At 34.4% G+C, this 127,886-nt stretch overlaps 10 protein-coding genes across 18 annotated transcripts; 7 read left to right on the top strand and 3 right to left on the bottom strand.

The window, feature by feature from the left end:
• Positions 1–1,530: 1,530 nt before the first annotated feature.
• On the top strand, positions 1,531–3,677 carry LOC104880804 (WAT1-related protein At5g64700-like). The gene is made up of 6 exons (XM_019222891.2): positions 1,531–1,892; positions 2,099–2,161; positions 2,262–2,595; positions 2,714–2,875; positions 2,953–3,104; positions 3,446–3,677. Exons 1-6 carry the CDS (start codon positions 1,681–1,683, stop codon positions 3,567–3,569), a joined length of 1,047 nt encoding a protein of 348 aa, XP_019078436.1. The 5' UTR covers positions 1,531–1,680; the 3' UTR covers positions 3,570–3,677.
• Positions 3,678–13,649: 9,972 nt separating this feature from the next.
• Positions 13,650–39,079, bottom strand: LOC100852454 (protein OSB2, chloroplastic). Of its 2 annotated transcripts, none has more exons than XM_003633155.4 (8): positions 38,515–39,079; positions 34,142–34,280; positions 26,792–26,888; positions 15,103–15,203; positions 14,871–15,018; positions 14,311–14,375; positions 14,055–14,233; positions 13,650–13,974 (listed from the first exon to the last, which is right to left on the bottom strand). In XM_003633155.4, the coding sequence occupies exons 1-7, from the start codon at positions 38,955–38,957 to the stop codon at positions 14,084–14,086; spliced, it is 1,143 nt and encodes a 380-aa protein (XP_003633203.2). In that variant the 5' UTR covers positions 38,958–39,079; the 3' UTR covers positions 13,650–13,974; positions 14,055–14,083. The 2 variants fall into 2 exon arrangements, with proteins under 2 accessions (XP_003633203.2, XP_010656866.1); XM_010658564.3 differs by having other exon boundaries at positions 26,801–26,888.
• Positions 39,080–43,842: 4,763 nt separating this feature from the next.
• On the top strand, positions 43,843–46,808 carry LOC100249647 (ABC transporter I family member 17). Its single transcript, XM_002266780.5, has 4 exons — positions 43,843–44,050; positions 44,135–44,458; positions 45,562–45,749; positions 46,387–46,808. The coding sequence occupies exons 1-4, from the start codon at positions 44,011–44,013 to the stop codon at positions 46,639–46,641; spliced, it is 807 nt and encodes a 268-aa protein (XP_002266816.1). The 5' UTR covers positions 43,843–44,010; the 3' UTR covers positions 46,642–46,808.
• Positions 46,809–48,561: 1,753 nt separating this feature from the next.
• On the bottom strand, positions 48,562–55,332 carry LOC104880787 (uncharacterized). 7 transcript variants are annotated; one of them, XR_009466947.1, is made up of 5 exons: positions 52,968–55,332; positions 51,592–52,026; positions 50,611–50,677; positions 50,404–50,452; positions 48,562–49,066 (listed from the first exon to the last, which is right to left on the bottom strand). XR_009466947.1 is itself a non-coding variant. In XM_059740805.1 (2 exons), the coding sequence occupies exons 1-2, from the start codon at positions 49,363–49,365 to the stop codon at positions 48,831–48,833; spliced, it is 306 nt and encodes a 101-aa protein (XP_059596788.1). In that variant the 5' UTR covers positions 49,366–50,396; the 3' UTR covers positions 48,618–48,830. The 7 variants fall into 7 exon arrangements, 1 of the variants encoding a protein (XP_059596788.1); XR_002031096.2 differs by having other exon boundaries at positions 50,611–50,658; positions 52,968–55,330; XR_009466945.1 differs by lacking the exon at positions 50,404–50,452 and having other exon boundaries at positions 50,611–50,658; positions 52,968–53,273; positions 54,947–55,330.
• A 3,906-nt stretch (positions 55,333–59,238) lies between these two features.
• LOC100259882 (RING-H2 finger protein ATL43) lies at positions 59,239–61,327 on the top strand. The gene has a single exon (XM_010658567.3). The coding sequence runs from the start codon at positions 59,729–59,731 to the stop codon at positions 61,037–61,039; it is 1,311 nt and encodes a 436-aa protein (XP_010656869.1). The 5' UTR covers positions 59,239–59,728; the 3' UTR covers positions 61,040–61,327.
• Positions 61,328–65,503: 4,176 nt separating this feature from the next.
• Positions 65,504–79,862, top strand: LOC100265069 (uncharacterized). Its single transcript, XM_019222851.2, has 9 exons — positions 65,504–65,507; positions 68,356–68,463; positions 71,887–72,035; positions 72,176–72,240; positions 72,343–72,407; positions 76,784–76,870; positions 76,941–77,071; positions 78,488–78,593; positions 79,369–79,862. Exons 1-9 carry the CDS (start codon positions 65,504–65,506, stop codon positions 79,569–79,571), a joined length of 918 nt encoding a protein of 305 aa, XP_019078396.2. The 3' UTR covers positions 79,572–79,862.
• Positions 79,863–90,719: 10,857 nt separating this feature from the next.
• Positions 90,720–92,836, top strand: LOC100247924 (uncharacterized). The gene has a single exon (XM_002267189.5). The coding sequence runs from the start codon at positions 90,952–90,954 to the stop codon at positions 92,593–92,595; it is 1,644 nt and encodes a 547-aa protein (XP_002267225.2). The 5' UTR covers positions 90,720–90,951; the 3' UTR covers positions 92,596–92,836.
• A 5,084-nt stretch (positions 92,837–97,920) lies between these two features.
• On the top strand, positions 97,921–101,572 carry LOC100241059 (glutaredoxin-C4). The gene is made up of 5 exons (XM_002266489.4): positions 97,921–98,265; positions 99,594–99,667; positions 100,139–100,237; positions 100,319–100,400; positions 101,387–101,572. The coding sequence occupies exons 1-4, from the start codon at positions 98,093–98,095 to the stop codon at positions 100,393–100,395; spliced, it is 423 nt and encodes a 140-aa protein (XP_002266525.1). The 5' UTR covers positions 97,921–98,092; the 3' UTR covers positions 100,396–100,400; positions 101,387–101,572.
• Positions 101,573–110,821: 9,249 nt separating this feature from the next.
• On the top strand, positions 110,822–112,276 carry LOC100852603 (uncharacterized). The gene is made up of 2 exons (XM_003633156.4): positions 110,822–111,565; positions 111,994–112,276. The coding sequence occupies exons 1-2, from the start codon at positions 111,380–111,382 to the stop codon at positions 112,150–112,152; spliced, it is 345 nt and encodes a 114-aa protein (XP_003633204.2). The 5' UTR covers positions 110,822–111,379; the 3' UTR covers positions 112,153–112,276.
• Positions 112,071–124,900, bottom strand: LOC100852762 (uncharacterized). 2 transcript variants are annotated; one of them, XR_002031149.2, is made up of 5 exons: positions 124,466–124,900; positions 124,148–124,381; positions 119,370–120,632; positions 112,549–113,389; positions 112,071–112,464 (listed from the first exon to the last, which is right to left on the bottom strand). XR_002031149.2 is itself a non-coding variant. In XM_003633169.4 (4 exons), exons 1-4 carry the CDS (start codon positions 124,735–124,737, stop codon positions 112,783–112,785), a joined length of 2,376 nt encoding a protein of 791 aa, XP_003633217.2. In that variant the 5' UTR covers positions 124,738–124,900; the 3' UTR covers positions 112,071–112,782. The 2 variants fall into 2 exon arrangements, 1 of the variants encoding a protein (XP_003633217.2); XM_003633169.4 differs by having other exon boundaries at positions 112,071–113,389.
• Positions 124,901–127,886: the final 2,986 nt, after the last annotated feature.

The following is a 127,886-nucleotide window of genomic DNA, read 5'->3' as shown; positions in this document are numbered from 1 at the left end:
TTTTAAAAATTATACACGTATCATCATTTCCTTTATATATTTAAATATCTCTACTTTTCTAGATACAAATATTATAAGTTATATTATACATATTAATTAAATTGACAAAATAAGGTGATATTTATTTATTTTTACTTAATTTTAAATAGAACTTTAATGTTTAATAGTATTAAATATTAAATTATTTATTTTTTTAATATTTTATTTCTATTAAATATTAAAAAGTAAAGAAAAACTAACACAATACTTTTTCTATTTAAAAAAAGCCAAATCTTTTGACTTTTTCTATTTAGTAAAAAGTTAATAATAAGTCATTAAAAAATAAAAAAACAAACAACCTAAATATTTAAAATAAATTACTTTCAATAAAAAACTGAAAAAACAAACCCACTCTACATGTATTATTTATTATTTTATAATTTCTTTTTACTTTTTCGCAAAAAAATTTCCATTGATATGTTTTTTTGTCAAAATTACCATCAATATTTTCTTATATATATATGTAAAGGTAAAAACCAATATTTTCATCAATGATACAAACTTTTCTAAGTTCTTAAAAACATTTTAAGAACAAACTAACAATGATTTATTGAGCCGGGAGGAAGTATCTTTAGCAAGTGATGGATTCTGTGAGGAAACATTCAGTGATAAGTTTACTGCAGTTGGTTTAAGGATGGTAAGCTCGGAGACTATGGCTCTCAGATCCTAAGGCCTTCCCTCAGAACCGGGGAAGAGGAGGTACGCAGCACTTGAATGCATGTCCTAAGTTATATGCTAGTTGTCCAATTCCATGAACCTGACACACCTTATCTGTAGCAAGAGCAGTTGTTTGATAGAGAGGGATCTGCCAGTTGGAGGAGGATTTCTTTGGAGATGTGCCAATTTTTTATTTTAGCAGAGGAAGTTGATTCTGAAGCGATGTCTTGCATCATCTTCTTCCTGTTTCAGTTTTGAACCTGCTTCACCATCAGCCTCCATGGCACTGGAAGCTCATTCCCAAGGTTGGAGAAACTAACCAACCCATAACAAGCTTGGAGAAGCTCGTTTGACTCGCCCATTTGTCCCATCCCAAGGGAAAGGTTGACTCGCTCCCTAGCTAATCAGCATAGCCCAAAACTATGTAAGGAGGGCCCTTGGATATGAGAAAGCAGGTCCTTCCCAAAAAGAATTAGAAAGGGAGAACAGAAAGAAAACACTTCCTCATTAAACAAATATGATAAGATTATATTTGGTTTGGAAGTGATTTTTGAATATATAACACATTACCATAAATAATATCATTTTTTTTAATCTAAATATCAAGCGATTTTCCCTCTTATGCAAATACTAAAAACAAATGTTTTTATTATAATTAATTTCTGAGGATTGACTTTTTACTTTAATTAAACAATATTAAAACAAATAAAAAAATAAAAAAATTCACTGGTGGAAACAGTTGTAAGTCAGAAACCCATATTATATGTAAGGAGCATGGCCAGAGCACATGATGCGTGTAGCTCTTCTAACTCTCCATCTAACCCTCAGTATATCAAAGACCTCTCCCTTCTCCCAACCACCAACCTCAGTAACAAAATATGCATTTCCTCAGAGAAGTCTACCTCTACAGCTCTACTGTGTGAGAAACCCAAGAGAAGAAACTGAGGAAAAGGCTGTGTTACTGTTAATATCAGTGTGTGCAGAATGATGACTATGGAGCTGCAGAGAAGGTTGGCAATGGGGTTTCAGATATCCAAACCCTACCTTTTCCTCACTCTAAATGAACTGGCTCTTTCAGTATTCTTGGTCTTGGTAGAATCTCTGGCTTCCAGTGGCATCAGCACTCTGGTTATTGTGGTTTATGAGCATGTCCTTGCCACCATTGTCTTGTCACTTCTAGCTTTCTTCTTTGAAAAGTAAGTCATCAACTCCCTTCACTGTTACCATATGTTTTTTGGATCATTGCTCTTCCAGGGACACCCACCATTCAACTGTTTGAAATATTTCTTTGTTGGGTTCAATGCCTATGTTTTTTCCCAAGTTTTATGGGAGAGTTCCCCATTGTGTTCAAGCATTTTTTGAGTTTCAGTCAATTATTGTATTGCTGTGTGAATGATTACAGGAACAAGAGGCCTCCTATCACTTTCAAGATACTATGCTATGCATTCTTTATGGGACTATTGCAGTTGAGTAAATTCCCACTACAATTAATTACTACATCAATAATTTTCTTTAAATTAATGTTTCTTTTTTTTTTTCTTTCATGTTGATACATATATATACAGGGTTACCCTATGTCAAATGCTATTGACAATGGCCCTACAATACATTTCTTCAACATATGAAAGCATTGCACTGAACATGGTCCCAACCATAACATTTGTGTTGGCACTGATTTTCCATCAAGAAAAGCTAAGATTTAGGAGCATCAATGGGCAGGCCAAGATCTGGGGTTTGGGTATTTCACTTGGTGGAGCATTGGCTTTGGTATTGTGGAAGGGGCCTGTTGTAGTGAAAGCTATGCTATCTATAAGCTTTGACGCAACAGGTGATAGTGTCCTTGGTTGGATTTTGACCATTGTTGGTGTTATTGCAACTAGTTTTTGGAATATTTTGGTGGTAACATCTAAATCTCTTTTTATCTTCTTTTTTCTCTTTTTGGAAATATGATACCAATAGTTATTTGGTATTTTGAAGATCATAAGCAATAAAATTGGCATATAATATGATATTGCAGAGGCATGTGATTCAAATATACCCAGCAGAAATATCACTAACAGCAATGATGAGCTTCTTTGGCACCATCCAAACAGCCATAGTGGCAGCCTTTGTGGTCTCATCCTCAGCTTGGGAACTTCAGTGGGATGGAGGCCTAGTCCTCACCACCTTATTACTTGGGGTAAGAACCCTACCTAAATTCCTTTATTAATTTTTGTTGGAAGTTGAAACAAACACTAATATGAAGGAATTTGTCAGGGAATTGCAGTGACAGGGTTATCATACTATGTGATGACATGGTCTATTGGCATCAAGGGTCCTGTGTTTTCAACCTCATTTAACCCACTTCTTGTGCTCTTCTCTTTCCTTTTGAACACCTTTGTACTGGGTAGTTCAGCCCATTTGGGCAGGTACGTATTTATCTCTCTAATTTATATTTTAATTTAGGGTTCGGTCACACTAATGAAAAGGTACCTATCGAAAAAATAGGATTAATTAAATGACGTCAAAAGTACATTTACATCTTATTACTTATTGTTTTGTATCTTAGTTTTACTTGTTTGTATAATGCCATATTCTTTATATCCGGTCTCGGGAAATCAAATGTAATATTAATAAATGTAAAAGATTTGTAGTATAAATCTACCAAAAAATACAAATTGTTTGTGAAAATAGTAATTGCTATATCATATGCTTGTAGCTCTTTAATTAATTAATTAATTAAAGTAGTTTTGATGGTTGTGGTTTGTAGTATTGTGGGAGCAATGCTGGTGATTGTGGGTCTTTACCTACTTTTGTGGGCAAAAACTAATGCTGTGGAGAAGAAAGACATGGATGTTGGAGATTCTACTTGCTCTCCCCTGATTCAACCTTGACAGAGGTTTATGATTCTACTCATTTTTTCCTTTGATTTTTATGAAAGACAATTATGATATTTGTAGGATTGTTGGGAAGAGAAAATAAGAAAGGAAAAAATAAAAAATAAAAAATAAAAAAACTACTTCGGTCAAATTTGTATTCAAACATAAAAAGGATTCTAACCTTCTTGTAATCACACTCCGAAACAAAGTTTTATTTTTGGTTTTCTTGATATCGGAAACTAAGCATACGAAACAAAGTTTTATTTTTGGTTCTCTTGATACTGGAAACTAAGCATACGTGTGATTAAGAGTGCGTTTGACATTAATTCTATTCAAAGTGATTTTAGTATAAATATTTTATCTCAAAGTGTTTTAAGGAAAATCACCTATTAAACATTTTTTCATAAAACACCACAAATGATATTTTAAAATTACAAATGATTTTATACTCATACCAAAGGTGAATGGTTATGGGGGAAAGCTCTTGCTTCTTCCACATCTACTCCAAATCCTTTGAGTTGTGGATTGATTGGACAAAGGGTGGGGGTGAGGTGTAGATAGTGGAGAAAGGCAAAGGTTTCCGGAGGTGGATCAAAGCGAGTAGGGGGGTAGTGGTGTGGATTTTGAAGGCGTTGGAAGCTTGCTGCAAATGGAGAAGGAAGAAGTCATTCAAAGGAGATGTGAATGACTGAGGTAGGAGGTTCAAGATAGAAATGCGTCAAAACGAAGTTGGTCGTTACCTTTTGTTTTCTGTCATTTCAGAGGATGATAGGAGGTATTTCATTTTTATCGCAGAGGGTTTTAACCTTTTGGGTTGGGACTTCATGAGATGCAAGTTGAAAGAGTTAGCTAAAATAGGTGAGGACTCTAAGTGTGGAACAGAGGTCTCATGTTCCTTGGGTGGAGGGCATGGACCTTCTCTTGCTAGACCCGACTTAAGCTATGTAGATGCAACCAAAAGTAAGGCAAAAAGAAGGAGTGAAGAAGTTTAGATTGAGGTTGGGAATGAGGCCTACACCTCGAACTTGAAAGATCTCAACCGTTTTTTGGTGGGAAGATGGGATTTGGAAGACGAGGAAGGTCCTAACTTAAGGGTGGTGGAGATTTGGGCAAACACCCATTGGAGTTTCTGTGGTAAAGTGAGTGTAGCTGCTTTAAGAGATGCTTTGTTTCTGTTTGAATTTTCTAATGCGGGTGATGCTCAAAGAGTGTTGGAGGAGGGGAATCGCTTCCTCAATGGTGTTCGATTATCCCTAAACTGGTGGACTCCAACTATGGGGTGTTCTAGAATGGAGTTTCAGAGGGATGTATCCTACGTGAGAATCCCAGGGTTGCCTTTACAGTTCTGGTGTATGGAGTTCTTTAAAAATGTGGGGGATGCTTGTGGGGGTTAAGTAGATGTGGATGAGGAGACCAAAGAGTCCCGTTACAAAAGGGGAGCTAGAATCTTAGTTAAAAACAATGGAAATGAGGTGTCTGGAATATTAGAGGTGATAGCTGGTTTTGCTTCGTTCTCTATCCCGTTGTGGTGGAAGGACTCGGTGTGGTTCTCGGCACTTCAGGTGGCAAATGTTCTAAAGCCTCAAAGAGAAGTTGAACCAGTGAGCAAGGCTTCATCCGAATAGGAAGAAGGGGGGTGCGATTCACGTACTGTGGTGCGCGTGAAAAGGGTGCGCTATGGAGAAGGAAATCCCGCTGCAGGCGTAAGTGATAGAGTTACGGGCTGGGAGCTCTGGATTCTTGAGGAAAAAGCTGGGAAAAAAATTGTGGAGGTCTTGTTTCTCTGCAAGAGGTTGTCGGGTTGGTGAAAGAGACTTCTAACGCGACAAAAAGTGGGGCGGCTGAAGTGGTTAGGAAGGACGAAATGAAGCTATTTGGCGCTAGAAGTAGTATTAAGGCTGGATAGGATGGGCAAAGTTCCAAGTGGGCCGAGATGGTGTTTAGGAACCCACTGGGAGGGCCTACTTGCACTCGGAAGCCCAGTCTCCATAAGGCAAAATTTTCCTTTAAGAAAGTGGGTTTGGGCTGCTTTAAAAAAGAAGGAAGCCAATTTTTGCTAGGGAGTTCTCAGAGCAGAAAGCGTCACCGTTGGTACAAGGTCGTAATGCCTCACCTTTGAAGATTTATTCACCAGGTATGTTCCCCATCTCGACTGTTCTTGGAGGGGGGGTCTCGGGGGAATCTTCTTGCCTTTCTTCTCCTTCTTTTTCGCGGATGGGGGATTCTGTGGGGCTCTCGCAGTCAAGGCAGCCTAAGGGGACGTTTGAAGACCCTTTGGAGACTAAATTGCCGCTTTGTATGGTACTCAAGGATGGACGCTCTTTCACCTTGCCAAATAATGAAGGGGCCAATCGCCAAGAGGGAGGGGTTGGGGCGGTAACCTTTCGGTCTCGAGGTATTGAGGTTCAAACGCCACATTTTCATATCACTGGAGTAGGAGAAGGGGAAAAGGACAAATCCCCTTGGGTAAATAAGAAATTCCTTGGATTCTATAAGTGGGGGTTTCGATTGAAGGTTTTGAAGAGGATATTTTGAGAATCCTCAAGGAGATTGAGAATAGGAGATGTTTTATCAAGAAGTCTAATGAGAAAAAAAAAACGTTGTCGGGTTCAAGGAATGACAGAGAGTTGAAGAAGCTCATCAATACTATTAATTATGATGGATTGGTTGGGAGAGAGGTAGAGGAAGGGGAGTTGGGAAGGTAAATTATGGTGGTCCCTTATGAAGCTTAGATTACTATCCTGGAATGTTAGAGGCATGCACGACCCAGATAAAAGGATGGTCATTAAGTCGATGGTGAGAAAACACAAGCCAGATTTGGTTTGTTTTCAGGAGACAAAAATGAAGGAAATGTCTGATAGGATTGTCAGAAGTTTGGGGATTGGGAGGAATTTAGGTTGGATGTCTTTAGATGCTAGGGGTGCGGCAGGTGGGGTGATAGTAATGTGGGATAAAACAGTTTTGGAAAGGTTGGAGATCGAAGTGGGGTCTTTTTCTATTTCATGTCGATTTAGAAATTGTGAAGAGGGCTTTGTTTGGGTTTTCTCTAGGTTATATAGCCCGATCAAAGGAAGTGAGAGGAGAGAATTGTGGGAGGAGCTAGCTGCAGTTAAGGGGATTTGGAATGATCCTTGGTGTATAGTAGGGGATTTTGTCGTAGTGCGGTTCTCAGTTGAAACGAGCAATGGCAGGCAGATGTCAACCGCGATGAGAGAGTTTTCAGGCTTTATTGATGAGTTTGAATTAGTTTACCCACCTTTGTGAGGTGGAGCTTTCACTTGGATTGGAAGGGAATGAGGCTCCCTAAAGGCTCAGTTAAACCGCTTTCTGTTTTCAGGAGACTGGGAGGATCGTGTGTCAAGGGCAGTGCAATTTCTTCTTACAAAACCTGTTTCTGACCATTGTCCAATTCTGTTAGAATGTGGTTGGATGAGAATAGGTAAAAACCCATTTAGGTTTGAAAACATGTGGCTAAGGGTGGAAGGATTTATGGATAAAGTTAAAGAATGGTGGCAGTCTTACAATTATAGGGGGAATCCTAGTTTTGTGATTGCGAAGAAGCTTCAGGCTTTGAAATACGACTTGAAGATGTGGAATAAAAAGTCCATTCGAGAAGTTAAATTATTGGGACAATTTAGAAAGACTTGGCTCTCTTTCTGAGGAAAATAGAGGTAGTCAGCGGATAGCCAAAGATGAATTTAGTCATTGTGCCATCCTTGAAGAAATTTCCTGGAAGCAGAAGTCAAGGGCTCTTTGGCTGAAAGAGGGAGATAGCAATACCAAGTTCTTTCACCGTATGGCTAATGCAAGGAGAATGGGAAATTTTATCAGTAGTCTGACAGTTAGGGGTGTTAGGCTGAGTAATGAGGAGGAGCTTAAAGAAGGGATTGGGTCATACTTTAAGTCCTTGTTTGAGGAACCCTTAGTGAGAAAACCAGATGTGGAGTCAGGTCTTTTTAAAACTCTTGACTCCTTGGATAATGAGATTTTGGAGGGGCAATTCTCAGACGATGAGGTTTTCTAAGCTCTCTTAGATTTGGGGAGAGATAAGGCGTCATGGTTAGATGGTTTTACGCTTGCATTCTGGAAGTTTTGTTGGCCTATCGTTGGGGGGGGGGGGGGGGGGGGGGGGGGGGGGAAGTGATGCAGGTGTTTGAGGAGCTTCATTTGCAGAATGCGTTTTTTCGAAGCCATAATGCAACTTTCTTAGTGCTTATTCCAAAGAAAGAGGGGGTTAGTGATGTGCAGGATTTTAAACCAATCAGTCTAGTGGGGAATCTTTATAATATTATTGTCAAAGTTCTAGCAAATAGACTGAAAAGAGTGATGGGAAAAGTGGTTTCGAACAGTCAGAATGCATTTGTAGAAGAGAGACAGATTTTGGACGTTGTTTTGGTAGCCAATAAGGCGATAGACTCAAGGAAGCGAAGCGCTGGTACAGGTTTAGTGTGCAAATTGGACATTGAAAAGGCTTACGATCACGTAAACTGGAGATTCCTTCTTTCAGTCTTGGAGAAAATGGGTTTTGGTCATAAGTGGCGAAACTAGATTTTTTTTCTGCATATCAATTGTGAGAATGGCAGTTTTAGTGAATGGTACTCCCACAGATTTCTTCTCAACGTTTAGAGGCCTAAGGTAGGGTGACCCACTCTCACCTTATCTATTTGTGCTGATCATGGAAGCTTTTAGTAGTTTAATATCAAGAGCTAAGGAGAAAAGATTTATTAGGGGCTTCAAGGTAATGGGGAGACGTGGAGAAGGGGTTTCGGTTACCCATCTGTTGTTTTCTGATGACACTCTTCTTTTTTGTGAGGATAATAGGAACTAGTTGGTTTTTTGGAAGTGGATTAGTATCTGCTTTGAAGTGGTTTCAGACCTAAAAATTAATTTGCAGAAAAACGAAATTTTTCCAGTTGGGTGAGTGGAAGAAGTGGACAGAGCTGCTGCAGTTTTCGGGTGTAAAGTAGGGAATCTCCCTACTACTTATCTAGGTTTACCTCTTAAAGCCTCTCACAATTCGTGTAGAGTTTGGGATGGTGTAGAAGAAAGATTCAAGAGAAAATTGGCTACGTGGAAAAAACAATATCTTTCTAAGAGAGGTCATCTTACCCTCATCAAGAGCACTTCTCAAATCTCTCTATCTACTTTATGTTGCTTTTTGTAATCCCAAGGAAAGTGAGACTTAGATTGGAAAAAATTCAAAGGGAGTTCTTTTGGGGAGATATGGAGGAGAGAAAGAATATCCACTTGGTAAGATGGGCATTTATTTGCAAAGATAAGAGGCATGGAGGGTTGGGGTTATGGCACTTGAAGGACTTCAATCATGTTTTGCTCGGAAAATGGCTTTGGAGATTTCCTATAGAAAGGGAGAGTTTTTGGAGAAGAGTCATTGTTGGTAAATTTGGGGAGGTGCAAGGTGATTAGACCACTAGAGAGGTGAGGGAGTCTTATGGGACAAGCCTTTGGAAAGACATTAGAAAGGGTTGGGAGGAGTTCTTTCTTAGAACTAGTATTTGTATTAGAAATGGGAGACGAACCAGATTTTGGTGGGACAATTGGGTAGGAGACTCTAATCTGAAGGATCTCTTCCCTTTGCTGTTTAGAATTGCAACCCATAATTCTGCTGTAGTGGCTGATCTTTAGGGAAGACAAGGAGGTGGTGGCGGGGGTTGAGAGGTGCACTTTAGAAGATCCTTTCAAGATTGGGAGTTGGAGGAGGTGAATCGTTTTTTGGGTCACATTTCTGCAGTAAAGGTTCAAGAAGGGGAAGATTTTCTAGTTTGGAAAATTGAGAGGAAATGAATGTTTAAGGTTAAATCTTATTGTAGGTCTTTGAAGGAAGACAACAACCCTTTATTTCCAGCAAAGGAGGTTTGGGGTTCGTATGCCCCTTTAAGAACTCGTTTTTTTGCTTGGGAAGCAGTTTTGGGTAAAATTTCTACTGTAGATATGTTAATAAGGAGGAGTTTGTCTATGGTTAATAGATGCAATCTTTGCAAAGAGAGTGAGGAATCGACGAACCACAGCCTAATTCATTGTGGTAAGATAAGGGAGTTTTGGACTTTGTTGCTTTCTTCTTTTGGGGTGGTGTGGGTGTTCCCGGATTCAGTGAGAAATCTACTTCTTGAATGGAAAATTAAGGGTCTGGGGAAGAAAAGGAGTGTAGTTTGGAGAATGGTGCCTATTTGTCTTTTTAGTGTATTTAGGGAGAGCAAAATCGAAGAATCTTCCAAGAGGAAGAGATGTCAGATACAAGCTTGAGAAAATTCTTTCTTCAGTCTCTTCTTGAGTGGTCTCAGCAATTTCTAGACTTGGACTTGGACTGTCTCTCTTTTCAGAATTTGTTGGGTGATCGGGTTGTTGTTTAACTTTTTCCTTTTTAGGTTTTTTCTTTCTTTTGTTGTCATGGTTTGGGTCTTCTTTGTATACAACCTGTGTACGCAAGGAGCGCCCCCTGTTTTTTGGTGTGTTTTAATCTAATTTTCTTTTTTGTCTATCAAAAAAAAAATTACAAATGATTTTTCAAATTAAAAAAAAAAATCCTAAATTTTGTCAAACACTTTTTTTTTTTTTTAAAAAAAAAACACTTTTTAAATTAAAAGCACATCGTATAATCAATGTCAAACGGATTTTAATTTTGTAATTAAGTAGATGATATTTGAAAATCAAAGTGAATAACGACTATTTTTTCATTACTAAAACAAAATTTTAGAATTATTTATCCGACTAAAGGGAAAAAAATGGGTACCTCGGCACATTATGCCTCATTATATATATATATATATATATATATATATATATATATATATATAAAATGTTATCATTTTTATTTATTTATTTTTGTTATTTTCAAAGCCAAGAAACAAAAAGTTTAGAATTATTTTCACAACATTTTTTAAAAACAACTTTTAAATCTATTAATAGATTCCTACTCTCTTGTTATAGATGCAATCACGTTTCACTTTTTAATTAGATTGAGTCTTTAAAGAACTAAATATGTGTCTAATGGATGTTATTACAACATATTTATATGGATTCATAAATAATGATATATACATGAAAACGATCTAAATTATTTGAAGCAAATAGTACAAAACCTTATAGCATGTACTTGATCAAGTTATAATAATCCTTATATAAATTAAAGCAATTTGAATACATGTTGCATAAACGTCTTAGTATTCATACATACTAAAAAAGGGGATGTGAATAATTCTACATATCCATGTATTTTTATTAAGAAATTAGAAACCGAATTTCCAATTATTGCAATATATGTTGATGACTTAAATCTTGACAAATATTTGAAAAAAAAAATTGAAATGAAAAATTTTAGCAAAAATAAATAAATAATTGTTTCAACTTACAAATTTAGAATTTTCTAAATAGAGTTTTAGTATATCAATAAATCTGTATTAAAAAATTTTTGAAGCGTTTTCATATGAATTAAGTACATCCTTTTAAGTTCTCTAATAATTATGTAATCACTTAAGTAAAAAATGACTCATTTTGTCCATGCAAAAAAGGCAAAAAATTACTTAGTCCTGAAGTACCATATATTAGTGTTATTAGTACACCTATGTATCTTGCTAATTGTACACGCTCATATATTGCTTTTTCTATCAATTTATTAATGAGATATAATCATACTCCAATTTGAAGACTTTGTAATGGTACCAAACATATATTATGCAATCTTTGTGAAACTAATGATATGAGTTTAGTTTACTTAAGATACTCAAAGCTATAATTAATTTAATATGCAAATGCAAGATGCCTTTCAGACCCACATAAGACTAGGTCACAAACATGTATGTGTTTAATTGTGGTGGTACTACTATTTAATGGAGATCTACCAAATAAATAATGGTGACTATATCGTCAAATCATTTAGAAATACTTATAATACATGGGGCAAATTATGAATATACATGACTAAAATTTATGGTCCAACATATTTAGGAATCATGTAGACTCCTCTATCAAAGGCAACTCAACAGTATTATATGAAGATAACGTTGCATGCATTGCATAGATAAAAGGGGGTTATATTAAAGGAAGTAAAACTAGATATATTTCACTAAAAGTTTTTATAAGCATCAACTCTATAAGAGTGGTGAAATTAATATTCAACAAATATGTTCAAGTGATAATTTAGCAGGTTTATTCACAAAGTCATTATCAACCTTAATATTAAAGAGGTCAATAACATAAGATTGGAATGCATCAACTCAAGGATATTAATATGAGAGGAGTACGTTTATAAAAGGATGTTAAAGTCCCATTTTTTCCTTCAACAAGTTTTGTCTCATTAGATTTTATCGACAAAGTCTATACTAAAGTAACCCTAACAAACTAAAAGTAGTCTAAAGAATTAGAAGAATATTGTACTCATTTACCTTCATTGGATTTTTCCCATAAGGTTTTTTACAAGCAAGGTTTTTTTTTAAGGTATATTCATCTTAGCATGGTGGACATCCCAAGGGGAGTGTTATAAATGATTTCACAAATGCAAGCAATATAATGGTAGATGACCATCACCCTCTACCCCCTTTCGCCCCCTCCCTTTGCCCTTTATTACCTTTAATGTGCCGTTTATTTTAAGCTTCATTTATCACATTTACCAAAACCATAAATGAAGTAACAATTAATGGACTTTCGTAAGCTTATAAAAGGTTCTTGGAATGAAAAGAAAATTCATTCTTGGGCAAAAAAAAATTCTCTCTTCTTTTCTAGATTTTTTGCCGAAATTTCAAGATTTTTCCCACAAATGCCAATTTTTTTTATGGTCAACCCAATTTTTCCAATAGTCAATCCTCAAATCACATTACCACTTGGACTAATGCACTCTCATTTTAACAAAAAAGGAAGTTTGGAGATGAATATATTTTTAATATATTCTTATCAAACACAAAATATTAAAATAAAACTTTAATAAATAATATAATTTTAATTTCTTATATCCAAATTTGTATTAAAAATATAAAAACCATTGTCATAATTTTCTTAAATAAATCTTTGTTATTTTTTTTTACATGAATTAAATATAATAAAAATATAAATTTAAAAATAAAATTATAACCATTTTAAAAATTATACACGTATCATCATTTCCTTTATATATTTAAATATCTCTACTTTTTCCTATTCAAATATCAGCCCTTTGTTTCTATGTTTTCACATCGAGAATTCTTTGCAGATGAAGAGATGTCAAAGGGGCTTCTTACTTCCCAAATCCTCCTACATCTATATATAAACGCTGGTTTATCAAAAATATGCAAGAAAAGCACTTCGAATTGTTGATTCATCAAGATGGCTTAGAACCAATAGTTCATTAATGGGTCTTTCATTTCCTTTATATATCTAAATATCTCTACTTTTCTAGATACAAATATTATAAGTTATATTATACATATTAATTCAATTGACCAAAAAAAATAAGGTGACATTTATTTATTTTTACTTAATTCTAAATAAAACTTTAATATTTAATAGTATTAAATATTATATTGTTTATTTTTTTTAATATTTTATTTATATTAAATATTAAAAAATAAAGAAAAACCAACACAATACTTTTTCTATTTAGAAAAAACCAAATATTTTAACTTTTTTTATTTAACAAAAAGTTAATAATAAGTCATGAAAAAATAGAAAAACAAACAACTTAAAGATTAAAAACAAATTACTTTTTATAAAAAACTGAAAAAACAAACGCCCTCTATGTGTATTATTTCTTATTTTATCATTTCTTTTTACTTTTTTCTCAAAAAAATTTCCATTGATATGTTTTTTTTGTCAAAATTACCATCAATATTTCCTTATATATCCGTAAAAACCAATATTTTCATCAATGCTACAAACTTTTCTAAGTTCTTAAAAACATTTTAAGAACAATTTTATGCAAGTCCTTAATACCTATTATGGGTGAAGATATAATTGTTTGGACAAGCATGTATATAGATTTGCAAATTAAATATTAGCTTATTTCTAACTGACTTAAACAGCATAACCAGGCTAGGTTACAGTACCTTCGCCTGAGGCCTTAATTGCCCAGGAGGGAGAAAATTCTTTAGCCCAGCAAAAAGCCATATCTAAACTGTCAAGATCACCTTCCAATACCATTCACCTGCAGAGTACTAGCAGGAGCAAAATAGAACCTTGGTTGCTCAGGTTCCGACCCAATATAAACATTCTGAAACAGCTTATCCTGCAGAACTTGTATATATGTATGATTGTTCTTAGCAGTAAGGTTCATTTATGTGCCTAAAGGTTCATCCTAAAAGAATACATCACCCATGTCTCGAGCATCAGAATGGTGGTCGAATGATAATGCGAGTATGCTTCCCTTCTGATTAAATGATGCATACGGCATTTGGAAACTTTCTGTTGCTTTAAAGATGGCAGTAAGGTGCAGCTCCTGCAAATAAAAAACTAAATTCATCTTGAAATGATTAAATACTAGCACAACACAAGCGTTGAAGCATCGAAACAGGTTACCTTAAATTTTCTCCTTCCTAAAATTGGCTTTAAGACAGAAGTGTCTCTCTCTTTGTGAAGGTCACATTTTTTCCAGCTTTTATGGGAGGCAACTTGGAGAGTACCCAAGCTGGTGAGCTGGAGAGCCATAGTGCCTCACCAGTATCTTTGTGTTTGAAATCAGGAGCCTTTTCCTTGGTCTAATGAGAAAGGATAGGGGATGAGAAACCAAAAAAATGAGGCACGACATTACCAGGATAGACTCATGAGTTTTTACCTTTGATGATCTATTGTCCCACCATTTATCTGGGTTTTCCACCAAGTTCTTCCAGGACTCATCCCCTGACACCAGACAATGTAGTTAGTGAATATTATTTTTTTAATGTTAAATGACCACAAACTGTTTGAATAACCAGCCAAAGATAATAAAAGACGAAAGTTAAAAGTTTTGATGAACACCAAGGAACATAGTGGAGGTCAAATGAACATCTCAAGATTATTGAAAAACAAAATACAAACAGAAAATCAAAGTATTAGTTAGTCAACAAATCACAACATACTCAACAATTGCACATTGCTAAACCCTCTAAATCGACTCCCCCCATCCCTATCTTTAAATCAATTGGTGCAACAAAGAAAGAACTCAATAGAACATTGCAGGCCCCAAAAGTGAATCATAGGGGTGTCTAGCGTCAAAGTCATTAGAGGTTGAAGTTTGGTTGCATAGATTATATTGACCTTGAAAATTTGCATACATGCATATGTAGCCAGAAGTGAATTTAAAACAAAAATAATTTTAATCTGTTAATAGAATAAGAAACATTAGTTCATGCTCACCAGTATTCCTCTTTAAATATTTCGTTTTATGAGTTTGATTATCAAATTCCAATCCTTCAAGTTTTGAGGAAACCCATTCTGGTGCACTATCAAGCCAGAGGGGAACACCATCATCCTTGCGTTTAAAATCTGGAAATTTTGGCTTCACCTGTAAAGCAGACAGGAGAGGTCTAAATTATATCAGTAAAATCTGAAAGATATATGACAATATCAAAAAAGAGAAGGGCCTCACCGATCCATTAAGTTTATCCTGACGGTTATCCCTCCATTGTTTTGGATTCATAATAAGGTCTCTCCATAAGCTTAATCCAGAGTCCCCTCCCTTCTTGAGAGCTGAAAAAGAAGTTACTCCCTACTTGTCAATGGCATCAAGAATATTATTGGTGAAATCAATTTAAAAATCTAGATGGTCAAGTCATTGAAGGAACACATAGGGTAATTAAGAAATGAAAATTTAACTTGTTCAGTACATATTGTTACCACTTCTGTCCTAAATCTTAACAATTTTATTCATTGGGTGTACTTTTTTGTGCCTTTTCCAAGGCTTTGTCAATATATATTCTTTTTTGCCAATCAAAAAAAAAAAAAAAATCTTAAACAATTTTATGATCAAATGCTAAACTCTCCAGTTTGCTTAACCAAGATCATCCTTCATAATTGCTACAATGAGAAGAACAAGAAACGATTTTTTAAATTAAAAAGGGTCTTTGTATTTCATTGTGTGTGCACGCTAGTTTGGATTTGCATGTGTGTGTGTGTGTGAGAGAGAGAGAGAGACAGAGAGAAAGTGAGAGTGAGATTTCATTTAAATCTAAGCATGGCTTCTTGTTCCAAGCATTGCAACCAAGACCTCCTGGTTTGCAAAGCATGCACACAGATGGTATTGGCTCTGGCATACAACCCAGTTCGATGGCATTCTCTCAATTCCTATATAAAGCTAAAGCATAGTTCAAACGGTGCGCTTAAAGCGCACCTAGGATCAAGGTGCAACCACTCCCTACTTATAGCACCTTGTTTGCCAAGACATGCGCTTTATTGAAGAACACCTTGTCAACTTTAGCATTCCTTTTTAAACACTTTTATTCTTGAAATTTCTAATTGTATATTGAAATTCATATAATTTCATTACTTTTTTTATTGAATGCTTCTTTTAAATGTTTGGAATTTTAAATTTTTTATTGATCGGATTAGATTTTGAATCATATTTCATAAAATTGATATGCATCCTAGGTTGCATTTCACTTCACTTAAGCACGCACCTTGTGTTGCACCTTGCACCTAAGTTATAGGAGACTTTTGCACCTTAGGTGAGTCTTGCACCTTTTAAAAATATGGGCTAAAGTGGCCACAGTTCATTGAGTCCATCACTCTGCACCCACTCTTAGGAATTGCTTTATTTGTCATTAGTCTTGGTGACTCTAAGAGGTCCACTCCCATCATTCACACCCAACTTTTCCCTCAGGCAGCTTTACTCCCCTCAGCCTAAAACACCTTGCCACACACGTGGTCAACCACTTCGACCAAAGAACACTTCATAAACAACTGTACAAAAATTTTAACAATTTAATAAACATTCAGAATTGGAGCCAAAAGTACCTTTAGAACTTGAACAACTCTTCCTGTTTGAAAAACATAGTAAGTTCATATATATTAATCTAGATTTATTATGAACATGAAAAATATGATATTCTAACAGCCACTGAGCACTCATATGATTATTTAGATAGACATATATTAATCCATTGAGCATTGGTAATGTGCAAGTGGATCCATAACATTTTTCGGCCTTAACAACTTGATTCTAACTAATAATATGTTCTAGTGAAATTTGAAGCAAGAGCCCTTCAAAGTTGCCTTTTCCATGAATAATAGAAAGGAGAAAATAGTTGACCAAGGACGTTAAAAGTAAAATATATATATTTTTTTGATGAGTAAATAGCAATATATTAAAATTAGCAAAGGCACTTCAAGAAAGCACCTGAAAGTACACAAGAAGTATACAAAGGAGGCTAAAAACAGAGGACCAACAAAGAAAGCGCCCCCTCACGTAGAGCCCAATCAATCTACAAAATCAACAATAGAAGGGGGACTAGAAACTAAAAACCCCTTAGCCCACACCCACAAGTTATAAAGGAAATAAGATTTACACCCTTGAACCAAATGACCCTCATCTTCAAACGCCCTACCGTTTCTTTCCTTCCAAACTGTTCAAAAAAGGCATAAGGGGAACTACTAGCCACACTTTCTTCCTCTTCTTTCCCACAAAAGACCTAAGCCACCTTAACAACACCTCTCTAACTAAAAATGGAAGCACCCATGACATCCCCAATAGGGAAAACAAGAAGTTCCATCAGCTCCTCGCCAACTCACAATGCAAGAGGATGTGATCAATAGACTCTTCCTTTGAAAGACACAAGTAACATCTGTTAGCCAAAGGCCACCCTCTCCTCTGAATCCAATACAAGGTTAAGACCTTTTTCCAAATAGTCTCCCAAGCCAAAAAAACCCACACTCGGTAGCACCCAAGAGTTGCAAATTATTCTTGCAGGAAAATCCCCTTCTCTTACCGGTTCCAAAGCCTTATATAGAGACTTGACATTAAAAATATTATCCTTTGACTTTGTCCATACAAGTGATCTTCCACATCACTATACACCCTCCTCCTTTGCAGTCTTTGGAGAAAACGCTCCACATCGGACACTTCCCAATGGTTGAGCCGTTTAGAGAAATAGGGATCCCACACTCCCCCTCCAGAATGGCTCCACACAGCCTTCACCCAAGCCTCCTTAGACAACGTAATAGCAAATAAGGAAGGGAAAACAATACACAAAGAATCGTCTCCACACCACTTGTCCTTCCAAAATCTAACCCTCCTCCCATTCCCCACAGAAAAAACCATATTGTTACCCATCACATCCCACTCTCTCCTAATGGCCTTCCACAATCCAACCCCAAAACTTCCTCTCACTTCATAGGACCGCCACTCTCCCTCTTCTTCCCCATACTTCCCACAAATAACTTGCCTCCACAAGGCCTCCCTCTCTACTACAAAACATCAACTCCATTTGCACAGGAGAGCCTTGTTGAGCAACACCAAATTCCTCACACCCATACCACCCTTGCATTTATCTAAGCAAACAATGGACCAATTTACTAAATGAGGCTTCCTCACAAGGGCCCCACCTCCCCAAAGAAAATCCTTTTGGATTCGCTCCAACCTCAATCTGACCCTCCTTGGCATACAAAACAGAGACATACAATAGATAGGCATATTGGACAAAGTGCTCCAAATCAAGGTAAGTATACCCCCTCTGGAAATATACTACCTTTTCCAAATCGAAAGTCTTTTCCTAAGCCTCTCCTCTACACCATCCTAAACAGCCACATCCTTGAAATGAGCATCCAAAGGAAGACCCAAGTAAGAAGATGGGAGTGCACTAAGCTTACAACCAAACTCAAGAGTCAACTCCTCTACATTCTCCACTCTCCCCATCGAAATGAGCTCACTTTTGTCCAAATTCACCATCAACCCTGTTGAATATAATGTATGTATAGTATACTATCTTTCCTTGTTAATATAGGTCACATGTATGGTAGTTAGGACTCCTAGCCTTGTATATATATATCTCTCAATTGTAAGTAGAGATTAGATGAATGAAAATAAGGTTTTTCTCCTTTCTCTCTCTCTCTCTCTCTCTCAACATGGTATCAGAGCCAAAGGAGAAAACCTAATTTTTCGGTTTAGCCGTGTACTCAATTCCGGTGAACCCTCTCTTCCCGGACAACCTCATCGCCGTCGGATCTCCACCACGCAGGCAACCCTTTCCGGCGAATTTTTCCGGCGACCTCTTTTCCGGGCACCGACCACATATTCCGAACCGCCGGAGGCTGATCTACACGCCAGTGGAAACCCCACCGGCAACCGGAGTCTCACGCGCCCCCACGCGCCGATCTTCCCCGTCGGACTGTCACCCATGCGCCGGCGCGTGACGGCGCGTGGCTCACTTTCCGGCCACGTCCGACACATCTCCAGGCTCGTCCGGCGGCGTCTTGGCCTTCTAGCCCTCCGGCAGACCCCCCCCCCCCCCCCCCCCCCGAGCCCTGCATCTCCACCTTTTGTTCTGTTTTTGGCTTTCTTGCCATTCCGACCACATCTGACAGGGCTTCCTCTCCATCTCCGAGGCTTGGGTACTGCTTCTCTTCCTCTCCAGGCACGTCACGACCTTTTTCTCCGTTGATTGCACCTCTCACAGCCGTGGTCTCACTGTTTGTCTCTCTCCGCCGAAATCTGCACCCATCTTAGGGCTCTCTTCGATCCAAATACGTGAATATGACCACCAAAAATCAGATCTTTACCTCTGTTCTCTCTGGATCTCCTCTGATTACCTCAGAGAAATTGATTGGCAGTGAGAATTATCTCTCCTGGTCTGCCTCTGTTGAACTTTGGTTTATGGGTCAAGGATATGAAGATCACTTGGTTACCCAGGAGACAGATATCCCTGAGGTTGACCGCGTACAGTGGAGGAAGATAGATGCCCAGTTATGTAGTGTATTATGGCAATCGGTTGATCCCCGGATTCTTCTTCATCTTCAGGCCTATAAAACTTGTTTTAAATTTTGGACTCAGGCCAAAGGATTATACACGAATGATATCCAACGTCTCTATAAGGTGGCTTCTGCTATTGTCCATCTCAGCCAACAGGACTTGGATCTATCTACTTATATTGGTCAGATTGCCTCTCTTAAGGAGCAGTTCTTGACTGTGATGCCTCTTACTCCTGATGTTGGGGCTCAACAAACGCAGCTTGACAAGTTCTTCATGGTCCTTACTCTTATTGGCCTCCGTCCGGATCTTGAGCCTATTCGTGATCAAATTCTTGGTAGTTCATCAGTTCCGTCCTTGGATGACGTGTTTGCTCGCCTCCTCCGTCTCTCGTCCACACAGACTTTGCCATCTGCTAGCGCTTCAGATTCTTCTGTGTTAGTTTCTCACACTACTTCTCAAGGAGGACGCAGTGGTACCCGAGGTAGAGGCCAACGTCCTCATTGCACCTATTGCAATAAACTTGGCCACACTCGTGATCGTTGCTATCAGTTACATGGAAGACCTCCTCGCACTGCCCATATGGCCCAGTCCTCTGATTCTCCGCTGCCTCAGCCTCCGAGCTCCTCTGCATCTCAGACATCTCAGGCTTCTATTGCCTCTGTTGCCCAGCCTGGTAATGCCTCTGCTTGCCTTACCCACACATCGTCTCTTGGACCCTGGATTCTAGATTCTGGAGCATCTGATCACCTATCTGGTAATAAGGATCTTTTCTCCTCTATTACTACTACCTCTGATTTACCTACTGTTACCTTAGCTAATGGTTCTCAAACTGTGGCTAAAGGTATTGGTTTGGCCCTTCCTCTGCCTTCTCTACCTCTCACTTCTGTCCTTTATACTCCTGAATGTCCTTTTAATCTTATTTCCATCAGCAAAATCACTCGTACTATTAATTGCTCTATTACCTTTTCTGATAAATTTGTGACCTTGCAAGACCGGAGTACGGGGAAGACGATTGGCATAGGACGTGAGTCTCAAGGCCTCTATCACCTCACCTCAGATTCATCTCCTGCAGTTTGCATTTCCACTGATGCTCCTCTCCTCATTCACAATCGTCTGGGCCACCCTAATCTCTCCAAGTTCCAGAAGATGGTTCCTCGTTTTTCCACTTTGTCGTCGCTTCCGTGTGAGTCATGTCAGCTTGGGAAACATACTCGTGTCTCGTTCCCAAAGCGTTTGAATAATCGGGCAAAGTCTCCTTTTGAGCTTGTCCACACTGATGTTTGGGGTCCTTGTCGGACTGCGTCTACTTTAGGATTTCAGTATTTTGTCACTTTCATTGATGACTATTCTCGATGTACTTGGTTATTTTTAATGAAAAATCGAGCTGAGTTATTCTCTATTTTCCAGAAATTTTATACTGAAATCCAAACCCAGTTCAATATTTCTATTCGTGTGTTACGCAGTGACAATGCCAGGGAATATTTTTCAGCCCAATTTACTTCGTTTATGTCTCATCATGGAATTCTTCATCAGTCTTCTTGTGCTCATACTCCTCAACAAAATGGGGTAGCTGAACGCAAGAATCGACATCTTGTTGAGACAGCTCGTACTCTCCTCCTCCATAGTCACGTTCCTTTTCGTTTTTGGGGGGACGCTATTCTTACCGCTTGTTATCTGATTAATCGTATGCCCTCCTCTGTCTTACACGATCAGATTCCTCACTCCCTTCTTTTCCCTGACCAACCACTTTATTTCCTTCCTCCTCGTGTCTTTGGTTGTACTTGCTTTGTTCATATTCTCACTCCTGGACAGGACAAGCTTTCCGCCAAAGCCATGAAGTGCCTCTTCTTGGGATATTCCAGACTTCAGAAGGGTTATCGTTGTTATTCCCTTGAGACTCATCGGTACTTTATCTCCGCTGATGTCACCTTCTTTGAGGACTCACCATTCTTTTCCACCACTTCTGAGTCTCTTCCCGTTTCTGAAGTCTTGCCCATTCCCATTGTCTCCCCACCTGAAGCTATGCCCCCTCGACCACTTCAGGTTTATCATCGTCGTCCGCGTGTCGTTGCTCCTCTCCCTTTTCTTGAGGCACCTGCTGACTCACTTCCTATCCCTTCGGCTTCACCTGCCCCGGCTCTGCCTTCTCCTCATGACTTACCCATTGCTGTTCGGAAAGGTACTCGCTCTACTCGTAACCCTCATCCTATTTACAATTTTTTGAGTTATCATCGATTATCTTCACCCTATTCTGCTTTTGTTTCTGCTATATCCTCTGTTTCTCTTCCCAAGAACACCCATGAAGCTCTTTCCCATCCAGGCTGGCGACAGGCAATGGTGGATGAAATGGCTGCTCTGCACTCTAATGGCACTTGGGATCTTGTTGTTTTACCCCCTGGTAAATCTACAGTTGGTTGTCGTTGGGTCTATGCAGTTAAGGTTGGTCCTGATGGTCAGGTTGATCGCCTTAAGGCCCGCTTAGTTGCTAAAGGCTATACTCAAGTTTATGGTTCTGATTATGGTGACACATTCTCCCCTGTTGCCAAGATTGCTTCTGTCCGCTTGCTTCTCTCCATGGCTGCTATGTGCTCTTGGCCTCTTTATCAGCTGGATATTAAAAATGTCTTCCTTCATGGTGATCTTGTCGAGGAAGTTTATATGGAGCAACCTCCTGGTTTTGTTGCTCAGGGGGAGTCTGGTTTAGTGTGCAGGTTACGCCGTTCTCTATATGGCTTGAAACAATCTCCTCGAGCATGGTTTAGCCGTTTTAGTTCTGTTGTTCAAGGGTTTGGCATGCTTCGCAGTACAGCAGACCATTCAGTTTTTTATCATCATAACTCCTTGGGGCAGTGTATTTATCTGGTTGTTTATGTGGACGACATCGTCATTACAGGCAGTGATCAGGATGGTATACAGAAACTAAAGCAACATCTTTTTACCCACTTTCAGACCAAAGACTTGGGGAAACTCAAGTATTTCTTGGGAATTGAGATAGCTCAATCCAGTTCTGGTGTGGTCCTTTCTCAAAGGAAGTATGCTTTAGACATCCTGGAAGAAACCGGTATGTTAGACTGTAAACCGGTAGATACACCTATGGATCCGAATGTCAAACTTGTACCAAGACAGGGGGAGCCTTTAGGAGACCCTGGGAGATATCGACGGCTCGTAGGTAAATTGAACTATCTCACCATTACTCGTCCAGACATTTCTTTTCCTGTGAGTGTTGTTAGTCAATTCCTACAGTCACCATGTGATAGCCATTGGGATGCCGTAATCCGTATTCTTCGATATATCAAAAGTACACCAGGCCAAGGTGTATTGTACGAGAACAGAGGTCATACTCAAGTTGTTGGTTACACAGATGCAGATTGGGCTGGGTCACCCACAGATAGACGTTCCACTTCAGGGTACTGTGTTTTTATTGGAGGTAATCTAATATCTTGGAAGAGTAAGAAACAAGATGTAGTGGCCAGATCTAGCGCTGAAGCCGAGTATCGAGCTATGGCTTTGGCAGCATGTGAACTCATATGGTTGAAACATCTTCTTCAGGAGTTGCGATTTGGAAAGGATGAACAGATGAAACTCATCTGTGATAACCAGGCCGCATTACATATTACATCCAATCCAGTCTTCCATGAAAGGACCAAGCATATTGAAGTTGACTGTCATTTCATTAGAGAGAAGATCGCATCAGGATGTGTTGCTACAAGTTTTGTCAATTCAAATGATCAACTAGCAGACATCTTCACTAAATCTCTCAGAGGTCCTAGGATTAAATATATTTGTAACAAGCTTGGTGCATATGACGTATATGCTCCAGCTTGAGGGGGAGTGTTGAATATAATGTATGTATAGTATACTATCTTTCCTTGTTAATATAGGTCACATGTATGGTAGTTAGGACTCCTAGCCTTGTATATATATATCTCTCAATTGTAAGTAGAGATTAGATGAATGAAAATAAGGTTTTTCTCCTTTCTCTCTCTCTCTCTCTCTCTCAACAAACCCTAACATGGACTCGAACCACATAAGAAGCTAACTCAAATAAGTCATCTGCTTTAGAGAAGGCTCACAAAAGACTAAGGTGTCATCTGTGAACAAGAAGTGAGAGATTTCCACTCCCACTCCTCCTATACCATTGAACCTCCACCTTGACAAGAACCCTCCCTCCTTAGCTCTTTTTAACAAGCAACTAAGAGCCACCATGACAATCACAAAAAGGTAAGGGGATAAGGAGTCTCCTTGTCTCAATCCCCGAGAGCTTTGGAAGAAGCTAAAGGGGGTTCCATTATTAAGAACAAAGAAGTTGATAGTACAAATACACCACTGAATCCAACTAATCCACTTAGCTCCAAAACTCATCCTTTCCAACAACCACATAAGGAAATTCCAATTTACATGGTCGTACGCCTTTTCAATATCAAGCTTGCAAAGAATGGCACCACCCCCACCTTTCTGCATCGAATCAATAGCCTCATTAGCAATCAACAAGGCATCTAGGATTTGCCTCCCTTCCACAAAAGCATTTTGGGACTTGGATGCTACCTTTCCCACCACCTTCTTAAGCCTATTAGCTAGCACATTTGCTAACAACTTGTAAAGGTTGTCCACCAAGCTTATAGGCCTAAAATCCTTAAGATCTTCGGCTCCCCCTTTCTTAGGAATTAACATAAAAAAAGAGGCATTAATGCTCTTCATGAACCTATCCCATTCATGAAAGTCATTAAAGAACCCCATAACTTCCAACTTCAGAAAATCCTAGCTGAATTACCAAAAAGCCATTAAGAAGCCATCGGGACAAAGAGCTTTATCCTCATTGAGGTCTGATAGAGCACTAAAAACCTCTTCCTCAGAGAAAGGGACCTCTAACAATGCTACATCTTCACCTCCTAGGACCCCAACCTATAGCTCATTGCATCTAGGTGTCTACTCCTCTAAATCGGTCAAAAGAGAGTGGAAAACCTGTACCACCCTTTCTTTGATATCTCTCTCTTCTGTTACCCAGGTCTCATTTATCTTGATCTTCACCATAGGGTTTCCTCTCTTATGAGTGGTATAGCCATTTTGTGGAAAAAACCAATATTTCTATCTCCCTCCCTCAACCATAACTCCCTAAATTTTTGCCTCTAAGAGGTTTCTTCCATCAACACCCATTTCTTATACTCCTCCATAGCCTGTTTCCTAAGCCTTTGTTCCTCAACAGACAAATCCCTATCTCCTTCTACAAAATCCTAAAACACCTTTGGCTCAAGGCTGACTCCTTTCTAGTATTGGTATTTTCGAATACTTCTCTATTCCAAGCCTTCGAGATAGCTTTAAGCGCTTTCAGCTTTTCAGAAATAATAAAACTGAAAGACCCTCTGAACTGGAGACCATCCACCAATTTCTTAGCAATTCCTTAAAGTCATCCTCCTTCAACCACATATTCTCAAATCTAAACGAGGAAGGACCTTTTCTCACACATCCACCATCTAACAGGATTGGGCAATGGTCAGAAATAGGTTTGGGAAGTAGATAATGAACTGCCCCGCTGAAAAAACACTCCTAATCCTCGGAAACTATGAATCTATCCAACCTTGATAGTAAATGATTATTCAATCTGCCTCTCCACATGAAAGAACCCCTCTATAGAGGTAAATCCTGCAGTTCCAAATCCTCAATGACCTTCAAAAACCTTCTCATTGCTAAAGACAGCCTTGAAAATCCATTTCGCTTACTCAAGAATTTGACAACATTAAAATCTCCACCTATGCACCAAGGGTCTTGCGACAAACCCCTGATAGCCCCCAGCTCCTCCCAAAAATCTTCCCTATGCCTCCGAACAGAAGGGCCATACACCCCTATAAAAACCCAGCAGAAATCATCCTCAACATTTTTTAACAAATAGGAAACTGAAAGAACTCCAATTTCCATGCCAATCAGCTCTTAACACCCTTTTATCCCAAAAGACTAACACCCCCTTGCCATTCCCCGAGAATTCAAAGCACCCCACTCCAAAAACCTGCCCACCCCCAAAGACCGAACCAAACTACACGACAGATTTTGGAACTCGGTTTCTTGAAGACAAACCAAATATGCTCTTTGAACCTTGATCACAAATTTGATAAAATATAAGTACACACACACACTCATAAACACACAGAGATTGTCCACAACTTTAAATGCATCCCCCTTTTATTTGGTAGGTAACATTGATGAAGCTAGCGCGAAGGCTATGAACTTATAAATGGAGAGCAAATTAAAGAAATGACCTTAAATCTTTGTGTACTGACCCCTAATCAAATTATTTAGGATTCAAAAGTAAAGGAAATCATTTTATCTATCAATAGTGGACAAATTGGCATATTACCAAATCACACCCCCTATTGCCACAACTATAGATATAGGTATTTTGAGAATACACCTTAACGACCAATGGTTAATGATGGCTCTGATGGGACATTTAAGGTGGTGTTTGGGTAAACTTCCTATTTTTTATTTTTAAAAATAGAAATTGTTATATAAAATATAAGAACTCTTATACAAAAACTAAAAATTGACCTTGTATTCTTAAAAACTCTTTTCAAACTATTAAAAATTTGCAGAAGTGTAAAATTTGTACCTAAATTTTAAAATTTTAAAAAAGTGTTTTCAAGTAGACTAGGTACTTACCTACTCTTTATATAAGAATTCTTACATTATGTCTAATAGTTTCTTTTTAAAAAATAAAAAATAGGAAATTTATTCAAACATGCACTAAATGTTATAATTATCAATTCTCTTTTAAGTTCAATGGACTTCCAAACTATACCAAAAATCTTAGTTCTACTTCTCTTTTGATGTTTTTCAGTAAACATTCCATCTTCTAAGAATATAATGTTTTCTGTAAACCTTCTCATCTTCTAAAAATATCATCAAGAATGAGCAAAAGAACAACAAATGTTTACTGTAGACAAACATAAACCAATGCGACCTTATTATCAACAATTTAAGGAGGGAAAAAACCTCTCATGTATGTATTAAGCATAGCTGCAATTACAAGTGAAGCTATTTTTAAATTTATAATCATCCTTATTTCAGGGTGTACTTCATTTCAAGACTCTTTTTAAATATGTCATCTTCCAATATATTATTGGCCCATTCAGGAATCCCTCAATCCATTCTTACTTTCAACTATCAGAGCACAAACACAATTAGAATCACTTTAGTAAACAATACTGATAATCAACTAAATAAATGTAATCTTAGTATCAACAATTTTAGACTGGAAAAAGCCTCAGTTTCCATATTATCGAAAACAATTATACCTTGGAAATTGAAAGTGGCAATTATCAAAATAAACCGAATCATTAAGGTGACAAAGATGTAATCATGTATGAGGTTAAGAATCACCAACATGAATTACCAGAATGCTTGGAAGCCGGTTTTTCTTCATTTTGATGTGCAAACTTTTGACCAGATTCCATGACAAAATTAACGGTATGCACCATCACCTAACAACTTCCAACATCACATGTTAGATTCATAAACATGATACATACCTTGAGAGAAAAGAGAGATGCATGAAAACTAGCTCCACCTTTTTCTCTTCTTGGCTAATACAGAGAAAGGGTTCTCAAATGTATACCGGTTTGAAGCCACCGCAACTCAAACTTCAAATCCAAGCAAGAAGGCAATGGGAGAAGGAAAAAAAAAAATACAAAGTCCTTCCTTCAGCTTTTCTTTTTGTGATATTTTATTTTTATCACCTTTTTCTAATAGGTAAAGGCAATCCAGTAAAGGTACCAAAAAAGAGGGTGCACCACCAGCATAGACAGAACACACAGGAAACCCAGGCGAAAAAATAACATAGCTATGCATTGCATTGACAAAATCCAAAGGGAAACCCTCCTCCTTTATAAGAGCTCTACAGACAAGTGGTTGCCTCATTGGCATACATTTGGGAACAGAGGAAGGGATTTTGAAGTAGATGAAGTCAAAGCGCACATACACCCCTAAAGTTGGGACATGGTTCCACATGCCAAGTTTATAGTAGAGTACAATATCTGTGGCACTTCAAATGATGAGTTAAGTTACTACAACCATTTGGTAAGAATTAAAACGCCCTTCCATCTATGAAGCCAGTACAGACACAGGACACAATACAGACACACCAATATAGACTAATAAAACATGACACATGTACAGCAAGGAGATACCAACACACACACACACACACACACATGTTCCTCTACTCATATCCTTCATTCTGTCTAATCTTCTGCCTCCTGACCTAGCCCTCTTTTTAGTGGTAACATCTAAATAAATAAATAAACTTGCATGTATAAAAATATCTCCTAAAAGAAAAATCCAATACTATCCTCACCCTTAAACAATTCCACCAAATGATCCAAACCTAGTTTAATGCAAAATTGCAAGTAGTGAGGTCGGGTAATGGAAGGGAGTATTTAAAACAAACCCTTGGAAAGTATTTCTTTTAGAATGGGACTATTCATTAAACCTCTTGTGTAGGTATTCATCAACAAAATAAGGTAGCTGAAAGGAAGAATAGACATTTGTTAGATGTAGCTAGAGTCATAATGTTTGCTAGAAACATTCCTATGTTCTTTTGGGGAGATGCAGTACTTACAGCTGCCTACCTTATCAATAGAATGCCCACAAAAAGCCTAAACTCTAATAGACACCCTGAAACAACACCTACCTCACACACAAAAGGGTACAAGTGCTATCATCCACCTACACAGAAAATTTGTCTCCATAGATATTAGTTATTTTTAAAAAAAAACCAGCCCTATTACCAGAAATATTATCTTTAGGAGGAGAAAATATTGTAGGAAGATAAGTCTTGGATGCTTCCTTTAGCCGTTTGGAGTCATTCTACTGAATATGCTGATGTAGAGGAGGTTGACATTATGCAACCAGCAGCAGCAAAAGAAACTTACGTCATACAACCAGCAGTAGCAGAAAACGTTGATTCAGACTTGATGGTTAACTCTAGGAAACCAAGGCTACCAATGCAAGAATAAGACCTAATCTCTTGTACACACGACCAGTACATTTAATCCTTCTAAACTCTTTCTACTCAATCATGGTTTTGACACTGATCTTGATATTCCTATAGCTATTCAGAAAGTTATTAGAAGTTGTACTAAACATGCTTTGTCAAATTTTGTCTCATCATAGACTTTGCCACCAATATAATACCTTTACTACTCATTTGTCCTCGGATTTAGTTCCTAAGGAGATGAAAGCCTTGTATAAGAATGAAACATGGGATACTATCAATTTTTTGACGGATAAACACACAAAAAATATATTGAGAGAAAAGGGCACCCAAAGGGCAACCCAAAGCATACAGGGAGTATACAAGAGGCACCTAAAGGCAAGAACAAAAAGAAGAGGGGATACAAAAAGAACCCAATCAATCAAAAAAGTTGATTAAAGTTAAAGGTCATATATCTATACATGACTTAGACCAAGACCAAAGATTACATACAAACAAATATTTCATCCTTTGAATCAAGAGATCCTCATTTTCAAAAGTTATCATGTTTCTTTCCTTCCAATCCGACCAAAATAAACAAATAGGAGTTGTCATCCAAGCCTTTCTACGCTTCTTGCCCACAAAGGATCCATGCCAACCTAGGAGGGTATCTCTAGCCGAAAGAGGAAGGACCCACATCACGCCAAACATTGCAAAAACGAGCTCCCACAAAACCCTAGCCTTGAGACAATGGATAAGAATGTAATTAAGCAACTCCTCTTCAGCACAACAAACGAAACATCCGTTAGCTATGGACCACCCCCTCCTTTTGAGTTGATCTAGGGTTAGAACCTTCCCCCACGATGTTTTCCAAGCAAAGAAACCCACCTTAGTGGGACCACAAGGGCTCCAAATGATGTTCCACGGAAACGGGACACTATCAATTTGCCCATAGAAAAAAAAATTAGTGGCATGTGAGTGTTCACTATTAAACACAAAGCTGATAGTTTGATTGAGAGGTATAAAGTCAGATTAATAGCAAAGGAATACACACAAACCTATGGAATTAACTCTCAAAAACCTTTTGCACTCATTGAAAAGATGAATTCCATTAGAATCTCTACAACAATTTGATGTAAAAAAAATGCATTTTTCCATGGGAACTTGGAAGAAGAAGTATTTATGGATTTGCCGCCTAGTTTTGAAGGAAAAATCAACAATGGAAAGGTTTGTAGATTGAAGAAATCATTGTATGGCTTGAAGTTATCTCCTCGAGCATGGTTTGAGAGATTTTTTTATTTTTTTTGGATAAAAAGAGACTACGAAGAAGAATATCTACAAATTCGATTGAAATATGAACCATAATTTTCAAAACCAAACTTTGTAACATCTCTAGGAAAATTTGACCTCCAAATGATCAACAGTAAATTGCAAATACCTTTCTTAACTAAATAATCTATTGTTCTATTTACTCCCCTATAAACACTATGACAATTGTAAATATTTAGATCTTAAGATAACTTCCAAATATTCTCCATCAATAACATAATAGAACTAAGAATATTACTTTTTTTTATTAGCTAAGTCTCTTCTCAAAGACTCATTAGGAGATTAATTTATTTGTCCCACACAAGACTAGATATAGCATATATTGTCAACATGGTAAGTCAATTTCTGCACTCCCCCTTAAAATGTCATATCAATACAGTCTTGAGAATCTTGAGGTACTTGAAGTTAACTCTAGGAAAAGGCTTATTTTTCACAAAGCACAATCACCTTAGAGTTGAGGCGTACAAAGATGAAAATTGGGCAAGTTTTATTACTAATAGGAGATCTACTTCAAGGTATTGTACTTTTGTGTAAGGCAACTTAGTTACATGGAGAAGCAAAAAGCAACTAGTAGTTGCCTGGTCAAGTGTTGAAGCTGAGTTTCAAGCTATGGCCCTTGGCATTTCTGAACTCATGTGGCTAAAAGGTCTATTGAGGGGAACTAGAAGTGAATCTTAAGGATCCCATGAGACTATATTGAGACAACAAGGCTGAAATCAGCATTACTCCCAACCCAGTACGATATGATAGGACTACATATGTTGAGATTGATAGACATTCCATTAAGAAAAAAATAACAGTGGGTCGATTTGCACTCCATTTGTTGCATCCAAACTACAACTAGTTAATGTCTTCAGAAAGGAAGCTCAGAATCTTAGGGTTTGTTTGGTTGTTGTTTTCAAAACCGTTTTCTGTTCTTGAAAACAAAAAACACTGAAAACGTATTTGGGAAAGGGGGTGATTTTTGTTTTTTGTGTTTCCCATGTTCTCGAGAGGCCTCTTTTTAGAGAACAAAAAAAAGTTGTTTTGGTTGTTTTCTTCACTGTTCAAGGAAGAGCTGTTCTCCGTGTTTTCTTCTCCTGTTTTTTGTGTTTCCCTACATGTGATTTCTCCTTCAACAGCATGAAATGAAGGTCATGGAGGATGAAGATGGCAGCCATGTTGGTTGACCATGGTCGTCTTGGCGTGAGTGAATGGTTGTGGGTGTGAAAGGCGTCAATGACCATGCGGTGCTTTGAAGGGCAAGGCTGGTGGAGATGCTGTGAGCGACGGCACGTGGCAGCAGGGTGGAAAAGAGTGGTAGGGTTCAAAATATCGACTAAGTCCGGTACAACTCGACCAAGTCATACCTGCCTCGACACTAACTGCACCAAGTCCGATACTAGGTACGACAAGTCCGATTCTGAGATTCTCAAATCCCAATTTCAAACAATCAATCTTGTCTGCCATGAAGATTAAATAAGAAAAAGACGTATTCTCGTTTAACCCAACCGTTACATCCTTAGAAGTCTTTTAAGATGAGAGATCAGGGGATGAGGGGCTCCCTTACCTCACTACAATTGACGAACTGCGGGAGCTTTGATGCCAGTGGATGGTGACTCATCATCGTCGACGCTGGGACTAAACATAAGATTCATTCTCCAACTTCGACAACCCTCAACTGTGATTGGGATTTGGGGGAAAGCTTTGGGCTTGGGGATTTGCTGGTGGTTGTTGGGATAGGGAGAACCATATTTGGTAAACTTGTAATTTTATAATTTATAATGCAACATTAGATTTAATAAATATCAAATTTAATATTTGGTAAAGTTATATTTCATAATTTATATGCAGCATCAAATTTAATATTTGGTTAAGTAATATTTAGTAATTTATAATTTATACATTATAAAAAAAACTTGTAAATTTTATAATTTATATGCAACATCAAATTTAATATTTGCTAAAATAATATTTGGTAATTTATATGCAATATCATATTTAATAAATAATAACATGGTTTGTATAAGATACATTTATATGTTGATCAACTTCATCTGACATGTATTTATATGGTAAATAGATTATATTTATATTTGAATCATTTTTAATTTATTATATCATGTAATTTTTTTTATCTTATAATATTTTAAATTACATTAAGAAATCAATGATTATTTTTAAATGGTATAAAAATTATATTTATATTTGAATTATTTTTATTTTATTAATTTTTTACCTTATTTATATATATCATACTCCATGTTCATATTTATCTACTAAAAGTTAACAAAAATTATAATTGCTGTAAATAAATTTCAGAATAATTTTTTTAATTTAAATAAAATGTGAATTTAAAAATTACTTATATACTTACAATATCAAGTTAATTGAAGAAAAAAAAAACCTTTAAATCTGTTTTTTATTTTACTTGTTCTAAAAATCTTTTTTTATTAACTCAATCAAACATGTTTTTTTTTTAAGAACAAAAACTGTTTTCCAGAATCCAGTTCCCAAACACAATTTTTTTTCTTTCTAAAAACATCAAAAACTGTTCTTAAAAACTATTTTCCAAAACGATATTCAAAAACAACAACCAAACAAGCCCTTACATTCAACTCTATGGTTGGCAAGTTGGGAATGGAAGATATCTTTGAACCAACTTGAAAGGGAGTGTTGAAACCCAACAATTGTTCTTGATTTCATGGAACTTATCTGATTTATACCAGATTTTGTGCATATTTAAATTAGTTGACCATGTAAATGAGGGAAGTTGTAATTTAAAAGATTTGTAAGAAGAATTTTAGGAGTAGGTCATTTGTCTTAGTTGGTTTTCATTTATCATATAAGTTTGAAAGTTGTGTATATATCTATCTATCTCTCTCTCTCTCTCTCTCTCTCTCTCTCTCTCTCTCTCTCTCTATATATATATATATATATATCTGTATTAATGTTTCAATGAGTAAATAAGTAGATTTCTTATTTTCCAACATCAACCACAAAAAAGCTCAATGGAAAACTTCTCAATACAGCCAAGAGAAGAGTGTCATCTTAGTCTTGAAAATAAAAGTGAGAGGACAAATTAGGTTAATGCCTCATCTCATGCCACATGCCTTATGCCAAAGGCAGAACACATAAAAAGCATAAGTCACAAATTCAGACTTCAAACAATTTTATTTTTTTTGGCTTCCCCTTAAAATTTTAAACTACCAAGTCTACTCATTAAAAATTTTATATAACATAAATAATATTTACCACAATGATTAACCCAAGGACAGTTTTAAAAAACCAGAAGCTACAACCAGATAAGTGATCAGATTGATGCCAAAGAAAGTAAATCAGTAAAACTTTTAAGGCTATTGAAGGGGCCTTGAACAGTTTGTCTTCATTATAATATAAACTTTGGTATAGTCCGTTTGTGTGTAGGTTCTGTTTTCTTAAGTGTGAAGGTTCTGTGTTCTTAAGCAAACAGAACCCAAATGGTTTGTCTTCTTAAGAACAGGGCTTTCCTCCGAATACTTCAGACGAATCCTTCTAACCAATTCAAATGTGACACGTGGAATTGAGACATCCATATAAAGGAGTAAAGGCAGCATTAGAGATTTTTGAGAGACACAACAGCTATATCTTCTCTAAGTAAGATCACTCCATAAATCGCTAAAAAAATCATTTGCACCAAGGACACAGCTGATTTCTAAATCCCTACCACAAATCAGACCAGATATTGTTTCACCTGCTACAATGAGTTTCTCTGGTGCTTGGGTGCAAAGAACCTGATGAGTAAAAAATTTGCCAAGTACAATAGGTCCCTCTACCTGGGTGAATATATAAAGAATTGAAATAAGCAGGGGGAGAATGACAAATTCCCGGTCCACTTAGAACTTGCACTGACACTCAGGGTGGTCTCTTTATCTCACATGGAAATTGTTTGATCCGCTATTTCAATGTTTTCAAATGATCTCCAATTTCTCTTCTTCCAAATGATCCAAAATAAGAACAAAAGAGTCACTCTCCAAACTTTCTGCCTATAAGATGCTACTTATTAAAACTAACTAAACTTAATTCAATTACTCCTTATGCCCCTAGGTATATACCTCATTTAAAAGGATGGTAAATGCCCTCTCATTGTCTCAACTTTTAGACTTGGGCTTCAAAATCTAATACCCATATTTCAAACTCATTTGACAAACAAATGGGCTGCTAGATCTAATTGAATTGCCACTATCTAAAAAGGGAAGCAAAAGAAAAAATTTGAGCCTTGGGACATCAGAGGTATTCTCAAAAAGATCCTAACAACCCAACCAAAAACACCAAAGAGAAATTTAAAAGAATGAATGATTTTGCCAGCGCATGGAGTAAAGAGACCTAAAGGTAAATAGGGAGTTAATATCATAAACTATAAATGACCCCACATCTTAGTGAAGCTCCAATTTCTTTTATGTAACTAGATTTTACCTGGAAACTAGATGGACCCTGATTTAGATCGAGTGGAGGTGGATCAGTAATAAGTTGTCCAGCTATATAGACACAATCATTTTCCTTCAGATGACACACAGCAATATAAGCCAAATCACCTTCAAATGTTAATGGAATCCTGATTATGAGGAAAATGAAGCATGTAAGCTAGCATTATAACAAATTATGTGAATCAACAGCAAGCACAAGTAATAGAATGATGTGATAGGACAACAAGCAAGCCATAAAATTTGATTCACCTTTGCAATGAAAAATAAATAGTAAATTTTGCTACGAGTATAGGAACAAAGTTTGTGGCACCAGTTAAAATATTAAAAAAATTATTTTAAAATATCCATCAAGTGGTAGCCATGTCTAGAATATCAATCTCACTTGTAAAATTACAACTCAAAGAAAAGGAGAAAATTTTCACTAACTTGAAAGAGTGTCCTTACAAGCCCAAACAAATGCTTTTGTCTAGTTTTGCTTTATGGAACTCTAGCAAATCAAACCATCACAAGCATAGTTTTTTCCTATAAATGATATCCTGCATTGTTTTTCTATTTTTCTGTATTGTGTAATATATTGTATCTCATACAATAAGTTTCTTTTTACATAATGCAAAATAAATAGGAAAAAATATACACATACACATATCAATTATACATATATTGGAACAATGAAGTAGAGAGCAATATATAACCAAATTTGCTAAAAGCAGTAAGATTAAAAGAGTCAAAACATAAGCATTCATCAATATCATGCATATGGAAACATGCAACACTAGAATTTTGACAAATTTAACTTCAAACAATATGTTTCAATATATAAGATCATAAAATCCACAAAATAAACTTATTGAAGTTTAACTAAAACTTTTTAGTTCCTAGCTCCAACTGGTCATACATGTATGCATTGTTGATGTGTGTGTGTTTATATGTCACCTTTAAAGTTCCAACTTCGCAAAACTCATCATCATTCCCTCACTCAATGATGATGAGGAGGTAATTTAGGTGGAAGCCAAAGGTGTGTCAAGTGGCATTTTGGTTTTTTGGGACAAGTGTTATGTTGGATATGGAGTCTAAAGGGTTCTCCATCTCCTGCCATTTTAGAAATTGTAAGGATGGCTTTGTTTAGATGTTCACTGGAGTGTATGAACCAATTTTGAGGGGGAAGAAAGAGGAACTAAGGGAAAAGTTGGGGGCTACCAAAGGCGTGTGGGAAGATCCATGGTGTTTAGGTGGGGATTCCAATTCAATCAAATTTCCAAGGGAAAGAAGGAATTGCTAAGACTCTCTGTAGAAATGAGGCACTTTTTAGATTTTATAGAAGAGTTGAGATTGAGGGACCTTCCTTTTTCTAGAGGTCTATTTACTTGGGGCGAAGGCTTGAACTCTCAATCATCCTCGAGGTTGAACCATTTCTTAGTTTCATAAGTGTGGGAGGAGCACTTTTCGGGCCTATCTTAACTTATGCTTCCTAAGCCTTTTTCTGACCATTGTCCCATTGTTCTTAAGGGCAGAGAAATCAAAAAGAGCAAAACACCGTTCAAATTTGAGAATATGTGGCTTAAGACTCATGGGTTCAAAGATCACATTTGAAGTTAGTGGATGGGTTATGCTGGATCTAGCAATCATTGCCTTGCAGTGAAGCTAAAGGCTCTTAAAAAGGATCTTAAGGGGTGGAATAAAGGAGTCTTTGGAAATGTTTCTTTTAACAAGGCAAAGGTTCTTTCTCCTATTAGCTTTTAGGACTCTAAAGAGAGTTTCTCCTCTCTTGGTTAAAAGGAGGCAGAGGCCGGAAGGGTGGCCTTGGAGGAGTACAAAAGTGGGTTTTAATGGAAAAAACTTCGTGAAGACAAAAAATCTAAAGAAATTTGGTTAAGAGATGGAGATAAGAATACCAGGTTTTTCTGCAAAATGGCCAATGCACAAAGTATAAGAAACTTGATGACCAAAGTGAGAGTTAATGGTCCTATTTTGACCAAGGTTAACGAAATTAAGGATAGTGTTTAGAGCTTTTCATTCTCTTCTTTTGAGACAGGAGATTGAAGACCGAGCATAAGGAGCTTATGTTTTGAAGTGTTAGGGAATGATAGTTCCAGAAGCTTAGAGAAGCTTTTTTCCCAAGAGGAAGTTTTCGATTCTCTCCAATTTTGGTGGGGATAAGGCTTTAGAGCCATATGGTTTTACTATGGCTATTAGGCAATTTTGTTGGGATTTCATCAAGTCTAAGATCATGGGTTCTTTTAGGGAGTGTTTCACTTAAGGCACTTTTGAAAAAAGCTTAAACACCACTTTCATGTTGTTGATCCCAAAAAAAAGATGAAGTAGAAGATCTAAAAGACTTCAAACCCATTAGTCATGTACGGGGATCGTATAAGTTGCTAGCTAATGTGCAAGCAAACAAACTTAAGAAAGTGGTGAAAAAGGTGGTTTCAGTTTATCAGCATGCTTTATAGAAGGTAGACAAATTCTAGATGCAATTCTTATTGCTAGTGAAGCCAATGACTCAATATTAAAGAATAATATTTCTAGGCTTATTCGAAAGATGGATATTGAGAAGGCTTATGATCATGTCAATTGGGGATTCTTAATGACGACATGACTAAAATGCAATTTGGACAAAGGTGGATAAGATGGATAAAATGATGTATTTCCATGGCAGGCTTTTCAATCCTCATTAATGGAACTCCATTTGGTTTCTTTCAGAGTTCTAGGTGTTTAAGGTAGGGTGATCTCGAATCCCCTTATATGTTCATCTTGGCTATGAAAGCTCTCAGTCAAATGTTGACTAGAGCTAAGAGTGGAGGCTTCATTTCAAGATTTAAGGTGGGATGAAAGGGTAAGGAAGGAATGGAAGTGTCTCATCTTTTATTTGTCGATGGCACTTTGATTTTCTGCGATGTCAATCATAATTAGTTGAGATATTTAAGTTAGGTGTTTATCTGGTTTGAGGTCATTTCTGACCCAAAAATTAACTTGGATAAGAGCGAGGTTATTCCTATTTGGAAAGTATCTAATGCACAAGAATTAGCCTAGGTGTTAGGTTGTAGAATAGGGAAGCTACCCACTTCCTATTTAGGTCTTTCTTTGGGAGCCTCTTATAAATCTTCCAAGGTGTGGGATACATTGCAGGAGAGATTTAGGAAAAGATTAGCACTATGGAAGAGGCAATACCTTTTTAAGGGTGGGAGACTTACTCTAATCAAAGCACTTTATCAAGTCTTTTGCTTAACTTCATGTCCTTACTCATCATCAAAGGTCGGTTCAAGACTAGAAAAGAATCAAAGAGACTTTTATGGTGAGGTGGTACACTAGAGAAAAGACCTCATTTAGTTAATTGGAACTTAGTTCGCTTGGGAAAGAAGGATGAGGGCCTCGAAATTCACAACCTTTTTGTCCTAGACAAGGCATTGCTTGGTAAGTGGAATTGGAGATTTGATACAAAAAGGGAATCCTCATGGAAACGAATCATGATGGTGAAATTTGGAGAGGAGAAAAGGGGTAGTTTTCGAGAGGGGTGAGAGATGGATATGGAATGGAAGTGTGGAAAGCCATTATAACTGAATGGGATAAAAAGTAGGTCTCGCTTTTTAGTTGGGAATGGAAGAAGGGTTAGATTTTGGAAAGACTTGTGAGTTGAGGCAAGGATCAAACATTGGAAAAACCTTTTCTAAACTTGTGGCAGAGGCATGGAAGCAAGTTGGGGACGGGGATGGTTGGAGCTCCCTTTTTTTCAAGGTGGTTTAATGATTGGGAGCTTGATGAAGTGGAGATTTTCTTTCGAAGATTACAATCGTTGACAATTAAAAAAGAAATGGAGGACATACTAAGTAGAGAAGATGCACTTTAGAGGTTGGATGTTCAAGGAATGACTTTGTAGCAAGGAAGGGGCTATGACTCAGGAGGACTTCTCAGAGGATTATTAGCCTCCTTGACTTGAAAGGACCTTTCTTGTATTTCCTTGCATTGATCCTTGGTGTAAGCTTATTCTAATAAAAAATTCAATCTTTCTCACACTAGCGCATCATCATATTCAATTGATACCCTTTCTTCTTTATTTCCAACCTCGTTGCATTCCTAAGAACCCTATAACATGCTTTTCTAACTCAACAAACACCAAATGGAGGAAATATAGCAACAACACTGCAACAATAGATTAGATTTCACAAAGAAACCATAAGAAACACAACCCAATAACACCCAACTTATTGATCATTCACTAAAACCACATTTACCACAAGTAACCCCAATGGGCATATCAACAGACTAAGTCAAACCCATCTCTTACAGCTACCAAACCAGAAATTCACATCACAATCGTGACAGAAAACACCAAAAAACCCATAGAACAAGCACAAAGCAGATTACCACAGAGCCGGAGAATGGGAAGCAGCATCGGCGTCCTGGGCGATGACAGTAACAGCCCAACACTTGCCATCAGAAGACTGCTGAAACTGAACTGGAGCATGAACCTTACCAATCAGATTCACCGAATTGCACACCTTGGCCTGCCATGGAATCTCGCTTGGCCTCGGCCAATCACCAGACGGAGCTCCTCTGTCCCTAGGATGATCCTCTGCACTAGGCTCAATTACCGATGCTGACAACAACGAAGAAGATTGTTGCGCGGCTTTATATTTTCGGGATGGGTATTTCTGGGCTGAGGCAGCGGCTGTGAAGTGGCAGAATAGAGAAGAAGAAGAAGAAGAAGAAGAAGATTGGTTGAGAGTGGTGAGGAGAGGGAGGAGAACACGGTTTCTGGTTGAGGGAGAAGATAGAAGCTTCACGAATGTTCGAGACAGTGAATTCATGGCGGATTAGGGCCTTTTGAATTAGGGCTTTGAGGATTGAAGCTTTCAGGAGGGGAGAGCTGATGAAGAGAAAAATGACACCTGACTCTAAAACCCCTTCTTTAAACCCTTCACTTGCCCTCAATTGTTTTAAAGGAAATTTAAAATGTAGAAATATAAAGTTGAAAACAAAAAAGACAACAAAAAATAAAATAAAATCAATTTATTTTAAATTTGTAGTTTATAATAAATTAATTAATTGATGGAATAAAAATAAAAAATAATTTTATTAAAAAAATAAGGGTAAAAAAAAACGCAAATCAAATATTTTATAATGCATTTGAGACATGCAAAATATATTTATGCATAAAATATATTTTATTAAAATTACTTTATCCAATAACAAATGGAAATTTAATTGATGTGGTCTTAATTCTGTGCCTTGTTGGAGTTTATCAATTGCATATGAAAAAAAAAAAAAAAGGAATTACATTAAATAAAAAAAATTTATTTTTAAAAAAACGCCAAACAAACAAAAAACAAAAGCAATTTTGTGCCTTTAAGAATTTTTTTTTTCCTGGATTTTTTTTAAAAATAAATTAGATTAAAAGAAATAGAATTGGTACTTATTCACCACCTACATCTTGTTCAGTATGCAATAAAATTATCTAAAAAAATTAATGTTGACACATAATCCTTCCTTAACTATCTGTTAAAGTAATTACCTATCAAAAAAAAAAAAAACTATCTGTTAAAGTAATCTATTTATTTTTCTAAAATTAGAACTATAAATATAATTGTTAAAATTGCCACTTTTTAATATTTAGACTTAAAAATATATATATTGATTGTATTTTCCTTAACTATCTATTAAAGTAATCTATTTATTTTTCTAAAATTAGAACTATAAACATAATTGTTAAAATTGCCACTTTTTAATATTTATACTTAAAATACATATATATTATATTTTGACATTTTTTTTTTCACAATTCTTATTGTGCATCATATAAACAAGTAATAAAAAAATAAAAAATAAAAAAACCGTCAAGGTGGCTAATTGCTTAAAGTGAACATTGGAAAGTGTAGTCTTACTAAGTAATATATGGTTCTAAATTTGAATTCTGTCGTTGACAATACTTTGAATTTACCTGATTATTGTGAACTATTATGAAGAGTCGTAAGGACTTGACCATGAAAAGTTTCTCAATTAAAAAAAAATTAATACACTAACAATATTTTCCAACATGTTTTAGAAATTGTTAATATAAATAGAATTATTATATATAGCATAATTGAAACAAACCTTAACATTCTACACAAATTGGATTCGAAATTAATTTTTTTTCCCAAAATTTTCATGTCTCTACTAAAAATTGACTAATATAATTTGACTCAAATTATGAAATCATTTGTATCCATTGAATAAAAGATATCTATTAATTTTTTATCTATTTTTTCTCTGAATCATATGAAACTTTATTGAAAAACTAGTTATATAACCGTTAATACTATAGACTCACTTCAATTTTACATTAAATCACACCATTTACAATTGCAATTTTCGGCAATTGGGAACTTCCATTGTTTAATAAATTGGAAGATTGTGGATAGAAGATAAGGTGAAGGGAAAGGAGGCTAGTGATCAAGTGATCAATAGTTGGAGATAGATTAACACACTTTTGCCAAAACAGAAAAAGTTTTGCGATGATAATGCATTTGAAAATAGTGTTTTTGAGAGTAATGTTTTGTAAAACAAAACTTTGTTTAAAGATTTGAAATGTTTTTTTACCTATTTGCTATATTTTTAAATATGTTTTAGAAATGACTTTTACATGTGCTATTTTTTATTTTTTTATCATTTTTCATATTTATATAATTATTTTTTAAAACAACCCTAAAAAAATAAGTGACAATAATTCTAAAGACATCATGTATTTTGTTTCAACAACATAAAACTATTTTTTGTTTTTTGTTTTAAAAGACAAAAAAGTGTTTTCATAAAACAAATGTCAAACAAAATCTAAACCATCACAATGATGTTAGAAGTATAAAACAGTAAATTAATATGTCAAATAAAGCTAGAACGAAAATATCATTAGTGGTAGGGGCAAAGCCAAGTTATGCCCAAGGGGGTGACAAGGGCGAAGCTAGGTCAAATTATTGGGAAGAAAAAAAGTACTACTAAGTAGTGGGTTTTGATCTAGACTCAAAATTATGCAAAATAAATATGGTTACCATCACACCTAAAAAAATCACCACCAATTTTTTTATCTGAGTGCGTGGTGTTAAGAATCCTTTTTAGCCAAACTTTCCAAATATCTCAACAAAAGCAAAGTAAAGAAGCAACAATTAAATATGGGAACCTTTCCCAACTTGTATTATTACTCAACTGCAAATATTACAAAATTGCTTAAGTGTCCCAACACTTATATATAGTAAAAAAAAACCCATAATGCTTACAATCTAATCAAGCCTTCTCACCAAGTCTCTCTACAATGCAAGAGACTTTTATGCACACGGTTATCTATTTAAATTTCAAACTCAAACACTTGGAAGTGGTGGTTACGCAACTGCCACAACCTCTTAGCTAAAGACACCCCTTCAAAGTAAGGTGTCCCTTCACATAGCCACAAGCTATCTCACATTCCTCATGTTGTGTCAAGGTTGAAACACTCAAGGTGCCTTTTCTCAATGGGTGCCAAGTAACTTCCTTCAAAATGCCTCTTGCCAACCAGTGTCACTAAACCATTCTTTGTAACTCAACTAAATGACCCATTTTCTTAGCAAATCAAGCCAAAATAATGTTTAGTCTGTGTTTGCTAATCGACCCATGCTAATCTGGTATCTTGTTCTCAATGCATGTGAGTCAAGCTCACATCAAGCACTCGGTGTGTGTGCCAACTACTCCGATCCAACATATTGTCTTAGTCCATCTAATCATGTCCAACTCTCTCTAATGCATCAATGTGCTTTATCCCATACACCGATGCCCACTCATGTGCCATGTCAAGGTGCCATGGCACATTGAGGCTTTTAGTTTGTGTCTTAAACCGTATGTTGTAAGACCCTCTCGTGTCTTGCCCGAGCCAACCATGCACCACCATGTATGTTGGTGTAATTATCGCAACAACACCCTATGTCATGCCCAAGTCTTCTTGGTCGCATCAACAAGTCATGGCATTGCACCAATGGCTTTAATCATTCCTATGCATAGGGCATTGCACCCCTATACCATGCAAAGCCATTTGTCTAAGTCAATCACATATGTTGTAGCACCATCATGTCATGACATTGCACTCATGGCTTCATGAACCTCATTAGTGCACAAGGTTGAGCGTCCTCGTGCCAACGCCAAGGAAAGATAGCTTATACCACACCCCATGTCATTGCAACCACAAATTGCATGCCACACATATCGTGTAGCCCATGTGTGTGTGCTGGTATGTCATCTGAGTGTCATAGTCATGCCTAAGGTCGTGCCTTAGTGCCCACCTTAAGTCACCTATGCCTCCTCCCCCTTTTTAAAGAGCATTTTAAAGTTATTTTGAAAATTTCTAATGAAAACATCCAACTTGCTTAAGAAAGCATAATGGATTTACTTATTAAATAAATAAATAAATCCCCCATAAGTCTCACCTTATGTCTACACCATTATTATGGTTGCATCTAGGTGCATATCCTGGTGCTAAGGACACACAAGTGCACGAGTGAGTGGGAGTGTGCACGCAGGGGCACTTGGTGTTGGTGCAAGCACTTAGTGTGCATGTGGGTATGTGATCGTGTGTGTAGGGTGTGTGCACGATACTGCTACCAACCCAAGTGTTACTTCAATACTTTGCCTCTTAAGTGATGTCGATCAAACCTCCATGTCTGCCTTGTTTCCGTCATGAGGTCAACATGTGTGCAAGGCCTATCCATGAGTTTTGTAACACTGTCATTTGGGTTAAGGGGCTAATAGTTACCACTATTTTACCCCTCAAACTAAACTTCATATGTTACCCCTGCCCATCGCCTAAACTCTTTCTTGGCTCTACCACTTATTAGTGGCATAGATGAGTAACTAACAAAAAGGTCATGATTAGGTCACTTGCATGGTTAAGGAGCTTAAGTGGGATAAAATTTTATTGAAAGGCCGAAGTGCAAAGTCCATTATTTTTAATCCTATTTTTGAAATTCTCTGCTTGACTCTAATTTAATGTGATTTTTATCTAAATTTTATAATATTAAAATTTAGTTATGTGTCATTTGAGCTCATTTGTAGCTCATAAGAATTCTAATGATTTTGATGTCATGCAAAAAGTGTCAACTTCATGATTTGCCAAATCTAAATTTGCTAAAGAAAAAGTGAAATTTAATCATCAATAACATGATGATTTGATTTGACCAAAATTTTGGCATTTATAGAAACTTTACACATGCATGTAAAATTCCTATTCTCTTAAGAAAAAAAAAATACCCTTCCTTTTTCTATTGTCTTGAAATTAAATTACTTCTTCAACTGTTTAATCTTAACAAATTGTCAAAAAATTATAAATATCAAAATAATATCTATTAAAGATGTTATTCAAGTCATTAAAAATATATTATAAAATTCAAGTCATTAGATGAATCAAAATACAAATAAATAAGATTAAAATACAAAACTATAAAATGATGGGATATAAAAGGCAGAGATAGCATTACCCTACTTTTTAATATGTATTGAAATGATATCAATCCTTATAAAACACAAAAAAAAAATATATATATATATATTTAAAATAAAATAAAATAAAATAAAATAAAAAAAAAAAAAGAACATTTGTAAGGTTGTGTTTGTTGTCGAAGTCACAAGAACCTCCGTACACGCCCATGCAGTTGAACATTTGTACCCTTCCCCTTTTTCTTTAATCAATAGTATCTCAAAAGCCAGATACCAACTAGGCCACCACACTCCACCCATTTGGGGAAGGCGGCATTCAAAATATAGTTTATACCCACAAAGCCCTCCCCTGGTAAAGGCCATTTTCTTCTCTCTATAAACAACCCCACATCCACCTCCCTCCTCCCTCCTTCCCACCGGCCACCCCCAATGTCTTCAGCTACAACTCCTTTCCTGGACTCCTCTCCAGGTACCCACGACTTCCTTCTTCCACTTTGCTTTTCTCCAATTAACTTACCATAAACATTCCATCTGATATTATTTTTTTCCGCAGCTGTTGAACCACTAATTCTACAGGTAGAGGAGGAGGAGGATGGTGAACGCAAACCGAAATTTCGGGTCAGGAACCTGATCAAGGTTTCGGAATCGGGAGAGGCGATACTGCGAGGGATCGACGTGGACGTGCCGAAAGGGGCGATCGTGGGGGTGATAGGGCCGAGCGGGAGTGGGAAATCAACGCTGCTGCGGGTGCTGAACCGGCTGTGGGAACCGCCGTCCGGCACGGTGTACTTGGACGGCACCGATATTCGGGAACTGGATGTGCTCGGACTCCGCCGAAAAGTCGGCATGCTTTTCCAGCTGCCAGTTCTCTTTGAGGGTATCAAAAATTATTTACTTTTACAGATTCTCAATTTTTGTTTTTTGGAATTTTTTTTAATGGTATATCTATAAATAGTTTGAATTATAATTAAAAATGAAAATAAGTTCCATGAAATAATGCTTTCACGAGGAATTTTAATTTCTTATTATGATTTACCTAATTTATTTGTGTAAAATGAGATATAAACTTGATGATATAAAATAAAACTTCTCCGATACCTTTTCACATGCCCAAGAGCTTTGATTGGTTGTTTCAGATCAATTTTCTCGACTCAAGTTGTAAATGAAACTACAAATGCAAGAACCATTTTTTTCTACAGCACAAGAACTTTCACATTTTTCACGAAAAAAACAACAAAAATCAAGATAGAGGACTTTTGTTTTTTTATTTAATAGAGGCAATTTTTGTATAGTTTTAGAACTCTTAGAAACTGCTTCCCATTTTCTCATGTATTGGATTGGGTTGGATCTTCCAACTTGGACACCCAAACCCGACCCCAATACTTGTAATATCTAGATTTTGTTGTAGTAATCTTTTAATACTAGGTATTATTAAGATTTTCAAATGTGTGAAGGATAGGTAAACGTTAAGGTTTTGCTTGGATTCAGAAAATTTGAAGGAAAACAAAAGGGAAAGAAAATGAAGAGAAAAAGTAGAAAGAAAGAAAAAATAAAAATAAATAAATAAAATATATATGTAAAGTTAATAAATTACTTTTTATGCTATTTCAAATTTATTTTATTTATTTTAATTTTTTTATATAAAAATTAAATAATTTTAAAATATATATGTTTTGAATAAATATTAATATCATTTATTTTATTTCATATTTTTCAAAGTAAAACAAAATATAAGAGAATCATTTTCCTCATTATTTTTAGGCACTTTCTTCCAAGATGGATAGTAAAATTGTTTCTACAAAATAAAAGGATTTTGGTTCATACATCTACCACCACGAGGACCAAAGGAAAAAGAGATAATGATTTGTTCAACTTTAATTTTCAATAGCATTCTACTTATAAAATTCTAGTTTGCATTCAAGTTTGCTAGAAACAATGCATGAACATGATATTATTTGTATGTGAAAATTGAATATTCAGGCACGGTTGCTGATAACATTCGATATGGACCGCAATTGAGAGGGAAAAAACTAACTGATAATGAAGTACTCAAATTGCTCACCCTTGCAGACCTTGATTCCTCTTTTATGAAGAAAACCGGTGGTGAATTATCTGTTGGGCAAGCTCAAAGAGTTGCACTTGCAAGGACCCTAGCTAATGAACCAGAGGTAAATTGATTGAAACATTTGTACTAGTTTATAAGCCGTTTACTTTTGGCATTGATTTAATTCATTACATGTTGCCTTTAGGCAACTTGAGTGAAATTTTGGTGCTTGCATTAAGAGGTGTTAAAGAGCATACATATATTAGAATTAGTTGTCTAACATGGTATTAAAGGGTCGTATGTTGTTTGTGGTTTGTTTGCTTATGGGTTAATACGAGGAAGAGTGTTGGAGAACATAATATATATAAACACATTTACATAACTAAACTCTCTATATATTCACTATTTTTAAAAATGTACATGTGAAATAACTAAAATACCCCCTTTAATTTCTCAACATTCGGTCACCGATAACTCTAAACTTATTTTTTTCTCTAATTTTTTTTATTTTCTTTCACTTCCTAAATATAGAAAAAAAAAATGGAGAAAGAAATAGGATTAGAGTTTTGGATGGAAAGGTGTTGAGAGGTCGAAGAAGATGATATTTTGATCATTTTATGCATAAAATTTATTTAAAATTAAAAAGAAAAAAGGATGGATCGATGTATAGAAAGTTGAGATGGATGCGTTTAACAATTCTCTTAAAAAAATTTGGTTGTCTAATTCAAGGGACCACTAAACTAATTTTGTTTTCTTTATAGGTTTTGTTGTTGGATGAACCGACAAGTGCGTTAGACCCAATATCGACACAAAACATAGAGGATGTTATAGTGAAGCTGAAGAAAAGCCGAGGAATGACAGTAGTGATGGTGTCTCACAGCATTAAACAGATACAGAGGATTGCTGATAGAGTGTGCCTACTTGTTGATGGTGAGATCATTGAAGTCTTAGAACCGGATAAACTATCTGAAGCCAGGCACCCCATGGCACTTAGGTTCCTTCAACTCAGCTCTTGACTTTCTCGTATGTTCCATGTCTTACTTAATGTGTATAGGTCTTCTAGTCTATGATGGGTGTTTGATAATTGTCTGGTCTGGTGGGCGATACCAAAACAATAACAAGTAGCTTGTATTGATTTCATTTTCACTTGTTTCTCCAATGAAACATCCTGATTGCATTTCCACATTCATTCAACACAAGTCATTTTCATAGATAAGAACTTTTTTCGAGTGTTTGGGAACTATGCTCAAAAACAGTTTTTTGTTTTTGAGATAAAAAAAAAACATTTTTCGTTAGCAATCGTTCTCAAAACAGGTTTTTTGAGCATTGTTCTAAAATAGAGTGTTTTTGTGTTCTCAAATAGATTTTTGTTTCAGAAAATATCAAAGAACAATTTTTTAAAGAAGTCAATGTTTTAGAACCGTTTTTGAAAACATTTCTAAAATGATCATTTATTTTCAATTTATATTGTCTTTGTGAAGAATATAAAATGTTAGTTTGACATGCATTCTGGGTTTTATTTTAATTATTAAAAAGTTCGAAGGTTAGGACATTTGATAAATCAACTTAATAACTTAATATGATTTAGTAACTTAATTTAAGTCATTAAATAGATTAAACATATATGTTAAATTAACTTAACATCATAACTTAAAATTAAAAATAATAGTGAAAATTTGCAATTTCAACAAAAGAAATTTTTTTTGAAAGATGTGGTGTCCTCTGAAAAGTTAGACATTTTCACTATATCCACCTTAAGAGTGTCTAGAAGTATAAGACCAAACAATTATAAAATGTTCGACCTTGGAATTCCGAATTATATCCACGACTCCTCTCAATCCAAAAAATGTATGAAAGATGTGATTATTTGACTATCCATTAGTGAGAAACACAATTCTCTTACTAAATTTGTTTATGTTTATGAAGTGATTAGAAGAGGAAGAAGGAAGGAGAGGAAAATTCCATACTGAAGGGTGGGTTGGGGATTTCATCAAGAGGCATTTATATCTTTAAAAAATTCATTATGGGGGTGGATATAAAGGAAGTTTAGGTGGATACATTTATAAATTCCCTTCCCTCGTTCCAAAATTTTCCTCCCTTTCTCCCAAAATTTTCTTTAATTAAAAAAAATAACTTATTTTCTATTTTTAAAAACAAAAAATTATTTTTTATCTTTTTGCTACCAAATGTGATTTTCTATTTTGTTTCTTTTTTGTTTTGAAAAACAAAAATCATTTAAAAAAACGGTTACCAAATAAAACCGAAATAACCAAACTCATATTAAAAAAATTCAAACAAAACGATTGTAATACCTATAACTCAAGGTGCTCAACTCAATTTAATCTCGGATTGCACTTGAGTTAAAATTAAAGGGGCATATTTAATTTATTTCCCTCCCAATAAAATGAAGTATCTAATATCATCACAATTTAGAACCAATAAATTCTTTATTTAAAAGGATTAAAAACAACACCACACTGAAAGAAGACAAAAGAGTAGCATGTATATTGGCCAGAGCTGGTGCATCGAAGGTGCATGATCTTTTGTCCTATGGTACTAAGTTACTAGCTGCTACCAAGCCCATCAAGTAGTAAAACACACATTTACATAGTAGAGTTGGTTTCAGGTTGGGTCGCCCAATATTCAGCTTTGAGTTCAACTCCACTTCAGAATCAAGGTTTGGATAGAAGCTTTCTCATACCTTCAAAAATGTTTTCCCTGTGCCTAAAATGTGGGGTTGTATTCAAAGATCCCATAGAAACTGTCCTCCTACATATACATTTGCAAGAACATCACACAATCCAAACCAGGTAAACTCAAACTATCTATCTACAGTAGCTTCATAGCATTATGTCATAGACTTGGGTTTTTCTTAAGCAACCGTGCAACACCTAGACGACTCAAACTATTGTACATGACATGAGTCTTAGGAAACATAAAATACAAAGGGAATGGAGGATTACCTGTTCTTTTTTCTCATCCATGCCTGATATATAACAAAGATGCTGATAGTTGTATCATATTAGTGCGAAAGAGAGTCCTGGGTAGTATCATTGCGAGAAAAAGTAGCTACATAACAAGTAGAAACCCTTGTTTCTCCATTTCCCCATCACCATGTCGTTTACCATTTATATACATGCGTCCTCATTAAGGAAAATTTTTATTCTAAGTGGGCAGATGATGGGGAACATGTTCTATGGATGGATCAAAAGAAGGCCCTCCAAGAGCGTCGCTTACTGCATTTAGCAGGGTGACTGATAACCTCAGGAGGATGACTGCTAACCTCTTCAAACGTTGTCGTCTCTGATGGTGATCCATGTAACATTTTCCACATTACCTGCACATCTTCATACCCACATGCTAGTACATCTTCACGTAGCTTCAGTAGGCCACCTGCAACACCATCAGCACCGCCGCCACCACTGCTGCTGCCACCACCACCTGCTCATGTATGGAAATAATGTTTAAATTCATTCCAATTATGTTAGATCTGCAAACCAAGAGAAATCAATTGTCCAAAATGCTTAACTTATTGGTGAATGGACCAACAGTATCAAGCTAACGCACTTCTGCAAATTGAATTCAACTTAAAAAGAGAAAACAAGGAAAAATCGACTTCCACCGACACACAAACTGAACAAACACAAATATGCATCAGACAGAAACCAACCAGCCTTGCGAAGCTTGACATGAGAAGAGACAGCAACCCAAACTCTCTTCATCTTTTTCCACCACTCCATCTTTCACAATTAAGAACACTCTACCCAAGCCACAACCTGATCAGCCTGGAAGGAGCTCTGGCTGTGGAACTTCAGATGAGTCCCTAATGCAGACCGACAAAATAAAAGGGATCGATGTACAGAGGTGAATTTGGCATTTAGAGCAAACAAAATGACCGGATGTGCACGCGGCGAGGAGAGGACACAATGCCATAACACGTCTGTGGATTCTTATGCCAGGCGTCCCCTCTGCATACTTCCCACTACTCCTTTTCTCTCAACTTAACTGCGGATACCTCCACACCAGTTCTGATTTGGACACTTTAGCTGGTAAAATGATTTTCTATATTTGAAATTTTACCAACTAATATGGTCACTAGTAAAAGTTGTGGGTTTTTGAAGATTTAATTAACTCAAACCACCAGCAAGGATTTTAAGTTTTTGACTTTGTTTGCCAATGAAGAATGTTATTCCAATGCCTTCCCAAGTTTTCATTTACTAACATCACCTATAAACAATTATAACATGTCAACAAGATTGACACATCTCATAACTAATTTTAACAAATATCATTCACAAATGACAACAAAATATAACAAATATGAATCCCATATAATAAAAAACCTTAATAGATTGTATTTAAAATTTGCAACTATCCCCAAAAATATTCTTAAGTCATCACAAATCAACGTAGCTGCAGAAGAAATCATCCATATACAACATTTTGATATCCAATGTCAAACAAAGAAGCACAATATATATTAATTCAAAAAACACAAAGTAGCCAACAAGTACAACATCATGAAAATAGATTCCAATCTTCGAACAAAATGATAAGAAATAGTGAGAAATGGATAGATATGAAATATTTCCCAAAGTAGTTAAATTTCTCGGTTATTTCCAAAGTAAAGAAAAAAGCAAGTTCTTACATAGTTCAAGGATACATAATCGATGCTCTAATATCATCACTTGTTATAAAGCAACTATAAGTTCTAACTTGAGATTTATGATACATATTGGTACATCAATACATGCTATAGCCTATTTTTGATCCCTTACCTTAGTGTATGGCTCTCCATGCCACAGTAAATGTAGGCTCATTGGGGCTCTTTAAAGAAACTCCGCATCCATGTTACAAATAAGTAGTATTATTTTCAACCCACCAAAGAAATTGAACATGCAATTATTGAGCATATTATATAAAACATATTAATATGTATGAAAACTTGAATAGAGTTTGAAATGAGAGACAAAATCTCAACTTACCAAGTCAGTACTCATACTTGGCGACTTTTCCCTCTTTGCCCAATGTCCCTGCAATTAATAGATTAAACTGCAATTTATATAATATGTAGTTAAGTTGCATGTCTAAAAAATAACTTTGTATTTTTCCAACCAAATCTAAGAGAAATGAAAGAGATCCAACCACACTAAATCCTACCCGAACATAATATAGTATCATATTATGAAAATCTTAATAATGAAATCAACACAAATCCAAATATGACTAACAGAATTGACTATAAAAACATGTCATTGCTACCAGCAAACCTATCAACTAACCAGACAAACAAATCTCTCCAAATCCCCAAACTCCAACTTTTAACGATTAACTCCTCTAATTTCGTTTTCAAAAAAAATCAGAAAAATCCATTTTAAATCAAATCTTAATAATTAGTATCAACCAAACCCAAAATGTAATCCTATTAATGCCCCCCAAACCCATTCAATGCCAGAAAGAAAAAAGAAAGAAAAAAAGGAAGAAAAAAAACATTTTTTAACATGCACTTTTCTTTCTTTTTTTATAGGTAAAAGGGTATTGTGTTAAAAAAGGCATACACGATGTATACTATACAAAAAACATGCATTTTTCTTATCCAATAACAGAAACCCATTTCAAGGCGCACACGCACACAATTGAGAATCCCAGTTAAAAAATCAACAGTGTTTATTATAACAAACCCACTTCCACAAAAACAAAGGCTCAAACCTGAAATTTAACATTCTACAACTAATTTTAACAATCCAAACCAACTGTTTAAAATACAACAATCATTTATCCTCATTTATAACCCAAAACTGTCTTTGAAGATTTCAAAAACTAAAAAATCCATACAGATCCTTACTATACAAACAAGAAACTTTTGAATGAAACTTTCCCAGCAAAATACAGTCAAACATCCCAATGCAATCACAAAACAAACATTTATACAATTTCATTTACCATAGTGATCATAAAGTACATACCCCCAATGTAATATTGCAAATCAAATGCCTCATAGGATGTCGGCACATGATTGTATGAGGAAGAGTGTGCCCACTGGTTTGGTGAAGTCCAAGCAAAAAAGCCTGGGTCAAATGGTACACCCATTACATTAGCTCTTTGCCTGTTGGACAGCCTTCATTGCATGCTTACTATAAGCATAGCTCTCTTGTTTGTATCTCCTCAATTTCTTCTTTGATTCATTTATTTCGTTGCTGAATTTCTGATTCATATTCACTTCCATCCTCACCTTGATGATTTCATCTTGTGATATCCTCAAACTCTTTGAAATTGCTCTCATCACTCCATAGTGGATATGAAAATCAAAAAGTGAGGGTTCCATTCCATGAGTGCACATATCACCCACATCTATCTTCAGTGATTCCTCGGGGAAAGAAGTCATCCTTGGGAATGCTGTCCTATAAAGTTATGGCCAGCATCCAACAACTTAAGCATTAGAAAGCTGAAAATATAAATAAATTATCACATTAAAAATGTGAACATGCAATAATGTTTGATTATGTTTTGTCTCATCCTAGCCTGTATGGGTATATCAATGCTCAGATTTGACATCAGGCATGTTAACCCTTTACCAACATACCAAAGGGAAAGTATTCATTATATGAAAATTGTAGTAATATGCAAGTGATATTTTCCCATTCAAAAAGTTTAGAAAAATTCACCCTTTCCTTGTGCATTCTAGCACAACTCTTTGAGCTGCAGAGTGTCTAATATTTTGTTTTGTGAAATTAGCTTTATTTATGATATTGTGCTCCTATGACCATAGAGACATGCAACTAGCTACAAATCCTGTACTATTAATTAAACATCAAAATAGTAATATCATGCTACATTGAAGGCCACTATTTTGCGTCCACTCTAGGATCAATATCATCTAGCCTATGAGGAGCAAACCTCTCTTCCTTTAACTTGAGCTCCTGGTAATTCCATTTCTTACATATAGACATGAGGCCCCAAGGGATGTCACACAGGTCAATTAAAAATTTAATGTAAAATGTACAAGTTAATTGCAAGTAGAACTTAATGTCTGAATACCTTAATGATCTCCTATATGTGACCTTAAGAAAACAGGAATTATTCTACAATAATTATAGATAAGAGGCGTGTATAACCCATTGCATGCTATAATGTCCAAAAAGTTAGCAAAAATAATTGCATTTGGGCCTATGGTTGCCTACATAGTTGAATTTGATCAATATGCACCCAATAGGTTTGCCCTAAACTTAGAGGCATCTTATAGGATAAAGTTTCATTTGTTTAAGATCCCAAAAATACAGTAAAAAAAATTGGGGAAAAATTTTGTAAACAGTTATTTGAACGGAAAAAGAACTGAACATACCTCTTCCAGTCCTGAATCCTATGCCATCATTAGACTGAAAAGGTAGTTGACAAGTTCCAGTTTGGTCTCCACTGATCTGGCTAAGCATTTGAAGGGGATGGCAGGCTAGGGCCTGAAAGGTTCTGTTCTCGGAGGATTAGGTTCATTTATTGTACCATCCTATGGATGAGATAAGAAAGGACCTAATCAAGCTTCCCACTGGAGAATTAAGCTACCATTCATTGGACCATCCAATTTCCTTGCTCCACCTCATCATCTGTGCTTCATTGTGATGGCATGTCCATAATATTTGAATATCAAAACATTCTTTTTCGTAGGAAAACCCAAAATTGAATAAATTAAAGAATAATGTTAGAAAAAGCCCAATATCCACTACAGTGAAGTAACACCTACTGCAACATATTTGGAGCAATACTACCAATTACAATTCGAGCTAGCAGCAAGCCATCCAAGTTTTAAAATGTCAATATGCTAACTTTGAATGTCAAGAGTCTTTAATGAACAAATTCAATACTCTCAGGATTTGAAAGAAATGACCACTAAACAGTTCTTCCATTTTTTTTAATTTGTAATTTACCCATCAATAAACTGTTGCCACGCTAGTTCAAAGTTTATACAGGCAGGCTAGACATCTTCATGAGTGTAAGTAGAAGCCAACTAGCACCATTGTAGCATCAAAATAGTAAATATTTAATATGCAAGGACTATATTCAGTGTTTCAAGGCTTACCTATCAAAAAAAATATATATATATTCAGTGTTTCAAGGCAAACCAAGAGAAGCACTTGCGCTTGAGCGAAGCGATGCTAAACAGATATAGTCAGTAATCAATAGTGCAAATTGCAATAATGCGCTAAAGCAAGTAATCAAAATAATATTCATGCTACAATACCCCAAAAGGGTGAAAATAATGTAAAAGGCATGCATTAATCATTAACCATATATAGACAATGTGCACAGCATTATGCACAGTCAACATAAAGATGAACATTTTTAGTGAGTCTGTGCGTGTATGTTTGTAGAAAGTCCTCAAACATCAATTTCAACAGATCATTCAAAAATTTGATAATAAGGGAACATTTGAAAGATTACAATAACATGGTAAAAAATAATATTTTGTTGAAAAGAGAAATATATAATGAACGTGGTTTCTAGTCGAGATCGAACATAACTACATTTTTCAAACAACTGTAACGGGACCAAGACTTGCCCACATTATCTGAGGCTTATCTACATCATTAAAAAGGCAAACACCTCAATTCTCTGCCCTCTGTCAACTGCAACAGTTTATCTATTCAGACAACAAAACACACTTCTTTTTTATCAAATTCACAATGTGGAAGAAAACAAACAAAAGTGTCATTTTCCCACTCCACTTCCTACGCTCTCTCAGCTTCTCTCATTTCCAAACATCCTCCAATTTGTCTCAACCGTAAACATTTCACTTGCTTTACATCATTTCACATTAAAGAAACTGACATTGAAATTGAAATTGAAAGCAACATCTAACAATTGTGGGGCAGAGAAGCATATAATTTTCAAAATTGACAGCATTTAGTAAACCACCCAACACTTCATTCACCTAAATTGCACTCCCAACACAGGTGCCCAACATCCAATTAATAGAAAAGGCAAAGATTTGCCACAATTGTCAAAGGCTTGGACCTAGCTTCAACAACCACAACAGTTTAATTAGCTCAAAAAAACTTAGCCCTTAAAAAGCCCATATTATTGGCTTAAAAGATTTACAGAACTTCAATTCCAAACAAATGTTCATGCACAAACAAGCCATAACTTGGGTCTGGCTTGCCAAGAAAAATGCCCTGTTCTTGAAACAGGATTCATCACATTGCTAAATTATTTCATCTATATGAAAAAATAAATTAATAAATAAGGGAAAAAATTGCAAATATTTGCAAAAATCTTGAAAAATTAAATTGGAAAATAATTTAAAGGGTAGAGAGCCAAGTGAAAATGTACCCATTAACAAAAATAAAGAGATGGGTCTGCTAAGCGCATTGTTTGAAGAGAGAAGTTGGAAGAAGCTTCGTCTTCCTCCTCGGCTCTGCCTTCCTCAGAAACTACTGGGCTCTTCCGCAGGCAGAGTTTAGGGTTCCTCCATCCAGGTCTTTTTTTTTTTTTTTTTTTCATTTTTTCCCATCACCGCATTTGATGGTGTCTCAGCTGACTCCATTTTTCCTTTATCAATTTTCTTTCGGAAACATACCTTCCATAAATCTCGTACCCGTGTTTGGATTGAAGGAATTTGGGGGAAAAAGAAAACAGATACAGAATTCAGCTGAAACTTCTCAACTCCTTTGCTCCAATTGACAGATTCTACATTTAAATTCCAAACAAAATTCTGCTTTTAAAAACTGTCGAAAACATTATTAAACATGTCTTAAAATTTTACAATCGTGTTTGATTTAAAGTAATAAATATGGAAAAAAAATTTATTATATTGAAAATTATTTAAAAATTAATAAAAATTCTATAAAGTGAAAATATTTTTTATTTACTTGGATTTAAAAAAAAATATTCGTTCTTTCCTATCTCTTTTTCTCATTGATTATTTATTTTTTGTTATTTACCAAATACCAGTAAAGAGTAAAAATGTCAAATAATTGTTTTTAAAGTATTAAAAAAAAATAGAAATGTTTTTTAGAATTATTATCAAAAAAGTTTTTAGTTGGTCTTTGATAACGCATTTAAATCAATTATGTTATCTCTTTATATTTTTGGTTTTTTAGCTTTTGCGTGACCTATAGTTATGAATTTATGTAAACATCGAAGTTTTTATTAGAAGTGACAAAGTTTGATACCATTTACTAATATGATATGAATTTAATATGTTTTTTTGTGAATTTAAATTAAGTATAAATAGGTTTAAGTAAAATTTATGTTAGACCAACACAACTCAATTAATAAATAGGTAATTTTTTTGTCAACCTGCCTAACATAAATTTGATCTGACTTGAATCTTACTATTCGCCTAATTATATTTTTAAACAATTTAACATATATTTAACTTATTTTAAATTTGTTTTTAAATAAATAGGTAAATTGAGTTATAAACATTTTTTGTTGAGACATTAATCATATAGATACATATAAAATCCCATTTAACTTGGTTGTGAAATAGGTTAAATGAGTTACATGACATTATACATGTTTAATAATTAGATAATATTTGAATTTATATTTTTAACATGATTATTATTTATGTCGGATTTTGGTTGAATTATGTAATTATTTATCTAGATTTTGACACGACATGAACATAATCCACTAACACAAATTTTCACTCGTAATTTAAAAATGGTATAGTATTTTTATCATATCGAATTTTTATAGTGAAATGATACTTAAGTGAGACTCCTTTTACTTCATGAGGAACTTTGATTGGTTGAAAGTTTTCAATTTCAATTTTGATTCCTATATCTTAATCGAACCTTAAGTGGAACTCAAAAGTGATGAATTAGTTGCTACTTACATATCGACATAATAAAGCAGCCGCCTTCCATATTGACCATGGTCTCACTTATGTGCTCACATGAAACAATAGAACGATGATGACACCAAGCATTAGACACCGCTTGTCCTTGAAATTACGCTGATTAGACTCCAAGAAACAAGCCATCCACAATATCCCTTTGGCACCACTGAGATGAGAATGCTCCATGTGCAACCCTCTTAAATTCAATTCTCCTTCAACCCTAGACTCCAACCCAACCCAAACCTCCAATTCATCAATCCACAAGACCATCCATGGCTCCACATTGCCCCCATCTTGGGCTCCACCTCACCAAAATAATTCCTAAATGTACGACCATAAAATTAGAGTTGATAATTCGTATCCATAGTCATGTTCGATGGGTTGTGTTTGTGTTATATCAAAACTCAGATATTTTATTAAATGAGTCAACTCGTAGAATATGAATAATAAAAACGCATATAACTCATTTAGAGTATGTTTGATAATGATTTTGGAAAATGTTTCTAACATTTTTAATATATGAAAGATAAAAATTTTCAATTATTAAAAAGATTAGAAATACTTCTTAAAATTACTATCAAACGCACTCTTAATCTACTTAATAATCAAATCAGATTCAATGAACTCTAATGTGAATCTATACTATTAACATTAACACATTGTTTAACTAAGGAAAAAAATGCATCAAGTAATTGTCCAATAATTACTTTAAGTAATTCTCTAAAAATTTTAAATTTTTAAAATTTTGTCAAATAAATATTTTTATAATAAAACATTTTCAAACACTAAGAAATGTTTACAATCCTCTAAAAATCACACCCAAAGGAGTTAATAACAAAAAAACTAAGATGGTGTTTGTTTTTTTTACTTAATAAAAAAAGTAAAAATATTTAACTTTTTCGATTTAGTTAAAAGTATGACATCAACCAACATAACTAAATTGAACATATTAATAACAAGTTCACTTTAATTATATTGGTTAATATCAACTGATTATTTTTATCTAAATAGAAAAGACCAAAATATTTAGTTTTTTCTATATAGACAAAAAACAAACATCACCTAAGATTATGTTTGGTTTTTGAAAAGTATTAAGAAAAGAAAAAAAAAGTTAAGAAAAATTATTTTCTTATATTTGATTTCACCATGAAAAATACAAAAGAAAATAAAATAGTATTACATATTAGTTAGAATTTTACACATTTTAAAATTATTTAAACCTTACACGAGAAAAATAAGTAAAATAAATTTTAAAAAACATATAAAAATAATTTATTGATTTTGAATTTATTTTTTATTTTTCTCTGTTTTTTCTTTCATTTTACTTTTCCTTTCTATTTTCTTTCCCTCAAATTTTTTGGAACCAAACATAGTGTAATAATAACTTATAATAAATAATTTTTTCTAATTTTGAAGTGTCCTTTGTCTTGATCATTCGTTTCTCTTTTCCTCATTTATTTTTTATTTTTTGTTATTTACTGAGTACTAGTAAAGAGTAAAAACCTCAAAGTATAAAAAAAAATGAATTAATTTTACTCAACAATCCTACTATTTAATAAATAATAATAATTTAATCGACAATCATTTTAAATTATTGAATATTATAAGACAGGAAAGAAATGCTCAAAATTTGGTCCACATGTCATTTTTGTCCCAGAGACGAAGATGGGCTTATAGAATTGGACCTCGTATGTTCAAAACATGTGGCAAAATCTTACAACTCAATGAACAAATTTTTTGGCTTTTTTCATTTTAACATAGGGAATAAGCCATTATCAAATAACAAACCAACACCCTTACTAATCTTTTCAAAGTCAAATATAGTGGAAGGGAGAAAGCAAAAAACAAACATCTTCTACTATCTCGATAATTTATCCTTTATAACAATCATCCTTTTTTTATAATAATTTTATGAAACATTTTCATCATTTTTAACATTTAAAATTTTTACCATCAGAATTCTTTTCAAATATTAAAAAACGATAAAAACGCTTACTAAAATTACCATCGAACAAGCTTTTAGTTGGACTTTGATTTTTCAACTATCTCATTACCTACCATCATGAATTCATATAAATATTGAAAATTTGGAACTCAAAAGTGATGAATTAGTTGCTACTTATGCATCAACATAATAAAGCAGCCTCCTTCCATATTGACATGGTTTCACGTATGTGCTCACATGAAACCATAGAATGATGACGACACCAAGCATTAGACACACTTGCCCTTGAAATTACGCTGATTAGACTCCAAGAGACAAGCCATCCACAGTATCCCTTGGGCACCATAGAGATAAATACTCCATGTCAATTCAATTCTCCTTCAACCCTAGACTCCAACCCAACCCAACCCACCCCAAACCTCCAATTCATCAATTCACGAGACCATCCATGGCTCCGCATTGCCCCCATCTTGGGGCTCCACCTCCCCAAAATAATTCCTAAATGTACCACCATAAAATTAGGATTCGCATCCATGGCTCGTGTTACATAGATCATGTTTGTGTCATATCAAAACTCAAACATTCTATTGAATGAATAATAATCAAATTTAAAAACATAAACCCAAATATGACATAATAATTAAATAAAAATCACGCTATATAACTCATTTAATCTATTTAATAATCATGCCAGATTCAATGAAATCTATTTGATTCAAACACGATTATACTTCACTCAAACCCGTGAAAAGTGCGTTCAATTCAAGCAATGTAGAAGAATAGTACCAAACTTGCCTTCCCTGTGTAAAATTAAAACGCAAAGAAAAGCGAGAAAAGGCAAGATCATAAGCTGAAAACAAAAATTGCAAATTGGGCGGCAGCATCCTGTGTCACGTGTTGGGGCACAGTAGCAGGGGGATGGGGGGTGTTTGGGCGTGATCTCTGTTCTTGGTGTTGCGTAGTGGGAGTGCTACATAGTGTATTGGAATTAGATCTGGATGGATCCGTGTCTCTGGAAATGAAGATTCACTTTTCTGCTTGTGATGACGACAGGCGGTTAACCTTCCCAACCAACTCGCTTCTCTTTCTCTCGTGTTCTGTTACTGTCTGGGCGGGGTCTATTTAATTTATATGGCCTTTCTACATTTGCTTTTGTGGGGGTCATAAATTATTATTAACTCGATCACCATTCTAGGCCACTTGCCGCTGCTTTTGTCTTTGTCTTCTCTTCTTGTTCGTATGCTCATGTGTTAGAATTCTCCCCCCCTCTTCTCTTCATCCTCTCTCCCACCACCTTTTTTTGTTCTTCTGACGGCAAATCATGAGTCTTCTCGGTTTCTCGTGTCTCGTCTTTTGGCTCTTCTTCTGTGTAGATGGTGGAGTTGGAGCCGATGATGTGGTGGTGGTGGCCGCTAATCCTTCGCAGTCTCCGCCACTGCCGCCGCCGGCCTTGCCCAGGCCTAATTTTTCTCCGTTTAGGCCGAGTATAGCGGTGATAGTGGGGGTTCTCACTACTATGTTCTCCATTACTTTTCTTCTTCTTCTCTACGCCAAACACTGCAAGAGAGGAAACGGCGTCGTTTACACCGGAACGCCTCCGCTTTCCTCCGCTGCCAGGAAAAACTCCGGCATTGACAGAACGGTGATCGAGTCGCTGCCGGTTTTCCGATTCGCGTCGCTCCGCGGCCAGAAGGACGGGCTCGAGTGCGCTGTTTGCTTGAACCGGTTCGAGCCCACCGAAATCCTGCGGCTGTTGCCGAAATGCAAGCACGCTTTCCACGTCGAATGCGTGGACACCTGGCTCGACGCCCACTCCACCTGCCCTCTCTGCCGCTACCGAGTCGACCCGGAGGATATCCTCCTCGTGGAAGAGCCGAAAATCTCGGTGGCACCACCGCCGGAGCCAGACCCTCCCGAGGTCGAAAAACCGGACGCCGAACCACGAAACCCAGAAGTCCGGCGAGTTTCGGGGAGGCATTCGTCGGCGGGGGAGAGGCGCAGTGGGTTAGTCCAAATCGTTTTACACAAACCTGACGAAACGACGTCATCGAGGAGGTCCCTCGACAGCTCCAGCTCCAGCTCAAGAAAGAGAAACGAGCCCGTAGCCGTGGGATGCTTTGACAGACCGAGAAAGGACGAATTGCTGCTTACCAGCGAAGACAGAAACAGCTTCGAGCGGCGGCTGGACCACCGGATCATAGTTTCCGCCGCTGGATCGGGAGGGTTCCACCAGCGGTGGAGCGACGTACAGCCGTCGGATCTACTGTATCTACGGTCAGAAATGATAATAAGCGACAACCGTCGATTGTCATCCGTATCGGGATCTAGGCCGTCGCTTTCATCAAAGGGCCGACAGCATCGTCAGAGCCATCAGCTGCAGCTACACTCAAACAGGAAGGATGGAGAGCAGTGTCATGGAACCATTGAAGGCGGCAGCTGGAGTGGCAGAAGTGTAATTAATTCAAGAAGCGTGTCGGAAATCACGGGCCTCAGCAGACTAGGTAGTAACTACCATCACCTCGACCGTCACCATCAACAGCGACAGGCAGGTGTCGTGTCGAGATGGTTGGCCTGGATCTCGCAATCGCGGCCATCTGTACGGTCAGAACGAGCCGTCACTGTAGCATTGTAGCGGGAATGGTTAGTTATGCTGTCCGGGATGGCTCCAGGAAATATTGCAATTTTATTTTCTAAATAGAAGAAAAAAAGGACCGTCAGAGGGCAGGAGGCATGGATATTCCAGACGACTGGTGATGACCAATCAACACGTGGATCATAAGGGCAATGCATGGAATCACTGGAGAGCAACTTCTTTTTTATATTTAATTTTTTTTAAAAAGATATTATTCATATCTCGGATATATATCCGATGCCACGTTGGCTATTTTTTCAAATAATAGATGAATATTTTTATTTTGTATAGAGATTATTACAAATTAATATCATAAATCATTTATTTATTTAAAATAATAATAATTTGAATTTTGTCTAAGTCCCATGTATGCATATTATATTATAAGAAATCTTTAGAAAATATATTGAAAATGTGAAATTTGATTATTTGAATAACATGGATTTCGAAATAATTAATTTACAACAATTTTATAATATTAAAAAAAACCTTTAAAAATAAGTGAAGAAATAATATTTTCCGTGAAAATTTGATAAAATAGAGCCCGTTTGGGCATGTTTTTAAAAACAAAAAAATTTTTAAAAATAAAATAAAATAAAAAATAATTTTTAGAACATAAATAAGAATTATTTTTATTGATTTTTAAAAAATAAAATAAAAATATGGGTCGGTTTTATTACCATTTTAGTACGATTTTATATGACCACTAATTTTTTTATGTTTTGGGAAAAGTAATATTTGAAAAGTGATTTTTCTTTAATTTTTAAAGTATCCTAAAGTTAGTATATTTCTACAATGGGAGTGGGGAGATGAGTCATTGAAGCCAAATACTTGGCAAGTCTCTTTCAATGAAATTTCAGGTATTGAAAGTGGTGGAAATATGTAGCAAATTGTACATGAAAATGAAAGAAGGGAAGATGGAGGGGGGAGTAGTTGGGATATTCAAGTGTTTCATCATTTATGTTACATGTTTTGAATTAAGTATGATTTAACTTTTTCAGTCATCTTTCCAACCCGGGGGCCAAAATTATTACTATCAGACAAATGGGCTGTCAGTGTGAAGATTTTTTTTTTTTTGGAATTATCAATAATTACTATTTTAAACTATCTTTTTCTTATAAATAAATAAAAAATGAATGTGTTTTTGTTAAAGTGTGGCCAAAAAATGATAGATGGTTAGAGTTTTAAAATTAATTTTAATTATATTTCATTTTCTTTCCTATTTTTCTAAATGAAAATAAAATATAAAAAAATAATTTTCCTTATTATTATTTTTTCTTTTCAATAATCAAACTTAGCTTAAATGTAATCTCCACGCCTATCAATCTACTAATTTAATGCTATTTATTAAACTACCTCATTTATTTATTTCTTTATATTTGATATTTGAATATAATGAAATTTGTATTGATTACATTATTCATATTTGAATATAATATAAAAATGGAAATAAGATTAATGATAGTAAAATAAGAAAAAAAATAAAAATAAAAATAAAAATAAAAATAAACTTACAATTAAATTGATAAAAAGATACTGATTTCTCTTCAAAATTTATCCCTCCATCAAAAATAAGAATATGAAAAAAAAATGAGAACATAAATGAAAACTAAAAAAAAAAATGATTAAAAAAATATTGGTTTACATTATATCAATAGTGTTAGCCCAAGGGTTCTCCTAATCAGGTTTTGATGATAACAAACCGTGGTTAAGTGACTAATTGCTTTAAATTGTTAAGAATCTCAGGTATAATCTCAAGGATCAAACGAATACGGGATAAAGACCATTTGGAAGACTTGTGATCATAGGAAATGAATGTAAGATGATAGCATGAGTGCACTTAGGATGTTCATACATTTTCATGCATCTTAGAAAACTCGGTTTATTCTTTAAAACTTGATTTTCTTTAAAACCCGAGTTTTATCAAATATACCTTAGGCAAATTGACTCAAAATTGACATATTAACTCTCCTAAAGACCTTGCCTAAGTATTGGAAAAGAAAGAAATAAAAAAGGATAGGTTTTCAGGGTCAAAAGGCTCATCCGGTCGAGGCTATGGCCAACCGGCTCAACCGGTTGGGTAACCGGTCGACCGGTTTCCCTTGTCCGGTCGAGGTCTGGTCGAGAGAGACACAAAAACTTTCTCTCTCTCCCAGTAGCTTCCTCTTCCCGGTCGAGCCTCACCCTTTGTCCAGTCGAGGTCCGGTCGATGTCCGGTCGAATTCCGGTCGAGGCAACGGTAACCTGCTATGCATTAAATGCTCAAACGGCTAGTGATCCGGTCGACCCTTTGCTCGTCCGGTCGAGGCTACTTTCTGCTGTTTTTGTCTCCCGAGCTTAGAAACCTATAAATTGAGAGTTCCTATTCATTTATGACTAAGAGAACAATTGCATTCAAAGCCTACCTACCTGTTCTTGATCAAAAAGCTCTCATCTTCTTTCTTAGTGCATTAAACCATCAATTGCATATTCTTAGTGCACTCTTGCAATTCATCCTAGCTTTCTCTTGTACTTGAGCCTTCCTTAAGCTAGGTTGAGAGTTTCATCCTTGTGTAAACTGAGTGTGAAAGCCTTCAAGTGGTTCAAATCTTGAAGAGATTGTGTAAGAGCCCATTGGAGCCGGAATCCAAGTGTAAGACGATTGAAAGCTTGATTGTAGCTTCAAGTTAGTGGAACCCTCACTCGGTTAGGAGATTGAGGAGAGTGGACGTAGGCAAGGGAGTGCCGAACCACTATAAATCTGAGTTTGAATTCTCTACCTTTATCTCTTTCCTTTATTTATTTTGTGCATATATTGTTGTGTGGAAAAAGATTTTGAAAAACCCAATTCACCCCCCCTTTTGGGTATTTTCCTTAATTATTCATAGCCTTTGTTATATCAAATAGTAAGCTAGAAAAACAAAATTAAAATAAAAAAATAAATTAAAATGGTTAAAAAATATTGGTTTCTATTCATAATCCATTATACTATCATTACCTATCTTTTTTTTTTCTCTCTCTCTCTTTTTATACATTTTTTTGTATTCAATTTATTTAGCTTTTTAGTTATTTTGGATGCTTCAATGTTATATTAATAACTAAAATACATACTATAAATATAGCTCTAAATTTTTTAAATTCAAAAACAAATTTTTATTTAATATATGGTGGTTAAATGCATTTAGGTTAATGAATAATAAAATTTATTTGATAGAAAAAGTGCAACCTCTGATATATAGTGACTCGATGCGATAAACTTACATCCACTCTCCTTTTGCTTCAATTATAATAAAGTTTTCAAGTTTTATATTTAGATTGTCGGTTTTCGAAGGACCATTGGGCAATACCTCGAGAAAATACCTTACTCTTCAATCATTTTTCAAATGATATCTCATATTTTAAAATCTCGTGTCATGAGATATTTGTTCAAGTAGTAGTTGTGTTTTTTAATTTCATATCATTTCTATTATGACATGGTTGAATTATGTATAATCGATTATTTGGAAAGTACGTGGCATTGAATTGATGTGATGCCATTAAGACATTGAATATATTGTCCTCATTCCTCATCATCAAAGTGGAAAATATTTTCCTTAAATTCTAAAATAGGACACATCCAACAAGACTCATACTTAAAACCTTCCAATTTAATTTGATGGGCAAGGGACTTTTGTCTTTTATTGGATATGGGTCCAAGACAATAGGAAAGAGTCATGTGCCACACCCACCTCAACTACCTAACTATGAGTGAACTTCTTTAAATACTCAAAATTAATATTTAAATTAGGGTTTTGGCTATTTTTGATAATATATCAAAAAAAATATTCATCAATCATTAAAATGTCACATTTTGTATTTGGTAAATAGTTTTATTACTCAAACTTAATTATATGAAAAATATAATTAAAATTAAGAATTAATTGATTAAAAGATATGAAATAATCATCATATTTATGAAGTCAATTTCTTCAGTATTTTTATTTGAACACTAATCAATTTTTGACATAAATATCCTTGATTATTTCAAGTGTTTATAAGTAGGTTTTAAAATAAAATAGTCATTTTTATGAGAAAAAAATGATAATATTTTTGTCAAAATATGGTAAAAAATGATGAAATATTAGATTTCTAAATTAGATTTTCAAAAACCATATTAATCAAATTACCCTAAAATCAATTAAAAACTCATGTATTTTTAAAATATTTAATCTTTATATAAAATAGGAAAAATAAATTAAATAAATCTGAAAAGTTAATAAAGTCCAATTTAGATTTATTTTTATTTTCATTTATTTTTTTCCATAAATTGGATCTCCAACTTGGGAAGTGAACAAGACATTCATTCTTATTCTTTAATTTCATAAATCAAAATTTGCGTAGACAAATTTTATAATATCACATATATTTTTTCTTTTAAAATGAAAATAATACTTCATAAGTTTATATTGTCTTAATTTTAATTTGTACTACACTTGTAATGTAAAAATGGGTAAATATAATTGTTATAAAAGAAAATATATTCAAAAATTATTTTCTTATATATATTTTTTTCAAATAATTAAAATCGATATAAATATAAAAGAAAATACATTATTGGCTAGAGTTCACGTGCCTTGCACGTGGACCAAGCCTAGTTATAGACTTATAGTAAATGATGGTATCCTTTGAACTTGGAAGTAAGAGCATTGGGAAATGAGAAGTGAAGGAAACGATGATGGTGGAAAGTTAGGGAAGATTTTGAAGTGAAAATTACTTTTCAAGGAAAGTGTGTCATCCATCCCCTTGATGTGGAAGGAAAAGCTTTTTGAAATGCCTTTCCATTTTCATTATTTTACTGCCTTACCTTTTTATGATTCACTTAGTGGGTGAAGAAATAAACACAAAAATGATTTACTTTTTCCATCAAAATTAACATGTTTTTTCTTGTTTTTAAAAATAGAAAACCGTTTTTAAAAATTTCTAATATTATGTGACCATTGTTATCTGAAAACAATTTTTAAAAATAAAATGAAATAAAGAATAATTTTTAGTGAATAAGTGAAAGTTATTTTCATTATTTTTTTAAAAACAAAAGAAAAACATGAACTCTTTTCACCATATTTTCTTAAATTTGTTTTTAAATTAAAAAATAAAAAAATAAATTTTTAAAACAATTTTCAGAAAATATTACCAAATGAACCCTAAATTGACATTGGTATATATTTGATGTTTTTTGTTTTTAAAAACATAAAATAATTATAACTATATGATAACTTTTTTTAAAAATAATTTTTGGTTATTTGAAAAAAAAATAGAAAACTAGATTATTTTAAAGAATATCTTTAAGTTGTTTTTAATTATTTTCACCATGTTTTTTTTATGTTATTTTATAAAAAAAAAAATACATATATTAATATGAAGAATGGTTAAAAATGAAATATTATATATAAAATTTATTTTAAAAACATAAAAACTAAATTAAAAATACGTGTAGAAAATAAGTTAAAAACATTTGAAGTTCACAAATAGGCTTTTGTTTTATGAAATATTAAAAAACAATTTTCAAAAATTATTTTCAAATATGTTTTTAAAAACACTTTTAAAACAAAACATAAATTTCAAACTAAGCATAAATTTAAAATTAATAATTTTTACAAGTTATTTAAAAAACTATAAATATTAAAATAAAATTTCTATTAAGAATTTTAGCAAATCCAATAGTAATACTTAAAAACATTGAGGCTACGTTTGGTTGATCGGATATGACATAGGATAGAGTATAGTATATCCTATTATATGTTTGATTAGTGACGAGATATGATAAGTTATCTCATCACTTATTCTATCTTGTGTTTAACTAAACATGAGATGAAATGAGTGGTAGAATATATTATTTACCCTCTATTTTTCATGTCTTTCTTATGAAATATGTTACTCCCGGGGTAAAATATGAGATATACATATCTCATACATTAAGGTTACGTTTGGTCGGCGGAATAAGATATGATATGATATCTCATTTGATAGGATATACATATCATAAAATATGATTCCAATAGAATATAATATCATTAAACATATATATCATATGGACATGATATTTTAAGATAGGATATTGAATAAGATATGTTATATTATATTTATATTTAATTTGTAACATGAATAAAAAATAATATAAAATATAACTGATTTTCAATATTTAAAATAAAAATTATATCACATTCAAATATTTTATATTTAAAAAAAATGAAAATTTTGTTATGTTTAATAATATTCATGATTAAAATATTTAAACTTTATAAATAAATTTTTTTTATATTAAGTTATTTAATATATAAAATTAATTTATATATCATATATTGATATTATTTTATAAATATTTTTTTTTTAGTTTTTTAAATCATAAATTTAATTTATAATAAAAATTATTTTATAAAATAAGTACATTAAAAAATAAAAAATTTAATAATTTTCTTTTTTTATATATGAGATATGTATATCTCTTATCTTACTATGAGATTAACATAAAAAGGATAACAAAAAAGGGGTGGATAATATATCCCACCATTTATCCTATTTTATATTTTGTTGAACATAATATACGATAAGTGATGAGATAACTTATCATATCCCATCATCAACAAAACATGAGATATGATATAATATCCTCTTTCTTATTATATTGATAGGATATAATAAAAATAAAAGAGAAACTCAAAAAAGTGTTTATAAAATAATATTAATACATTATATATAAATTATTTTTATATATTAAATAAAATTAAAAAATTTATTTATAAAGTTTAAATATTTTAATCATAAATATTGTAAAACATAAATGAAATTTTATTTTTTTAAATAAAAAATATTTGAATATAATATAATTTTTATTTAAACATGAAAAAATAATATATATTTTTTATTATTTTTTATTCATTTCACATATTAAACATAAATATAATATATTATATCTCATATCCATTGAATATATTATTTTAAAATATTATATTCATAAATTATGTCGATAATGATATTATATTTCATTGGAAATCATATCTTATGCATATCATATCCAATGTGATATAATATCTTAAGATATACAAATCATATTTTATCCGATCTTATTCGGTCCTCTAAAAAAAATACAAGGGTATTTTTTTTTTCCTCATAAGAATATTATTATTTTTTCCTTATATTTATATATATATATATTTTTTTTTTCCCTTTTATATTTTGAAGGATTGGACCAATTGGAGAAGTCCCAGAAGCAAAGCTATGCAGTCCTCTACAATAATCAGCTGCACATTAATTTTCTGCAATCATATTCAGAAGAAACCATGGGAGCTATTCAAATTGAGCAGTTGTTTTCCACGTACCACTGTGCGGAATCCCAGCTGTCAACTTCACTATAAATCAATCCAAAACCATAATTGGAGTCCCAATCCAATTTCCAGAAGCCCCACTAGGTTAGTGGCCCTTCATATACACGCTCTTTTCCTGTAGCTATAACCTGTTTGACGAAATGCCTCTGAGATGAGCTATCTGTACATTGCAAATTGTAATAGGCAATGCTAATTTCACTAGAAACTCTTTTCTGAGTAGATATAGGTAGTATTTATTTGAGGGTTCATCAGAAGAATTGCACCAATGTTATTGTGTATATCTGGAAAAGCAATTTGAGAGAAGGGTTTAGTGGGTTTAGTGTATTCTCTACTGTTATTGAGGAGTGTATGCATTGGGGAATTTTTGGATAGTTGGAATCTACTACATTTGGGTGCTGGGAAAAAGCAGAAGAAAATAAAATGGGGGTTCTTGGGAGGGAGATAAGAACTGTTTTCTCTTATGATGGAACAGAAAAAAATAAAAATGACAATGAAAATATTTTTTGTTTTTGAGAACTGATTAAGTTCAATATTTTCTGAATTTGTTGTTCAAGTTTTAAAAATTGCAAGCAGTTGAAAATTTGGAAGGTCCCAAGGGAACATGTTTATTGTTGTTGTTTCTAAAACAATATAGTTTTAAGAACATGTTCGTGGAAAATCAATAGAAACTGCCATTTAAGCGGGCCTAATGCAACAATTCAGCTTCACTTTTGTGTGAGTTCTTGAGGTTTTGGATATGAAAATGACATTAAGCATAGCCATGAAACATATATTTCAAAATTCTATTCTCTCTTCTTTTCTTCAGTTTTCTCTGTCATTAATGTTTTGGGAATTTGTTTACAAAGTGTAATTCTTGATATTATTATTTAGATTTATGTTGAATTTGGGTATCTGCTTGTTGCTGGGTACTCCTGCAATAATTCATTGGGTTGGCTGATTGTCTCATTGTGAGTCATTAACCATCTTTTTAATTTTTTCCTTTTGTAGTCATGCAAAAGAAATTGTTGCAGTCATAATGCAAGGTTGGTACATCTTGTCTTCCTGTTGAAGTCAAGGTTCCAATCCTTTTCACAAAAATCCTGACAACTGGTGCTTTGTTCCAGTTCATGCTTGATTTGATAGGCACTAAAACCAACCTTGATATTCCAAAACAGTAGAGGCCTGTTGGAACCTGACAAGCTCAACTTGAATATCCTCACTGTCAGTATTCCAAAGGGCACCATCAATCTATTGGTGAATTCCTCCCCTCTAGGCACCCCATGTCTAGATTCAATTCAGTTATACTGTTCAATTGCTTATCATTGAGATTGAGGCAATCCCTACCATCGAATTCTCCGCAATTTGGTGGAACTGAAAGTGGTGTTCTGCATATGAGATCCAACCAGTTGAACCTTATCTCTGTTGTGGGAATTCAATTTTCACTCAAGGATGCCCCAATCATGATCCCACAAGTGGGATATCTGCAGTAACCTGTCTTTTGCTTTCCTCATAGTACTTTTTGCACTAGGATTATTGGTTCTTGAACCTGGAACAATACAAGTTTTATGTAAGCCTGCTTCAATTTGATAATATAGATATCAGTAAAGTGTACTTTCCTGAAATGCCAAATTATTTAATTTGTAACTGCCTAGATGCATAAACTAAATAACACGGAAGTAGAGTTAAGTTATAATATCAATTATTTATTTTTTTAATAATAAGTTCCTAATGATAACCTAACTGCTTTTTATTTTAAAATATTTTTATTGTTTTTATTTTCAAGAAAAGAAAAATGTGTTAATGGGGTCAGTGAATACAGGCCCCAAATAGTCAACTCAGCAAGGTTTTAATCCCGAATATCCCAGTTATTTGGGTTGGCTACATGAATTTCTTTTTGCCATTTCACTTTATCTCAAGCTATTTCCTCCATTAAATCATTGACACTTATATCTTTTCTCATCATTTCTACACACAATCTTTTTCGCTATTCATTTATTCTTTTGGTATCTTCATCTTGAATAGCATCACTCCTCCATGCTGGTGCATTCATAGTCATTTGTTGCACAGGGTGGAATCATCTTAGATGAAATTTCCTTATCTCATCCTTGATCAATGTCCTATCTTTCCCCAAATTGCCATTGATCATTCTTATCATCTTCATTCAGCTAAACTCTTTATTTATTTCTCATGAAAAGTTTGTTTTTTAGTTGTCTGAAATTCTGTACCACGCACTATGGCTGGCTTTGTAGTGGTCTTGTAAATTTTCCATTTTAATTTCTTAGATGGTTTTTCATTGCACAACACTTCAATGCATTTCTCCACTTTATCCATCCTGCTGTTATTCTGTAGGTAAGGTCCTCTGTGATATCCCACTGAATGGATAATTGATCCAATACAACAGAATGATTGCTTTTAGTTTTAGGTATCCCGTGGTTATCAGTTTTCATTAGATCCTTGTTTCTATCCCTAGTTTTACTACAATTACTTTCAATATATTCCCTCTTAGACATCAATCTTTTGGTGAAGGAACCCAACAAGAATTTTGTCTTGGGTGACTAGTGGTCATAGAGGGTCTTGAAGACACTAACATTGGACGTAGAGATAGGTGATTGCATTGCTCCTTGTGGCAGCCTAGATTGGCTAATGAAGAAGTTGATAGGTTGACAAGAGAGCAGTTATTTCTCTTGTTGATTTCCTTGGAGATTTCATGCCCCCTTGAGTTTGATGCACTGTTTCCGTAGGGATGAGAAGTCAAAGAGTTTCTATGTTAGGGACTTCTGTTTTTGTTTTTTTTTTTGTTCAGTTTTCATTTTTTTAGGAGGGAGGGAGGACGGGGGGGGGGGGGGGGGGGGGGTGGTGGTGTTGTTAGAGAGAGAGAGAGAGAGAGGAAAATATGTACCTGACTTGTCTGAAAATTGCTCTCATCATTTTTTTAGGAGGGAGGGAGGATGCGTCGCACTTCTTTTTCCTTGCACTAGTATAGTAGACCAACCAACTAGAGCTTTTTAAATCTTATCTTTCCTTCCCTTCCCTTCTTTGGACCAAACACAACGATTAGTGTATTTGGGGAGGATTTATATTTATATGTTTATTTTTTGTTTTTTAAGGGTCAATTGGTACTTTATTTGCTTTTTGATCTGGGGCAATCAATCCCACCTGGACCTCAGCCACTTGCAGTCAAGGCAATTTGGTAAAATGTAAGCTTCTCTTGTTTTTTTGTAGTCATCGTTTTGTCACTATGTCACTCTTATAAAATGTAAAACCATTTGAAATGGTCTCAATTTGTGTCTTATGGTACATCATCAATAATTAAAAGTTCTTTTATTTCTCAACTTTGATGTTGCCATTCCTATTCAAATAATATTTGTTAGTGTTTCTTGAATTCCACACCAATCTGAAGGTTTTCTAATCATTGCCTTTTCTATAGGGGCTTATGGAACTGCATGTGGTTCAGATTCTTTTTTATCTCATGGAGATGGGCTTCTCGGATTATCTTCATTTTCTTGTTTTGCTTCAATTTTGTTGCAGAGGCCTATGATCATTCATCTCTTTCACTTTCATATGATTGTGAAGATGTTAGCAGTTATTATGCCCAAGTGGAGCATTTGGAAGGTGAAGCGCTGAAGAAAAAATTGAATTCAATCATTTCAGAACATCGATCCTTGTCCTACAAAGAGGTGATTCTATTAGAGTACTTTTTTCCTCCTTACTACTGCTATGGGTGCCATTATTATCAGTACAGCTATAATACTGATTCCTAATATTTATTCTGGTGCTTTTGTATCAGAAAGTCTGAATAATTGGCTCTGAAATACAGGTATGGAATGCTCTCAAGATTCTTGATGCTGCTGATGTAGATAATCCAGAAGCTTCGTTAGGAATGTATGTGGCTGATGTATCTAATATTTCTTTGAAAATGTTTAATTTGTACCTGTTACTTCAACTATTTGATTCATGCTATGTCACTTAGTTTCTTATGTGCAGAGTTGAAATTTACTCATTAAGAGTTGTCTCAAAGGACTTGGCAGGAAAACCTGAAGGATGGAATAGTGAGTTAGCTAACTTCATTTTCTGGAGTTATATTGTTCTGGTGCTTAGTTTTTGAATGCTATCATTTTCAACTTTAGGCTAACGTTTTAATGGTCATAGACATATGTTTAGGAATGATTTTGATGAGCAACGGCCACAGAAGCAACAGGTAATGTATGCGTAATGCATATATGGGCCAATTTTCCTAGAAATATATGCTTCTCGTCTGGTCATGGTCCTCTCCCAAAATCTATCTTTGACAGGAACCTGTCTTGCTGGTTAGGTTTTACATCTAAATTTGACTAAAATGCTAAAACTTTGACACACAGACAAATGGATGAATTATACCATTTCAAGAATAAAATATGCAGATTCTTTGAAAACTATGGGCAGATGTGGAAATTAGCAGCCAGGAAACATACTTCACCTTTTTTTTTGCTGTTTTGATTGTGAAATGTGAAAAATAAAATGTTTTCTTTATTCATGGAACTACCTAGAGGGGCGGTCAATAGGTTGTCCAAGCTTTTATGGTCCGATTTCAACTTTTAATATTCTTTTAGTTTCCCATTAATTCAGGATCAACCATGTCAACTTCAAGGATATGAGAGACTGTAAAAGATTCAATCCACAATAATCAAGGACAGATGATGTACATGGAAGCCACCTACAGATACATCTATAGGTGTAAAACCACTGGTCCAATTGATAGCAAATCAAATCCATTAAATATGCAAAGAAGGTACATATTATCTTATTTGGATGCGCCTACTCTTGAAGATCTTATATTGGTCAACACCTATACTACTCTTTCACGTCCTTGACATAGCACCTCGTGCTTCTAGTCGAGGCTAGTAGATCGACATGCCTCCTTATCTTTCCACCAAGAGGACTTTTAAGATTTGTTCTTAAAAGATTTTGAGAGTTAGAAGAATAGCATAGAGCTATGACAATGTTCTCAATTACGTTTGTAACTTTAGATAGTCTTAAACCTAGGTATTTATGTGCAAACCTAGGAGTTCTCAATTACGTTTGTAACTTTAAATAGTCTTAAACCTAGGTATTTATGTGCAAATCCTAGGAGTTTTTTAATTGGAATAACTTTGGAAGGCAATACATCAAAATGACAATTTCAAGTAATTTAAAAAATGTGATTTTTACTCTTTAAAAAAAAAAAAAAAATCCTAAACATGCCCAAATTGTCCTAAGGGAGACATTTGAATTGTCATAGGCTGTTTCAACTATCTCCTTGAAGATGTTCGTACTACTTATGGGTGGTTGAAGCGTGCCATGTTGAACATTTGAACAGTGGAGGGATGCTTGAATTGGCCTTATTAGGTGTTTTAACGACCTTCTTATTACACGTCCTAACATTTTTCCAACTTTAATATTTTTCATGTTTTGCTTTGTTTTTCAGCTTTACTCAATTTTATATTGCCATTACTTTGTCTCACATTTCCAAGCACATATTTACCTCATCTGAACTCGATTTTTGAGTAACTTGAACTGAATAAAAAACTGTTAAAACTCAAGGAGGTAAACTGTGTTGGATGAGTGCATAATTGAAATAAAATTGCCAACCTAATCTAGCTAGTTTAAAGCACCAACAAAATGTACTTCAATTTTTTTGGGAAATATGCTTTTTTGATCATACTATCAAAGATGAATAAGTGTCATGTAACGCTCTATGTTGAGTGTGGGAATGGTAAGATAATGCCATCTGAAAGATCCATACCTATATATTTGTACTTTCTAAAATGTAAAAAAGTTGGTGTTGGAGAAAATATGTGGCTCACCACCTCTCATACCCAATTGCCTTCTTCCCTTAGTGCTTCCATAGCTCTATCTCTTAGACCTCCTACCTGTGACCCCAGACGACCTGCCTTTTGTCAAGGCTTTTTGGCTATTCATTTTCACCTCTTACTCCTATTGAGGATTAGCAAAAAGTGGGAACTGACTTTCATGGTAGCTTTGCATGTTAATGATACTTGTTAAGCTTAGGAGACCTGTAACAGCAAAAAGGCTTATGTAGTAAAGCCATAGCCTTCCAAAGATCATGAGCAGCACCATTGCTAACCAGCAAACTAAAGACATGCAACTCCATGCATACTTTGGAATCTTTTAAAGCTAATAACCTTATTGGAAGACAGATAATAGGATAGGTGATATTTGGAGGCATTGGTGGGTGGGGTTGAGGGTGAAGATGGGGGTGCGATAAGTGGCATTCATGCAAAATTTGTAAATTACTACAAAATGAAGAGTCACGGTCTGAAAAAGTTCTCTCTTGGCTGGACATATGACAGGTTCCCATGATCCTCGACTGCTCTCCAGCTAACTTGATCAATGTGTTATCCTTGGCCAGTAGGCCCAGTACCACATGACATATTTTGCATTTAAAGTCACCATATCCAAGATTGGAGTTGTCCAAATGAAACAACCTAGTTCCTGTTTTTATGGAATGAGGATGAACAAAAAAAGCCCAACTCAGTAAGTCTTCCATCCAAACATATTTGACCCTGAATTCTTCTTGAGCGCTTGACCTAGCTACTGCTTGTTACTTCTTAATGATCCTAACTAGTGCTTTATGTCAACATGTACCCTAACTCTTCATTTTTCCTCTGTTTTGCGATTCTAGCTCATTTTAGTCAAGTACCAAGCTTCAATATCGAGTTGTTTTCTAGAAAGGAGGAGAAAATAGAGGAAAATAAGAGTGTTTTCTCTATTTTGTGATTCTAGCTTATTGTAGCCAAGTACCTAGTTCTGGAACCAAGTCATTTGGCAGAAAAGAAGAGAAAATAGAGGATAAAGAGGGGAAGGAATGGTGGGTTTGTTAAAGGTTGGAAGATATGAAACTTTCTTCAAGAATACCAACTTTAACAAATTTTCACATCCATAATTTTGGCCACCACATAACATACAATATATGACAATAAACACATGATGTGCTCTTATCCCATCATGATCACTAGAATAGGGTTTGGGAGAGTGTTTGAGTAATATAAAGGTTTAGCATTATAATATGCCATCTTGATGGTATAGGTGCTTCATATTGTTGCCCATTTGGGTTGCAATTCATTTGTTGCAAAGATAAAACCGTGATGCTCCAAAACTGATCGCTATCATTTTCTTGCTTTCTTATTGTTTTGAATTGTTATAGAACGGCTTTATTTCAGGGATAGTTGGTAGGATGAAGCCTTAATGGATATAGCAAGGATGTCAGGGATGCGGCTTAGGCATAGTAGGTCTGGACACCTAGGATGAAACAGCCTTCTATGGTAGTGGCACTATCCCATAGAATGAATTATCTTAAAAATGAAACATCCAGTTTTCTTTTTTTAAGTATGGGTTTAAATTGATAGTGATACATATTATTGGACTTGAACAACATGCCGTACCTCATTGATTGGCCATTTTTGTTATGACACAGTAATAGAACAGTAGAGAGAAGAAGAATATAGGGGAGAGGAAAAGAATACCTGGGCCGTAGTTTAGTACTACTAGTTTAGTGTTGAAAATTTCACATTGCAAAACATGACTAAAATTGACCTCAACTATAGTTCAGTTGATGTAGTTTAGTAGTGAGTATTCCTGTCTCAACAACAAGCCCATAGTCGACCTTGCTCTGATACCAATTGATGTAGACAAATAGAAGTAGACGAGGGAAATTCTAAAGAAATAAAAATATATTATTAATAAAAAAAGTCTGAAGTATTTAACATCACCAAGTTTATATAGATTAACAATCCTATTTGTAGTAGGAAACTAAATTTAATAATCCTAAACTCTAATAAAACTGTCACTAAACAATAATAACTCTAAAATAAATAATAAATAATGAAATCTACCACTTCCTATAGTCATGCCTAACATAAGTGTGTAATTTAACATCTTTACTGCTATCCAATGGTCACTTGATCTTGAGACTAACCATACTTTAGGGCATGCTGGTCTTAGATTTATTTCATAATAATGTGTTATTTGGTCTCACTTCTTGTAGTTGCATTAGCATTATGTATTAACTATACTGAAGTTGTTGTTGCTAATATAATATTTTATTATAAATAACTTACGACCTTGCTTGCTACCAGTCTTACCCTGATTTCATTCTGAATTGTGTTACAGTTTAACCAACTTAATTTTATATATTGGCTTATAGCCTGCAAGTTAGCTGCAAGATGCTCTTCAATATCTTCTATATATCAAATGCAAAATATCTATGAGTGTCAATATATATGTCCAAAATTCCTGTCATAATTTTCCTTGTTATGCTGCAGATTCTATGCTCTTTCTTAATCAGTAACTGTCATTCTCTCTGCATTTTTATTATCTCAATCTGATCGTTGGTATTTTCTTAGCTCCTGCAACATGTGTGTGAGTATTAATGGTACTTTTTTTTCAGGGGAACACCTATGGCCTCGGTCTTATGGTTTAATTGATCATCCCTCCTTGACTGATTTACACAACATTCGCCCTGCAGATGTGAATGGTAAGATGGGTTTTTCCAGGTGTCATTGGAAAGTTGATCTTTAATGGAACGTAGTTAAAGTTTCTTGCAGTGAATTCATCTAGGGGAAACAAATACTATGGAGAATGTGGTGTCAAGTCAAACAAGTGTTTGAAGCCAGCAAACAAGGAAGCGGCTTCTGACACAGAAACAGACAAGGAGAAATGGACACCACCTCTGCAGGTTCATTCTTTACTATTGGCAGTTGCAATATTTTAGGTTGTGTATGCTCTTTCAGCAGCCTAAGTTGTTTTTTTTTGTTTTTCTTTTTTCTTTTTGAAAGGCTTCAACAGCATGTGCTGATTGCTACATCCTGATGTCACATTTCTGAACATAACTTGGCTCACTTGTGAGTTTGTGTGCTTGTTGGTCATGGGCAAGCATCATGTTGACAGTAGTCACATCTGAGTTCAGTCTGCAGCCAATTTTCATTTATTTAAAATATGTCTAAACTGCCCAGAAACGGGTGAACCTTGTTAGCTACCATAGATGTATATTAAATTTGTCCCCTGACCTGAAGGCTGAAGTCTTTTTCCCCCTAACATAACAGAGGATGAGTTGGTGATAAGTTTACACATGTAAGACATCATAAATTTTTTAAAAGACTAATAGTCCATTAATATAGCACTTTACCACTTACCCACACAAAAACATCAAAATAGGTATTTGGGCAGATGCTTTTAGAAGGTCCTATTATTTACTTTAGGGATAACATAAAACTTAGAGATGATTAATAAGAGTGTGTTTGGTAGTATTTTTATTCGAAGTACTTTTAGTATAAGTGTTTTCTTCAGAAGTGTTTTTTAGAGAATCATCTATCAAGTGTTTCTCTAGGAAACACTACAAATAATTTGTCAACTTTTTAATAGTGCTTTCCAAGTTTTGCCAAACGTCTGATTTTTTTTTTTTTTTTTTCAAAAATGCTTTTTGTGATAGAAGTTCTTTCTAAAAGCATTGCCAAACGGATGCTAAATCTGATCCAAGCGTGATGCTTGGTAATGCTTGACAATAAAATTCTCGAACTTAGCCTTTCAGTCTCAAAGGGCATAATTTGAGATGGCAAAGCTTGTTATGGCATGTTTTCGTGTTGTTATCATCAAATTTCAATTACTGAACCTCAATCACGTTAATCATTATTTCGTATTTGAGCATGCTTTGGCCTTTTTGGTTCTGCCATCGGTCACAGACTTTCAAAATTTGACATTCTGACTCATTCCTCATGGTATTATGTACTGAACTCATGACCTCAGGACCAGTTTCCAATTATTCATGGTTTACATTTTACTAGTATTTTTCCCCCAAAAAGAAGCGGAATCTTTGTTGATAATGAAGAAGATACATTTTGTACTAGTATTTGGGAAAAGTTTAGGAGCTGGCACACATCTACAAATGAAGCCTGTTTGAATGTCTGTACTCATACCTCATCACATTTTTTCATTATTAGGGTCCCTCGTGGTGGTTTCTCCACCTGGAAAAAGAAATTTATCATTTTTCTTAAACCATGTTCTGGTGCATTTAATTTGTTGCATTCATTCTTTACCTTTTCTTATAAAACCATTATTGCATGCTCAACTTATTTTCCATGTTATGTGATTTCAGGTTAGAGGGGATATTGCAAGGGCATTAATGTACATGGCTGTGGGTTATGGGTTTCATCAACCAGGTGGTGGCCCTGGCCTTCGACTGTCTGATTCTCCAAGCATAAGTAGGTCAAAAATATTTTAGTAGGATGATCTCTCTCTCTCTCTCTCTCTCTGTAAACTTTATGCTCTTGATGAGAAAACCAATGGAGGCTAGACCTTATTTACTCATTTATTTGCATGAACTTGCCTGATCCTCTTAAGCATACTCATCGTTTATTTTGTGCTATTTTTTGACATTCACTAAACAATTAAATTAGAATATACTAACCAAATTTTGGAAATTACTCTTTGGTTAATCTCAGCCTTTCTTTTAACGTTTGTAGAGTTCAATTTTGTCTTGTTTACATTTTTCTGATCTTCAATTTGGAGCTTAACTAATATGTTTCTTGAATGTTTTTTCTATTTCTTATGACTTCCCTCAGTCAAACACATAATGTTATCACTTTGCCTTGTTTTGCAGCTTTTCATTTTATTGGGCTGTTTTCCTTTTTCTTTTCATGTCCATCTTCCTTCATTTTTCTTTTTCTTGTTCGTCCCAAAACCCTAAAAATTGACTTAAGCAACAAGCTTTGTTGCAAAAGAGCCTGTTGCTTTTGTGTACTTCTTACATAGTCTTCATTACTGTTTCATGAAACATCAAAATGATGCTATTAAGAAAATGAAAGAATTCAAAATCTAAAACTGAACCTGGTAGCCTCTTCATGAAATTCAAATTTGTTGGTCCATGTTCTATTGTGTCTCCTACTTCAGAAGTTAAAGTTGTGTATCTTCCTTGAAATTAGACATTGAATGGCTTGACATAGATGATAATGTTTGTCTGGTCACCTGTTTCTGTAGGAAACAGGGAGATGGGACTGCTGTCTACGTTGTTGGAATGGAATGAAATTGATCCACCATCAAGAGAAGAGAAGTTGAGAAATGAGAGAATATGCAAGCTCTACCAGCACAACAGAAATCCATTCGTTGATCATCCAGAATATGCCAATCTTATATGGAAGCAAGCTACTCCAAGCCAACGGAATCGTTACAACCCTTCCTAAAGACATGGATCAATGACATTTCAGTACAACGGTCAAGGGAGAGATCAAAAGGAGGGATCTCAATCCTGACTGTGAACCCATTTATTCATCTTTATCTAAACTTTGCTGTGAATGGGTATTGGAAAATCAGAGAAGTTAAAAAAATTGGATGCTTAGAGCCCTCCAAGTGCTCTATTGCACTTGTAACTAGCAAATGAAGAATCTATATCCAGCACTGATTTTGTCCATTGTAGATATATTTAAAGGATGACACCCATAATTAATTTTAATTTAATGATTATGAATTTATTACTTAAATTATATTGTTACTTAGTAGGACAATTGATCAAGTTGAATAGTATACTGGTATCTAGAACCTGTTTTGTTAATATGTCATAAGGTGGCTAATATGGGAACTTTGGAGATACTTTACAATAAATGATAACTTCTGTTCCATGAAGGTAGAATCGAAGCTTTGAGGAGGAAGATGAAGATGATAGAGTGGCCTCCTGGACTGTGTTCACCAATTATTCTCAAAATCAGCTGGTATTGGTAAGGACTCTAAACTTGTCTTTAATTTCAATTTTATAAAGTTTGTGTTCTGATTCTCTGAGGTTTATATTGTCAGTAGCATGATTTGTTGATTGGATGAATAAAAGGGAATTCTGATTCTCTGAAGATTTATAATGCTTGACCTGAAAACCTAAGCTTGCTGAATTGTTTGGCTCACCTCTTGCAACATTTTTCAGATAACGAGCTTTTGGATCAGAACTGGTTCTGTGTAGAGGCTTGACTCGGAGCCTCAGCCATATAGAATGCTGACTATACCCTAGTTTCATTTATATCTTTGGTCCTTTCAATATAACAACCTTTGTTTGTCATGGACTTGGACCTCTCCTAAGTTCCCATTCGACAATTACTCAACTCAAGCATACCTTATTTCTTTTTGTAGGATGTGCTAATGACTATATCCTAGTTTCATTTGTATCTTTGGTTCATTGGGTGTAACAATACCTGTTTGTCATGGATTTAGACCTCTCTTAAGCACCCGTTCTGCACTTGACAACTCAGGCTTACTTTTTCCTTGTACTGGATGTGACCTAGGAGGCTTGACTTGGAGCCTCAACTATACTGAATGCTAACTATATCCTAGTTTCATTTGAATCTTTGGTTCTTTTAGTGTTACATTTGCCACAGAATTAGACCTCTCCTAAGTACCTATACAACAATTACACAACTCAAACTTACTTTTTTCCTTTTTTGCAGGATGTGACATAGGAGGCTTGACTTGAAGCCTCAACCCTATAGAATGGTGACCACACCTAGTTTCATTTGTATCTTTGGTTCTTTTGGTGTAACAATACCTTTTTTTTCAGACTTAAATCTTTCCTAGGCACCTGTACAACAGTTATAAAACTCAAGCTTACTTTTTCCATGTGACATAGGAGGCTCAACATGGAGCCTCAACTGTAGAGAATGATGACTATACACTAATTCCGTTTGTATCTTTGGTTCTTTCCATGTAACAACACTTATGTCTGACGGAAATAGACCTCTGCTAAGCACCCATATGGCAATTAGACAACTCAAGTTTACACTATTCTTGATGCAGGATATGACATAGCTTGACTTGGAGCCTCGACCTTATAGAATGCTGACTATATCCTAATTTCATTTGTATTGTTGGTTCTTTTGGTCTAACAGACCTCTCCTAAGCAGCTGTATGATAATTAGTAATTACACAACTCAAGCTTACATTTTTCATTTGGCAGGTTGTGACCTAAGAGGCCTCTCCTGACTTGGAGCCTCATTCATTCATCCTTATTGTTGGTTCTTTTGGTGTGACAACACTTATTTGTCCCAAAATTAGGCCTCTCCTAACCAGGTCCAACAATTAGACAATTCAAGCTTACTTTTTTCCTTGTAGAGGCTATCATACATCAATTCTTCAGTTACACCCAATGTACTTGTGCAGGCATGGCATGACATGATTGTGGATATGGGTTCCTCCTTATACATTCTTGTTTTACTTTGGATGTGAATGTTTGATTTTTTTGGTTGATATTTTTCTATTTTTTCAACTTTCTTTGTAATAATTATATAAGAGAAAAAGAAGAGTTTATGAAAAGTGAATTTTCCTAAGAATATTTATGGATAAGAAGAAAAAAATAAATCAGAGGGAAAAAATGGAAACTTCTAAAAAGGTTATCTTTTGAATTGATTTTGTTTATTATTATTATTATTATGTCATATCCTAACACTCATCTGTTTTTTTTGGATCCTTTCTAGTCAAATCCTTGTATCCTAAAATTTTGAGTTATGAAGGGTCTAATATTTAGACACATTTGCCCCTGACACTCATACCTGACAAACCATGCAACATAGTTTACAGGATATAACCTTCCCATTAGGAACATCAAACTTGTCGATTATCTTCCCATCAGTTGCAACTTTCACAACAGTTGCTTTCTTATGGGAGCCTTTAACTAGCTGGAACAGTTTAGAAAATGTTGTCAGCAAGTGCTTTAATGCCTTAGAAGTGTGCATAATGTCACGGACTTAGTCGTTCACTAAGCTCGTGTGACACTTAGGTAAGTCAAGGCGCTTGATCTTGCTAAGTCAGCCTTGCTTCCCAATGCTTAGCTTGCTCGGCTAAGACACTCGCGACTCAAAAGCTTAAGAAGCTTAGTAGGCAACTCTTTAAAGAATGGAAGCTTTCACTAACTTAAGGAAACCTTTACAAGTGCTTGGATGCTCACTTGTTTGGTGCCTTGGCCAAATGAGGCCCTCACCTATTTATAGGCGCCAATAGAACTCTCTGGAACCTTGGAGGGTTCCTTACAACTCAAGACTATTCTAGAATGTCCTACATCATTCTAGGTACAAGCCTATGTACAAGTATATACAAGAGACTTCTGGAATTCTCTAGAAAGCCCTAGACTCCTCTCATGCCTTCCACCATAGTGTAGAATTGTGTGGATTCCTCCAAGCTTCTCTAGAACCTTCCACACTCTTCCCACTCTAGGAGTCTCCAGAAGCTTCCTGGCTCTATATAAGCCCATGGGGAGGCTCATTTGAATCAGCTTGTGACAATAAGCTCAAACCCATCAGAAGTCACTTGCACCACAACAAAATTTGTTAGCTTTCTCAATTCATACTCTCCTTCCCTCTTAGGTCTCGTTTGGAATAGCTTTTGTTTTAACTTTAGTAGGAAGCTGAATTGAAAGTTATAAATTTAAAAAAATAATATTGGTATTATAAAAAATTTATTAAATATGAAAGAACTTCTTGAGCTCTTGTATGAGTCTAAATAGCGGTTTTATAAAAAGTAATATTTCATTGACTTTCATATTAGGTCGTACTGCTCCAGCCATATTGAATCTGCTAAGGACCTTCTTCATATACTCTTCCTATGATAGTTTAAGGACCTTCCTGTCCCTAGTAATTCTCATCTCAAGGATTTGTTTTGTAGCACCTAAATCCTTCATTGCGAACTCCTTTAATAACTTCTTTTCAGTTTGTCAATCTCATGTATGCTAGTCCCCGCAATCCACATATCATCAACATAAGCAGTAAAATAATGTAGGAGCCATCAAACCTCTTGATACAACAACAATTATATGCCTAACACATCAAATAACCATTATTGCTCATGAAGTTGTTGAACTTCTTATACCATTGTCTTGGAGTCTGTTTCAAGTCATATAGACTTTTTTGTAGCTTACACACTATTTTCTTTTTTTCCTGAACTTGAAAGCCTTGTGTCTAATGCATGTAAATTTCTTCCTTCAGATCACCATGAAGAAATGTTGTTTTTATGTCCATCAATTGTAAATGCAAATTATTTATTTATTTATTTATTTTTTGCCACTAACCCAAGTACTATTCTGATTGTTGTCAATTTGACCATTGGGGAGAAAATCTCTATGTAATCAATGCTTTTATTTTGCTAAAAGCCTTTTACTATGAGCCTTGCTTTGTACCTCTTGCTACTATCATGTTCTACCTTTATTTGATATACCCATTTATTCTACAAAGCTTTTTTCCCTTTTGGTAGTTCTACCAATTGCCATGTTTGATTGGACATCAACAAATCCATGTCATCCTTCATGACTAACTCCCACTTGATTGATTCATCAACTTGCATTGCTTCTTCATAACTCTTTGGTTCACCTCTATCAATAAGCAAAATGTAGTTAAGTAAAGGAGAATATCTCTATGATGGCTTAATAGTTCTAGAAGATCTTCTAAGTTCAATCATAGGAGTAGATTGATTTACTTATGGGGTTACATTTTCTTAATCTTCTAGGGGTGTGGTTTCTTAAACTTCACAGACATTCACTTGTAAATTGTTATTCAAAAAATCTTTTAAGTGAACTACCTCATGCATCTTCACTTCAGAATCTGCATTGTTTGAAACTTTGCCTAACCTATCTTTATAAATTACATACTTGTTAAAGATCACATCCTTGTTTATAATGATTTTGCGATTTTGATCATCCCAAAAACGATAACCAAACTCGGTGCCACCATAACCAATAAAGAAACATTTCTTAGATTTGGAATCAAGTTTACTTCTTATAGCAACATCAATATGAACATAAGAAAAACAATCAAACACTTTCAAAAAAGAAAAGTCTACATTTTTGCCACTCTAAATCTCTTCAGGTATTCCACAATCCAAAGGAACCGAATGACCTTTATTGATCAAGTAAGCTGCAGTGTTAACTGGATTTGCCCAAAATGTCTTGGGCAATCCTACATGAATCCTCATACACCTCACACGCTCATTTAAGGTCTTGTTCATCATTTTAGCCACACCATGTTGTTGAGGTTTTCTAGGAATAGCTTTTGTTATCTTGATCCCATTTTCAGCGTGATACCACTTAAAATCATCATCAATGTACTCCCCCTCATTATCAGACTTCAAACACTTCACTTTTAAGTTTGTCTCATTTTCAACCTTAGCTTTCCACTTGCATCAAACATATCATATTTATTCTTTAGAAAATAAACTCATACCTTCTTAGTTAAGTTATCAATGAATGTCACATAATAGTTGGATCCTCCAAGAGAGGCTATAGTCAAAGGTCTCATACATTTGTATGAACCAACTTCAAATTTTCTTATTTTAACTCCTTATCGACTTTGGAGAAGCTTACCATTTTCTGTTTTCCAAAAATGCAACTCTCACACAATTTGTGCTCAATAGATTTCAACCCTGACAATTTATCATTTGATATGAGTAATTTTATTCATTTTTCACTCATGTGTTTGAGCCTGCAATGTTATGAATTTGAATTGCATTACTGTCAACAATAAAAACCATATCTCTACAACTGGATGTCATGTATAGTGTTCCAGTTTTGTTCCCTTGTGCAATAACCATGACGCATTTCGTAACCTTACATGCACCATCGGTGAAGGTCACATTATGTCCATCATCAAGCTACCCTACCAAAATAAGATTACACATCAATTTTAATATATGTCTCACCTTATGAATATTCCACACAAAATTGTTTGACATTTTTAGACGAATGTCTCCAACACCCACAATATCCAATGGTTTACCATCTACCAAATACACCTTCCAATAATTCCCAGAAACATAGGGCTTGCTTGGTTGCTGTTTCAGAAAACTGTTTTTTGTCTTTCAAGACAAAAAAACACTCAAAAACACATTTGGCAATTGTTCTCCGTGTTTTCAAATTTGTTCTTCGTGTTCTCAATTTGATGGTTTTGGAGAACAATCTCAAGTTGTTTTCCCTGTTTTTTACATTGTGAACTAAACAAAAAAAACACACAAAAAATCACGAAGAACAAAAAAAAAAAAAAAAACACAGGTAGAGAACAAATCACAAACTTTCAAACCCTCAAAAAATGCATCATACAGTAAATTAAATTAAATCCCAAATCCATACACAAATAACAAACCCTAACATTTGTGTTCTCAATTTTTTTTTTTTCCCAATTTCCTTCTCCAAATGAGAAAATTGATGGCGGTAATGTTGGTGATGGTGGCTATTGCAATATGAGCTTCATATGGAAGAATTGATGGTGACAATGTTGGTGTAACGACCCACTCCCAACCGTGTGGATATGGGGTCAACCCCCACATCGAGGTCAGAAATCGACTCTAATACCATTTGTAACGACTCGCTCCTAACCGTGTAGATATTGTCCTCTTTAGACTTAAATGGGTTCTCACGACTTTAAAACGTATCTATAGAGTTACGAAGAGTCCATACTTATATAGCGCCAGGAATTTTCCTCCCTATTCGATGTGAGATGTCACAAACACCCCCCATGTAAACACAAGGTCCTCGTTATGTCCCATAGGATTGTGGGGTCAAACAGACAAACACCCTTACGGGACCAAACAAACCCCACACTGAGGTCAGTGATCGACTTTGGTACCATTTATAATGATCTGTTCCCAACCGTGTAGATATTATCCGCTTTAAACCCAAAGGGGCCTTCACAGCTTTAAAACGAGTCTACTTGGTTAAGATGAACCTCTACATATATAGCGTCAGGAACATTCTTCCCTATCCGATGTGGGACATCACACCCACCCCCTTCCTCATCCTCCCCTCCATGTAGACACAACATCCTCGTTGTGTCCCACGGGATTGTGGGGTCAAACAAATACACCCTTACAGGACCAAACAAACCCCACACCGAGGTCGGGGATCGACGCTAATACCGTTTGTAACGAATCACTCCCAACCGTGTAGATATTGTCCGTTTTGGATCCAAGGAGGCCCTCACGGCTTTAAAACGCGTCTACAGGGTTAAGAAAAGTCCATACTTATATAGTGTTAAGAATTTTCCCCTTTATCCGATGTGGAATGTCACAAACACCCCCCATGCAGATACAATGTCCTTGTTATGTCCCATGGGATTGTGGGGTCAAACAGACAAACACCCTTATGAGGCCAAATAAACCCCACACCGAGATAAGGGATCGACTCTAATACTATTTGTAACGACCTGCTCCCAACCGTGCAGATATTGTTCACTTTGAACCCAAATGGGTCCTCACGGATTTAAAACGCGTCTACTTGGTTAAGAGGAGCCTCTACATATATAGCACCAAGAACTTTCTCCCCTATCCGATGTGAGACATCACAAACACCCCCCTATGTAGACACAACGTCCTCGTTGTATCCCATGGGATTGCGGGGTCAAACAGACAAACACTTCTTACGGGGCCAAACAAACCCCACACCGGGGTCGAGGATCGACTTCGATACTATTTGTAACAACTCGTTCCCAACCGTGTAAATATTGTCTGCTTTGGACCCAAATGGGTTTTCACGGGTTACGAGGAGTCCATACTAATATAGCGCTAGGAACTTTCCCCCCTATCCGATGTGGGATGTCACAAACTCCCCTTCCCCTCCCATGCAGACACAAAGTCCTCGTTGTGTCCCATAGGATTGTGGGGTCAAACAAACAAACACCCATACGGGACCAAACAAACCCCACACCGAGGTCGGGGATTGACTCTGATTCCATTTGTAACGACTTGCTCCCAACCGTGTAGATATTGTTCGTTTTGGACCCAAAGGGGCCCTTACAGCTTTAAAATGCGTCTACAAGGTTAAGAGAAGTCCATACTTATATAACATTAGAAACTTTCCCTCCTATCCGATGTGGGATGCCACAAACACCCCCCATGTAGACACAATGTCCTTATTGTGTTCCACAGGATTGTGAGACCAAATAGACAAACACCCTTACGGGCCAAATAAACCCCACACTAAGGTCAGAGATCGACTCTAATACCATTTGTAACGACCCGTTCCCAACTGTGTAGATATTGTCTGCTTTGAACCCAAAGGGGCCCTCACGGCTTTAAAACACGTCTACTTGGTTAAGAGAAGCCTCTACATATATAGCGTCAGGAACATTCTCTCATATTCGATGTGAGATGTCACAAAATTTGTAACGACCCGCTCCCAACTGTGTAAATATTGTCCACTTTGAACCTAAAGGAGTCTTCACGGCTTTAAAACGCGTCTACTTGGTTAAGAAAAGTCTCTACATATATAGCGTCCGAAACTTTCCCCCATATCCAATGTGAGATGTCACAAATACCCCCCATGCAGACACAACTTCCTCGTTGTGTCGCATGAGATTGTGGGACCAAACAGAAAAACACCCTTATGGGGCCAAACAAACCCCACATTGAGGTCGGGAACCTAACTCTGATACCATTTGTAACGACCCGCTCCCAATCGTGTAGATGTTGTCTGCTTTGGACCCAAAGGGGCCTTCATAGCTTTAAAATGCATCTACAGGGTTAAGAGAAGTCCATACGTATATAGCGCCAGAAACTTTCCCCCTATCTGATGTGAGATGTCACAGTTGGTGATAGTGGCTACTATAATATGAGCTTCATATGGAAAAATTGATGGTGACAATGTTGGTGATGGTGGCTATTGCAATTTGAGTTTCATATGGAATGACAAAGGTGGGTAAATATGTGTGTTTGTGAGAGAGATGAGAAAAGGAGTAAGGGAATGAAGGTGATGAGATGAAATAGGAAGAAAGGAGCGTGGATTTTGTAGAAATAGCAACCATGAGAAGCAAAAGGGAGAGATTGTGAGAGAGACGCGGGAGAGATCTTAGAGGACGATGAAGAAGAAAGTGGAGAAATAATTTGGGGTTAGGGTCGGTATGCAGGAGGTTTAAAAGATAAAAAATAAAAAAAATAAAAACTATTAAAAAAAACCATTTTTATATTAAAAATTGATACATTTTTTTTTTAATTTTAAAATTACAAAAATTAATTAAAAAATGGATGCAATAAATTTTTTAATATATTTAAAATATTAAGTTGATAAAAAATTATTTTACAAAAAAAAATTAACATATGAAAAAGGCTTTGCATTAATTTAATTGTCAAATTATTTTTATGTTTAAAACACATCTATTATTTTTATTTTAAAAATGAAAACAATTAGAAAGTTTGGAAGGATAAGGTTTGGTAGAAAGTAGGAAAAAAAATGACAGATAGTTAAGAAAATTTCAACTAAATATATTATTATAAATTATAAATCTTTGAATTAATAATATTTGTCTCTAATATTTAAAATAATAAAATATATCTTATTTTATATAATTATCAATATTTTCTTTAAATATTTGCATGCAATATTTCTACCATTAATTTATAGCGCTAACAAAAGTTTTAAATTTGTATTATAACCTTTTATTTATTTATTTTTATCTTTTTATTAAAAAATCTAATCATTTATTGAAGAGGATTACCTTATTGTCAATCCTCCTTTATTATGATATTTAACAACTTATTATTAAAATATTTCATCTTCTTATTTATTATAATTAAAATAAAAGAAAAGAAAAATCAAATTTTAAAATAAAATAAAAAACTAAAAATGTAATTTGATTTCCCATTCAAATCCATCAACCTCTTATTATTATCTTTTGTTGATTTTTTTTATCCATATTTTTTCATAAATTGAGAGGAGTTATGAAAAAAACATTCAATTAAAAAAAAAACTAACTTCCAAACATATTTTTTATTTTATTTGTTCTAAAACACTTTTTTTTTAACTCAACCAAACATGTTTTTTTTTTTGTTTTTGAGAACAAAAACTATTTTTCAGAATTCAATTCCCAAAAACAATTTTGTTTATGAAAACACTAAAAATTGTTCTTAAAAACTATTTTCTAGAACAATTTTCAAAAACACCAACAAAATAGGCCCATAGTTCTCCATAAATTCTTGATGTACAGTTTGTGTGGAAAGATGTCCCTGAGTCGAACACATCATGTATCTCCTCAGTGACTACATTTGCAGCATCACCTTTGTTTTATTTCTTATTTTTCGGTGCTCTATAATGCTCTTTATGTGACCTATTTGCCCACAGTTCCAACATTCCATATTCCGCCCAGATCTGGAATTACTTCTTTCATTCCTCGACTTCAATCTACTTTTATTCCTATTAGAACTTTTGTCATTCCTCCTACGGTTACTTTTGAGATTTAGGGTTGAACTTGATGTTGAGGCTTCACCCAAATCAATTCTATGAACCTCCTCAGCAAGAATCTGATCCCTAATATCATTAAACGTCAACTTGGCACTGCATACAAAGTTACTAATTGTTGCCCTCATGAGCTTTCAACTATTTGATAGAGATGCCAAAAGAATTGGAGCTCGAACCTCATCATTGAAATCAATTTCAATAGATGACGATGGATTAAGAATGGTGTCGAACTCATTGAGATGTGTTGCTACCAAAGCACTTTCTTTCATCTTTAAATGAAACAATTTTTTCATGAGAAATATCTTGTTATTTACAGACGACTTCTCATACATATCAGACAATACCTTCATTAATCCCTTTGGTCGATTTCTCCTTTGTCACATTATGGGCAACGTTCTTTGATAATGTCAACCGAATAACTCTCAACACTTGTCCATCAAGGAGACCCTAATCATTGTCCAACATCTTTTTTGGTTTCTTTCCCAAATGAGGTAAATGAAGTTTCTTGCCGTATAGATAATCTTCAATTTGCATTCTCTAGAAAACAAAATCTATACCATCAAACTTCCCGATTCTAGGGGTCAAACCATTTTCGCTAGCCATCACTCTTAATTAAAACCAAAAGCTTTGATACTAATTGCTAGGATTAAAACACCCTAAACTTATTTTCCAAAAGCAATTATAAACTAATGCGAAAAATAAATAACAAAAGTACATGAGATTTATAGTGGCTCACTCTCAATATGAGAGTTACGTTCACTTGTAGGTACTATAAATTTTCACTATAATGAAATGATCGTACAAGAAAATATCAAAACATCTCACCATCTAGATTTTTCTCTATGCGTTTTTCTATCTTTCTCAATACCCCAAAAAATAAAACTCTCTCAAAGTTGACTACCCTAAACATGATATAAAAAAGACAACCAGAGTATAAAATCCCCAAAATACCCCAACTTAAAATATTCTTACTATTAGGATAATGATTAGGCTCTATAGGTCTTAACAAAAAACTAGCAAGATATGCAAGAAAAATCTCTTTGCCAACTTTAAGAAAATGAGAGGCTACATAAAGAATTAAATAGCAAGTAAGAAAAGTTTGAAAAAAATAAAGAAGATATTTCGACAAATAGTGATTAAATGGAATTAATTTTCTTGGATAACCACAAGAAAACTCATTATCCATTTTAATTACAAATCCCCCCTCCCTTTTTTTGCCTTCGTCAGATTCCCCTGCAAAGCAATATGGAAATCATTCACATTTCCCAAATTACCCCTAGGGTTTTCCACCGTGCCTTTCAACACACACACTCCCGCAAACCCTAGATCCCAAAACCCTAGCGTCTCCCCAGTCCCCACAACGTTCAATCCATTCATCTATGGCGCTTGACCGAATCAGGCACCTGGCCTCCTGCGACAAATCCACCAGAGACGAAGCCCTCCGCCTCCTGCATACATGGCTCCCTTCCCAATCCCAAGTCTCCGAAGAAGACATGAAGAAAGTCTGGAAAGGCCTCTTCTATTCCCTCTGGCACGCCGACAAAACGCCAGTTCAATCCGACCTCATCGACCGCCTCGCTTCTCTCCTCACCACTCTCAACTTGCCCCTTTCAATTCATTATTTTTCCGTCTTCCTCCTCACCATGCGCCGTGAGTGGCCCGGTATCGACGCTCTCAGGTTAGATAAGTTTTATCTCTTGATTCGGAAATTTATGTACAATTTTTTTCTTGTTTTGAAGAATAATTCGTGGGATTTGGAGATCTCGAAGAGATTAATTGTGGTATTGGAGTTGGAGGATGGGAGATTCAGTGGGAATGGTGTTGGGTATCATGTTGCTTCTGTTTTTCTTGAGGAGCTGAGGCCGTTTTTGCCGGTACGGAGAGAGATTGTGAGTGTTTTGTTTGAGCCTTTTGTTGAGGTTATGGGGAGGTCAGCGGATAAGGTGTTGGTGGGGAAGGTGAAGTCGAATGTGTTTGATTTTTTGGTGAGGATGGGTCAGAGATTGTTGGAGGTGAAGAGGTTGGGTGGGGATGAGGGTGGAGATGGGGATGCAGTGGCGTTTGGAACTTTAGCGGTGGGATTTGGGTTTTCAAAGAAGTTCTATGAGTTGGGTTCTGCCCCTGATTGCCTTCAGGGGAATAGGAAAGTCCTTTTTGGTTTGCATGAGGGTTTTGCAAAGTTGGAGAAGGATTTTGCATCGGCACGTATTGAAATTTCTATTCCTGAGGATGATAATTGTGATGAAGATGAACTACCGACTTTGATCCCGATTGCCCAACCTGAGGCGGAAGTGGAAGGTGCTTCTGAAGTTGTTGAAAGTGTTGGTAATGGCTCTGCTCGGAAGGCCTCGAAGAAAAGCAAGAAGCTTAAGAAAGTGTCTGGTGGAAGTGATAAGAAGAATAAAATGAAGAAAAAAAAAAGTCCTGATCTTGTTTCAGAAAACAGTGCTACAGTTGAGTACAATGAAAATGTAACTGTCCCAAACGATGAGAACTCAAACTGTGAACCTTCAAGTGATCAGAGTTTGATAGACTTCAATGAATCTGTGATTTCAAACCTACAGATGCAGTTTGAGAAGGTTGCTGCTGAAGTTGGTCTGGGTAATGAGTTAATGGGTTTGTGTGATTCCCCTACAAGGCCGGTTAATGGTACTGTCTCCAAGAAGAGAAAGAGAGCTAAGAATAACAATGAACATGATGTAAGTAGCCAAGGAGATGATGAAAGCAGTGCTCTTGCAAAGAGTAAAGGGAAGAGTGCCAAGAAGGTAAAGTTTTCCATAAAAAATAACTTGGTGTGGAAGCCCCAGAGTCCTTTACCTCCCCAAAGCTTGAGACTACCACCATCTGTGACCCCTAGAGGCAGTGCCCTCAAGAAAGGGATACCTCCTGGTCCTGTTAGAGAAATGCCTCAGACAAAAAAGGTCAAGAAGAGAGCCAAGTCTCTGAAGAAAGGCCGGAATGGAATTAAGAGCATTTCCCCAGCCATAAAGCGTTTGAAGAAGTTACAATCTCTTTCTATTTAATAGGTTTTAGGTGTTCGATTATGTTCCTTTTTTTTTGGGTTTTTTGATAGGTTGTAGGATTGTGCCTTTGTGCATCACATCTCTTTAATATTTGGTTTTTACAGTTGAATGGTTAAAATCCCAATATGTGGTGCTCTTCTTTCATGGCCAAGTCCTTGTTGAGTGAAATACCAAAGTTGAGTGTGATATCTACATTGATTTCATTGGCATGTTGAGATAAATGATGCTTAATTAGTTGGCACCCATTCTTTTAAATTGATGTTTATACTGATGATTCTCAATCTCTCACTTTCTTCTATAAACTGGTAAACAACTAAGTTGTTAGTTTTGGACAAGCCTATCTTAAAATAAGAGAAAAAAGAATACCCCCTCCCCTCTTAAATTTGTTTCCTGATTACATGCTTTGTATCGGTATTTCATTGGGAACCCTTAATTGACTTCATGTATTGGTAATTTTCTGTTTTTATTTGGTATACAATGATCTACACTTGTTTTGTTCCTTATTTGGTAGAAGTTTGCCTTCTTTTAGTACAAATTGATGTTTCTGAACAAGGATCACTTATACCACTGAAAATATTTTGTGACATCAAGAATTGTATTACTTTATTTCATTCCTGCTGTCCTTGACTTTAGTTTTCATGGCTCTACATCCTGGGGTTTGATTCTCTTTGATTTTGTAAATATACTTTGTTTTCTCAATACTAAAAATATTGAAATGATATATATATATATATTTTTTTTGTACTTGATGGTGTACTCCTGATTATGTGTGCCTCTCTTTGTGTTGGTTTGGGAATGGGTTTTTTTCGGGCGTTACACCACTTAAAATAAGATAAATATATGATAAGAGATGGGTATCTTTTCTTAGAATCGAGAAAGAGATTAAACTCCATATTATGGGCAAACAAGTAAAAAAAACCAATGTATTTCAATTCTGAGCTTGTGATATCTTACTTGGAATAATATTGCAATTAAAAAAAAAAATGTAGTATGATATAGTACTATGGTTAACATAGACCTTGTATCATCCGTTTTTTTTTTTTTACTTTTATGATGCTTTAAATTTGTGGAAAAATGCTAATCAATACTGTCTGTTTTACGACCTTGTTAGGTGGCAAGTGGTGATGAGGTGGCAGCAAACTTTTAGATTTAATAAATGGGGCCCACTTTTTTATAATATCCAATAACTATTTGCCATATAAGCCAAGGGGTAAAAATGGTGGTGTGACTAGCACCATCCAAATTTTTACTATGTCTCACATAAAGTGATTGTGACCAAGTTGATTTTATGTTTAGGACTTGCTGCGTGAATTCAAAAATACCTAGCTTATTCTGGCAGTAATATTGTAATGGTTAGGTATGCCAGTCTTTTTTCAGGGAGTTTTTTCACTTCTTACTTGAATCTTTTTTTAATCTCTCTTTCTTGTTTTCTTTGTACTTGTTGGTGAGGCAGCTAATGTTAATAGTTTTCTTTGATGAAGTTTAATTTGAAAAATAAAATTGCTTAGAGATGTACACTTGGTAACTAATATTAATGCCAAATATTCTATGTACAATGTCATTATATATGAAATATGCATTAGGCAATGCCTAGGCTACCTCCTAAGTTATCAGTGGGGCTCATGTCCACTCATTCTCAGGTGTATGAGAGAACTCTGTAAGGGTAATATAGCACTTGGATGTGGTATTATAAATCATCTTATTTGTATAAAGGTGCCAGGAAATTAATGTTGTGCAAACCTAGTCTGAGATGATTAAACTGGTTTGAACTTCTTATAAATTGTTGAAGTGATTAGGTTTTAAGTTGATATGAGATTGAAATGCTGTGTGGTCATTGTTTCTTGTAGAAACTATTTCATTCACGTATGAGGGAATTATAGGAATCCACACTCTGAGGTTAGTTAAAGGAGCATCTATAATTGGTATTGTTATTTTTTATAATTAAAAAGTTTTATGGTAGTTATGATGAAAAAATATGAATAGATTATAATCTCAAAAGCTAGCAGAAAAGGGTTCCTATACATGACAGCAAACACTGGGTTGATTAAATTAGGGTAAATTTATCGTTTTAAGCCCAGAACTCTCGAGGGTTTTGGGGAAGGATTTTGAAGTGGGTTCAGATCTCTCAAGGTCATGATTCTTATTATGTGCTTGGGCTTCTCCAAGTGTTTGGAGTTACTTGTGACCATTGACCAGTTTCTAAGAAGTGGCAGTGGCTTTGGTTTTCCATTAAGAAGAGAGAGGCTTTAGGTATCAATTGTTTTGGCTAGGGCCAAACTGTTGATCTCTATTTTCTGGGCAGTGGAATTTTTATGCTGGCATAGCAATGGGTGAGACATGGTGCATCAAGGAATGGGTTTGAGAGTAGCTCACACAGGGTTTCTGGGAGTTGCATTTTTCCCCCTCGTTTTCATTTTGGTTTGGGTGCTTCCTCAAATGCTTAATGTGTAACCAATTCGTTAGTCTATATAGAAAGGTTTTTCAGGAGGGGCTACATGAAAGTCAAAAGTTAGCTAAAATATTTGGAGGGTGGCACCATATTTAAATGTGGTATGTTTAGAAGAGGTATCAGTTCTCTTTCTTGGTGCTTTCATGCCATTTCCGGCATCGCCTTTCTGCTTTTGCTCGTTTTAGATCATTGTTTCTTCTTTGCCTTAACCTGGGAGGAGGGTTTTTGGTGTGAGACTTGGGGCTTTATGCCTGGATTTGTTGATGAAGTTTTTATGTCCATAAAAAACATAAAAGAATACAAGGAAGAAACAAGGAGCAGTCGACAAGAGAGGACTAACTTGATTGTCTTGTAGAAGAAAGGATTGGCCTGCACAAATTCTCTTTTAAAAGCTTGTTGCTGTTTATTTTAGGAATAGTTGTATGAAATATATAATGTTTATAGGAAAAGAGGAATATCAAGAGTGGAAAGTATTTTAGATGGTGCATTTTATGAGCTTGACGTTTTCTATGGTTTTGAATCGGAATCCTTATGGACAGGTTGTTCTTGGAGAAACAAAGCTCAAAGTTAGATCGGAGGAATATTTAGATATGGTGAAGGGTTATGCCTTAGTTAAATTGGATAATATACCTGCTCTAAGTAAAGGAATGTGATGTTTTTTGTTTCTATCCCTTCCCATTCGGTTTGAGTCTTTGGGCTTCTTTTGTATACTCTCTGTATACTTTAAGGCACTGTTTTTGGTGCTCTCTTTTCTTTATATACATTTTTTTATCTATATATATAAAAAAAAAAAAGGATAATATACCTCTTGTTTATTGGGGATAGGAATGTTGAGTTTTTCCCACCCTAAGTTCTTCCATTGGTTTCTCAAAACTTTACAGTCCATGGGAATTACTTCTTCTAGTGGCAAAAATCCTTGTTATCTCTAAGTTCTAATTTATTTGCTTCCTTATAAATATGACAACCGTAAATATTTAGATCCTAAAATAGCTTCCAAATATCCTCTATTAATAATATAATAAAACTAGAAATATTACTCTTTTTATTATAACAACTTACTATTATTTTTTAGTCACCTTCAATTTCTAGGTTGAAGAATTTATTGTTCTTAGTACTGCATCTTTTAAAGCTATACATTCTGCAATAATTATTAAAGCATTGCCTTTATCACTATTTGCAACCATTTTTATAGTTCCATTAGTCTTTAATAAGTCATCCTAATGTACTTTTACACTCTATTTTTAAACCATCAAAATTTAATTTAAACTTTCCATTAATCGAAAGAATCCAACAAATCCATTTTTCATTCATTCGAGAGATATTGTGTTCTTTGTTTTGAAGATATGAATCAATTATATAATCCTAAAGATTTTGGAAGTTTAAGATAACTTTCTTAATAACGAGAAAAGGGTTGAGTTAAATCTTTATAAACACTACCTAATTTCTATGAATCTATACATTCTACAAGATAATAATAAATTTTTTTCATAAGATGGCTGAAAATTTTGCAATTAATTTCATAGTTTTTAAACATCATTTCAAACTAAGATAGAAAGCCACCTTCATACAAAAGAGGTGTAGAACAATTATACTTAATGTGATCCCAAATCCCTTAAACAAAAAGATAATATTTAAAAATATGGTGTTTTCAAAACAATGTTACGAAAACAAAGAGTTTGTTTGAGAACATATTTTAATTATTTTCATGTGTTTTTTGGAAACTATTTTAAAAAATAATTATTTAAATATGAAAAATAATTGAAAACAAAACATCATACATAAAAGCTCTTAAAAATATTTAAAAACACAAAAACATGTCAACGGCATCCACTTTTGTTCTAAAAAAACATCATTGAACTATTTTAATTTTTTAAAGATCTTAAATCTATCCTCATTAAAACGAAATTAACTTGATCGATACATGTACTTACTAATTCGACATATATCCAGAATATTTCATTGAATCATGACGACGAAGAAACTCGACTTATCCCTTCCCCAAATTCTTAGAAAGAGAGAAAAAAAATTGACAACTTACCTCTTCTAGAGGTCTCTTCATCATTCCCACACAATCAACTTAAACCAATTTTATTTATTATCATTTGTGAGTTTAACTGCACAAGATTTATAAAAATTTCAGCAATGGGAAAGTATATTCTTATAAACTACTTCAAATTTATTTTATTTATTTTAATATTTTTATTTAAAAATTAAATAATTTGAAAATATATAAATTTATAATTAATATTAATTATACTTAATTTTCTTTTATGATTTTCATAATACAATTAAATATTATCAAAGAAAATGAAGAAAAAATTGAACGAAAGAATCAATAAAGAAAAATAAAAAAAATAGATTATTATAAACTCATTTACCTCATTTTTATTTTTATTTTTTTGGAAAAAGTGGGTTTTGATGCACTAATTTAAATATTTATTTGTAAGATATTTCTATCAAATTAAAATAATAAATTAATTTTTTAATAATTTTATTTAATATTATCATGTAAAAAGATATTTCATAAAATAATTATTTGATTTATAAAAAAATACATGTATTTTAAAATATTTTTAAATAAATAAAAATAAAACTTATTTATAAAAGTTGAGGTTCTTTTTTATATTTTTTAAAATTAGTGAATTAAAATTTTTTAATATTTTTTATATATATAATTATTTTTTAAAATAGTCTTACGAGAAAATAATGAAAATATATTTTTAAAAAATATTTTATTTTTTAGTTTTAAGAATGAAAGATATTTTTTTTCTAACATATTTTAATGTTATTTTAGAGAACAACAAAATGAGCCCTCAAACATGCCCTTATTTTCTTTCCTTAAATTTCCTATAATCAAACGCGTAGAAAGCCAAATAAAATCATGGTAAATGACGTCATATTAAGGTTTTAGGGCTTAAGATGGGGTCCACCATTGTCGAGTGTGAGATTAAGAAGTGAGGCAGGCGGTTCGGTTGAGCATACCGTGAAGTTTTGGAGGCAGACAGAATCTGAATCACAGCCACAGCACCTCCTGCATTTCCGACGGCCATGGCGGTGAAGATGAAGTGCGGCATCACCCTTACGTTATTCGTCCTGACAGCCTCTCTCTGCCTGCCTTCTTCTGCCGCTGCTGACCACTCTTCTTCTGATGCTGCCGCTGATTTCGTCAAGAAAACCATTTCTTCTCACAAAATCGCTATCTTCTCCAAGTCCTATTGCCCGTATGTCTCTCCTCTCCTCTCCTCTCTTTCTCTTCTCTTCTCTTCTCTTTTCTGTTTGATTTCCACGTCTTGTCCGTGTATTTCATTTTGTGATTCTCATGTGATGCTCCTTTTTTCAAGGCTCTTTTGGATCTAACAGACAAGATGGGAAAGAGGAAAGGAAAATCGCTGAAAGTGGCTTAAAATCCATTCCATTCTCAAGCTATTTTCAGCATTTTTGCCTTTTCTTTTCTGCCTTCTCTGAACCTATCTCTCAATAGAGGACAACATTAGGGAAATGAAGAATGAAAAATTGCATCGTTCTATCCTAATTCTTTTTCATACAGAGGGTTAGGAATTTTTATTTATTTATTATTTTTTAAATATTAATATTTTTAAATTGTTTTTATTTTATTTGATTTTTCTTACCCTTTTTTCCTTGTAAACTTAGCAAGAAAATTTGATATCCTTCGTTAGTTTCTTTTCTCTCCTTTTCCTTGATTCTTTGACCATTTGCCTTAGAGACATAAGACAAACCTAGAAAAAATTATTTCTCCAAGTCATCTCGGGGGCTTTCAAAGGCATCCAAGCGATTGGTATCCTGTTGAAACATTGAAAGCCTATAGAACCTGATCCAAACTCAGCCTCCTTCAAATAGTGGATAATGGTGGGAAGTGTGAGGGAAAAGAAAAAGGGGACTGAAAGAAAATTTAATAGTAAAAAGCTCATAGATTTTTCCCTTGAATCTGTTTCTAATATTTCTTTTTTATGTTTCCTAGAGTTTGAAAATGTTTGAATTTTCAAATAATTTTTTACAAGTTTGTCTTTGCATTTCCATTGCAACCAAGCATAAGAAATTGAAATTCCTTTAATTAATATTCGTTTCCATGGTACTTTCCCTAATCCAAACAGACATAAATGAAAATGGAGAAAATCCAAGTGGACTCATTAAGGTATTACTGGAAACACTTTCAACTTTTATACTTGCTATGACCTAAATTTTGCCCATGTCCGGTTCATGGGAAATGCCAACTGGTTTTTATATCTTCTCTTTTAAACATTTGTGATGGATTCCAAGCATCGGTTCTCAGTGTTCATCTAGTGGGATTTGGGGTCCCTCTGAAATTGAACCAGTCTGATGTGTTATGGCATTTAATTGATCCCATTTGGTTTTCTTATACTTATGCACTAAATTTCAATGTCAACCACAAAGGAATGGATGTAAAAATACACCCTTGGTGAGTCCTATTCAGATTGCCAAAACGTCATGGCGGTGTTCTTATTAGTTATTTTTTGTCAGCAACTTGGCAACTTAAGCTAACTATGGTCTCTGTCCAAATTATCTGCAGGTATTGTAAAAGGGCAAAAGCTGTTTTCAAAGAGTTGAACCAGGTTCCATATGTTGTTGAGCTTGATCAAAGGGGTTTGTTCACAACTACCTTATCAATATCTTCATATTTATGGGAGGAGAAAATTAGAATCAGTTTTGTACAAAATTTTGTAGACTTGATCAAATAGTAGCTAATGCTAAAAAACTAGGTGGAAAAATAAATTTGAGAAAAATGATGGTTGAGTAGAGATGACATGCTTCTCAATTCAATCTGATAATTGCATTCTTCTTTTGAGCTTCTATGGAATGTCAGAATATATTGATTTCTTCTGCATTTATTGGCTTGAATGTAAATTTTCAAGAGGTGGGTTGAGGCAAGTAATATGGCTTATGATAACATGTCTGGAGCCTCAGTTCTAATGGTTGGCTTGATTTCTTCAACATTTCTGTTTTTCTCTGTTGAGAGAAGTTTCATATCATAGTTGGGCCTCAAAAGCAATATGTCTATGTGCACTAATAAGTTCCTTGAAAGTTGTTGAAAAGGGTTCCTTCTATGTTTTACAGAGGATGGTTGGAATATTCAGGATGCCCTGAGTGGGATGGTGGGAAGGCGTACTGTACCACAGGTGTTCATAAATGGAAAACATATTGGAGGCTCAGATGGTAGCTTACTCTTTTTCTAATTATTCCCTTCCAAGCAAAGACTTAGCTCAACCTGAGAACTTATTCATGTTCTGATTGCAGATACTGTTGAAGCTTATCAAAGTGGAGATTTGGCTAAGCTTCTGGGCATTGCTGAGGAGGATAGTGATGATCTCTGAGCAAGGTATATGAAATTTCTGAGTAATTTTGAATGCATTATTTATCATGTTGCCCCTTCCTTTACATGAAGGATAAGCCAATGAAATGCCTTTTATGATAATTTTTGGGCTCTGCTCCCTGGTCTCTATTGATTGTTTTAAGCAGGATAATGATGTAAGCAGGAGTGTTTTATTCGTGTTTTTTTGGGGTAATTGGGCTGTTTATTTTCCCAAATAAAATTTGGATGTGGATGCTTGGTTGGAGTAGGATAGAACTTATAGAAAATTGTGACACTATGCATTCAAATAAATGATTAGGATTTCATTATTTGAAAGCATACCATAATTGTTCTAGACTTCTTTTGGTCAACAAGCTGGTCTGACTGGTAGCCACAAGCTCCTATTTCTTCCTGTCACATTTCAACTAGCCGGGTCATAAGAGAGGTCTAAGATAAATTATTTCTACTTTTGTGCTAAGTATTTCTATTACCAGGCTTGATTCTATTGCTATCCAATAAGAAAACAATTCTCCATGCTTTTGGTGGCAAAACTGCATACCTTTCCCACAAGAATTGGTGTTTGTTTTCGTTTTTCACTTACATTGGCACTTTCTTTCCCTAAGCTTTGCAAGAAAATTCCATGCATAAGATGGAAAATATAAGTTAATGTTACATAAAAATAAATAAAAAAGGATTGAAGTCTTATGCTTTACCTGGAGTTATGTTTTGATTTTCTGTAAGTTTGGAATCAAAACTGTTTAAATCAAACCAGCATTATTGCCCTTAAAGGATCGAGGTTAAGGTGAGAAGTGCTATTTTGGTCACAGCATTAGAGGATTTCTCAAGTGGGTGATCATTCATTTAATTTTTTGTTAGAGCTAGATCATGATTTCAGTAACAGCCTATGTTAAATGAATACTTCAAAATGAGTGAAATGCTAATGTAAAACATGCATCAAACTCTTGTACTTGATCTGCTGCAATGCTTCTAATTTGCCTTCTCTTTCTTTGCAGGCTATCCACCTTCAAAGCTACTTGAAACAAGGAAAATGGGGTTTGCAGCCCAAGTATTGGTGTGGTAGTTAATTTTATATGCAATTGCTTATAATGCAATTTTCCTAGTTGTAGCCCCTGGTATTGGTGGATAAATCATTCTATATGCAATTGCTTATTAAAAATAAAGTAATTTTATGGATCTTATATAGCATATTTAAAAACCTGCAAGATTGTTGAGTCCCCAAATGCCAAGATGTGGAAGATCTTGGAATCCCATTTATATGAACATATCCAAACTCAAGTGTCCCACCAGAACTCAGCATAAGACAGATATTAGTGACATGCACACCTACTAGGAATTCCTTGCTACCACAATTGATGGTTATAATTTGGTTAGGGGACTAGAGAGTATCGTTGAGGACACTACTGGGTGGTTATGTATTGTCAAACCCATGTTAAGATTGATAGTAGTGACATTCACTTAGGAGATGTAAATGAGATTCTTGTTCTGCTTACATTTCATAAAATTTTGAGCCAGGGTAAAACAATTTTAATTGTTGGAACACATTGCTCATAGTTTCACACAGGATGACATGAAAGCATCGTAGAGTAAATGGTGAAGGTCTTTAGGTTTCCTCTGATTATTGTGGAGAGATTTTAGGAGTTCTGCGATTTTTAGGAAATAGCAGTAATACTTTGATGTATTTCTGTTTATGATCAATAGGGGTTGGGGTGGGAGAGGCTTGAAAATGAGAGTTCTTCCCAATGAGGGAGAAACTAATAAAAAGTTGATGATGGAATTTATGAGCCCAGTAGTTTAAGATGGAACTTCTTACTGTGCTCCTAAATGATATGCTGCTTAGAATTGTAAATGTTCTGCTGTAAAACATTTTCTCTTTTACTAGTGGGTGTGAGCATGAGCAGTGTGGTTATGAGTTCCTCATGAACTGTTTTTCTTTTTCTTTTTTCTTTTTTTTTAAAAAAAAAAGGTAAGAAGAGGGTAAGATTTGTCAATATTTCAATAGGCTAAAAGGCATGTGTTGATCCATGGATGTGGGTTTCCATTATTCCAAGAGCTGAATTCAAGTTGTAGAAGTTGCTGATGGAGTAACTAAAAAGCTCTGTGCTGTTGAAATCAAATGGGTTTGAATATTTTTAGGATATAAATTTTTGTAAAAATCATTGGGTCTATCGGCATTGGTTTCAGAGCTTTTGAAGGTATATGTGAAAAGAAAATGGTGAAGAAAAATAGAAAGTAGTTAAAAAATGAAAGAAAATAAAAAATAGATTTAGATTAATAAATTATTTTTATATGATATTTTAAATTTATTTTAACTTGTTATATAAAATTTAAATTATTTGAAAATAGTAAGCTTTAATTAATTTTAATTTTGTTTGAATTTTTTATTAATAAAATTAAATATAAGAAAATCATTTTAACTATCTATTCAAACTTTAAAAGTTTGAATGATTTAAAACAGTTAAGTTTTTAATTAATTTTAATTTATTTGATTTAAAAAAAAATTATGGGAAAAATCAGACATAAGAAAATTAGTTTTTTTTTTTTTTTTTTTTTCAAGACTTTTCGGAGTCAAATATAGTGTAAAAGTGGGTAAATTTTCCAATGATAGAAATCTGGGCTCATATCATAGGAATTTTACTTCAATAAATTTTCTGATTGGTGGGGGAAAGAATATTGTTCGAGTTTCTTTGTGGGAATGGAGGACAGCCAAAAAAAAAATGGTTTTGGAATTCCACTTTCTAAGCCTGGATGCCTAATGGTAGAGTTTTCAGGGCCTAAAACTTTTTAAGTGGAGCGAAATATATTAGATGAGAAATCAACGAGAGGAAATAAACACACTTGGAAGATAAGAAAATTTTTGGTGAAAAAGGCTATATCCCTATGATATATAGGAGGTAGTGTCGAGGTATGTTTGATAATTGTTTTCGAAAATAATTTTAAAAAATAGTTTTTGAGAACCACTTTTGAAAATTATTCTTTAATTTTTACAGAATAAAAGTCTGTTTAAGATTTTTAACCTATTTTTAATATTTAAAAATATTTTTTATATTTAATGTTTTATTTTTAATTATTTTATATGTTTGTACAAAAATAGTCTTTAGAAAACAAGTGAAAAAAATATTATTTGAAAACATCATATTTTTTTATTTTAAGAACAAAAAACATAAAACAATTTTTTGTTGTCAAACTATTTTTTATATTTTTTATTTTGAAGAATAAAAAACTGTTTTAAAAAACAGTTTTCAAATAGAATCTTAAACTCTCACAAAAACATTATGTTTAGAATATCTTAAGAAAGATTAAACATTATGGTTTCAAACCAACGTCAAATCCTTATGATTCCAAAACTTAGTGCAAGAAAAACAAATAATATTGGTGTTATCTAGTTGGAATATACTGATGTCATAAGTAGTTTAATGTACTAAACTAAGCATTGCTTATGTAGTGGGTAAATTGAATCGGTACAACAAAGTTCTAATTAGGATCATTAGAATATAATTATAGGGTACTTAAGTACTTGATAAGCACCATTGACTATGACCTGTGTTATAGCGGGTTTCCTATGACACTAGATGGTTATAGTCATACAAACTAGATCTTGGATTTAAATGAAACTAGATCATGTATAGAGGAGGTACAATTTCTTGGAAGTCTTCCAAACAAATTTGCATTACACAATCTACCATGGAAAAGACAAATTTTGAGGCTAAGTAGCTAAAAAGCTTCTTAGTAGATATTTCTTTATGGACAAGACTAGCATCATTTGTATCTATGCATTGTAAGAGCCAAGGCTATGAGTAAGATATATATTGAAAAGAAATACATATATGCTTAATACACAATATCATGTGATAGCTACTCAAGACAAGGATCATACCCATAGGTTTTGTGAGATCAAAGTTGAATTTGGTTGATCCTCTAACAAAACCATTGAATAGAAAATTAGTGAAAGAAACATCAAGGTAAGGAGATGTTGCCTAATATAAAGTTATGAATAATGGTGACCCAACCTACATGAAAGAAGATCCTAGGAAGTAGGTTCATATGGTAATAAAAAGTCACTTTTTGGTTGTGTAATATACTATTAATTATTTATGTATGCAAGTCCATCTCTATGATTGAGATGATGCATATTTTGCAATGGTTAAAAATGAGTACATACTTTTCGTGAATTTCATATTCCTTATAGGTGTTGTATTTAAATGGTAGTACATTACACGTTGAACATATGCCAATATATAGATGATATGCCAATTATTAGGACTAGACTAGTAGTTGTATGTGAGGCTAAGAGATTTCTTGAGTCCAACTTTGATATAAAAGACTTGGGAGGGGTAAAGGTGACTCTACAAATCAAAATAATTAAAACATTTAGTGTGCTTGAACTCTCAGAAGAACACTATGTTGAAAAAATCTTACTAAAGTTTAAACATTATGATTGTGAAATAGTGTTTACTCTTTATGATCCCAACAAAGAAAATAAAAAACATAGTATAGCCCAACTAAATTATGCTTTGGTAGCGGTTGTTAAACGCACCTAGGCTCAAGGCTCAACAACTCATTAATAGTGCCTTAATTACCAAAGCATGCTCCTTATTTACTTTATTTTTCTTTTAAAATACTTTTTTCTTGAAATTTCTAATTGTATATTTAAATTTATATGATTTCATTGCTTTTTTATTGAATGCTTCTTTAAATTTGAAATCTTATTCTTTATTTTTAATTTTTGCTTGGATGGATTTTAAATTATATTTTATAAAATTGATATGCATCATAGGCTACATTTTACTTTGCTTAGGCTTACACCTTATGTTGCTCTTTGCACCTAAGCTTTAGGAGACTTTCATACCTTAGGTCACCTTGCAACGTTTAGCCTAATACAATTAACTACACCAAACTAGATACTGCTAATGCGGTGGGTAGATTAAGTTGACACACCCAAAGTACCAACTAAGGTTATTAGAATGTTATTTACAAAGTACTTAAATATCTAAAAGGTACCAATGCTTATAATTTGTATTATATTGGATTTCCTAATGTATTAGAAAGGTACAATGATTCCAATTGGATTTTCAATTCAAATGAAATGACATCTACTAATGGGTATGATTTTATCCTCGGAGAAGGTGTAATTTCTTGGAAGCCTTCCAAGCAAACTTACATTACTCAATCTATTATGAAGGTTGAGTTTATTGTCTTAAAAAAAGACAAGTTTTAAGGTTAAGTGGCTAAGAAGTCTCTTAGCAGATATCTTTATGGACAAGACCAACACTGTTTATGTCTATGCATTTTGATAACTAGATTGCAATAGCCAAGACTAAGAATAAGATATATAATGGAAAAAAACAACCATATATGCCTAAGAACCATTATATATACAATAACTAGATTGCAATACCCAAGGCCCAATAATATGCGATAGCTACTTGAGACAAGGATCATGTCCCTAAATTTCATGAAAACAAAGTTGAATTTGGTTTATCCTCTAACAACACCACCAAATAGAAAATTTGTAGAAGAAACATTAAGGAGGATGAGATCTATACTCAATATAAATTCATAAGTGATTGTTACCCAACCTACATGAATGAAGATCCCAAAAAGTGTATTCGTATGGATAGTAACACGTCACTTGTTGATTGTATAATACACCATCAATTATTTAATATATGAGAGTTCATCTCTATGAACTAGGTTATGCATATTCTGCAATGGTTAAGGATGAGTACATATTCTTTATGAATACCATATTCCTTATCGGTATTGTATTTAAATACATGTTACACTTAATGGACTCACCTATATGAGAGTGGAAGTGAAGTTGCTTCCTTTAAGAACTAAGGTAGGTTCTCTAGAACTCTCACAAATATCTAAGTGCATGACTTGTTCATATCAATTCATTTACACAATGAGAAGAGAAAACAATATGGGTGGTGGTTTCTAATCCACAATAAGGATCTTTGGTACATTAAAATTTAATTTTCATCGAGGTTCTTTAGTTCACAACTCTTTACCCTAACATTGGTTTATGGCCTTAAGACACCAATTCAGATGCATTGGATTCTTGCATTTCTCTAGGCATTATACTCTTTTTTTTTTTTGTATTAGTCAACTTATGCAATTTGTGAGGGATTCTAGGAAAATTGTTTGAGTTTTAGGAAATGGACAAGAGTGGATAAGTAGTTTTTATTGAATTCCACTTTTCAAGTCCTATGGGTTTATGGAGAGAAAGTGGAGGTTCATGCTCCCACAAATGCCCAAGCTCATCCAATGTAATTTTGAGGATTGCATGCATAGGATGGACCCCTCAAGTCCAAGCCCTTATTGATTTGCGCGAATTAGGCCACTTCTTGCTCACAGTGATTAAACCTATTTTTAGGCCAAATTAAACTATGTTTTTTGAAGATAAATAAAAAAAAGTGATACCTTCAGGGTATAATAACCAAATCACGGAGACTTGACGCATACCAATTTCTACAATAGGAATATAGCCACGAAATGCATTGAGATACATTCTCATAGGAAGTTTGATCTACTTTAAAATAATCATGTTTTTTAATCTATCTCACTAAAAGTGCGTTTGGTAGTGATTCTATGATGTGTTTCTAGTCTTTCTAACACTTGAAAATGTTTATCTTTCACGTATTAGAAAGATTAAAAATGCTTCTTATAATCACTACCAAACGCACAATAAGTTCTTTATTCATTACCAATGTCTTTTAAAATCAAACCAATCGTTGAACAGAAAAAGTTATTGGTTCACGATTCAGTGGTTCGATCAATGGTTAAACCGTGATCGAACCAATAATGTCATAAATATATAATTTATATATTAAAAAATAAATTATAATATATATATATATATATATATATATATATATATGTTAAGAAATTTAAAAACAATAATATTTATTTTTTGTCTTTAACATTATCAAACTTAAATGTATTGATATTTTAAATTTTATAGATAAAATATGTATAATATTCAAATATAAAATATATTAAAATAGAATAAAATAGAAGAAAATTCTTTTATTTATAACTAATTTTACTCATATTACATTATTTTTCTTATATTAAAAAAAATAAAATAATTATGTTAATTTAACTTTAGTTTGCAATTTTAAACTAATAAGTAATAACAACCAATGGCAAAGTGAACTTGGCCTCCACATGTCCATTGAGGGTCCATGGTTCGAATCCCCCTCCCCTAGTTATCACATGGTTTTTAGACTTTTCATCCCACATCAAAAGATAAGGATAAGAACGTGTTTAAACTTAACATTTTTTAGGGAAAAAAAAAAAAAGGTGAACCAATGACGATCCAATCATCAGCCTGTTCGGTTCAAGGACAATTCAATATGTATTTCAGTTCAAAGATCAAACCAAATCAAACCTGGCTTTGATTGACGGTTTGACCGATCTAATCGATCAATTTAATCCAATTTTCAAAAACATTGTTCATTATTAGACTTTTCATTTTGGTTCTCATTTTAATGTTAATCATAAACTATTACTACTATAGAAATCGGAGTGCACAGTTTGTACCTTGAAGGTAGATCGTCATCATTGACCATGTTGCTATGAGATACCATCTCAAAGTGCTTTTTAATCTACTTTAAAATAACCATGTTTTTTTAATCTATCTCATTAAAAGTACGTCTGGTAGTGATTTTAGGATGTGTTTCTAATCTTTTTAACACTTGAAAATGTTCATCTTTCACATATTAAAAATATTAAAAATGTTTCTTATAATTATTACCAAACACACGATAAGTTCTTTATTTATTATCAATGTTTTTAAAATCGAATCGATCATTAAACTAAAAAAGTTATTAGTTCACGGTTCATTGGTTAAACCACGATCAAACTGGTAACGTCATAAATATATGATTTATATATTAAAAAATAAATTATAAAATTTATATATATATATATATATATATATATATATATATATATATATATATATATATATATATATATATATATATATTAAGAAATTTAAAAACAATAATATTTATTTTTTATCTTTAACATTACCAAACTTAAATGTATTGATATTTTAAATTTCATAGATAAAATATGTATGATATTCAAATGTGAAGAAATATATTAAAATAGAAGAAAATTCTTTTATTTATAATTAATTTTACTCATATTACATTATTTTTCTTATATTAAAAATATTTAAAATAATTATGTTAATTTAACTTTAGTTTGCAATTTTAAACTAATAACAACGAATAGTAAAGTGAACCCACCACATGTCCATTGAGGGTCCATGGGTCGAATCCCCTCCCCTAGCTATCACATGGTTTTTAGACTTTTCATCCCACATTGGAAGATAAGAATAAGAACATGTTTAAACTCAACCTTTTTGAGGGGAAAAAAAAAAAAGGTGAACCAATGACAATCCAATCATCAACCTGTTCGGTTCAAGGACAATTCAATATGTATTTCAATTCAAAGATCGAACCAAATCAAACCTGGCTTCGATCGACGATTTGACCAGTCTAATCGATCAATCTAATCCAATTTTCAAAAACATTATTCATTATTAGACTTTTCATTTTGGTTCTCATTTTAATGTTAATCACAAACTATTACTACTATAGAAATCGGAGTGCACAGTTTGTACCTTGAAGGTAGATCGTCATTGTTGACCATGTTGCTATGAGATATCATCTCAAAGGAAGCGCGATCTACTTTAAAGCATTCACACACCCTAGCCAATCTCGCTAAATCCTCTGTTCATTATGGTTCTCATCTTGTTTTATTCAACCTCTCAACACACTTTAAATCCAACAGTAGGTGAAGGGGCAGCTGCATTGCTGTCCTGCTGACAAAGTATACAAAGCATTATTCGAGAATTGTAGACAAGTTCGGGGCACTGACCGACAAGATATGGTGCCCAAGGCACACACCAAGAGGTTGATGCTTCACCAATTCTTGAGTATTTCCCCATTGACAGGTTAGTCTCAACAGCAATCTTTCGCAAATCTAACGGCATTGCCACCAAATAAAGTCTATGAATAAGAAAAGGAACTATTCAAATATCCATTGTCCTTATCATACCATGACAGTTGCAGATCGACCCATTTCCATCACTAATAAAATGAGGGCCTGTCATCTTCTCAATGCCTCTGACCCAGTGATTTAGCATGTTGGGCCATGTTGTGGATTAGATTGGATGTATTTATTATTTTCTGAATTTTGAAATAATAAGATAATTATTTTGAAGGAATGGCATCAATAGAACTAAAGACACGGATTGTTTTTCAAGTACGTTAAGATGATTGAGGTGTGTTTGAATTTACCAATGTCTAGATCCGGAAATGAAAAAAAAAACAAAGCATATTTCTCCAAAATATTCCATGAGAACTCATTTTCTTTTAGCATTGAAGAAAATTTCCGGGACTAAAAAAGTCAAAAGGGTGATGATTGCTACAGCTCAAAACATGATAATCTTCTACTTAAAAATAATATATGCAAGTAAAATATGCAAATCCCCTGGTAAAGATTTGGTCCAATTTTTCTACAAATGGGACCTATTCTGGACCCTGGTGTGGGCGGGGGACTGTACTTGAATGGCTTCTACCTCTTCATTTCAGAAATGTAGTGGGCTATGGAGGATTCCCCACCAGTTTCAGTCGCTTGTCCTTGTGGGTAGGGAGCCATGGCCATTGGGCAAGTACAGAGACACCATGTGACTCACATACATCACTGCCTCCACTGTCACTGCTACTGTTACAGGCCATGCCTGATGCCTCAGTAGTGAAGCCCCAAAAAACACCCTAATAAACCTTTTCAACACTACCCATCTACACCAAGATTTCTCCATCAAGATTGTTCACTAGGGTGAACCCACTTTGCCTTGAAACCAATATCCACCGTAAAAACTAAGTTTCCTTCCAAAAACAATCCAAACTGTGAAACTGATGTGAAAATCATCAATATCCTGGGAGATCAGCCTGGTCAAATTTCTTGGGGTGTCTTCATTTTTTCTACAAGACTATCAAGCGGGAACATCTCTAGAGGACAAGAATGGAAACTCCCAAAGCATGCAATTTATGCAAAATCTTTTGGGTCTTTAAAAGTGAGGAATATAGATATTACAATAGATTGAAAGGGGTTTATAAGCTTTTGGTCCTCATAAAATTTGAAGAAAAATGCAAAGAAAAAAAATAAAGAGAAAAAATGAAAAAATAGATTTAAAATTAACAAACTATTCAAACTCATTTAAATTTATTTAATTTGAAAATGTATAAGTTATTAAATAATTTTAATTATATTTTCTTTTTCCTTTTTGTATTTTTCATGATACAACCAAACACAAAAAAAAAAAAAAAAAAAAAAATTACCATTTTTTTCCTTGGTACTTTGGAACCAAACATAACCTAGGTAACATTTCATTTAACTCTCTTCAAGCACAACTGCCATAACTAAAATTTCTAAACACTATCTCCAAATCTACAATCGGTTCCCAACATGATAATTCATATGCACAATGAAATCTAGAAAACCACGTTGCAAGCTCTAGGGTAAGAAAAAGGAAAAGAAAAAAAATAAAAAATACAGCCTGCAGCAACTACATATTGAGTGAGAGAATGAGCCAAAGATTGACATAAGAGAACAATGAGGGTGACACAACAACATTTAGGTCCTTGTTGAAGATGACAAAACATGGATTATTGCATGAACCGTGAGCGGTTTTGTTTGGCATGGAACACGCACGTGAATCCATTTCTTTTCTTCCACCTGCCCCCAAACTGTAACCAAAGGAGAAAGAGGTGTAGGGACAGCTCTTCCTGGGTCTCTCTCATTTATATTGACACCAGAATCATAGGCATGGGCCGGGACATGTTTTCCCAATCCATCAATCAATAATTCACTTTCCCTCTTCCACTGCCTCCCCATGCTCATCTATTTATTTGACCTTCACTTCCTTTTTCTTTCCCAACAACACATTGCTTTCGTTCATCCATATGATAATGAAATCCTCACGTATTCTTTTGCTCTGTCTCCTTACAACTGCTTTTTATCTCCTCCACCAACATTCTTCCATTGCTTCAACTTCTTCATCTTCTTTGAATTTTCTTCCAGGAAGGAGACACGTGAGAGAATTGAGCATGTCATTCTCCAACCGGAAAAATGAATACCAAGAGATCCAGGTGAGTTTGTGAAAATGAAACAAATCTCTAGCTCATCCATCCCTTCTCTAACCTTCCCTGCCTCTCAATTACTACTACTTTGGATCACTCCCCCATAGGCTGTTTTTGGCCATTTTTTACTTACCTTCCCCCTGTTTGCTGAGAAAACTGAGGGAAAAGAAAAAACAAAAGCCTTTGATTCTCGCATTTTATGTTGTTTCAGTTTCCTCCCAAAAGGAAGAATGAGAAAACCTAACTCAACTGAGCGATATAACTGTGAGGCTCTACTGGAGAGGTTTTTGTTTTCCTGGGATGTTAAACAATGAGAAGTCTAAGACTCAAAGTTTCAAGTTCTTTTCTTTTTTCTACCTTCTCAGTTACAGAACTGAGCTTGATCTGTTATTTAACTCATTTAAGAACTCTTGAATATGGCTGCGTGATAAATGCAGGATGTTGATGACGAAATGAAGCCATCTACAATGCAAGAAGATTCCATTGCAGTAGAACACAGGAGCAGCAGCAAGAATTTAGAAGAGATTGTTTACCACATCGATTATCATGGAGTTATGACTCATCCAACTCCAACTCCCAAACACCCCAAACCCTAGGATGCTTTATAAGCTTTCCCTACAGAAGAGTTTATTCATACATGTCTGGTATTTCTAATCGATAGATACAACAATGTAATAACATATAGTAATATTTTGGATGGAAATACTTTGCTTCAAATTTCACGGCAATCTTAATTTCCTCTCTGGGTTTCACTTCACAACCCAAACTTTTGCCAGCAACAATAGCAATCATAAAAGAGAGTTTACTTTTTCTCCACTTCTGTAGATGCATTTTTTATTGGTTTTATGAGACATATTGTATCACGTAATGGCATACAAAGCAAACAATGAGGTGGAAATAGACCCAACCTAATAGCAACAAGAAGAATAATAAGAGAAACATAAAAATGAAGCTTGAAGAACTACAGGTCTCAGCAAGGAGAATAGACATACCTGTCACAGCTTTTTTTGAAGAGGAATATCTTATGGAACTCAACCTTTGCCACAGCACTGGCTGCCCCTTTGGAGTAGCTACCTTGGGTGACTCATGGCAGATCTCATCATGCTGAATACAACAGGGTCTATCCCTGCCCACAAAGACCTGTCTATTGGAAAAGGTAAAAGGAAAAATGTAGAATGATAAAAAATAAAAAGGTAATCCAAAAAAAAGGATCTTCACAACCATTGTCATTTACAGTGTAGTGAAAGCATCCCATTCATATATTGCTTTCTGGTCTTTTTGTACTTCTCAAGCACCATCCCATAGCTGTCTATTACATCCTCAAATGCCACCTCACAACAGAATTTGGACTTCACGTTCATGAAAGCAACTTCTGCCTTGTCTCTGTGTTGATTAAATAAAGAGCTCAACTTTTCAAATCCTACTGAAGGAAAATCCCCACCATGCTCTTCAATCATTTCTGCCTCCCAATTGAGAAGCTGGAGCCATCTCAACCGTTGAAAGGGATCTTCATTTTTCTGAATAGCAACTTCTACGACCCTGAGGGCTTCCAAGAATCCTGATTCACTACAAATCTTATCAATTATATAGATAAAAATGGTTCTCTGGTTCAAACCAAGCCAGCATTTGGAATCTGATGGCAAGGTAATTGCAGCAACCAAGCAAGCCTTCCGAAAGGTTGGATCAGAATCACCAATCAGCCTGATCGCAATGTGTAACAAGTTCACAGACATAACACTAAGAATTTCAGACAAAGGATCAACAGAAGTGTAGTGGATTGATTTCGAGCTCTGGTTCCAACAATGGAGTGCAACATGAGCAAATCCCTCCCACCTGTTTAAAATATGCCATGACTATGTGAGAATTTAAGCCTTCTAACATGGTACAGGTTTTAAAGTTCATCAGGGTTTTAAATTTAAACAAAAAGAAATCTAAGACATTTCATTTTGATTTCTAACCACTTCAAAATAATTGATATTTCAGATTCCAACTGATTTCTACTTTCAGATACACTGCAGTATTTCACTAAAATTGCAAAATTTTGCATTTCAGGATTACGTTCCAAGCTCAACCATGTTTGAAATTGACCCCAAAACCAAAATGTACTGTCTTGACATATATAGGTGAATTTGATAAATCATGACCACTACAACTTCTGAAACATCCGAGATTATACACACATAATACTGTGTTAAGCACAATGAAAGATTAATTTCACTTGCAATAACCATCTTTTTAGATGCAAATGGATTTATTATTAGGAGACCTACAAAATTTATTATTATTTTGATATTTTCAAATAACTTTACCTTTATATCCAAATGTGGTACCCCACAATTTGAATGATTTCAACCAATCTACTTACAGTTAACCATTATGTGCTCATATTTTTTGTATAATGATTAAAATGTGTGCCATCATTTGTACGAAAGATTTAGCGACATGTCCACAAGTAATCTTTTCCAGAGACATTGGGTCCAGAACCTTGTGGCCATGTCTGACAGACACACCTGTCCATATCATATATAATTTAGTAACAAAATGGGTCAGTCCACATGCATTGAACTTCTTAATTTTTAAGACAAACTTAGTCCAATCAACTTAGAAATTTCTGCAAGCTATATAGCAAGGTCCTATGCATAATTCAAGAAAAAAAAGTCTTGAAATGAAATATATGCACATCCATATTTGGAAGTCATACACATCCACAAAAACAGACACATGCACGCAGAGAGAGAGAGAGAGAGAGAGATTTGAGAGATGTACGATCTTAATGGCAAATGGCCTAAGGTTGAAAACTATGAAATCTTTTTCAAGAATACCAGCAATAACAATTTTTCACATCCATAATTTTGACCACAACATGACATACAATATCTGACGATAATGCATGATGTGCTTTTATCCCTGCATGAACAGTAGAATAGAGGTAGGGAGAAGGAGTCTAGGTAATATAAAGGTTTAACATTATAAAATGTCAAAAGACATCTTGATGTTATAGGTGGCTCATTTTGTTATCCATTTAGGTTGCAATTCATGGGCCACTCCCATGTGTTACAGAGATACAAACCCCATACACTGAATTATCATACAAATGAAACATCAAGTTTTCATTTTTAATGGAGAAATGGCCCATGCAGCACTTATCAGTCAAAGGGAGCAGTTTGGATCTGACTTGATAGTGATGCATTAAGTAGGACTTGACCTATATACAGTATCTCATTGATTGGTCATTTTGCATAACAAGTGCACAGTGCACCATCAAGAACGACCCACAAGAACATATTAAATAAGGGAAATTTTATATATTGTTTATCTATTGAAGGAAAAATACCTAGATAAAATACTCTTTAAAACCTCTGCAGTCATTTTGTCTCAATAAAACAACTTAATACCATAGTTGTTTCAAAGTAGAATAAAGTACCAAGTACCTAAACATGTATTTCCACAGAGATCACAATGCATATAATCTTCAATGAATACACATGATACAAAAAAAATTAGATATACGGAAAATCCTATAAAAAAAAATGAAAAATGAAAAAAAAAAAAAAATCAAGAACCTAGAAAATGAAATCCATGACAAGAAATCTTCATGTCAGTGAAAATCAAATGTCAAATAATCTTTTTTCCTTACATGAAATATGCTCTGGAAGATAAACAATGTGTGTAACATGAATTAACAGGTTATTTAAGTACACAAGTTTTTTAACCAACTAGGGGGGGCATGTGTAACATGAACTAACAAGTTATTTAAGTACACAAGTTTTTTAACCAACTCTATCTAGACACAAACATGTGTCATTATCCGTAACACAAGTCTGAAGCAATTGAAATTACCTACCTTGGTTTTCTTTAGCAGATATGATCACACCAAAAGGCTTAGCTCATTCAAAGGCATGGAATTTAGGTTCCAATTTCCAACTTACAAAATCCAAGTTTGTAAAGTTTCATCTTTGGTGATGTTGCAAGGCCAATAATAAGGCAATACACTAATAGTTAGCCAACTTTTTCTTATCAGTAATAGTTAAGCCAGTACACAACCATGTGCCATTGAGTATGTGAAATGTGCCAATGGTTAGGTGACACATTGCAAGGGGAAACAAACATATAACATAAAAAAATGCCTGGGCAAATTTGACCAACAAAACCTACTGAAGTGGGGCACTGTGGCTTACTTTATGCATGAAATATTTAGTTAAATGGTTAAAAACTTCCTTATCTTTTATGCACCCTGATGCGTGAAACCACCTGGATGCAATGCAAGGCCCTAAGCAAGGGCTAACCTAATTAGTTGCTTATTGTATCTCATAACTGTAGCAAGCCACTATCTTGCAAGGGGAATTAAAGAATGAATCACATTGTCACATGTGCCCAATGTTACAAATTGTAACTTCGACATGTTTTGTGTACCCATTAGTCACCTATGAATTTTGAGGCAATATTCCATCATAAAGGTAATTACCAATCCTGAAAGATATATCCATCTTCTCTATAAATAAACTTACTTCAGGTAAAGAGTATGAAAACCTTTGAGTCTTTTGGGAAACCTCAAGTGAAATTATTAATAAAAGAGATCCAGAGCCTCTATTGAGAACCCTGAAAAATCTAAAGAACTATTCCAAAACCAAGACGAACCAGAAAGCTTTTCATGACTCTTGAAACCAGGAACACTAGAGACTTAAAAAATAGTCTAAAGAACAACATATTACTAAGCAGCTATTGCTTCCCTTGAGCATCCCTCCCTCAGCTGTCACATTCACCACTCAAGCTGATTTTCCTGGCCTAGTCGGGTCACCTCATTATGATGGACTACAACACTGCTATAAAGTCAAGTTGTTATCTTGACAATTCATCTCTCAAGCTGATTATCCTGGCCCAGTCATATCACCTCATTATGAAGGACTGTGACACTGCTATAAAGTCAAGTTGTTATCTTGACAATTCACCTCTGCATACACTACCGACAACTCCATGGCAGCTCCACATTAAACAAACTGTAAAAAAAAATTACACATTCTCTATTTATTTTTACTTATTTTTTAAATAATAATACTTCATTTCTAAAGCATCATAGAGAGGGAAGTGTATTCTTTCTCTAAGAGGAGAGGAAACAATGTGAAAAAGAGCCCCAAATAATTTCTTTTTCCTTCTACACAATAACATATTGGTCTTCTTTTAGAAGAAAAAAAATTAAAATTGATTTTCCTTCAAAACCACCACAAATTGCTCAACTTCATAAGGAGCATTCTATTGTATTTAGTGTTTGTATTGCACAACATAGTCAAGATGTGTTTGATAAAAAAAAAACAGCCAAGATGTGGTACATATTAACATTTTTAATGTGAAATGTATTGTATCACACATCTTGTATCACACAATTCTATTACTAATAACTAAGGATCAAAATATTGACTGTCTAAATATATAACTAGCTCTAAATATCAGTGATGGAGTTTTTCAAAGATACAACAGAAATCACAGCCAAAATATAAAATTTTGAAATGAAGCTTCAGAAATTGTTGAGGCACATGACAATGCATTATTTGGAGTGAAAACAATATCAAAAGTGTCATAGATGACAAGGATAGATGCATAGCATGTAGGGTCAAAACTGTGTGCATTCACAAGCATACGTACAAGTTTTATATTGATGAACCATATTTTTGAATGCTGAAGTATCCTAAAATTTTCATTTCTTAAAATGTAAATAATTGTACATGAGGTATAGGAAGAGAAACATAAAACAAATCAATACAACAACATGGAGAGGAATTGTGGAATTTTCAATGATATAGCGGAGATATTTCATGAATTTATTTCAAAAAGGTTGTTAGAAGAAGCCATGAAAATGCAGAAAATCTCAACATACCACTGAAATATCAAAAATATTTTGAACAAAAGATAAATCATCTATGATTAATCATTTTGTATTGTGAAACCCTCCATATCTAGTAATACCAGCAAAATATTGTTGATATTATAAATTAAGGGAATAGTGCCCCCAAACTTTGATCTCTCTCCCAATTAATTATTTTTCTTGCATTCTCTTTTCAACCAAGCGGAGCATCAAAGAAACCTAATTTGCAACTGCAATTCAAATTTTCAGTTTTCTCTAGTCCAAACTTTTCTCCAAAACCAAACAAACAACAAACAAAAATAACAAAATCATATCCCAAATACCCATGAACCCATCATCAATTTACATTTCTAACCAAACAAAAAATAGCATAAAATACCCCCCACAAATTAAATCCAAATCTGAAGCTCCACTATCAAACCCACCTTCAAAATTCCAAATTCTTCCCTTTTCCCACCCTTTCTTACAAAGCAAAAACACACACCCAAAAAAAAAAAAGGAAAATACAGAACCCACCCAATTCGCACAGCTTTCGAATTAAATCAACACCCAATGAATAAAACATCAAATACTCACTAGAAGTCCCATCTGTGAGAAGCCAAATCTCATTAAAAAAACAAACTACTCAACAACAGTAATCCATTTGGCCTTAATCTGAGAAAACTATGTCTGATCTTGAACTGAGAATTGTAAGGATTGCCATAGTTGGACTAACCAAGGATCAATAGGCAAGACCTGAGAATGGATGTCCAAGGCGCAAACAAGGCTAAGGTTTTGACAAGCCATCCCTCCTTGCCAGCTTCTAGTTCACTAAATTCTCGTCTTTCCATTTTTGGGATGAAGAGTAGAGCTAATGGGTTTCTATTTGTTCGTTTTATTTGGAGTTTTGTTTTTCATGTCCCTAGTCAGCCATGAGGGCAATTGAAAACCTGGTGCCTCGATGCATTGAGCAACCAACAAAATGTTTGTTTCTCAGGAATTATGTTTCTTGAGGAAATTTTCAAGAATTATGGAGAGATAAGGGATTAGAAAGGTGGAGAGGAGGGAAGAGGGGGCGAGAGAATTTGGGTTGCAGAAGAGAGAAGAGGAGAAAATTTAAGTACATGTGATCAAGAGAAAGCCACGTGTACATATCCATCCATTGACTTCACATTAGACTGATGAAAGAACTGTAGATGCATATCCAGGGAGGGAAGGGGGGAGTTGGGGTTGTTATGACACTTTTTTTTTTTTTTGTTCAAGGACCAAACTAGGACAAGGGTCATAGTTCTGAGGGCACCATTGTAACCCATAAATTAATTAGTCCTTCCCAATACTTAATATTTCTTGGATAAGTTGTTATACATTGTTTCACCTCTTGCTATTAGTTAATAATTTTACTTATTGGATCTATATGCTTATTTTAGCAAGGCACAAACTATTCAGATGATTATTCATCAAATGACTCTTCACCTATTGTATTTTAAGGTAAATAGGAGGCAAGAAAGCTCTATAGAGAATGGTGGTTAAATTAGATATTATCTAAGAGAAGTTAGAATGTAGGTATAGGCTAAGTAAATGAATGGACAATCCTGATCCTATTGAAATATTGACGAAACTGAAGATTGGATTATAAATAATACGGCTAAAAACATTACTAATTAAAGTGAAAGTAACAGTTTTAATTATCGTAATGTTTATCATTTATTCAGCATCAGGACTTCTGAACTTCATTTCTGGTGACATTTTTTTTTAGGGATGGCACATGGATTTACATAGATTACCAAAATTTCAACTTGGCAAAATTTCATCCAAAATTTACCCCAAAAGCATATGGTCATAAAATAAAATATTGAAATTAAACAATAAAATAAAGCCTACTAGCCATACTCTTTCACATGAGCACAAAAAATGAGTCATAAACATCATTCCATTCAGCAGAACCAAGTGAAAACTAATGCAAATGGTACTTACTCAAATGGAGGCTCAACCTCAATAGCAAGTGTCAGATGCAAAGAGAACCCAGTTGTCTCATCAGGGCCACCACTTTCAGCAACAGTACATGCCTCATGAGGAAAACCTCTTGGAATATATAAAATATCACCTTCCCTCAACAAAAACTGTGTGCGCCCAGCCATTGAATTCCCAATCTTTGAACTGTGTAAGCTATCAAGAGGTTCATACAGACGAGGTAATGAAACAATCGGCTGAGAAACAATCGTCCACTGCTTAGTACCAAAAAGTTGGCATACAAACACACAGTGGTCATCATAATGGCGAGCCAAACCCTGAGAATCAGGAGGTGTCAAATATAAATTGACACCTACTGATGGTTGACCAAACAGAGATGCTAACCCATCTGCAATAGCAGCAATACTCTCAAACCGGAACTCCATTCCACGTAACGCAATTGTATAACCCTTATTATATGCATCTTCACATTTCAAAATATCATCAATATATAAAAAATGAGGAGCCTTGATGCATGGCTCTGAACTCTCCTGAAAGAAATGCACCTCCTCTTTCAAATGCCCCATCGTTCTTAGAACCCTTATGTCTTGCCCGTAGATTATAAGACAACCCAATTCATTCCTCACCGTCTTTAGAAAATTAAGGATGTTTAACTCATCTGAATCAATTGGCAAACAGGAAACCAGACCTTGAAGGAGAGGCAAAACAAAGGAAGAAACAGTTTTTTTTAAGTTAAGATACTGTATAAATGAACTGAAAACATCATCCTGCTCATTTAAACCCTTTGAGAGGCTCCTTACGAGTAAAGGCGATACCTCCCAGTGGTTTAATATGAAATTTTCAAAACTAGATTCCCTTGTACCAAAGATGCTTTTTTTAACCACCTCAAATGGGAAAGGTGTTGTAAGGTGACCAGCATTAATGGAGAGCCTAAAGATGCTTTCTGCCAGATTATTTGTTCTGATGCTGCTTAAATTAAAATGCTCATCTTGGCCAAATTTCACAGTGTTTCGAAGTAACATTTGATTATGTACTTTTACCCAAAGCTCTTTCAAATAGACGGAGAAAGCTTCAGACAGCTTCCTTGGCATGTTCTCTAGTTGGTCAATGTCATAAGTATTAATGAGAGTTATTGCTGCATTAAGAAGTAATACTACAAGATCATCTTCCTTAACCCCTATTCTCAGGCAGATATTACCTCCCTTGTCCAAGGAGCATATGGAGACCAATCTTTTTGAAGATTCAGGAACCTGAAGGTATTTAAACCTAATGGATGTTAAGCCAAGTTAAGTAAAAATATATCCTTCTCAAAAAAATAAATAAAAAGAAACAGAACAATATTTACTAAAAATTTGCAATGGATATATGATGGTAAACATTATCATATAAGAAAAATAGTCCATCTAGGAAAGGTTTTCAGGAAAATTCATCACAAACAGATTAGAGATCCTTTTTCTGTCCCAGTGGAGAAATAAAGTAGCATATTTGGAAAATCTCTGCAATTGCTAGTCTTTAATTTGAACAAATTACGAGCCCGTCTTCATCAGCCTCAAGAATTAATATTATATATCATATATGTATAAATGAGTTACAAGAAAAATTTTATATTGACCAAGATAAGTAGAAAAGTGTACTATTTCACAAAAAAACAAAACAATATGCACAAACTGAAGTCTGAAAAGGCAATATACTCATGCTAAAACTGCCCTCTGCACTCAGGGAGGCAAAAGGTCACCAACTAAAGCAACCAGCTGCTTTGCTCCTTGCTTGGCTAACCAAAGCTTGATTAGCTAACTTTGGAACCCCAGAGAAAGAGCATCCCAACTTTCTAGCAATATTTATATTTTTTGTGAAGCCAACTATTGAACTTCCATGAGTTTATCTCCTAGTTAGACACTCAAGAAATAACCACAACAAAATCTCCCTCTAGCTTAGATTAGAAAGACACAAGGCTTGCCTTGCAGTAAACCCTCCAACAAAGCTTGTAACTATACCTCACTAGCAAAACCCTCCCCGGCCAGCTTAAAATAAGTCTTTAACATTATACCACAATGATCTCTATAAGAGGCAAACTGTCCTTGGTTACCAAACAACAACTATCAAAATGACTTTACTAAACCCACCAAGGAGGTAACCAATCAACCAGTCTTCCCACTTAATCTCTTGAAGTAGCAAACAATTGTTCCAATCAAGCAATCAGGCTGAAAGAGGACGAACAATAAACACGTAGCAAATAGCCTCTAATGATTTTTTGTTGCCCTCAAAAAGATAAAAAACATATTGAAAATTTTAATCTTTATATCTTTTGATGTAAACGTACAAGTGCTTTTTGCATGTTTGGCCATGCTAGCTCACCAAAACAAACAAACAAACAAATAAATAAATAGGTAAGAACCATTGGTAACATCCAACAAATAATGAAATCTATATCCTCTCTTCCCCAAGGATTTCTCTCATGTAAAGGTAATTATATATTTCTTAAAAGCTAAATTTCTGCAACTAGAGTAATTTTGACATAAGTCAATCCCAGAATAAAAACCATAGGTAAATAACCACAGCTGATGACAGGTGCCTGCGTTATGATGTTACCATATAGCCACTTGATTTAATCATCTTTATAATATATTGTGATTTCTGTCCTAAATTCATCATTAATTTTCCTACTGAAAGCAACCTCAACCTACAGAGAAAGAGTACTCCTCTTTTAGCCTTTTCATGCATGTGGACCAGACACATCCACAGACACAATTACAGCTCAATTTGACATTTCTCAGCATAAACACCTATATCATTATTATATAAAAGAAAAATGCACATACAGAAAAAGTTAAAATGATTGTGCAAGAACTATGTCTGACAAAATCCATACTCTTAAAGAAGCACAAAGTTGACATCCACCTATACATAGAAAGGAAACAGAATGCTGAGGAGGAAGGCTTTCAGGCCTTCCCTCCCTTAATCCTTAATCTCGGGATTACCCCAAATCCATTCACATTCGCTACTCTTATCCATCTGTTTTATTTATGCAACTCCTGTAATTCATAAACACTGCAAATGCAGCAAATCTTCAGGCCGTTAGGACTACTCTAAATCGAATTGAGCAGCCATGCGTAGTTCAACCACTTGTTTCTCCTATTAGCATAACAAAAAATTCGAATTAATAAGGGAACTTTCTGTTCTGTCTCTTAGTGAGCACTACCTAACCAACCATATGGGGTTTTGGACCCTTTTTAATTGATGTGTGCAATTTATGTTCAATTAACAACTGCCACGGCCCCAATGCAATATAACCATTTGCCTTTGTTTAAGATAGTTTTTCAATTTACGTAAAACCAAATGTACACTTATTTCCTCTTTTTCCTGCAGTTTTCTCATAAAACAACCATAAGATAAAAACTCAACCAACAGAGGTACCAAAAACCTTTGATGGATAAACATTGCATAATTTTTTTTAAGCATGTCAAGGACAACACCAAAGATATCTCCATGTAGTTTATGTGCCTTGCAAATGACATGATGTGCTGTTTGGTTGTGGAGAAAAGGTCAGAAAAGTTCTTTTTGACAAAAAAAAAATATTGAAAAGTTTCATCCTTCTATATATATATATACATATTCTTGGTGTGAGTTTGTGTGTGTTTTGCTTTACTAGTTGGAAATAACAGTATTATACAACTATTTGCCTTTGTCTAAGATAGCCTTTTAATTGCAAACAATTGAACAAGAATAAGAAGAACAACCCTTATACATGCAAAGTATGCAACTAAAAAGAAAATCACAACCTAAGAGAGCCTAAAAGGTTTACAAAAGAGGACCTTAGCTCCAAATGCTCCATTTTACTCTCCTAAATAAGACTCTTAATTCACAGAGAGTTTTTTTAATTTGCCAATGCCATCTCCACTTTGTTGAAAGTCGTAATTTTTTTTTTCTTCTAAATATCTTAAATCCGTATGTTGAATACTTTTCCCTTTGTTAATGTCCCCTCCTTCCCAGCTCTTATACTCTACCTTGAGCCGAAAAGCTGACCTTGCATGAACCTAGGTATAGAGATGCTAGTACAAGAGAATAGCACAGCCCACAAGTCCAAAGCAACTTGGTGCCCCCACATCCTTTGTCACATTCTTGCACATTACACAAGGGAATTTTAGACACCACACATTTCCAACTAGAAAATTTTTCACTCACCTATCAAGTGATGTATCAAAATGAACTTAGAAAAAAACAATATTGCCATCACACACACCATAGTGAATCCCACTCATATTGAAGCTTTTGTGGAATAAAGCTTTTAAGAGGAACACAAAACACTCTTCAACTCCCAATCACAAAAATTCCTAATAACATCAACTTCCCGTTTCAAAAACTACCCCACCCACCTCACACTGGCTTCCCTCACAAACTTTTTTGTCCCAAAAATGATGAGGGGACTCTTCCATAACACTATACCATTCCCCACCCGAAACCCAACCTCTAGCTCAAAAACTACCCCACCCACCTACATTGGCTTTTATCAAACTTTTTTGTCCACCACAAAGAGATGAGGGAACTCTCCCATAACGCTATACCATTCCCCACCAGAAACCCAACCCCTAGCTCAAAAATTTTAACCAAACTCAACAATCACCATTCGGGATTCATTGTTTGTTCATAAGACTGAGTTCAGATACCATCACTCACGCAGGAGGTTAACAAAACGAGGCATAACTGTGAGGCAATCATGAAATTTTCAAAAAGAAAAAGAAAAAGAAAAGGTCCATTGAAATAGCACGGATAAAATTACTCACATAAGATGCTCCAGTGCCGAAAACTCCAGCAGCCGTTCTCGCCCAATCGACGTGGTACTCAGATCCAACACAGCATTACAAGCAGCCACCGAAACCATCTTATTTGAAGCTCCGACAGCCAATATCAAACCCTTCACAATTTCACCATCCAAAGCAATCTGTTCATTCATCTCAAACGAAAAAATCGAAGCCGCCCCCGCAATCTCGGTGCTCCTACTCACAATTTCATCACATCTGCAAGGAAAATCCAAGAAAAAAATCAATAAATAAGCTGAATTAAACATCGTTGAATTCTACGGAGACAAAGGGGTGAATTACTTGGAGTTCAGAAGGATTGGAAGCAATGAGAGGATGGGGATAGGTAGGGTTTGGTGGAGACCAAACGCAGCGTTTTGGGAGTTCGGGATTAGAGAGAGGTGCAGTGAGTTTAAGCATCTCTTTATTACGGATTCAGAGTAGGGTTCGTTCGAGTTACAAATCGCTGCGAGCATGAGAGCGAAAATGGTGTTGGCATCGAGGCTTGAAGAACACCATTCTCGATTGCTCTTTGTTCTCTGTAATCTTCTCTTCTTCCTCCCTCGGTTCTCCATTCGCGGTATGATGCTGAGAAAAATCAACAGACCTGTTTGGTTTGAGAGAAAAACAGTGGAGAGGCAGCTCGGGTTGTTTGGCTGGTGGATTAGGAGAGAATCAGCCGGCTGATATTTCCCTCCACTTTTTTCAACTAGCCTGATAATTTGGCAACGTCTTGAAAAAAAAAAATATATATATATATATATATAATTGACAATTATAGAAATAATTTGGGATTTACTTAGAAAAAAATATTTTACTCCTAAAATTATAGTTCTCACATGCAAATATTATCAATTTTATCCACCTTATATCATTTTTTTTTTAATCTTATTTATCATTCCATTTTACATGAATTAATAATTTTTATGTAGTTTAAAAACATGTAAAATTAAAAATATATATATAAAATAAAAAACAAACCTTTTCTATTTGATGAATCCAATTGGCAAATTTAGAAAGAAATTTGAGAATTTAGTGGAACAAAGCCCTTTTGAGCACTCATAAACCTTTGATATGGAATATTTTAGACAAAAAATTGAGAAATTATTAAAAAAGTGTGGACCAAAATTTGAAAATTTATATCTTTGTTCCTATTAAATGCATCGAAAAATGTAAGGGAAAGAAAAAAAATGTAAAAAAATAAAAAATGAAGAAAAATAAAACTTAAAAATTAAATTAAATTTAATAAATTATTTTATGTTATTTCATACTAATTTCACTTATTTTCCGTCTTATAATTAATTTTAATTATATATGGTTTTCTTTCGTATTTTTTCAAGTTGAAACAAAACATTCTTTTTCTTATTTTAGTACCTTTTTAGTGTATTGATTATTGTTTACGGTGATGAGTTATTATGGTGACTTCCATTGGTTTAATGGTGATCATTTATTGGTACAATGCATGTAAAAAAATGTAATTGGTAGTGTCCGAAGTGTTGTAACACACTATTGTCCAAGGTAATATTTCTTGTCCATATTAATTATTGAGCACTTTACTAATGATACCTACAAAAGTTCTTCGTTCTTGAATATAAATATCTCCCCTTATCTTTCATCAACTTTATATTCTAGAAAGGATTCATTGATTCCCATAAGAACTCATTTTGAAGTTTTAGACATTGAAAAATTTTAAAATTATTTATTGAAAATAAACTGAATCTCCTATAAAATGTTTTATTGTTGCAAATATTAGAATATTAATAGAATATTCTTAATAAGTTTGAACCGGTGTTACTTCTTAGTTTACTATTGCCTTTTGTGCATTTAATATGTATTATCTATCATCATCATCCTTTAAGCAAATTGGTAAACCCCGAGGCATCGACAACATGAAAATCATAATTATTAGTTTTGATTTTATAGGCATTAATAATCATCATCATTTCATGAAATAAATTGATTATTTAATGTTCACTCATACCATCTATATTCCATTTATAAAAACTATTACGATCATAACTAGTAGTTAATTGATAATTTTTTTCTTTTAATTGTACATTCAGAGAATAGAGTTTTCAATAATAATTTTTTCTATATACAAAATTATTATATATTACATTAATTGTTGAAGGGTGTGTGAATATTGAATTGGGAGTAATTTTGAATTGTTTTTCTATTTTATTTATTTATGATTTATTTTTGTAATGGTTTGAATTTGATTAATACCATTAATGTTGAGTTTATTTAATCTAAGTTTAATTTATTTTAATGTTGTTTTTGTTGAATCTTCTTTGATCTAATTGAGTCAATATTTATTTCGAATATTCAAGATAAATACAACTTCTACAAGAGCGAGACTTCATCACAGTCTCACATAAATTATAAATTTATTATTTTCATTAATTTTATTTATTTATTTTTTTTATATCACTTATTTTACATAACAAAAAAAAAAATATGATTAGGGAATTAAATTTGCACTTTGAAAAAACAATTAAAAATATTAAAATATAAAGTTATGTAACATTTAATATATACAAAATAATTTTGTATATTTAATAACATAATATAATATTTTTTATTTATAAATTTTAAGTATAAAAAACTACTTACTAAATGTCCAAAAGGATACAATGAAAAAAATATTAAATATAGTTATAGTTGGAAATAGAAAATAATTAAAAATATATATATCTATAAAATACAATAATAAAATAACAATACTATGAGTATTATTTAATATAATATTTTTTTATTTATAAATTCTACATATCTTAACCATGAATATTACAAACAAAGAAATAAAAAAACTACTTGCTAAACAATAAATCGTAGAATGATTTTCAAATGATACTAAGTATTATAAGAGATTTCATTCTTTTTTCTAATGGTAAATATTAAGATGCAATATAATTTTTATTGGATATTAAAATACAATATGTCTTTTATTTTATTTTTATTTCTTGAATAAATTAAATGTAAGTATGGTATAACATATTCCATTTGAAATTAAATTTTATGATGGTTTGTAACGATATCATAAAATATGCATATAATGATATCTTGTCAAACAAGGCTTAAATAAATTAAAAGAATATGTTTTATAAAATTTCTTAATGATTGATATGGTTAAATAATAAATATGTAAACGAGGGATAGTTAGTGATCTAATAAGGATATTCAAGAAGGAAAAAGTCTACAAACTTTATTCTGTACATATATCAAAGAGTCATGTAGATATTATTCACCTTAGGCTCAAGGGTTGTGTGGATATTATCCACTCTAGGACCAAGAGGACCCTCATAACTTTAAATGCGCCTATATGGTTAAGAGGAATCCATACAAGCGTTTTCCGTATTCAATACGAGATATCATAATCACTGTCATATAGAGATAATGTTTTCTTTGTATCTTATAGAATCGTGGGCTTGAATAAACAAATAAATTTTGTAGGACAAAATAAACTCTTATACAAGAATCAGGGATTGAATATGATATTATTTGTAATGATTTGCTCCCAATCATTATCCGTTCTTAGTTCAAAGATCTTCACAACTTTAAAACGAGTTTACATGATTAAAATGAGCTCTTATACACACACATATATATAATGCCAACAACCTTTTCCTGTATCAAATATGAGATATTACATTAGGTTTTGACAATTTCATTTAAAAACTAATCAATATCCAATCCATTGCTTTGTACCCAACTTGGGTCCTAT

Source organism: Vitis vinifera, chromosome 11 (genome assembly GCF_030704535.1).
Source record: "Vitis vinifera cultivar Pinot Noir 40024 chromosome 11, ASM3070453v1".
NCBI classification, from domain to species: domain Eukaryota; kingdom Viridiplantae; phylum Streptophyta; class Magnoliopsida; order Vitales; family Vitaceae; genus Vitis; species Vitis vinifera.
The sequence above is the reverse complement of the archived record's forward strand: the minus strand, read 5'-3'. Positions and strand labels throughout refer to the sequence as shown.

Excerpts from the sequence above, each read along its gene's own strand:
- LOC100852454 (XM_003633155.4), bottom strand. The coding sequence starts at position 38,957 with ATGAATTCACTGTCTCGAACATTCGTGAAGCTTCTATCTTCTCCCTCA. Across the intron at positions 14,376-14,870 it reads ATATTTAAAGAGGAATACTG|GGGATGAGTCCTGGAAGAAC; the intron begins GTGAGCATGAAC and ends GTCTGGTGTCAG. Across the intron at positions 14,234-14,310 it reads GGGACAATAGATCATCAAAG|ACCAAGGAAAAGGCTCCTGA; the intron begins GTAAAAACTCAT and ends CTTTCTCATTAG.
- LOC100259882 (XM_010658567.3), top strand. The coding sequence starts at position 59,729 with ATGAGTCTTCTCGGTTTCTCGTGTCTCGTCTTTTGGCTCTTCTTCTGT.
- LOC100249647 (XM_002266780.5), top strand. The coding sequence starts at position 44,011 with ATGTCTTCAGCTACAACTCCTTTCCTGGACTCCTCTCCAG. Across the intron at positions 44,051-44,134 it reads TTTCCTGGACTCCTCTCCAG|CTGTTGAACCACTAATTCTA; the intron begins GTACCCACGACT and ends TTTTTTCCGCAG. Across the intron at positions 45,750-46,386 it reads CCCTAGCTAATGAACCAGAG|GTTTTGTTGTTGGATGAACC; the intron begins GTAAATTGATTG and ends TTTTCTTTATAG.
- LOC100247924 (XM_002267189.5), top strand. The coding sequence starts at position 90,952 with ATGGCGCTTGACCGAATCAGGCACCTGGCCTCCTGCGACAAATCCACC.
- LOC100852603 (XM_003633156.4), top strand. The coding sequence starts at position 111,380 with ATGATAATGAAATCCTCACGTATTCTTTTGCTCTGTCTCCTTACAACT. Across the intron at positions 111,566-111,993 it reads ATGAATACCAAGAGATCCAG|GATGTTGATGACGAAATGAA; the intron begins GTGAGTTTGTGA and ends TGATAAATGCAG.
- LOC104880787 (XM_059740805.1), bottom strand. The coding sequence starts at position 49,365 with ATGGAGTGGTGGAAAAAGATGAAGAGAGTTTGGGTTGCTGTCTCTTCT. Across the intron at positions 49,067-49,295 it reads TGTCAAGCTTCGCAAGGCTG|GTGGTGGTGGCAGCAGCAGT; the intron begins GTTGGTTTCTGT and ends ATACATGAGCAG.
- LOC100265069 (XM_019222851.2), top strand. Across the intron at positions 68,464-71,886 it reads ATTTCCAGAAGCCCCACTAG|AGGCCTATGATCATTCATCT; the intron begins GTTAGTGGCCCT and ends ATTTTGTTGCAG. Across the intron at positions 72,036-72,175 it reads GATCCTTGTCCTACAAAGAG|GTATGGAATGCTCTCAAGAT; the intron begins GTGATTCTATTA and ends TCTGAAATACAG.
- LOC100241059 (XM_002266489.4), top strand. The coding sequence starts at position 98,093 with ATGGCGGTGAAGATGAAGTGCGGCATCACCCTTACGTTATTCGTCCTG. Across the intron at positions 98,266-99,593 it reads TTCTCCAAGTCCTATTGCCC|GTATTGTAAAAGGGCAAAAG; the intron begins GTATGTCTCTCC and ends AATTATCTGCAG. Across the intron at positions 99,668-100,138 it reads TGTTGAGCTTGATCAAAGGG|AGGATGGTTGGAATATTCAG; the intron begins GTTTGTTCACAA and ends TATGTTTTACAG.
- LOC104880804 (XM_019222891.2), top strand. The coding sequence starts at position 1,681 with ATGATGACTATGGAGCTGCAGAGAAGGTTGGCAATGGGGTTTCAGATA. Across the intron at positions 1,893-2,098 it reads CTAGCTTTCTTCTTTGAAAA|GAACAAGAGGCCTCCTATCA; the intron begins GTAAGTCATCAA and ends GAATGATTACAG. Across the intron at positions 3,105-3,445 it reads AGTTCAGCCCATTTGGGCAG|TATTGTGGGAGCAATGCTGG; the intron begins GTACGTATTTAT and ends TGTGGTTTGTAG.
- LOC100852762 (XM_003633169.4), bottom strand. The coding sequence starts at position 124,737 with ATGGAGAACCGAGGGAGGAAGAAGAGAAGATTACAGAGAACAAAGAGC. Across the intron at positions 124,382-124,465 it reads CCAATCCTTCTGAACTCCAA|ATGTGATGAAATTGTGAGTA; the intron begins GTAATTCACCCC and ends TTTTCCTTGCAG. Across the intron at positions 113,390-119,369 it reads GAGGTTGAGCCTCCATTTGA|GTGGGAGGGATTTGCTCATG; the intron begins GTAAGTACCATT and ends TATTTTAAACAG.